The 118,288-nt window shown below is 35.3% G+C and overlaps 8 protein-coding genes across 19 annotated transcripts; 2 read left to right on the top strand and 6 right to left on the bottom strand.

The window, feature by feature from the left end:
• Window positions 1-15,063: 15,063 nt before the first annotated feature.
• Window positions 15,064-21,482, top strand: LOC140813476 (uncharacterized). Its single transcript, XM_073171957.1, has 5 exons — window positions 15,064-16,241; window positions 16,330-17,087; window positions 17,164-17,253; window positions 20,075-20,830; window positions 20,936-21,482. The coding sequence occupies exons 1-5, from the start codon at window positions 16,157-16,159 to the stop codon at window positions 21,059-21,061; spliced, it is 1,815 nt and encodes a 604-aa protein (XP_073028058.1). The 5' UTR covers window positions 15,064-16,156; the 3' UTR covers window positions 21,062-21,482.
• An 8,943-nt stretch (window positions 21,483-30,425) lies between these two features.
• Window positions 30,426-33,090, top strand: LOC140814991 (uncharacterized). Of its 3 annotated transcripts, none has more exons than XM_073174085.1 (2): window positions 30,426-31,197; window positions 32,634-33,090. In XM_073174085.1, exons 1-2 carry the CDS (start codon window positions 30,613-30,615, stop codon window positions 32,709-32,711), a joined length of 663 nt encoding a protein of 220 aa, XP_073030186.1. In that variant the 5' UTR covers window positions 30,426-30,612; the 3' UTR covers window positions 32,712-33,090. The 3 variants fall into 3 exon arrangements, with proteins under 3 accessions (XP_073030186.1, XP_073030187.1, XP_073030185.1); XM_073174086.1 differs by lacking the exon at window positions 32,634-33,090 and adding an exon at window positions 31,776-31,910 and having other exon boundaries at window positions 30,427-31,197; XM_073174084.1 differs by lacking the exon at window positions 32,634-33,090 and adding an exon at window positions 31,839-32,321 and having other exon boundaries at window positions 30,429-31,197.
• Window positions 33,091-34,149: 1,059 nt separating this feature from the next.
• Window positions 34,150-69,133, bottom strand: LOC140813724 (large ribosomal subunit protein uL3). 4 transcript variants are annotated; one of them, XM_073172386.1, is made up of 6 exons: window positions 69,130-69,133; window positions 36,861-36,966; window positions 36,534-36,644; window positions 35,733-36,037; window positions 34,918-35,327; window positions 34,150-34,590 (listed from the first exon to the last, which is right to left on the bottom strand). In XM_073172386.1, the coding sequence occupies exons 2-6, from the start codon at window positions 36,943-36,945 to the stop codon at window positions 34,332-34,334; spliced, it is 1,170 nt and encodes a 389-aa protein (XP_073028487.1). In that variant the 5' UTR covers window positions 36,946-36,966; window positions 69,130-69,133; the 3' UTR covers window positions 34,150-34,331. The 4 variants fall into 4 exon arrangements, with proteins under 4 accessions (XP_073028487.1, XP_073028483.1, XP_073028484.1 ...); XM_073172382.1 differs by lacking the exon at window positions 69,130-69,133 and adding an exon at window positions 37,325-37,391 and having other exon boundaries at window positions 36,861-36,962; XM_073172383.1 differs by lacking the exon at window positions 69,130-69,133 and adding an exon at window positions 37,302-37,366 and having other exon boundaries at window positions 36,861-36,962.
• On the bottom strand, window positions 61,865-66,034 carry LOC140815250 (growth-regulating factor 4-like). 3 transcript variants are annotated; one of them, XM_073174370.1, is made up of 5 exons: window positions 65,704-66,034; window positions 65,074-65,392; window positions 63,630-64,008; window positions 62,784-63,256; window positions 61,865-62,209 (listed from the first exon to the last, which is right to left on the bottom strand). In XM_073174370.1, exons 2-5 carry the CDS (start codon window positions 65,300-65,302, stop codon window positions 62,202-62,204), a joined length of 1,089 nt encoding a protein of 362 aa, XP_073030471.1. In that variant the 5' UTR covers window positions 65,303-65,392; window positions 65,704-66,034; the 3' UTR covers window positions 61,865-62,201. The 3 variants fall into 3 exon arrangements, with proteins under 3 accessions (XP_073030471.1, XP_073030472.1, XP_073030473.1); XM_073174371.1 differs by having other exon boundaries at window positions 65,715-66,034; XM_073174372.1 differs by lacking the exon at window positions 65,704-66,034 and adding an exon at window positions 65,494-65,675.
• Window positions 67,333-69,779, bottom strand: LOC140813725 (uncharacterized). Its single transcript, XM_073172387.1, has 3 exons — window positions 69,608-69,779; window positions 68,419-69,037; window positions 67,333-67,824 (listed from the first exon to the last, which is right to left on the bottom strand). The coding sequence occupies exons 2-3, from the start codon at window positions 68,763-68,765 to the stop codon at window positions 67,359-67,361; spliced, it is 813 nt and encodes a 270-aa protein (XP_073028488.1). The 5' UTR covers window positions 68,766-69,037; window positions 69,608-69,779; the 3' UTR covers window positions 67,333-67,358.
• An 8,267-nt stretch (window positions 69,780-78,046) lies between these two features.
• LOC140814333 (myb family transcription factor PHL11) lies at window positions 78,047-81,032 on the bottom strand. Of its 2 annotated transcripts, none has more exons than XM_073173283.1 (6): window positions 80,554-81,032; window positions 79,582-79,658; window positions 79,414-79,480; window positions 78,802-78,880; window positions 78,658-78,727; window positions 78,047-78,424 (listed from the first exon to the last, which is right to left on the bottom strand). In XM_073173283.1, exons 1-6 carry the CDS (start codon window positions 80,678-80,680, stop codon window positions 78,053-78,055), a joined length of 792 nt encoding a protein of 263 aa, XP_073029384.1. In that variant the 5' UTR covers window positions 80,681-81,032; the 3' UTR covers window positions 78,047-78,052. The 2 variants fall into 2 exon arrangements, with proteins under 2 accessions (XP_073029384.1, XP_073029385.1); XM_073173284.1 differs by having other exon boundaries at window positions 78,188-78,584.
• A 2,380-nt stretch (window positions 81,033-83,412) lies between these two features.
• Window positions 83,413-87,547, bottom strand: LOC140814872 (uncharacterized). Its single transcript, XM_073173967.1, has 10 exons — window positions 87,191-87,547; window positions 86,754-86,819; window positions 86,182-86,362; window positions 85,682-85,878; window positions 85,505-85,555; window positions 85,067-85,158; window positions 84,856-84,920; window positions 84,323-84,408; window positions 83,998-84,102; window positions 83,413-83,889 (listed from the first exon to the last, which is right to left on the bottom strand). The coding sequence occupies exons 1-10, from the start codon at window positions 87,470-87,472 to the stop codon at window positions 83,752-83,754; spliced, it is 1,263 nt and encodes a 420-aa protein (XP_073030068.1). The 5' UTR covers window positions 87,473-87,547; the 3' UTR covers window positions 83,413-83,751.
• Window positions 87,548-88,101: 554 nt separating this feature from the next.
• Window positions 88,102-97,917, bottom strand: LOC140815314 (protein TOPLESS-RELATED PROTEIN 2-like). 4 transcript variants are annotated; one of them, XR_012114337.1, is made up of 27 exons: window positions 97,542-97,916; window positions 96,972-97,403; window positions 96,359-96,538; window positions 96,146-96,259; window positions 95,910-96,068; window positions 95,641-95,818; window positions 95,438-95,561; window positions 95,250-95,359; window positions 94,983-95,121; window positions 94,699-94,808; window positions 94,499-94,568; window positions 94,324-94,397; window positions 94,149-94,244; window positions 93,980-94,075; window positions 93,685-93,812; window positions 92,156-92,390; window positions 91,886-92,053; window positions 91,696-91,803; window positions 91,423-91,569; window positions 91,063-91,173; window positions 90,802-90,984; window positions 90,575-90,703; window positions 90,116-90,211; window positions 89,802-89,987; window positions 89,370-89,542; window positions 88,593-88,872; window positions 88,102-88,198 (listed from the first exon to the last, which is right to left on the bottom strand). XR_012114337.1 is itself a non-coding variant. In XM_073174439.1 (26 exons), the coding sequence occupies exons 2-26, from the start codon at window positions 97,049-97,051 to the stop codon at window positions 88,659-88,661; spliced, it is 3,408 nt and encodes a 1,135-aa protein (XP_073030540.1). In that variant the 5' UTR covers window positions 97,052-97,403; window positions 97,542-97,916; the 3' UTR covers window positions 88,429-88,658. The 4 variants fall into 4 exon arrangements, 3 of the variants coding, with proteins under 3 accessions (XP_073030540.1, XP_073030541.1, XP_073030542.1); XM_073174439.1 differs by lacking the exon at window positions 88,102-88,198 and having other exon boundaries at window positions 88,429-88,872; XM_073174440.1 differs by lacking the exon at window positions 88,102-88,198 and having other exon boundaries at window positions 88,429-88,872; window positions 97,551-97,916.
• Window positions 97,918-118,288: the final 20,371 nt, after the last annotated feature.

The following is a 118,288-nucleotide window of genomic DNA, read 5'->3' as shown; positions in this document are numbered from 1 at the left end:
AAAGATCGAAGGAAATAATTTAGTCTAAACCTATTTTATGATTTCTTTAAATTTGTTTTTTGACAACAATTAAGAGTAGTGAACCAAAGATTATCACTTATGAGACTATAGTATTTTTTGCATCAAAAATAAAATTTGGTCTAATACTTGAAAAGCTCATGTCCTCTAAAATAACTAACCAATAAAACGAGACATAAAAGCCCATCGATTTTTCCGAGTATTTTGAATCGGTCGGAAGATTATGGGAAAGATCGTGGAGAAGTGCAGGAGTAGAGACCAATGAAGAAGATAGGAATCGACAGAAACAGAAAAAACACAACTCAACACATCAAATTAAATAAAAATGATCCAGCAACAACTCTTCAAATTTAAGTTTTTCAATTCAAGTATTTTTATATTTTTATTTCATATATAGCTATCTTCATCTTTTTATTCAAGTTTCTAGTATTTTCCGTCAACTTTATCATATTTTTAAGTCTTATAGATTCTTAGTGGTTATTGTAAATTAAAAAATCATATTAGGACTTTATTATTAGACTTCAGTGTCATTTATATTGTATTCTTTGGTTTTTAGTGCATATTAGTTTATAGTATCAAAACGAACTATCAAATTTAATATACATTTTGCTTGAATTTTTAGATGTTAGATTTTTAATATTTTCAATCAAATTGTGCATTTTGCACCTAGCACAGTCCACAATCTACAGAATTTTGTTCCGAAAAAAAATTGGCATGCTCGGTGGGACAGAAGATATGCTGCCAAAGATGAGGAAATTTTGAGAAAGGAAGTGGAGTAGAAGTTCTACCAAACCTTGAAGAAGAGATGATTGAAGAAAGTGCCCAGAAAGTTTATGTTCAATACATGATTGAACAGCTTGAAAGCCAACTCCATGGCCACATTCATTCAATGAAACTCACGAGCCTCAAACAAATGAAGGAAAAAAAATTCAAGATAGGTACAAAGGACATCAAAACTTATGGTTGTTGATATCCTGACTTATGTGAAGGTTTTGGTGAGTCAAACGATCAGATTTGCACGTGCAAGTCATGGGAAGTGACTATCCCAAGGATGTGAAATAAGGTTCACCGCCCGATCTCAGTACTTCCTGGTAATGATGAAAGTGGCTTTCAAAGAATAAATGTTAGTCCAAATGTTCGAGTGGCACAAAAATCTGAGGAGTTGAAAGGCAGATATCACTGTAAGAATCATATTTCATTTAATCATGCCACTAAATGTTTTGTGTTTTGCAGAAAAAATCAACAAAGAAATGCCTAGGCCCTCCAAAAGATAGAAATCAACGGTCATCTATAAAGATCCATGTCTCATTGTGGCCTACGTGGATGTGAATGCCACAAATTTTGGGGCATTCCTGGATAAAGAAAGAAAAGGGAAGCATGTTACTCCAGAAAGAAAACCAAGAAGTGTTGGATTCCCAAAAGGCAAATATTTGAGGTTAATGCATGTGAAATGAGAAGACAACATATCCATTGTAATAATTCTAGAAATGTTTGGGGAGTCACGGCCTTCAGTCCGAGGAACCAACAATTCTCAAGAAGATCGGTTAACTTAGTGAGTGGTAGGTCGTGTTCTGGTGAAAGAAAGAGCCAAAAATTTAAGGTAAAGTCATCTCACCAGAGGCTTGGGAGTTACCATCATAGTATAGACTCATTTTACTCCAAGCAAGAAGGGTCAGAGCATGTGAGAAAGTTGTAATATTAAGGCAGAAGAGACATGAGCAAGTGAAAAATATCCCACTGAAAAGAACTACTGAAGATCAGAGATCAAGGATCAGGTTTGTCATTCCTACTAGAAATGAATTTAGTGAAGCTTGGAGAGTGAACCAACAGAAAAAGTTCCCTATGTCACTCACGAAAACACCAAAAAAATGTTGGAGGATCGTGTGCTGGGCACCTTGAGGTTCTTCAAACATAATATTATCCAAGAGCTGCAATAGATCGTGTTCTAAGAATGTAAATACCGATGAATTATATCGAGTTTGGTATTAAACCAAGCGGAAAATACTCGAAACAATCCTTCATTAAGAAATACTGATATATTTTATATCTTGTATAACTGAATAACTGAAAATTACCGGAGATCATTTCTGGTTTATATCAGTTCAGTTATGGACAGAACTGAACTGATATAATCTGAACTGATCAAATCAGTTAAGAAAATAAAAGCAGTTAAACAGAAATAAATACACAAGATATGTTTATGGATGTTCGGAGACTTCAATTGCTCATACGTCACCCCTTCTACCACCTCGGGTAGGTTCCACTAGAAGACTTTGATCTATACAAAGTGTTGGGTGCAATAATTGTCCTTGCTTGGTAGAGCGATCGAACCATGGTGCTTGTGTTGTTGTGCGGTTTAAAAGATTTGAGTTGCACCATTACTACTAGTTATAGCTATTGGTAAAGCGGTAAGCACTCGGTCCTACAATTGGTATCAGAGCCAAGGTCATGGGTTCGATTCCCATTGATTGCAAGGAGTGCAATTATTGAGAGGGAGATTGTTGGGTGCAATAATTGTCCTTGCTTGGTAGAGCGATCGAACCATGGTGCTTGTGTTGTTGTGCGGTTTAAAAGATTTGAGTTGCACCATTACTAATAGTTATAGCTATTGGTAAAGTGGTAAGCACTCGGTCCTACACAAAGATTTGTACAAACTTACCCAGCTTAGAACTTACCCACTGCCTAACTGAACTCCTAATCTAGACTGAAGGCATCATCTTCCAGCCAACACTTGTGTAACTGTCTGTAACGTCAAAGACTACACACACAAGTTTATTGTCTTTGTGCAAGACTATATTTGAGTGGTGATGTGTGTGTGTGTGAGAACTGATCTCTGAGTATAACAGGAAAGTGTTCTCACACACTGAGGAAATTGTTCTTCTAGTCTAAGCTGATAACACGATGAAGTGTTCTCTCTGGGCTGATTGCTTCTTGTGAGCTAATATGCAGTATGTGTGCCTTTTTTCTTTGTATCTTCACACAATATTTTTCTATATTGGTCTTCACTGATCTTATATTTATAGACGGGAAACTGATCGTATAGTGAGACTCAATAATTGTATTTGTTGTAGCTTGAATGTGTTCCTTGAGATTCGTGTCTCGACTTTCCGATATCTACGCCGGAACATTTTGTCTTTAAGTTTTGCTGCAACGTCCATTATTGTACCTTTGATCGTACAATAATTTTTCCTTAGTGCACACAGCTGAATTCCATTAAATAAACTTGTCGTGTTCTGCAAATTGATTGATTCCTAACTGATGTTCTGAACTGGTCAGTTGAACTGATCTTGAACTGGTTTGGTGAAATCAGTTGGCTCGTCAGCTGAACTGATTTCGTTGCTTCAGTTGAACTGGTCAGATGAACTCTTCATCAGTTGAACTCTCCATCAGCTGGTCGGGATTCTTAAGGTCTTTTGCTGAACTGCCTATCAGCTGGACAATCAGTTGAACTGGTCTTTGATATATCAGTCGAACTGATTGCGTTTTCAGTTTGCGTCTTGATAGCTTCAATTTTGGCTCGATAATTGATCAGTTCAACGCATGATCAGTTCCAGCTTCATGAGCAATTAAGTAGAATTATTAGTAACAAAATAATTAGTTTTGTTACCATCAAAATCAAGATTGCGAACATGAAATGTTCCAACAGATGCTAAGGGAGAGAGTTGTTTCTATAAGGGAGAAATTTGATAAGGAGCAAAACAAGTCAAAATTTGGTAGGTCAGCTATTGGAAATAAAGTTAACGATGAAATGTTTTACTCGATGAGGAAGATGTGAAAGAAAGCAAAACATTTTTTTTTGTGTGGGCAAGCTCCAAATCTCAGTGGATTGCACACTAGGAGTGGTGATATTGTCAGAACAATTTAAACTCGTGAAAAAAGTTTATGGGGAGTCAGTACATGAGGAGTTGGAGACAAGAGATTCTGATAGTGGTGAACTTCCTGGAGACGCTTTAGAGGTGATCATCAAAGAAAAACACCTAAATATGTAATGATTTATGAGATGACTTGTGGTCTATGCTAAGGAGACAAGCTTAAGCATGTTGTCAACTAAGTAGAATGAGGAGTTGGACTTCGGTGGCCAAATGTAAAGAAAAGCATGGTAGACAGAAACAAAGATCTATATATAGATTATTTCTTGATTTCTTAAGTTTTCATTCTGTGTGAGTAGGCTTTGAGCAACAATGGTATATATTGTGACTTTGTGTTTAAAGATTTGGTGTGAAGTAGGCCTTAGGACCACTATTGTAAATGGATGTATTTCATTTCGTTCAAGGATTGAGATTAAATAAAGTAGTCATCATAATATTTTTTTATCACATTGGATGTGTTTTGATTCATTACGAAATAAATTGAAAAAATATTCATAAGTGGAGAGTTATAAGCAACTTATGGCATTTACTACTATAAATGAAAGAAGATGGTCGGCTCATGATACAAAAACCAGCAAAACAACTCCTCTCCAAACATCCAACATCATACATAGATCCATCACTATTCCCCAAACAACATCCACCCAACAACATCAGTGTCACCAAGAAAAATCACGATCTCAATGTATAATGCGGAGTCAGTGTAATGCACAGAGATGTACGTGAGAAAAGGGTCTGACTGAAGTGTAGTGCAAATAGATGAATGTGGAAAAATGGTCCATTGAAGTGCAATGCACGCAAATGAATGTTTGGGGCAGGGAATGTGGTTCGAGTGAAATGCGACATACAAGTCTCAAATATAATGTTATAATTAATGTGGTTTCCAATCCAATACAACATGTTTAGCTCTAGAAAATCATCAACTTTTGTTCGTGTGATATGAGAAGTTAGGGTCAATACATGGCCAACCCACAAAACCTGAGTTATCCATTGTCTTCCAAATTGAGGCTCTAAGCAGTCTATCCACTCACTCTCGACCAAGATTTGAACTTTGTATGATCACCATGACCCAGTAGAGGCCCAGAGAGCAGTAATCAGCGATAGTAGATTTTTAGAGTATCCTAGACCAGTTTTTTGTTGTCTAGAACTGGATGTAGTTGTCACAATACAGTGATACATCAAACTTTCCTGTCAGGAAAATGTTAAGTAAATATACAAGAATGCTAACCAATGGCTATCAACACCCAAATACATAGGCCTACACAAAGTAAACAAGTTATAAAAGCAAAAAAAATGTTATAGTAGGTGTAGAAGAAGGAAGGGTAGTATGCATAGACAAGGCATTGACTTTTAATGGTGAATTTGATGATGCTACAACAACTTAGGGTATTGAATCAATCTCAATTGTAGACCTATGGGCTAGAGAACTCAAGGTTAAGATCAAACATCTCCCCATTCCCCATAAAAGTCCAGAGCAGAACAAAAAATAGTGTATACCCACTACTCAGAATAATAATTTATTTTGCAAGCTCAGGCCTACAGATTGACCGGAACTAGAAATAGCTGCAAAAAGAGCAACAACACATCAAACAAACAACACAACTCAATCAAGATCATCAAGCAATTTCAAAATCCAAACAATGAATGGCCAAACATCACCGTATTATCGAACTCCGTGCAAAGCCGATACAAATGCAAAGGACTAGGGCAACAAGCACATAAAAAAAATCTTTAAGATATAGCATTGGAAAATTCTCAAGAATCAGAAGCAATGTTTATGTAGCGCCCTTACCCGAGCTACTACTAAACAACCTAATAAACATGTATAATTAAACTTAATAACAAAAATTAAACAGTGAAAACCAAATAGCTTAATCATCTGACAACCCAAACAAAAACAAAACAATAATCTCTGACTTAATCTTTAACACAACCAAAACGAAATCATAATAATGCATGAGAATACCAGAAATCAAATAAAGCATCCACTGGATCACCACAGAAAATCCAACTCCTCTAGACACTGCTCTGGCCTTCCGAAACGTCCAATCTACCTAAGACCTTCCTCGTGGAATGGGGTGTCCAAGATGAAAAGAAGGACATGAGCAACGATCACCCAATATGAGAATGTATGATCATACAAACTGATATGATGCAAGTGAAATACAATATTCCCGGGTATCAAGAATCAAGTCAAGAATCTCATTATCAGTCTAGAGGAACTTGAGTGTGTAGTCTTTGATCTGCTCTAGGCATGTTTTGGCTCTCACACTCATCATCAAGATGTGGACCTATAATATCTAGGGTCATCAGAGCCCGCGGGTCCTGTCAAACACTATAGCTCTCGATACCCAACTGTCCACAATACAGAAGAGGACTGAGTGAACCCAACAAACGAGGTATATCTCAAAAGATATCAGTTCCAATGTGATGTGTCATGCATACTCACTATTTAAGGCTTTAGGATTATACATGTATCCGTTTTCAGCACACTGATGATGTCTTGATTTGCGTGTCTCGGTTCACCAACCCCTTCTCGAGTCGAAACTAGATTCAAAGATTCCCGACACTAAACTGTCCTAGAAATTGGCCATAAAACCTAAGGTATATGACTGTAACTTTAGAGAGTATGTGAGAGAAAGCGATGTATGAAACAATGAAATCACCTTCCATTTATAGACTGCATCTGGACTAGTTCAGAAAATCTGAACTCAATCTTATATGCCATGTGTTATAATCTCATTCATCTAGTTTGATTTCTTGGAATAATGTATTTTGAAGCAGATTGGGTGGTTTATTTTAAATTCTATGGATCCCAACATGTTGATCATCAATTCCTGCACTACGAACGGGAAGGATGAAAGAGAATTGGTATACTAATTTCTCATCTGCAAATCAGCCATTCCCTAACGTAGGTTATTTTCTCAACGAATAAGAACGAATAAGTAATAGTAGGAGTGAAATCTTGATCTAATTTGAAAAATCAAACGTCAAGTCCACGGAAATAAAATAGGAAAAATACATATTTTTCCTATTTCTAAGATTAAACAAAAGGATTCGCAAATAAAAGTGCTAATGCTACATGAGGTTCCTCTTTAATAAAGTCCCCGAGAGGGCTTAGTTGATACATGATTTATGTTTCATCTTTTGTTTCCTTTTCTTTTGTTTCGAGAAATCTATCGAGGTGATATCATCGATCTCATACCAAATCCCATCAATCGAATCACTTTATCGAGAAATACGAGACATCTAAGTCATAAAAGTAAAGAGATCTATTCATTGATAAGAAAAAGAAAAAACATGAACGGGTAATTCTATAATAATGCTTAATTAACAATTTTGTATTCATGTCTTAATTAGTACTTCATTTAAAATAAGGATTTCGATCAATACATCATCCCATACCTTACAAAGATTTTGTTCTCGAAATCAGAACTGAAATACAAATACAACTTAATAAAATACAACTTATAATTACAACAATACAACTCAAAACAAATGAGGATACTCCGAATGTATATGACTTTATAACTCCCAAGTCGTCTCTACTGTACCTTGACGTTGTCATTGCACTAAAACAATTATAACGTTCTTGTTTTTTAGATTATTATCTTTTCTATCATGATCAAGAGTGGTTGCTCGACAGCAGTCAAGTCTTTTTCAAGTTGAACATCTGTCAGATCAAGAACATAACATGTCCTCGAGTGTCTGAATAGTTCTCTCAGACTGACCATCAGCCTCTGGATGATAGGCAGTACTTAGACTTGATGTTGTCCCAACGCTTTCTGAAAACTTACTTAGAACCTTGAGGTAAAGTGTGTGTCTCAATCACTGACTATACTTGTTGGCACATCATTATATTTAAGAATATTTTGGATGTATAGTCTTGCCATGTGATCAAAACTATATCCCCGACTATACAAAATGAAATGTGCTGACTTATTGAGTCTATCTACAACCACCAATGACATCATAATTCTTAAAAGACAGCGGAAAGTAGATGACAAAATCCATCATCACATGCTCCGAACTTTATTCAGGGATATGAAGATTCTGAAATAATCGTCATGGTCGCCGATGTTCAGTATTCACTTGCTGACAAACCAAATACTTGGCTGTAAACTGGTAAACGCTTCTCTTCATACTTTTATACCAAAATATGGTCTTCAAATCCTTAAACATTCTCATGCTTCCAGGGTGGATACTCAACTTACTTCTATGAGCTTGAAATAAAATCTTGTCTCTTCTATTAAAATCATCTGTGACTATGATTCTCCTTGACAATGTTCCATCTGTATAAAGCACAAAACCAGACGTGTTGTCCCCGTTAACTAACATTGCTAACTTTTTCACCTTCGGGTCAGAAGATTGAGCTTATTTGATTTTGGCATATTGTTGGGTGCAATAATAGTCCCTACTTGGTAGAACGATCGAACCGTGATGCTTGAGCTGCTGTGCGGTTTAAAAGATTTTAGTTGCACCATTACCAATAGCTATAACTTTTGGTAAAGCAGCAGACGCTCAGTCCTACAATTGATATCAGAGCCAAGGTCACGGGTTCGATTCTTATTGATTGTAATGAGTGCAATTATTGGGAGAGAGATTGTTGGATGCAATAATTGTCTCTGCTTGGTAGAGCGATCGAATCGTGGTTCTTGAGCTACTATGTGGTTTAAAAGATTTGAGTTGCACCATTACCACTAGCTATAGCTTTTGGTAAAGCGGCAAGCGCTCGGTCCTACACATACAATGTCGATTTAGATAAAAATGCTCGTTACTCGCATGTTTTCCATTCCTTTCTTATGATGGAAGTGAAATTTCAGACAACAACAATCTTGAATGACACTTGAGATGAGACTTGTCTGAAGTGCAGATAATCTTACTTTGCGACTAAGAGCATCAGATGTGAGATTCGCTGATTCTATAGGGTACTTGATTTTGCAATCATAATCATGTAAGAAATTCATTCATCTTCTTTGGTGCATATTTAACTCTGTTTGAGTGAAGATATACTTTAAAGTTTTGTTATCCGTAAAAATCTCAAACCTCTCTCTGTAGATTACGTCGCCAAATATTCAAAGCAAACACAATTGTTGCAAATTTCAGATCATGAACTAGATAATTTTCTTTATACTTCTTTAACTGTCTTTATGCATATGGATGCATATGCAATCACATTACCATTCTTGGTTAAAACACACCCAAGTCCTTGAAATGATGCATCGGTGTACACATTGTACCTCCTGATCCAGATGACAAAGATAAAATGGGTGCCATTGTCAATGTTGGTGCAGTTCATTGAAATTTTTTTTCACAAACTTGTGTATATTCAAACTGCACATTCTTACCCGTCAACTGTGTCAATGGTTTGCAAATCTGAGAAAATCCCAAGATGAATGTCCAACAGTAACCTGCCAAACTAAGAAAACTTCTTATCCCTTGAGCTGATTCCGATCGTGCCCAACTTAACATTGCTTCGATCTTCCTATGATCTATTGATATCCCATCTTTGTATATAACATGTCACAAGAAGACAACTTTGTCGAGCTAAAACTCACACTTGTTAAACTTAGCATACAGTTGATGATTCCTTAATATTAGCAACACAATCCTTAAATGTTGTGCAAGCTCTTCAAACTTATAAGATTTTACCAGTATGTCATCAATAAAGAGAATGACGAACTTGTTAAGATAATCCTAGAATATTATGTTCATCAATCCATAAACAATGATGGAGCATTCATCAAACCAAACGACTTCACTAAAAACTTGTAATGTCTATACCTTATTCGACATGCAGTCTTAGTGATATCGCGTTGATGAACTTGAAGCTGATGATATCCAGATCAAGTACACTAAAGTCTCTTGCAATTGATCAAAAAAATCATCGATCAGTGGTAACATATATTTATTCTTTACTGTTATTCGTTTCAATTGTCGATAACCAATGCAAAGCCAAATATACTCATCCTTTTTTTAACTAACAAAATTGATGCTCCACAAGGAGACAGATCTGGTCTAATGTACCACTTGTTAAGAAGATCTTGTATGGTTGCTTCAACTATTTCATCTTTGATGGTGCCAATCTATAAGGTGCTCTGGAGATATGTGCGACTTCTAGTACCAATTATATCTCAGCTTCTACCTCCGGAAGAAGTCCAGGAATTTCATCGAGAAAAATATCAGGAATTATTCGACAACTGGAATGTGCTTCATGTCGATTACATCCTTCGATACGTCTGCAAGATAGATAAGGTATCCCTCTCTTCTTTTCGCTAAAGCCCGACATGCTTTTACAACAGACACTACTTGCATTGGAGGTCGAGCTCCCTCATTGTAGAAGAACCAAATCTCGCTTCCTTCTGGATGAAGCTGGACGAGACGTTGATAACAATCTACGGTCCCTTTATACTTAGTCAATAGGTCGATTCCCACAATACAATCGAAATATTCCATAGACAATATTATCAAATTGGAAGACCTGTATTTTCTTTCAAACTTAACAAATAGTCTACTACTAGTAACTTAGCTAAAACCTCTTGTCCCTTAGATGTAGACACTGTATGTTAAACATCTAATGTCATGTATACTTCTTAACAAACATTGATCCTATAAATGAATATGATACCCCAGTGTCAATTAATGCATATACATGAGTACTACATAAAAGGAAATAATGCAACGACTCTCTCGTTTTCCTCCTCAGCTTGCTCTTGATTTAGATCAAACACTTGCCCCTGTACTCGTGTGCATTGCTGAGATTCTTGTGATATTCTTCCATAACGGGAACATTGAGTAGGAAAACCTTTCTGTTGCACAGTGACCTCATACTGTTTTTTTACTTTAAGATCCTACCATAGAACATCCGCCTCCACTCTAATTCTCCAAGTTAGGGAAATCCCTATTCATGTGACCAAAACGACCAAAATTGAAACAAGCACATGTCACCTTTTGACTTTCTCCATCTGGTGATTGCCACCTTAATGGCCACATTGCATTTTTTTTCCTACCAAAACTGTGCACTCCTCCAAAATCGGAAAAAGATGAAGAAGATACAAACTTCTTGAAGACTGACCCTCGGTCCCAACGAACTAGAACTTTTGCTAGCTTGCACAGCCTTCTTCGAAACAATATTGATCGCAGTTTACGACAATGATTCACTAATCCTTCATACGAATCATCATAGACAGAAACTCCAAACCATTCAAAAAATGAGAATATTTTGCTACAAAATTCTCATTGATGTGAGGAGCATACGACAACATATTCGTAAAACACTTGTGCTAATCCCCAATTCTCTAACATCCTTGCTTTATGGTCAACAGTTCCATCTCCTTCGCCTGACGAAGAGCTCGTAGACAGTGATGGTTGATGAAGGTCTGGTGTAAATGTTCCAATGAATCCGCTCATGTTGCTGAACTAGAATGGCAGAAACATATATCTACCATTTACGAGCTTTTCCTTGGATCATGAAATCGGCTATCTCCATCTTCTCATCATCGTCATAGTGCAGCACTCGAAAACCCTGCTCCGTGATATTGACCCAAGCTTCAACAAAATCAGCATTCTCATCTCCTGTCAACAGTGGAGGTCTGATCTTCATGAAATCCAAAATGTTGATGTGGTTGCTACATCTCCTTTTCATCATAGCCTCGGTGATTCCTTCTGTCATGATCTCTATGACGATGTTCTCATATTGACTCATCTTCACTATAACGGCCATGTCCCATACTTCTGTGACTGTTTCCATCTCCTGATATCTGAAAGGAAACCAAAATCAACATATAAATCATCGAAATAGAATTAATAATGTCCCAAAAAATTTTGCATGCTATGATATCACTAAATATAGCGGCCTTACCCTAGCCAATACTAAACAAAATAATAAGCATGCAAAATTAAAATTGATAACAACAATTAAATAATAGAAACCGAATAACTTAATCATTTATCAATTCAAACAAAAACTGAACAATAATTTCAGTCTTAATTGTTAATACAAAAAAATCAAAATCATAATAATGAACGAGAATACAAGAAACCAAATAAAACCTCTGCTGGATCCAATTAAGAACCCAATTGCTCTAGCCGCTGCCCTAACCATCCGAAACATCCAACCTACCGAAGACCTGCCCCGTGGAATTTGAGGGGGGTGTGAGATAAGAAGAAGGACGTGATCGACAATTGCCCAATACGACAATGAACAATCATACAAACTGATATGATGCATGTGAAATGCAATATGCCTGAATATCAAGGATCAAGTCAAGAATCTCATGTTCAGTCTAGGGGTACCCGAGTGTGTTGTTTTTTATATGTCTTAAGCATGTTCTAGCTCCCACACTCATCATCAGAATGTGGATCTACAATGTCTAGGGTCATCAGAGCCCACGGGTCTCATTGGACACTGTAGCTCTCAATACCCAATCATCTACAATACAAAACAGGGCTGAGCGGCCCCAACAAATAAGTTATATCTCAAAAAATATCACGCCCAACGTGATATTTCAGGCATAATATGTCAAAACAGTACAAAATTTATCATGCCACATAAGTGTGTATACTATGCTTGGGTATATCAGTCAGTATATCACATACCTCACTAAAACAAACTGATATAAAATTTACTCGTCTGAACCTAGACAATATCAACATATTGAAATCAGTATCATGCAAGATTTAGAATTAATAAACATACTTCAAAGTTCTTCCTAATGATCCTTAAATCACTATTTAAGGCTTTAGGATTGTACATACGTCCGTCATCAGCTCGCTGATGACATCTTGATCTGTGTGTCATAGTTTACCAACTTCTCTTCGAGTCGACACTAGCTACGAAACTTTTAGAAATTAAACTGTCTTAGAAACTGGCTAGAAAAACCTAAGATATATGGTTAGAACTTGAGAGAGATTTAACTAAGGGAAAGTGGTGTATGAAACAAATGAAATCAACTTCTATTTATAGACTAAACATCAATTCTATAAATCATGATATTAAGGACTAGCATAGAGAACTCAAATAAGAAAGCAAAAGATGTACCCATGGCAGCTGGAGATGAGAAAAATATGTGGGGAATTGCTTGGGACTCAAAATTGACGGTGAATGGAACCAGAGGTAGAATAAGTCACCCAGAAAAGATAGTGTATTGGCTATGGAAGATCCCGGTTGAGTAAGGGACATGGAAATCAGGAAAACAAGAGGAATAAGCAGCTGAAATCAAAATGAAGTACGAGAAACAATGGCAATAAGGTTGATCATAAATGCAGAAATATTCCGAGAACGAGTGAGGGGAAGAAGCTTGTGTTGCAGCGATTGAGCTAAGCAAAAGATGTGGCCAGCGATGAGGATTAAGGCACCGAGCTATGCGCTCCAAAGAAAGTAGAAAAACAGACGACGTGTGTGGTATTAAGGCAACAACAACGAAAGATAAAGTATCTGTGGCAGCCGCAAATGGCAATTCGACAGCGGCAATGGTGAAAACCTGCAATTTAGTGGGAAGATGTTGGGTGAAGAGTACTTGCAAATTTTGAGATAATCGTGAAACCTGAGTTTTAATGGAGTAATCCAGAATTTGAATGTGAGCATTTTGGAAATCTGGATCTTTGCAGAAATTTGACAAATAAGAAGATGAAACTGACAGAAAAATCTTTTTGAAATTTTGGGTAAAGTTGAAGCATAGCTAGTGCGATCTAATTTATGGAAGGCAACTTTGACCTCATTGTTTTGGAAAAATAAAAAGTAATGGCCTTAGAATTTGAATACATGTATTTTGGTCCGCAGGAGGTATTTGCTAGTACAAAAAAAAGTTCAATATTTGAAAATCCCATGCCCTAGAAAATAATTGACTGACAAGGCGAGACAGAAAAACCCATAAGTTGTTCACAATATTTTCAACGGGTCAGAAAATCGTGAGAAAATGCAGGGAGTTGAAGAACTGCCCAAGCAATCAACAAAAAGAAAATTAACAGAAACAGAAAAACAAAACTCAACACATCAAGCTAACATATATTAAAGCAACAACTCTTCAAATTTTAGTTTTTCAATTTAATTATTTTCATCTTTTTATCCATGTTACAATATTCTTCAACGTTTTATTCCAGTTTGTAGCAATTTCCATCAACCTTATTATATTTTTATGTCTTATAGATTCTTACTGGTTATTATAAATTCAAAAATCACCTTGATAGTTTATTTCCTAGATTTCACTGTCAGTTTTCTTGCATTCCCTTGTTTTTAGTATTTGTTAATTTAAGAGATCATAAAAAAAGTCAAATTTAGTATATATTTCGCTTGAATTATTAGAAGTTAGATTTTTATTACTTTTCACTCAAACTGATGTATTTTCCACTAGCCACGCCCACAATTGACATAATTTTGTGAAAACGACTATATAAATAAAAATCATTCAATTTTAAATTGGATTTTCAAATATAACATGGATAATTACCTAGCACTTACTATATATGATAGATAAACTTTCCGTTTTATATGTGTGGACTGCGACCACATATGTTACTATTCGTTTTTGAAGTCGAGTTAAGAGAGTTGGATTTTCATAAAAAAGAAAGACTTTAAGATAAAATTATAATTCAAAATCATGATATAGATAAGTCTTGTATGAGATCATTTAAGGAAATTTATATTCGTGAAACAAGTTGACTCGATCTATATTTACAAAGAAAAGTAATAATTTTGGTATAAAAATATTTTTTTATTATAAATTGAGTCATATTATATATTCATATCACAAAATTAACCCATTAGACAGTCGCATATGATTTTTTGTATTGTATTAAATAGAATATAATGTTTAAAAAGTTTGTCTTGCACATTCATTCTCAATATTTATTTATCTGTTTATTATCAAGTACAATGATCATATGACATCTAATCATTGTTATCAAAAACATTTTGTATGTCTATATCAAGTTCGAGATTTAATTATAACTGTCACATTTAAATCGTGAAATTTTTTTTAATAATATTTTAAATATATAATAGACAATATGTTAGAGTAGGTTCAAAAAATTGGTATGGATTAGGATTAACTTAGTTAGAGAGTCCTAGTATTGAAGGGTACTTGATCCGACGATTAGGATTAAGATTGAAACGAAGTAGGGCTGGCTATACAACCACTCTTTTTATATGAAGAACACAACACACACAATATATATATATATATATATATATATTTTCTCAACACACCCGCAAATACATACAAAATCTGTGTAATCTTCTGCTTCTCCTCGCTAATATTCGCAGATTTAATCCTCTTCCCATCTCGTTTGCTGCGTACCAGGCCAAGGATTTCCGGAGGAAATAGATGACATTTGGCTTTTTTTTTTCTCTAGAATATTCGACGCACTTGTTTTAGACCCTGAAACGATAGCATAACTAAAGGCGGCGTGTGCAAGGGATTAGGGTTTTTCCTTAACACGGAAGACTGTTTTGGGTATAGTTTCCCTATATTATATTTTATTCAGCGCGTTGGTTTCGGTCTATTTTTTAAGTTTTTCGGGGTATTATACGACTGTTTCCGAGTTTTGATAAACTTCCGTGCTGATCGACTGTTCGAATTCCTGGCTTATTTTGGGATTTTTCGTTGTTGTTTGGTGGATTCTAGGGTCTAGGGTTCGGGTCTCATGCGTTTTGTCACGTGGGTATAGATTTATTTTGAAGAATTTGATCTATTTGGGCATTCCTTGTGCATGGAGTGGGGTAATATTTGACGGGGTTTGTTGAATTTGCTTGTTATTGATGTATGAGTGTCTTCCTGGCTTGTTTTCCTTGAGCATGGAGGACATTCGAAGCTGCTACTTTTAATGCTGTTTCTGGGCAGTTGAAACGTGATTGAGTTTTGGTGGTTTTTGTTTTGTTAAGTTGAATGTTCTGTTTGGGCTGATAGAATATTAAAAATTGTACAGAGCGAGAAGAAACCCTAGATACCCTGTATAGGACAGTTCAAATTCTTTGATTTCTAATACCAGTTTGTTGGAGCATTATATTTGGTGTCTTTAACTTGCATTTTGGGGATCCTGGCTATTAAATTTTGAAGCTGGGCGTTAAGCTGTTGACAGAAGAAAAGGTGGATTTAGGGAATTAACAATATAGAATAAAGGCTAGACCGACTACGGTCAATTTTGTGGGTGCGGATAAGCTGTGCTAAATTGGTATTGGCACATGGCTGCGGAAGGGTGGTAGTTATTCTAAGAGGACAAGTTAATTTTCCTCCCATTTTTTTTGTATATGATAATGTTTAGCACTAGTTATGGAAAAAAGTGAGCCGACTTTAGTACCGGAATGGTTGAAAAATTCTGGAAACCAGAGCGGCAGTGGGTCTACTTCGCATTTAGGTATTTTCATCTTAAATAAGAATTTATTTATCCAACTTTTTCAATCTTTCGGATCTACCTATTTTTAATGTTTTTTGTTTTGTTTTAGATGATAAATCTGCACCCAAACTTTCAAGGAACAATTCATTTTTGAGTAGCAATGGTCATGATTTTGGACGATCATCAAGTTCTGAAAGAACGACCTCGTCATATTTCCACCGGAGTTCCAGTAGTAATGGCTCTGGAAATCTGAGGTCCTATAATAGTTTTGGCCGAAATCGGCGTGACAGGGATTGGGAGAAAGATAGACATGATTCTCTAGACAAAGACAAGTCAGTGTCTGGGGATAGCTGGCACAGGGGCTTTTCAGATTCATCGGGGAACACCTTTTCTGGTAAATTTGAGTGGGATGGGTTAAGACGATCTCAGTCTGCAATTTCTGGGTCGAATGGGGACACGTGGACTAAGAAAGTTGTAACTGATTCAAGCAGTGTAGGTGGAAACAACACTAGTGGTTTGCTTACCAAGGGTACTCTTGTTGGCAACGTGAACAAAACGAGATTTGAGAGAAATTTTCCATCATTAGGAACTGAAGAAAGAGCAGTCATTCCGGAGGTAGGAAGAGTCCCATCTCCGGGCTTAAGTTCTGCAATTCAGAGCTTACCTATTGGTCATGCTGCTGCAGTTGGTGGCGAAAAATGGACATCTGCTTTGGCAGAGGTTCCTGTGTTACTTGGAAGCAATGGAATTGGAATCTCGTCTGTGCAACAGTCTGCTTCCACACAACCTGCCTCGGGCACAACCACCTCTCTCAATATGGCAGAAGCTGTAGCTCAGGGTCCAAGCCGAGCTCCGGTTATGCCTCAGGTAGGTTCCTTTCTCCGTTATCATTGAAGATTTTCGAGTGACTGCGCTAATACACACAGTGTTCATTCTGTTACAGATATCTGTTGGAACTCAAAGGCTCGAAGAACTGGCAATTAAACAATCTAGGCAGTTAATTCCAGTCACACCATCCATGCCAAAGACTTTGGTAAGAGTGGAACTGTACTTGTTTTGAAATTTTAGAAATATGTCATGATTCATATGGTCAGTTGACGAACTATATTGATTTTGATCTTTCTTCTAGGTGTATGGGTCAGTACCTGTCTCGTTGATTTAATTTTTTCTCCCTTTTAGGTAAAAAAAAACGCTATAATGTTCGTATCATGAGTACATAATCGGAAGGTTTTTCATTACAATGGAAATATGAGATTATTCACAAGATACGCTTAGATGTCTCATGATTCTTATGAAGTTTTCTGTACTAGTTAGATTCAGATTGCTAGAAATAGACATGACTGGAGGGGGGTCTTGAATTGTTTCTTCTTTTCTTCAACGTTGTGCTGTTTTAGAAGTATCTTTTTAAAATTGTCATAATATTCTTGTCATATCATAGTAGATTAAATTGTGGTGTTGATCTTGTACAAATTCGCTCGAGGACACTTTTTACGCTGTAAAAGAAGCCTAAGCGATAGATGGAGAGTTTTCTGTAACATATGATGTCTGTTGATGGATATGGAAGTTTGGACGAAACAGTCCTAGAGTAGCTCTTTAATTAGGCAATCAAACCATATAATCGAAAAAGATCAGCAAGATTAATCACTTTTGTCTGCCTTGTGTGTGTTTTTGTGTTTTTTGAGAGGAAATCTGCCCTTGAAGTCTTGGTAAAACTACATTTATATTAACTATGATTTTTCTTTTAGCACCAGTAGTGAAATATGTAGAACACTCTCTCCTAACTGCCTATTATGCACCTTGGCTAGAATTAGAAATTCGATAATTGAGAGAAAGAACGAGAAAAGTGGAAACTAGAATTGTAAGGCTTTGAGCACCCTCACCTGAAAAGAAAAGGAAGCAGATTATAATAAGTGGAATATCATCGAAGAAACAAAAGCCCCTGTACTATTGGAATGATTTTAGCTCGAAAGTCTTAGAAAATGTACTATGTCCTTGGTTTCGATATTTTCATCGCAGAACAAAATCAGGAACTTTATCGATCGTAGATAAATAGCTTTTCGTGCATGAATAAATCTGGGGATTGTGGTAGTTGAGGTGAAGTTCCAACTTTTTATTGTACGAGGAAAACAGAAACCAATTGGTGTATGTCTTGTACTTGAAGAAGCTTAAAATCTAATATGATCTTATTTTCCCACCCTTTTGGTAAACAGCTGGCTTGAACTTCTTAATGTTTGTTTCTCCTTTTGTTGGCTAGCTGTATTGATAACACTGGGTGGGTTGCGTTTATTTTTCCCTGAATTCATGAACTCAATCGCCTGTATTTTATCAGGTATATCCACATGTCGTTTTTCCAAATTCCAATGATGTAGCTAGTTTCTAGTAATTAATATGAGACTATCATTATGTCATAGTGGTAAAATCAGTGGTTTGATGGCTGGCTACTTTCTGTGAAAAACGAACCACAATTTTAAACTGATCAGATTTTTCACCATTTACTGTTTCATTAACAATTCTCTCTCTTGAAATTTAAAAAGAAACTCTTTGGTAAGTTAAATATTTTGATTTTTAAACTCTTTAGTAAGTTAAATATTTTGCTGTCATTCAACCTTGAAAATCATTCCACTCTGCTGTGTTTTGGCTTTAGATGGTTACGTTTCCTTGTCCTCTGGTCAAGATGGTAAAATTGGACTCCTCTGTCTATTTTGTTGTTACATATGTGTCAACTTTTTCATTGGTAATTCAATATTTCTTTAAAGTGTAATGCTTTTCAAATTTCAACTTCTTATCACAAGTTTACCCTTCTTCTCATCATATTAAAGACTGATTGAATTTTTTTCCTGACGCTCTTTTCTAAGTCCCCGTTGGAGGAAAATTATGTGGACGTGTTCCTTTTATGATTACTATTAAGTTCTCTATAACTCCATGCTTTATATGTATTATGTTCTCCACAATTGGAATTGTGGGATATCATGTGCCTCATAAGAGTATTCCATGATCTGATCGAGGAAGTTATTTTTATTAAACTCTAATAATAAATTTTCTATGAAACATAAATAAGTGCCATGACAAGTCACAACCTCTATGAATATTGGATTTCCCATGCTTCAAAGCTGCTAATGAGATTTGCATGCCTGAATTTCTGGTTACGCTTCAATCTTTTTGGTCAGTACCTTTGTTCTGAAAGACCACTTAAATTAGTTATACTACTTCGTTTGTTGCAGTAGGACCCCTGAATTTGCATGTCCTTTCAAATAATTAAATTGATTTTTATATTGTTAACATCACCATTTGTTCAGAGTCATCCCTCTGTCCATTGATCGACAATAACTGAAACGTCATGTTATTTTTCTCGTGTGTAAACCCTTTTTCGCTGACTGTTAGCAAAAGGTTGGAGATATATGACTTGTGGATTGTTGATGTCTTTAAACGGATATGGTTACAGATTGCAGCACTTTACAACATGCCTGGTTTCTTGTTTCTAAGACATTGCTTCGAGAAGGGGCCAGGTAGAATGTCACATATAAAAAATAATTAATATGATGAGTCACTCATATGTCCTTGCATATAATAGAGAGTAAAATTATCTGATAAGCTTGAAGATGGTCATCAACTACTTTTCTTTCTGTTCTTGTGATATTAGTTTGTGAACAGGTACATTTGTCAGAAAGTATTCCCTGAATGAGCTATATAAATTGTGCACATCATATATACTCTTTTTTTTGTCGAAAAGAGTGGGTAGCTCTTAATCATTTGGAACTTTATAACTTTTGGCCATTTACTTTCCATTGGTTTGGCACTATCCAATTGCAGCATTTCTCGTGAATATTTGTTGAGTATGCTCAACTTTGCTACAGGTTTCAAATTCTTCAGATAAACAGAAAACTAAATTGGGCCAGCAGCAGCATCCCATAACTTCACTTCCCATTAATAACTCGAAGGGTGATATGTCTAAGTCATCAAATGCGGGGAAACTCCATGTTCTCAAGCCATCACGAGAGAAAAATGGGGTTGCTCCTGTTGTGAAGGACAATTCGAGTCCAACAAGTGGTATCAATGCAGTAATTTCTACACTTCCCACTGCTCCATCTGTTGCTGGTGCTGTAGCAGCCAAGGGCTCACCAAACATCCCAGCCCTGAACCGTAAGCCTGTATTAACTGTGCTGGAGAAGCGAACCACCTCTCAAGCTCAAAGTCGAAAAGAGTTTTTCAACCTTGTGCGAAAGAAATCTATGGCGATCTCCACTTCTGTTACTGATACTGAGAACTTTTCCTCAGTTATGGACACTGGGACTGCTGTATCCCCGCCACCTTCAGAAACTTCTGAAAAGGAGGATGTACCTGCTCCTAATACTTCTCAGATTGATGATGCTCAATCAAGTGCAAACCTGAGTGATGACCTTTTGTCTGAGAAAAGAGCTGATGTGACTTGCATTGATGATACTTGTATTGTGCCGAAGTACTTAGGCAATGGAAAGAACGCTAGCATGGATCCTTTATTTTCGGAGGAGGAAGAGGCTGCCTTTCTACGCTCTTTGGGTTGGGAGGAAAATTCAGATGAGGGTGGACTTACCGAAGAAGAAATAAGTGCTTTCTTGAAAGATGCGCCTAAGGTATATAATACAACCTTGATTCGGATATATTACTTTGTGGTTTATTTATTATAAAATTTGTCATATTTGTTATCACTGAAAAATGCTCTTCGTTTCATAATGCAGTACAACTCAAAACCAGCTCTGAGAATACTTGAAGTAGTGCAGCCCAAATTTATTGCATCATTAGACTCCCAAATTACTGGAATTTCTCCTGGATTGAGTTCTTCTGATGCTAAGCTGGAATCTTGATCTGCTAAACGCTGTTTGTTTGACTGAAAATCTTATGTTGATCGAGAAGATGAGTTGTTGTTGCTTCTTGGTTCTTTTTTCCTGATATTCAGTGCTGGTTGGGTATATGCTGTAAGAAAAAGGAAGGTGGGTTGATATTTTTTGTCTTTGACAGAAGTGGAATAGGAATAAATTACCGATGATCAAGTCCTACAATCACTCTTGGTGACGTCGTTTTCACGGTGTGGGTTTTAGACTATTCATGGTCATAAGCACAGAGATAGAATAGGTTTTAATCTATCAAGCTACTCGACGACATTGCTTGTTTGCAAAGTCTGGGTCTTTACAGTTTTGGGGTTAAATGACGAACAGGGAATTTTTTTGAACAGATATTCACCCTTTCTTTTGGTTGATTAAAGATTAAAAGAATCAAGATTACGCATATGTTCTTTGTTAATTTTTATTCACTCGTATATTTCTGAGCTTGTGCTTTTTTTCAGCCATTTGAATGCTTAATTGGCTAAACCATGGGATTTTTCTTGAAGAATGATTGATGGGTGTGTTTCAAGCAGCTGTCCTAATTAGTTCCAAAAAATTGAGTGTTCAATAATTGCAAGTTCTTCCAATTATTGATAAGAAATAATATTTCATAATTTAAAATATTTGAATTATAATGTTAATTTTTATTTTAATTTATTGATGTGATGTAAATACATGTTGATAAGTGGTACAAAGTTAATGAGATCCTATCTATGTAGGCATTATTTTCATTTCATTTCAACGGGTAAGATCTTGTCATACATACAATTTTAAAAAAAAGTGGGTGTTATATATGCATGGCAAATCTTGGTCATTCGTCTTATCATGGGGGCAATCTCCACATAGGTAGGATGAAATAAACTCACAAAATATTATTAGACATGTCATGGTAATAATTACAATATATGTGGGTAATTTATACTATCTATACTATATTATTAAGTGTGAGGACATGATAATACTACCTAGAGAGGATATCAATTTTTTTTGCCAGTTTTACTCTTATATGATATTAATATTGCACTTTTTTTTTGTTTTAATTTCAATACACACTTTTATTTTTATTTTTTTTATTTCAACTATTTAAATATCAATTTAGGCATTCCATAATTTGTCAAATTTCACTTTAGTTCATCGATAATACTAAAAAAGATTGTACACACGACGCGTATGTAGAGTAATTAGTTATTATAAAGTAAGAAATATTATAGTAACTATTTTTTTATATATTTAAATGCTCTTCCTAAATTAACCTAAAAATACTATTCCTAAATTAACCTTCACATAACAAAAATAATATCCAGTTTAGTCATTTTTGTTGTGAAAAAGTAAAAATTTATGGTAAAAATTAAAAATCTCAAACTCCCAAAATTTACCAAACTACACACTTTATAATATTTTTCTCTCTACTCAGTTGTGATTTTCTTCACAAATGAGAGATCTATTTATAGGAAATCTTTACAAATAATCCAAAAATAAAATACATCATTACCTACATCATCACACACTAATTTTCAATATTTACAACTCTTATTTTCAACATTCAAATATTCAACATTCAAATATTCAATACACAAATTTTAAATATATTTTTCAACACTCCCCCTTGTGATGATGATCATAATGATTGTCTTCATTACGTGTTTTTATACTGCCTCGTTAAAAACCTTACTAGGAAAAACCCATTGGGATAAAAACCATAGTAAGGGAAAAAGAGTGCAGTCACATAAACTCCCCCTCATGTTGACACGAACAATTCTTTACAAATTTCGTAGATTGCGCATCCCAATATTATATATGTGTTTTCTGAATATTGACGTAGGAAGTGCCTTTGTGAAGAGATCTAATGAGTTTTCACTTGATTGAATGTGACGAACATCAATACATTTATTCTTCTCAAACTCTTTGGTGAATGCGAAGAACTTAGGAGGAATATGTTTAGTTCTGTCGCTTTTTATGTATCCTTCTTTCATTTGAGCAACACATGCAGCATTATCTTCATATAGTATCACAGGCTTCTCCTCGAATGATAATCTGCATGAGATTTGGATATGTTGGGTCATTGATTTTAACCACACACATTCACGACTTGTTTCATGTAGTGCAATAATCTCGGCATGATTTGATGAAATTGTTACGAGCGTTTGTTTCTGTGAACGCCAAGAAATTGCAATGCCTCCACGAGTATAAACATATCCAGTTTGAGAACGTGTCTTGTGTGGATCAGATAAGTATCCAGCATCGGCATACCCAATTATACTTGGATTAGCATCTTTTGAATACAAAAGTCCCAAGTCTGTCGTTCCTCGTAAATAACGGAATATATGTTTAATTCCGTTCCAGTGTCTCTTTGTTGGATATGTGCTAAATCTTGCCAACAGATTCAGGGCAAAAGATATATCAGGCCTTGTACAATTTGTAAGGTACATAAGGGCACCGATGGCACTTAGATATGGTACTTCTGGACCAAGAATATCTTCATCATCTTCACATGGACGGAATGGATCCTTTTCTATGTTTAATGATCTAACAACCATTGGAGTACTTAAATGATTTGATTTATCCATATTAAAACGTTTAAGGATCTTTACTGTATAATTTGTCTGGTGAACAAACATTCCGCACTCTTTTTGTTCAATTTGTAAACCCAGACAATACTTGGTTTTTCCAAGATCCTTCATTTCAAATTCTTCCTTCAAGTATGACAAAACTTCTTGAATTTCCTTTTTCGTTCCAATGATGTTTAAATCATCAACATATACAGCAATAATTACGCATCCGGATGTTGTTTTCTTAATGAAAACACAAGGGCATATTGAATTATTTACATATCCCTTTTTCATCAAGTGATCACTTAGTCGATTATATCACATTCGACATGATTGATTTAACCCATATAACGATCTTTGTAATTTCACAGAATAACATTCTCTGGGTTTTGAACTTTGTGCTTCAGGCATCTTAAATCCTTCAGGGATTTTCATATATATATTACTATCAAGTGATCCATATAAGTAAGCTGTAACAACATCCATAAGACGCATTTCTAAATTTTCAGATACCGCCAAGCTAATCAAATACCGAAACGTAATTGCATCCATCACGGGAGAATACGTTTCTTCATAATCTATTCCAGGTCTTTGAGAAAAACCTTGTGCAACAAGTCGAGCTTTATATCTTACTATTTCATTTTTCTCATTTCACTTTCGAATAAAAACCCATTTGTATCCAACAGGTTTTACACCTTCAGGTGTAAGGACTATAGGTCCAAAAACATTACGTTTATCTAGCGAATCCAATTCAACCTGGATGGCTTCTTTCCATTTTATCCAATCCTGCCGATTTTTACATTCACCAAAAGATTTTGGTTCATGATCTTCATTATCATTTATGATGTCGATTGCCACATTATAAGAAAATATATCATCAATTTCATCTATATCTTTTTGGTTCCATATTTTTCCAGTATTAATGTAATTGATAGAGATTTCATGATTCTCGTCAGTTTGTGGTTCTGACAGAACATTTTCATCATCATGTGTTTCTTCAGGAACACCATTCTCTATTTTGTGATCATCATGTGTTTCTTCAGAAACATCATTCTTTATTTTGTGATCATCGTGTTTCTCTATGAATTTTCTTTTTTGAGGAGTTTTATCCCTGGAACCGACTGGCCTTCCACGCTTCAAGCGTTTAATGACATCATGAGTATCTTCAATTTGTTTCTTTGGAATTTCAATTCGAGCAGGGGCATTTGCAGCATGTATATATGATTTAGTTACCTTTTTTGTGTCTGCAAATGCATCTGGTATTTGATTTTCTATTTTTTGCAAGTGTACAATTTGTTGTACATCTTTTTCACATTGTTTTGTTCTTGGATCCAGATGAAACAATGATGATGCATACCATGTAATTTCCTTTTCGGTATGTTTCTGTTCTCCCCCTAACATTGGGAAGATTTCCTCATTAAAATGACAATTAGCAAAACGTGCTGTGAACACATCTCCTGTCTGAGGTTCAAGATATCGAATGATTGATGGACTATCATAACCGATATAAATTCCAATCTTTCTTTGAGGTCCCATTTTCTTTCGTTGTGGTGGTGCAATATGCACATACACCATACATCCAAAAATTTTCAAATGAGAAATGTCTGGTTCTTTACCAAATGCAAGCTGTAATGGGGAGTATTTATGATATGCACTTGGTCTGATGCGAATTAATGAAGCAGCATGTAAAATTGCATTTCTCCATATAGAAATATGGAGCTTTGTTTTCATAATAATTGGTTTAGCAATCATTTGCAGACGTTTAATCAATGATTCAGCCAATCCATTCTGTGTATGTACATGAGCAACATGATGCTCAACAATGATTCTCATAGACATACAATAATCATTGAAAGTCTGGGAAGTAAATTCACCAGCATTATCAAGTCTAATTTTCTTGATTGTATAATCGGCGTAACTGATTCCTCAATTTTATTATTTGAGCAAGTAATCTTGCAAATGCAACATTTCGAGTTAACAATAAACATACATGTGATCATCTGCTGGAGGCATCAATTAATACCATAAAGTATCTAAATGATCCACATGGTGGATGAATTGGTCCACAAATATCACCTTGAATACATTCGAGAAACATTAATGATTCAGTTTGGATTTTGGCTAATGATGGTCTTATAATAAGTTTTCCAAGAGAACATGCTTTACATTGAAACTTATTATTCTGAAAGATCTTCTGGTCTTTCAGTGGATGACCATGTGTATTTTCTATGATTCTTAGCATCATTGTTGAACCAGGATGTCCCAATCGGTCATGCCAATTTGTTAATATTGAAGAATTATCAACTACCATGTTTGATTCAATGGGACTTATATGTGTATAATGCAATCCAGTAGGGAGCATTGGTAGTTTTTCAATCACATATTTCTTTCCTGATTTATATGTGATAAGACACATATATTTCTCATTCCCTTCATTCATTGTTTGAATATCAAACCCATGGGAATATATATCATTAAAACTCAACAAATTTCTTTTCGATTGTGGTGAATATAAAGCATCATTGATCAAAAATTTTGTACCATTAGGTAACAAAAATTGTGCTTTACCACATCCTTTAATCAAGTCTACAGGACCTGATATTGTATTCAACGTTTTTTTTGTTGGTTTTAGTTCCAAGAAATATCTTTTATCTCGGAGGATAGTGTGCGTTGTACCACTATCGGGTATGCAAACTTCAGCTTTGCTCATACCAATTTCCATATTTGAACTTCAAAAAATATGCAATGAAATAAATTACTGGCAATATATATTTAAATATAACACATATCATAATTATACAATAAAACATTATTCTATGAATACATGAAAAATAAATTATTGTACATTTATATTCTACCATTATATTGTTCATTTTCAGAGAAATCGTTGAGAAAATCTGCAGCATCAATATTGTTCATTTCTATCCCACCAACATCTTGATCATTTCCAGAGAAATCATTCATAAAATCACCAGCATCAAAATGAGTTGAATCACTCAAACGGTCACTACGTTCAGTGAAGTTGGTCTCCTTTTCTTTCCCTTTTAATGATTCTTTATAAAGTTTACAAAGGTGCTCAGGGGCTCGACAAACTTTGGACCAATGTCCTGGAGTACCACATCTGTAACAAGAACTTTCATATCTTTTTGAGTGATTCTCATTAACACTTGTATTCTCATGATGCCTTTTCAGTGGATGGTTTGGGACGCTCTTTTGAGATGAGTTATAAAAATAACTATCTCTATTATTTTCAAAACCACGGCCGCGTCCACGACCACGACCAATTCCACGTCCACGTCCACGTCCACGTTCACGTCCACGACCTCGACCTCGACCAAAACCTTGTCTTTGAAATTGATTTTGGTTTCCAGGTTTAAATTCATTTTTACTTACATCATTTACTTCTGGAAATGTTGTTGATCCAGTGGGTCGGGACTGATGATTTCTCATTAATAGCTCGTTGTTCTTTTCCGCCACAAGAAGACAGGCGATGAGTTCAGAATATTTCGCGAATCCACATACTCTATATTGTTGCTGTAGAATAATATTTGATGCATTAAACGTGGAAAATGTTTTTTCAAGCATCTCAGATTCTGTGACCTCGTGTCCACAAAATTTAAATTGCGAGATTATTCTATACATCGCCGAATTGTAATCACTAACTTTTTTAAAGTCTTGGAATCTCAATGTATTCCATTCATCCCGGGCGGTCGGAAGTATACCTTCTCTTATATGTTCGAATCTTTCTTTTAATCCCTTCCACAAAGCCATGGGATTTTTTTCAGTCAGATATTCACATTTCAATCCATCGTCGAGATGTCGACGCAAAAATATCATGGCTCTTGCCTTTTCTTGTGACGTGCATATGCCATTTTCTTTAATGGTCTCGCTTAGACCCAATGACTCAAGATGCATTTCTACATCTAGAGTCCATGGCATATAATTCTTTCCCGTGATGTCGAGCGCAACAAATTCGAGCTTTGTTAAATTTGACATGGTGGTACTAAAAAAATTACGATGCATTTTATTAGTTAATAAATATTGCAATACAAAGTAACGGATAAACAACAAGTACAAGTATTTGTAAAAATAAAGAAAACGCACGAGGAGGATTCCGATAAATACAAGACTCGTGAGTATGATAACCAAAATAATTAAAAATATCCTTGAGAAAGTCATCTTCTTTTTTCTTCGAAAAATTTGATGATGAATAATTTTTAGAGAAGAAGAGAAAGTTGGAGTGATTGAATGTGTTTGTGAGATCATATTTATAGGACAAAAACTAGCCGTTTTTTTTACCATTTATGACCGTTGGTGTACAAAAAAATAAAGGTATGTATTTGTATAATTTTATGGTAATAATATGGTATATATAATATTAGACATGTTTAAATAATTATGTATATCATATCATAATATTATAATGAGTGTTATAATTTGTTTTGTTTAAAAACCTTATAGGCTTTTATACTTGTCGTATCCCTTACCGGGAGTGTGGGATGTCGTCTTAACATCCTCCCAGAATTTATAACAAGTTTTTGAAAAATTTATTTTTATTATTTCTAATAATAACATTATATTGTATATTAAATAAATACATAATAAATAAATAACAGTAAAATAAATATTATTACTTTTGTTATCTTTTTCTTCTGTTTGGAGCTTGGAAAAGTATGTAGGACTTTTAGAGTTTCGTGCTGATAATGTGTTGTGAAAAAGTAAAAATTTATGGTAAAAAGTAAAAATCTCAAACTCTCAAAATTTACCAAACTACACACTTTATAATATTTTTCTCTCTACTCAATTGTGATTATCTTCACAAATGAGAGATATATTTATAGGAAATCTTTACAAATAATCCAAAAATAAAATACATCATCACCTACATCATCACACACTAATTTTCAATATTTACAACTCTTATTTTCAACACTCAAATATTCAATACACAAATTTTAAATATATTTTTCAACAATTTTATTTATTTTCACATGGCTTTCCAATGTTTTTTTTGTTTGGCCATGAGTGTGCTAGTATTTACATAAAAAGGAGAGACCGACCCCTTTTAATTTATTCCGAAATTAATCTTCGTGAAATGTGGGAAACCGATTTAAAAAAAAGGTGGTTCGCTTCTGCAACCTCTATTATAGTCTTATTAACTCCACAAAATCTTATCAACCGCCCACCTTTTTCTTTAAATATTTCACGAGCCTATATCTAATTTCAAATTTTCAAACTTAACAATCAAAATTTACTGAAAAATTTTCACGTCTACATAAAAATTCCAGTGATTCATCTCACAAATATTGAAGACCATATTTTCTCCTAATATAAAAATTTAATTTCGCAATGTGTTGTATTTCAAATATATTTTTGTTGGTTTAGAGAGGTAAGATCATAACTTTAAATTCATCTTTTGTATTTTTATATAATATTTCATGTTAATTACGATGAATTTCAATTCCACTAAATAACGAATCCATTATATTTTGAGTAACTAATGTATAAATAAGTAAGATATAAAATTTAACAGTTGAACTTTTGTTTTATAAATAGAAATAAAATTATAATGGAAATTCATAGATATTTTTCTTCCGATAACATGATATCAAAGTTATTGCTGACCGATCTGGTTTGTATATATGTTATTTTTCGTCCTTTGTAGTGCAAGTAGTATGGAAATATGGAGAGAAGAAAACGACAGGAAAGCACACGAATTCCCTCTGAACGAAGCAAAGAATAATAAACAAGCACGCTTTGTCAAAAAGATTTAATTTTTCTTTCATTTCATTACAAACCCAATGGAAAGAAGCTGCATCATCTTCACGATAATAGGAATCGCGGCATATTTCGTACTTCAAATCCCAGAAATCCAGAAAAGAAATGATAAAAGAAGAACATTAAGAGAGAAATCGAGGATGGTAGATGAAGCATTAGCAGAAGCAGAGGAAAGAGTGATCAGGATCTATGCAGAAAGACATGATCGGATTCTTAATCAGATTTGCTCTTATTACATGATGAATCAAAACCTCGAAGAATCATTGATCGGTGCTAAAGACGCCATGAATGAAGCTCTGGAGTTTGCTGTTGCTCTCAGGATACTGAAATTGGAGATTACATCTTCATTCTCTTGATTCTTTTCCTTCTTTTAAAAAAATATATATATTATGATTGATCTAATTAATACTTTACCACAAGCAATTATTTATGAAGTTTCAAGATTGAGCAATTTACTAAAATTTATATCATGAAGCAAACTATTGGTTCATGCAACATGACACGTTTGGATGCACAAATCCATTTGATCTATTATTTCAAATGAGTAGGTCTCTTGTGAGACAGTCTCACGAACTTTATCTGTGAGACGATTCAACTTTTCGATATTCACAATAAAAAGTAATATTTTTAGTATAAAAATTAATACTTTTTAATGGATGACTCAAATAAGAGATCCGTCTCACAAAATACAACCCGTGAGACCGTCTCACACAAGTTTTTGTCTATTTCAATAGAAAGAAACACTTCATTCTCTTTAAAACATTGTATATTTCGTCAATATAAAGTAACATTTGTCATAATATAATTAAAAATAAATAAAAACACACGTGAAACTTAAATTTAAAATAAATTTTGTTATTAAAATGATTTGATCGTACCTCTCATTTTGGGAAATTACAATAATGAAAAATATATATACATAAAATTGATCTCTTGAATATTCATGAGGAACATTTATTTCAAATGTAATGATATTGTGTTATATATATATAAATAAAAGTGAAAAGAGTTCAATAATTAGACATAAATACAATAATCACTTCACGCAAACTTTTCCTTGCCACTTTTGTGATTTGCAAGCAATCCAGAGCGCACTCTCTGTAAAGCTAGCCAAAGCACGACGGTTCCGCCGCCGTGTACACCGGGTGGCGGGGCCCACCTTTTTTCACTTTCCTAACGGAAACCCAGCTGGGATCTCCTCTGAATATGACTTCAAGACCCGCCGCCCCGGTTCCCACCACCAACGGTCACCACCGCCAGTACTACCCACCCACCACCAGTTCCTCTTCTACATCCGCCTCCTTCCGCGGTTGCTGCTGCTGCCTATTCCTCCTCTTTTCCTTCCTCGCTCTCCTCATTCTCGCCATCATCCTCGTCATCGTCCTCGCCGTCAAACCCAAGAAGCCCGAATTCGACCTCCAGCAAGTAGCCGTTCAGTACGTGGGGATCAACCCTACCACCTCCTCCTCCGCTGTGGTGTCCCTCAACATCCGGATGCTCTTCTCGGCCGCAAACGACAACAAGGTTGGGATCAAGTACGGCGAGTCCAGGTTCACCGTCATGTACCGCGGCATACCCCTTGGACGGGGGACGATCCCCGCGTTCTTCCAACCCGCCCACAGCGTAAAACGGGTGGAGACCACCATTTCCGTCGACCGGGTCAATTTACTGCAAGCAGATGCTGCAGATTTGGTGAGGGATGCTTCGTTGAACGACCGGGTCGAGCTACGGGTCGTCGGTGATGTCGGAGCCAAGATCCGGATTCTTGGTTTCAATTCTCCCGAGGTGCAGGTAAGCTCTTGCTGCTGTATCGCTTTTCCCATTTATTATTATTTAGCGTAAATTTAGTTTATATTGGTGAAATATATATATATAATCGAAAATTGAGAGCGAAGATCTTTGTCCACCTCCGAGATATGTGATCTCTGTCACACTGTTTTCTATAATGCGCGGTTCCTTAGCTTCGTCCTCCAGCAATGGAGTTTTTTGCCAGTTTATTAATTTTCTTGATTCTTGATTAGTATGAATATGATAGGGTTTGGGCGACAGACTACACTGCCCACTTTTTCCAAATTAAACAAACAATTCTAAATTAGTTTACATTCATATTATTTGATTTATTTTGTTGGGCTTTAAATCTTGTGATAGAAGCAAAAGATACAAGGAAATATGAAAATAGTGGAATGTTTTTGTTTGGCGTGAGTTCCACGAAGAAAGAATACGAGGGAGTAACCCTGTGGTCCACTCCCGTCGTAATCACATACACTCCACTCCCCATTGGCATAAACTATTGTAACAAATCACTCTCCCAACTCGAAAGCACGAAAATGCCTCGATGGTATAAAATTTATACTAATACATGTTTTCAGGTTATATCCATTGTGTTGGACAAGAAATGAACTGGGTTAGTGAAATATGTTGTAACTGGACAGGTATCTGTGGATTGCAGCTTAGCCATCAGTCCAAGAAAGCAGACCTTGATATCGAAGCAGTGTGGATTTGATGGTCTTAGTGTATGAATGATTAGATCCCCATTGGTATTCCTTTGATTAAATACACACTTACTCCAACTCCCACTTTCTGTCTCAAATAACGTAAAGTTATGTTGAGGGATGAGATTTTACAAAGTGAATTCTCAGCTGTCTATGAAGAACCCAATTCTGAGCAAGAAGATGGAGAAAATAATGGGTTTTCTACTATAAAAGATGAGCCATGGATATGGATATATATGTATGTACAAGGAAGAGGGTTTTGCAAGTTTAGCTCCTCTGCTATAAAGTTTTGGACTCTTTACTGATTCTTGTTTTGTTCTTTGGGTCATTCCCACGCCCTTTTTACTTTATTGTATTCCTACTCTTCACCGAATCCTGATGGAATGTCAGTATGATATTTTTGGAATCATTTGGTTTGAAAAGTTCTTGTTACCACAAGGGGTATGCGATAATCCAAAATTATATCTGTCAAAAAATTTCATATTTTTAAAATATGATCACAGATCTTATGGTCCAATTCAAATCATTTCAGATTATCAAAATTTGTGCTCATGCCAGAATTGATGGCTATATAGGACCACGTTGATTGATGATCAATATCAAAATTTCATAATTTAGAATGTCTTTTGAAAAAAATTCATTCCGGCAAAAACATTTATTTCACGTTTACTCTTCGACATGTACATAATTAAGCAATCTTCTGAAACAAAATGACATGCCTCTCTTTCCTCCAAGATTTGTCCCAAGCGACCACTTGGCAATTGCTTTCGTGTCGCCGTGAGACCATTCTTGACGAAGATGACGAGCCTGTAATTCTTTCAATTAACTATCTGAGTTTTTCTTTTTATCACCTAGACAAGCTCTAATGTGAGGTTGGCCCCCGTGTTCTTTTATTGCGAACTCCGCAATTTCAACCACCTCTGGGTCCGTCAAGTTACTGACCGTCTGTCAACCGGCGACCGTTGAAGCAGAAGGGAGAAGAATCGAGCAGATAACAAGAAACAACGACAGAGATTTGGGTTCCATTTTGGTCAGGTTTGCAGTGCTTGTGAAATTTGTGTGATTGCAGGTGGGTTTATATAGTGGCGATGCCCGATCAAAATGCTTGCTTTGTTGACACTAGCTTGTAAGCAAAAGACTACTTCAGTGAAATTTAATTTATAATCAGATTTTCCCAAAAAAAGAAATTTATAATCAGATTTGGTTAATAATTTGTAAGAGATTGATCGTGCTCAAAGTTATGGCGGGCATTTGTATTTTAATTTTGAAATGAATAATCTAATTTTTATTACATTCATTCATGTTTAGAATAACAAATATCAAATGAAAAGGAAATCTGAATAATAAAATTTTATTATATTAAGGAAGATGAGTGTCAAATATACAAAATTTAGAAGAGGTAAATGCAAATTATCTATTTAATATATGAATAAAATACTTTTTTTCATTCAATAAAAATTTATATAAGAACATATTTCAATAAACTTATCATTATCCACTAAAAATTATCATATTTCATATTTTTTTCAAATTCTAACAATAATTAAAATATTAATTTACACTCGAATATAACATCAATTATTTATGCATGTGAATTTTCAATGACATGTACGCAGCTGCTCTTGTTTTTATTTTCTGATATCGGGCAGATTATAAGCTTCAATTTAAAGGCAAAAACTTATGTGGAACTGTTTCACGGATCGTATTTTGTGAGACGGATATCTTATTTGGGTCATCTATGAAAAAGTATTATTTTTTATATTAAGAGTATTACTTTTTATTGTGAATATTAGTAGAGTTGACTCGTCTCACAGATAAAGATTCGTGAGATCGTCTCACAAGAGACCTACTCCAATTTAAATATGCATCATAAAAATGAGAATCAGATCAACGACCAAATTTGAACTTTCCGAGTCACTTATGACCAAATCATCATGTATCAGATATTATGACATTTTTTAGATTAAAAAGTTTTCCATCTCTGAAACATTTAAAACATTTAGATATTATAATATTATATATCATGTAATCTCATGCTTTGTTTGAATATATTTTATGTTTTAAAATTAAGGGTGATTTCATGTTTTGGATTTGAATGTGTAATAGTACAAAGACTTTCCATTGATATTACTTTATACATATATATTTGATATGAAGGATTAATGCATTGTCAATGTTGCAATTTTAATAAATTTATAAAAAAACAACACATAAATATAGTTCGGAAAGTAGGAAATCAAAAACCTAGTCAAGACATGAACTGAATTTTCATAGTAAGAAAGACAAAATTTTTAGCAGATGTTCAAACAGAAACAGGTAAATGACTCTCCGACAGAATGGCAAAAAGAAACTTTGACACTTTGGAAACCATGAAATCTTGAAAAATAAACTCGAACGTTTTAGAATCCCACAAGCAACAATGGCTTCAGATATCTAAGCCTTGACTCGACCATAAAACTTTTGTTTCTCCTGGGTTGTCTGGAAGCGTCCGTGTCCAAATTTGGACGAGGTATCAATGAACTTAAGCTTAATCTCTTCAAGGGCAACACGTGAAGTCTGGGTGAGAAGAGATTGTCGAAGAGTAACAACCCTTTTCTTAGGGCCAACACAGCAACCTTTGATCATCAGGTAATCATCTTTAACCACACCGTAGTGAGGAAATCCACCCATCGGTGTAACATCTTTCTCCGTCCTGCCGTAGTTTCATTTTAATACAAAAAATTAGTAATACATAGAGAGCAACTTGTTAGAGCAGCAGATACAAATGGATTACGGTTGTTCGATATATTGCAGAGATATAAGTAGAAAAATTTCATGAATTCAGTGCAGCTCAGAAGTTAGCACAACAGCATATTGTTCATTTAGCCAAAACACTTTTTATTAGAAAAATGTTCATATCAATAAAAAACGGCGAAAGAGTGAGAAATTATAATTACGAGAATACCATAGAAAGCAACATAATTTTAAGAAGCAAAGAATATAGATATCCACTTGGGGTAGGGGTGGGGATATTATCAACCTGTCAAACTCGGTACTGGCAGAGTGATCTTCTTTCCCCACCTTTCCAAGCTTGTATACCTTCTTGTTCATTTCAGTACGGTGATGATATCCATTCTGACCAGCCCTGGCAACAGTGAATGAAACTCTGGCAGGGTGCCAAGCTCCAATACAAGCAACCTTGCGAAGACCCCTGTGAGTTTTGCGGGGAAGACGAGTAACACCCCATCGGGTAACAACACCTTCATAACCTTTACCCTTTGTGACACCAATAATGTCTATCATTTCGTCTTTCTGGAAAACAGCATCAACAGGGATCTGTTTCTCAAAGAAACCATATGCATAGTCCACCTTTTGGGCAATGGTTCCACCATTCACTTGAATCTCCATCAAATGTGCCTTCTTTTGCTTCAGCCCTTTCATTTTCCTTATCTGCATAATTAATACATGAATTTATTAGAGTAACCTGGAAAGTCGAGAACCAATGCTTTCACGTACAATAGTCAACTGTTCCATGGCATGAGAAAAAGAAAACAATCAGAAGGCAAAGCCAAATTTAACCCTGGAGTAGACTTGCCTCCAGATTCTCAGTATCATCTAAATCAATTGATGAACATCCCTACTTTAATATTTTGTAGACAAATAAAATAGAGTTTTAATACAATGTAACCAAATTGACATTCCTATATGCCATTTGACAATGCACTAAAGTATGTGGCTCTCAGTGGTTTTCTCAAGCCATCAACATATTGTGAATGAAACAATGATTCAAAACCTATGTGATGTTAAAGAATTAAGACATAAAACTATAAAACAAGAATAAGATCGAGTTGGTACCTGAGTGTGAGCAAGTACACGAACAACAGAAGAATATTTTTTCAGTTTCTCCAGCTGTGACTGGAGATCCTTTTTCCCCTCATCAGTCTCCAGTTTCTTGGAATACTTGGTAAAGGCCTTCTTTTTGGATTTGCACCAGTTCTTGTAAAACCTCCTCTTAACCTCTTCGCTAAGATGCTGAGCCCAAACAGTGTTAAGGCAGCGAAGGCCACGAGGAGTCTTCACATACCCAACCACTCCAACAACCACCATAGGTGGTGTTTCAATGATAGTGACAGCTTCACAGGTCTCTTTCTTGTGCAGCTCTACAAATAGTTCAAAGTGAGATTTATTTCAGCTAAAAATATTTAGCTAACTCACCACTATTTAATAAAATAACAGTCAGACACAAAATTAGGTATGTTTTCTGTCAGAGGGAAACAATAACACAAAAACTAAAAGAGTAAAACTAGATGCACAAAAATGTACAAGTCCCACCATGAAAGTAAATATCCCAATTTTGTCAAAAATAACAAAAAGAAAAAAAAAATTGTATAACACATCACTGGAAAATACCTTATATAGAAACGATCAACGCTAATTTAACCATAAATGAAAACAAGAATTACCTATCATAGAATATGGTATACTGCACCAGGAAAAAGTTTTACTATTCACATTACAAGAAATTTTTATAGAAGAGACTAACTAGGAGAAATAACAAGTCTAAAATTACATGAGTAAGATATAAGAGCATGCTATTTATAGAACTGATCAGTAACATGATAGACATTCAGTAGAAATTTCAGACACAAACATTACTTGATCCGGGTTTCTCAACTTCTCTGACAATGTGTGTCATCCCAGCCTTGTAACCCAAGAAGGCTGTCAGCTTGCAGGGCTTGCTAGGGTCATCCTTGGGAAAAGCCTTCACTGCGTAATTCATGGCAAGAAGCAAGAGTAATGAATGATAAGCTACAAAGCAATTATACATGCAATAAATGTCAATTCAATAAGGATAAATTACATCACAAACTTCCGACCGATAGTTTAGTAATATTTCCAAGATTGTCTGAGTAACTTTCAAATTTATATTAGTTAGAAAGGAGTCGCATTATTGCTTAGCCTAATCTACAAAACGATAGTTACCCTTTCCCCTGTGGCGAGCAGCCCGCTTCCTCGGGAGGAAACCGAGTGACCCGTGCCTTGGGTGCTCAAACTTCCTGTGCGACATATTTTCGCCTCCTGCACCTGCGCAACAAAACCCATACTTTCTAAACCATCGATACCACAAAACACAACAAACTAATACCGTTCTAACAAAAGTATTCGACAGTTGTAGCTACTCGATCACCATCACTTCCACACACAAACAAGCATAAATTTAACGCAGAATGATTCAAAAAACACAAATTCTACCCTTCAATATCAATGAAACAAGACCTGTATTCCATTATCCAATCATTTACAAATCCGTAAAATGGATAATTTCCACACAAAAAAAACCATAACTATGTTGTAAAAGATGCTCCTAAAGTTGCTGAAACCTGAATCTAGTAACAAATTGAAATCAAACCACGTCGGAATGACCTGCAATAACCAACGGCGTGTACCTGTTAACTGCGCTTGGAGACGAGACTTCCGCTCAGTGAAAAACCCTAATTCCCAGATAAGCTGGAAGCAAAAATAGTTGGGCCGACAACTATGTTGGGTTTAGTCAGTGGGTCTTTTCGGGCCTATAATCTCATGGCCCGTTTAACAAACTGATGTTTTTATTTTCAATGATTTGATTATACTAGGAGGAGTAACAAGTATTTCGATTATTTAGTTATAAAAATATTATTGGGCTACTAAAAAGTTTTTTTAACACGTGGGTTTGACACCTAATATATAAAAGTAGAGTATGTCTCTTGTGAGATGGTATCACGAATTTTTATCTGTGAGACTGATCAACCCTATCAATATTCACAATAAAAAGTAATACTCTTAGCATAAAAAGAAATATTTTTTCATGGATGTCCCAAATAAAAATATTTCTCACAAAATACGGCTCGCGAGACCTTCTCATACAAGTTTTTGCCATAAAATTAATGTTTTTCTTCACAAAATATGGAATAAAACAAAATAAACATCAACGAAATTTCGAATTCGAAACTCAATTATGACAAATAACCGTGAAATAAAGTAAAAAGAGAAGGAAGACTTGGGACTTTACGATCTTATTGTTGTTGCCCTCCGACCCCATATTCCCAAATCGATTAGGCAATAATAAAGAGTAGGGGGTCAATTCGGGTGGGTTGGATGAGGTTGAGCAATAGTACTATTCAAAAATTGCCTAACCCGAACCCGAGCCAACCCGAAAACTCTCAACCAGAACATGAACCCGAAGCAACCCGTATAACCTGATTTTGAATTTTTTTTATAATTTTTTTAAAATAAAATAAAATAAAATCAAGTTAAAAAAAATATCAATATTTTAGTTTAAACACATAATAATAAAATCCCCCTCGTATATATGATTTAAATTTTAAAGTCTAATTGTAGAAAAATAAAGTATATTTACTAAATCAAATAAATAATTGTTTAAAAAATAAAAAATGTTCAAAATAAATATTAAATTATGAAAATTCTTGATATAAATATAAAATAAATATTTTTTAAGATGCAATATATAAAAATGTAAGCAGTATTTATTAATTATATATATTTTTTTAAAAAAATAAATTTTCGGGTCAACCCACCCAACCCAAACCCGGTCATTTTTTTCGGGTCAGCTATCAGGTCCAACTCGATCTGACCCAAACCCGAAAATCCCAAACCCAAACATGATTTTTTTTGGGTTGAATCGTATCGGGTTTGTAGGTCGAGTCGGATTTTGACATTCCTAGTAAGGAGACGAGAATTTCTCTTGAAGAAATAACGCGTTATATCACATTAATTATTAAATGCAAGGTTAGCCATTTTTTAAAGGAGCAGGTCTCATGTGAGACCGTCTAACGTATTCCAATCTGTGAGACGGGTCAATTCTAACCATATTCACAATAAAAAGTAATACTCTAAGCATAAAAAGTTATATTTTTTCATGGATTATCCAAATAAAGATACGTCTCACAAAATACGACCCGTGAGACCGTCTCACACAAGTTTTTGCTTTTTTAAAGTACCACGTATAAACAATAAAATAAAATATCAATATTCTTTTCATCCACTTTTCAGTATATATACTACATATAAATAAATAAAATATAATATTGATATACTTTTTCATCAACTTACCATTCCAAAATTATTTTGGGAAAATTATATTTTTGGTATATACACATTCACAATGTAATTATAAAGTATTATCAAATTTCAACAATAGTTCACTGTCTTTATTATTATTATTTTTTTTTTGCAATTTCAGTTATTTTTTCAGCATAACACTGATGAGCATCGATTTGGTTCAGATATAGCTCTAAAATGTATAGTATCACATTAGTACTCTCATTATAAAAATCCAAAAACTATCAAAGTTCAAAGATATAAGATTAAGACTCACATTTGACTATAAAAATAATCATAATCTCAAAGAGACGTGACACTTTGATGATGTTTTTTTTAACTAGTTAAATCTACGTTCCTTCCCAAGCTTTAGACTAAATGTATATATATATATGCGGCATGCATGCTCATTTGTTTATAGTTTTTTTTTATTTTGTTTAGTGTAAATCAACCAAACCTTTTCCGTACCTTCCTAACATTTCTTTTTTTGGAAGAAACATATATTGCTAATTTCTTTCTATAAAAGCTAGAAATTATTAGAAGCTAACTCACAAATTTTAACTCAATTATTCTTAACTCAATTATTCTTATGTTAACTAGCAGTACTAAACGATAAAATACATAATTTCATGTCGTTCGCTACGTTTAGACGAGAATAATATATATTAGAGTGAGTCTCATGTGAGACCGTCTCACGGATCTTAATCTGTGAGACGGGTTAACCCTACTTATATTCACAATAAAAAGTAATATTCTTAGCATAAAAAATAATATTTTTTCATGAATGACCCAAATAAGAGATCCGTCTCGCAAATACAACCCGTGAGACCGTCTCACACAAGTTTTTGCCTATATATTAATATAATCACAAAAACAATTAAGGTTTATAAACATTTTGCATCATATATATATATATATATATATATATATATATATATATATATATAGACACACACATTAAACTTGTTCATCCTTTTCAGCCAATTTACAATTGATTTATATATATACACATTAAACTTGTTCATCCTTTTCAGCCAATTTACAATTGATTTATATATATATATATATATATATATATATATATATATATATATATATATATATACGGTAAATCCATCAATGATTCACCTATTAAATGTGACGAAACATAGAAATTTATACATCCAATAAATGAACGTCACTGCATTTGTGCTTACATAAATATACAACAAGTGAGTGATCAACATCTCAAAATTATACATACATACATATATGTATGTGTGTATGCAGCATATAACCACGTAGATTCTGAGGTAAAAAAATTCATGAGTCAAGCAAATTAACGAAAAAGGGGCACAAAAAATAAAAGTAGCACAGTTCTGAAATCAACAAGGTGAAATAGGGTTTTCTAGCCTGTTAATTAATTTTTACAATTAAGTTCATACACAAAACTCTAAGGCAGGACTTAAACATAGTTCTTATCTTGATTCTTGATAATTGATTTGGTGACACGGTAGAGATCAACGATCGACCGGAACTTCTTTTTCCGGCGGTGCGGCAGTTCTTTCATCATGAAAAGCATGCCGGCGGAGGATATTTCATTGGAATCCCCCACGCTTTCGGCTTCACGGCTTTGCTCCACTGTCTTGGCCGCATCTCCGCCGCTCTCCTCCGATCCGCAGCTGAGTTGTATCAGCAGCAAGGCCGCATCCACTTCGGGCTCCTTGAGGGCGGTTTCCATCTGGGTTTTCGCTGCTTTGTTTCTCGCGGGCGGGGGTGAGGATTTGGAGTAAGATTTATTTGATATTCCGTACATATAAATATAATAAATAAAAGAAGTTAGATATTTAAATTTTATTAAAGTCTTCTCAAGTCATGATGTGTAATGCCGTAAAACTACAGATTGAACCTTCAAGTGTTCTTTATTTGCACTCAACCCCTTCTGTTTCTTGGTAGTGACATTGATCAATTTTCTTCGGAGGTCATAAGTTATCAAGTAGCATGTCAAGTCATTTTAATTATTTTACAATTATTATGTATTATATGTCATTCTTCTTTTATCAATCATTTATGAGTGAGTTTCATGTGAGATCGTTTCACGGATCATAATCTGTGAGACGGGTCAAACATATCCATATTTATAATAAAAAGTAATATTCTTAGCATAAAAAGTAATATTTTTTCATGGGTGACCCGACCCAAATAAGAGATCTGTCTCACAAATACGACCCGTGAGACCGTCTCACACAAGTTTTTGTCATCATTTAATACATTATATTTTGGATCATCTTAATCGAAACGGCAAGCATTTGTGTGAGACGGTCTCAGGGGTCATATTGTGTGAGACGGATATCTTATTTGAGTCATCCATGAAAAATATTACTTTTTATTGAAAATATCGGTATAGTTAAGTTGACCCGTCTCACAACTAAAAATTCGTAAGATCGTTTCACAAGAGATATACTCAATTGAAAGATTATCGATAAAAATATAATCGAAATCCATTAATTTAAATAAATCTAAGTTAATTTGTATTGTCACATGTAGCCCTCACAATGATTGCATGGTTGATAACTAAGATTGTTCCGATTTAATAAATATACAACCTATGATTGGACAAACTTCCTCTTGTCAGTATCCAATCGACCACATCGCTAGAAGCACAAAACCTCCAAGTTATCAAGCTAGCCATTAACAAGATGTACATGAAACATATGTAGGGTTAGAGGTGACAACGAGACGAGTCTGAATTAACAAGCTAGCCATATACTCGTTCTTCCTCGCATTCGAAAACAGGCAGGTCAATCTTGATTGGATATGTTGGACTCGTTTATAATTAAATAATTTTGGAATTTTAGTAATTAATTATACAGTAAAAAACGTTTAAAGAATAATAAATCATTAAAAATATTTCTCATTTTTATATTAATAATATTTAAGAACAAAAAAATATTTCACAAAGTTAAAATATATTAATTTATTTTCAATTCATAACAAAATAAAAATTATAATTATAAAAATTAAAATATTTCAATCCTAAAATATTATAAACTAAAATTAAGGATTAATGTATACATTATTCAATAAATAAAAAATATAAATAAATTCTTAATAAATATACATATATTGGCGGGGGGGCAAGTCCGGGGTGGTACATCGAATCCCAATACTCGCCCTCGGACTCGCACCCGCTTGACCGGGTCTGAACCCACCATTCCAGGACATGTTTAATACTGGATGGATTAATACTCAGCCTGATATATATCATCCATATGCACAGGGTGGAGGCACATCGTTTTTCACACGGGCTTTATCTCGGGTGTTCCAAAAAATTTTAAAAAAATATGTAATTTTTTTTATAAATTTGGATAAATTTGATATTAGTCTAAGTAGATCAATTTAAAATATTAAAAAATTTTAGAATTTAAAATTCTAGTCCGAGTAGAATCGGGGAGCCACTGTGCACAACAGGTGACTTGCGTGCTCAGTCATGATGTCACAGCTTGGTGTACCCTTCTATACTTATATTTATTTTTATTATTGTTTATTAAGTTTCCTCTTAATGGAGACAAAAGACTCCGTTTCGTGGATTGTTTTACTATTCTTTTCTCAAAATTCATCTTTATCAAAATTGCAGTTCGTCCCTCACTGTTTTTAAAAATTACAGTATTACCGTTATCTAAATAAAAATTAAATTAATTATAAAAAAAAACTGTAAACCCACGCAACACATGCCAAAAGTCACTAGTATAAAGAATCTCTATAATAGAGGAAAAAAAAAGTCATCTTTTTTTCCCAAAATTATCCTTATGATGTACATATTACATTTTTATTTTTTGTTTTTATTTCAACATTTCAAATTGCACTTTAATCCTTCTATAGTTTTTATAATTATTATATGACCATCACATAACTATAAATGACTATAATCTATAATTAATTTTTACAACTATGAATATTACTCTTATTTAAATATAAATCAAAGTATTTAAAAAAATGACAAAAACTTGTGTGATACGGTCTCACGGGTTGTATTTATGAGACAGATCTATTATTTTGGTCACCCGTGAAAAAATATTACTTTTTATTCTAAAAGTATTATTTTTATTATGAATATGGGTAGGTGAGACGGCATCTCCACTCTTAAAAATTATTATTAAAGTGCACTAGTGTCATATATAACCCATGCGATTTGATAGACAACTGGAGAGGTGTCCTAATAGACAAGATAGTTATTTCGAGAATCTTAGGGATACGACTGAATTTAAGCTAATAAAAAGCGTGTTAACATACACAGATCACGTTACATAAATCATGTTCATCGGATCTGTCGAATCTTGGACTTCCAAAAAACGCACAACCCCTTTCCACGCTTATATACCTTCCAAATATGATAGAAATAGATCATGATATCTATGGTCTTTCATTTGCGCCTTTTTGTTTCGTTCCTTACTTGAATGTCGGAGAGGATGAAACATGAATAATTATATTTGAACATGCGTCATCACTTATATATATATATATATATATATGTATCAGTGTATGTGTGTGTGCGCGCGCGCGGATGGTAACATGCACCTCACTACCTTAATTAGGTAGTATCAAACACAATTTCTTAAAAAAATTAATCTTCAAATTGTTTTAGCATTAAAACGGCTTCGAAATACCACACTTTGTCTTCTTAAGAATAATTTCTAAGTTTTGTTGGGTCTAAGATAATAATAGGGGGAAATGATTTTTTGGTCCACCAATTCAAATTTTGGGTTCTAGTCCATTAAATTTTTAAAGTTTGTTTTGATATATTAATTTTAAATTTCGTTTATTTTAATCTAATTGTTAAGGTGATATATGGCAAATCAACATTTTTCATATCATGTCAACATTTTTCGATGTCCCGTCAACAATTTAATAAGATTAGCCAGAAAAAATTTGAAAGTTAACAAACTAAACCAAAGTGTGAAAACGTAGTTGATTAAAATCCAAAATTGAACAAGTTAGTGAACAAAAAAACTAATTTCGCAATGGCATCAACCCCAATAACAAATCCAGCACGTAGTTCTACGTTTTCAATTTTAATCATGATAAAAAAATTGTGTGAGACGACCTCACGGATCAAATTTTGTGAGACAGATCTCTTATTTGGGTCATCCATGAAAAAATATTACTTTTTATGTTAACATTATTTTTTTTGTTGTGAATATCAGTATGATTGACCCATCTCACAGATAAAGATTCGTAAGACCGTGTGACAAAAAACTTACTCTTTTATCATTCAACTTGTCTCCCCAGAAAACACCATAGCAATCCAAAGACTGGTCACACTTTTCTGTAATATACATTCCTTTCCTTTATTCTAACAAACACAAGCCTGCTTTCTCGAGATGAGAAATTCAGAAAAATAATTTTAGAAATGATTACGTATAGACTAAAAAATAAAATAGGATTTAGATCCTCCTCTATTTTTACTGCACACACAACAGTGCTGCACAATTTTTTTTAACTATCATCTCGTTTCATCCGACAAATATCATCTCATATAAAAAATACACGATAAAATAAAATTTAAATTCTCTATTTTTACTGAAAAACAACTTTTTATCGATCATATCGTTTCATCTAATAATGATCAGACCGTGTAAACAATTTTTAACATAGAATACCTAAAAATAACACTTTAATCTCCCTTCAAATTCTCTTTTTTTTTTCCCCTGCTTACGAATTTTCTTTAGATTTTGGATCAATGAAATGTATTAATTACAGTCGAATCCTAAATCAAATATTCATTCAATTAATATTAAATCTCAGAAGGTTGAGAAAAGTCCAGATAATATATACAAGCAAGGCAATAAAAGACTGTAAAACCAGTGTTTATTACAAGAAGTTTACATATTACACACACAAAAATCATCAAAACACCCATATGTACACACAACGAAGCTCAAAAAGTTCAGAGAACCTCAAATTTCTTCCCCGAAATGAAGAGAAAAAAAGAAGAAGAAGAAAGAAACGCAATCAAACCCTACCTCTCTCACGCCTCCTATTCTTGATCATCAGGGGCTGCCCAGTCTTTCCATATATATCACTGATCGATCCCACCCTGATTTTCTTCCGCGGCAGAACCTCTGTATCCAACAAGTTCTCTGGATCGACCAAGGCGCTGGCGGACGACGACGTCTCGCCGACGCTCTCTTCTTCTTCTTTCTGCCTCGGGAAATCCACCCAAAACACATGAAAACCGTCTCCGCAGTCGCCGCTGAGCTGGATTAACTGAACGACTGCTTCGATTTCTCGCTCTGTCAGGCTCGATTCCATCTGGGCTTTCCTCCCTCGACGGATGTATAGATACAGGATTTTGTGTGTATATGCTTACGTGTGTTTTAGGAAGAGCGTGGCAAATGAGGGAAAGCCATTTATTCTGAGTCATTTTTTTTAATTGTCTTTTTTTTATACTGGAAAGGCGATATTACCCCTACAAAAAAGCTTGATCGGGACTTTTTGTGTGGCCAAGTACCGACCTTAGTCGAGGACAATAAAGTCATTCGATAAGAGCGTGGAGACCACTGTTTCTTTAGTTAAAGGATGACTAGCTACTTTGCACACGTGGTGCGTGTGTGTAATTTTTTTTATAATTATCGAGAGACTAAAGTGAAATTTGACAAATTATCGAGGAAATAAAGTGCTATTTGAATTGTTGTAATTTAAAAAATAAAAACAAAAATGTTTTTTGAAATTAAAAATAAATTAAAACCAAAATGTAATATTGATGGCACATAAGGTCAAAATGGGAAAATCTAAAAACAGACCAAGACACTATTTTGTCTCTATTATAGAGATTCTTAATAATAGTAATAGATTAAGATTGATCGAACTATTTTTTAGGAATTTATTTGTCAAATGTCAAATCTTTTTATTTTCTTTATATGACCATTTCAGTTTAATTTAAGGGTAAATTTCAAAAAAATACATGTGTGAATGTTTAAATTAAAATTCAGTACCTAACTATATTTTTTTAGAAATCAGTACCTGACATATCTATACATTTAGTTTTAGCTACCCATAAACTAAACTTTACATTTTTACCCTCTATTATTTAAATAAATATATTATTTTATCCACAAAAATTATATCATTTTTTTCATTTAAAATATAATTTTAACAAATATTCTTTCTCAATTATCATGGAATAAAAATAAATACTTATTTTGATATACAAAATACCTATTATGGGGTTTCAGATACTTGATTTTGCTCTTTGAATACTCTAAATATATAGAAATACTATATTTTCGAGCATTCATCATAAATCAAGTCATTGTTGGTCTTTTCATGAAAATGCATTATGATGACTTATTCATGTCATTTTATTTTTTTTAAAAAATATATAGATCATCATTCATCATGAAATAAGATTAATTATTTATTTTGACATACAAAATACCTATTTTGGAGTTCCAAATGCTTGATTTTACTCTTTGAATACTCCAAATGTGTAAGAAAATACTGGAACTTCAAGCTATCACAATAAATTCAATAATTGTTGTCATCTAATTTTTGAAAAAACACAGTTACTCACTCATTGTTGAATTAGAAAAATTACTCATTTTGATCGATAAATACCTATTTCCGGGTTCCAAATATTTGATTTGGCTATTTGAATACTTCAAATGTGTAAGAAAATACTTAAGTTTCAAGTAATATTAATTGACTTTTGATTGTGTCATTTGTGAAGTTAAAGTGTGATACTCAAATTGGTACACAGAGTAACTAATTAGAGTATATAAATACATGATTTTACCTCCTAAATACTCATATCCAATTATTTGAGTATGCCAAAATATAATTTGAAGTTAATATTAGTGACACCGTTGATGATATTCGTGAAGCAAAAATGTGATACCTAAATTAATACAAATAATACATAATTCGAGTTCACAAACACCTGATTTTACCTTTTAAATACTCAAATTATATTGAGTGTCAAAATATATAATTTGAAGATAATATTAAATATTTTTTGATGATGTGATCTGTGAATAAAAAACGTGCTACTTAAATTGGTACAAATAGTACCTAATTTGATTTCACATATACTCGATTTACTTTTTAAGACTCAATTTTGATTATTTTGGGATATAAAAAATATAGTTTCAAATAATATTGAGTGACTTTTGATGTGTCATTTGTGAAGTTAAAATGTGATACCTAAATTAGTGCAAAAAATATCTAATTCGAATCTATTGATAATTTATTTTACTCCCTAGATGAGAAGTATTTTAATTTGAGTTTGCAAATACTTGATTTCGTAAATGAGATACTCACAATATGTATTAAAATACTATATATTCGAATAAGCAACTTAAGTTCACCAAATGTTGGTATTTTTATGAAAGATACATTTGGATGACATATTCATCTCATTTAATAATTAAAAACAAAAACAAATTCTCAACTAAGCATGAAAATTTTAAAGTATTTAGTTTTACTTGAGAAGTACTTAATTTGAGTTTGCAAATACTTAATTTCGTAAATGAGATGCTCATAATATGTATTAAAATATTAGGTATTCGAATAGACAACGAAAGTTCACCAAGTATTGATATTTCCATGGAATAAGCATTTAGATGACATATTCATATCATTTAATATTTTTCTGTAAAAGAAAAAACAGATTCCCAACTAAGCATAAAAATTTTAAAGTATTTGTTTTTATTTGAGAAGTACCTAATTTGAGATTGTAAATATTTAATTTGGTACATGAGATACTCATAATATGTAATAGAATACTGGATATTCGAATATGCAACGTAAGCTCACCAAGTGTTTATATTTCTTTGATAGATGCATTTGGATAACATATTCATCTCATTTAATATTTTTTTTGTAAAAAAAAAAACAAATTCTCAACTAAATATTGAATTTTTAAAATACTTATTTTCACTTGAGAATTATCTAATGTGATACCTACATTAATACAAATAATGCCTAATACGAGTCCATAAATACTTGATTTTACCATTTAAATACTCAAATTCGATTATTTGATGGTGTAAAAATATATAATTTGAAGTCAATATGGAGTTGTCTTTGATGATGAGATCCGTGAAATAAAAATGTGATATATAAATTGTTACAAGTACTATATAATTAGATTCTGCTGATAATCGATTTTAGCCTTTAAAAACTCAAATTTGATAATAAGTATAATGAAAGAATATTGATGCATATAATGAATTATTACCAATAAATATTATGAAAGAATACTAATGAGGATGATATCAAATGAAGTATTGCATTATCATTTAATGAATACCAACAAGTATTGTGAATGAATATTAATGATATTATAAATTAATACTCATAAGTATACAAAAAAAATACTAATAAGTATAATGAATAATTACCAATAAGTATTATGTCAAATAAGTATAATGGTCAAATAAATAATTCAATGAATATCAAAAATTATTGTCATGATATTTATGAGTATTTAATAAATCATTGATCCAAGAATCGATATATATGCTTAAAGTGCAAACTTCGAGCTCATTTACGAACTGTGTTCATAATGCATCTTTCAATTACTCCATGATGAATAATGAACTATTTTTATTTATTTAACTGATATGAATAAGTATCATAATGAATTTTCCATGAAAATATTGTATATTCGAATATCCAGTATTTTAATGCATATTGTGAGTATCTCATTTACAAAATCAAATATTTGCAAACTCAAATTAGGTACTTCTCAAGTAAAACTAAGTACTTTAAAATTCTCATGCTTATTTGAGAATTTTTGTAACCAAAAAATATTAAATAAGATGAATATGTAATCCATGCTCAGTGATCGAGCAAAAATTTTATTGTAAAATTCTTAGTAAAAATTAATAATATTCAAGTTCGAAATAAGCGCAAGTGCACAATGTCAAGTAATAATATAGTCATGGACTTTCAATAATCGCAACTGCACCATGTCAAAATGTTCCATTCTTAGTGATTGAGCAAAACTTTTATTGTCTAAGGATTGTATTTCTCAATTATTATTCTCAATATTCAATTTTTAGCAGCGATACTTCAGATGATTGTTTACTACTACGATTATTAAATAAAAACTCAATGAAATAGTTCAACGATTAAATGATGATTGATTAAAGTTCAATGAGAAATGAATTTGTTGGGAATCTCGGTTCACCCACCCCTCGCTCTACTTAATTCGTTCGACAATTATCTATGATTTCGATGAGAGTTCATATCCAATTGAACACGCCATCTCAAACTATGTCCAACTAATTCAACCAAGTGAAGTAATTAAATCTCTTTAATTATTTATCAATGGTGAATTGCATGTCGTTTTATTAAATCTCATAGCTTTCGACCTACTGGACTATGACTATCGACGTGTATCCGACTTCATATTTCTCTGTAAATTGTAAATCCACAGATTATGCTACTCGTTCCTATCACTGGCTATTCTCTCGAAGAACATTGTCCGAAAATCTTCAAATCTTCGCTCTAAGCTTTTTTTCTCTTTCAAAGCTTTGTGGCTGCTGAAAAGTCTTTGAACATGTCATCCAATTGCATCTTGGATGGAAATGCGAGCACTTTGTGAACTTACGTTACATATTCGAATATCCAGTAATTTAATACTCATTATGAGTGTCTCATTTACCAAATCAAGTATTTTAAAGCTGAAATTAGGTATTTTGCAATTAAAACTAAGTACTCGAAAAAGTTCTATACTTATTTGCGAATTTGTTTTTTTTAACAATTTTAAAACTATTAAATGAAATGAACATATCATCCAAATGTATCTTGGATGGAAATACGAGCACTTGGTAAACTTACGTTGTATATTCGAATATCCAGTATTTTAATAAGCATTCTAAGTATCTTATTTACTAAATCAAGTATTTTAAAATTGAAATTAGGTATTTCACAAATAACACTAAGTACTTGAAAAAGTTCAATGTTTAGTTGTGAATTTGTTTTTTTTTAACAATAAAAAAATAATTTAAATAAAATGAACATGTCGTTCAAATATATCTTGGATGGAAATGCGAGCATTTGGTGAACTTGCGTGCATATTCGAATATCCAATATTTTAATACTCATTATGAGTATTTCATTTACCAAATCAAGTATTTTAAAATTGAAATTAGATATTTTGCAAGTAAAACTAAGTATTTTAAAAAGTTCAATGCTTAGTTACAAATTTTTTTTTACGACAAAAAATAATTAAATGAAATGAACATGTCATCCAAATACATCTTGGATGAAAATGCGATCACTTTGTGAAGTTACATTGCATATTCGAATATCCAGTATTTTAATACTCATTCTGAGTATTTCATTTACCAAATCAAGTATTTTAAAATTGAAATTAGGTATTTCACATGTAAAACTAAGTATTTGAAAAAGTTCAATAATTAGTTATGAATTTGTTTTTTTAACAATTAAAAAATAATAAATGAAATGAACATGTCATCCAAATGCATCTTGGATAAAAATGTGAGCATTTGGTGAACTTATGTTACGCATTCTAATATCCAATATTTTAATACTCATTCTGAGTATTTCATTTACCAAATCAAATATTTTAAAATTGAAATTAAGTATTTCGCAAGTAAAACTAAGTACTTTAAAAAGTTCAATGCTTAGTTGCGAATTTTTTTTTTAAAAAAAAAATTAAAAAAATATTTAAATGAAATATATATATTATCTAAATGCATCTTGGATAGAAACGCGAGCACTTGGTGAATTCGCATAGCCTACTAGAATATCCAGTATTTTATTAACTTTTTTGAGTATTTCATTTACCAAATCTAGTATTTAAAATTGAAATTAGGTATTTCGGAAATAAAAGTAAGTACATCAAAATGTTTAATGCTTATTTGCGATTTTTTTTAAAAAATAAAAAAAATAATTAAATGAAATGAATATGTCATCCAAATGCATCTTGGACGGAATGCGAGCATATTGGTGAACTTACGTTGCATATTCGAATATCCAGTATTTTAATACCTATTATGAGTATCTCATTTACCAAATTAAGTATTTTAAAATTGAAATTGGTTATTTCGCAAGTAAAACTAAGTACTTGAAAAAATTCAATGTTTAGTTGCGAATTTGTTTTTTTAACAATAAAAAAATAATTAAATGAAACGAACATGTAGTGGTGGGAAAAAATACCGAAATACCGAAAAACCGTACCGAAAAAAATACCGAACTTACCGAAAAAATCGGTATACCGAAAATTTCATACCTTACAGAAAATTTTCGGTATCATACCGTACCGAAATTTTCGGTATCGGTATCGGTACGGAATATTTTTTTTCAGTATTTCGTTATATACCGAAAATGCTTTTTTATTATTATTATTTTTGAAATTTAAGTTCGGTATACCGAAAAAATTTTCGGTGTCGGTACGATACCAATATGAACTTTTTTCAAATCGAAAATTCGGTATACCGAATGTGTGGTATACCGAATTTCCGGTATCGGTATGGTAAAATTCCATACCGATATTTTTGGTACGATATACGGTACCGTAGTTCGGTACGGTATTCCGTACCATACCCACCCCTATGAACATGTTATCCAAATGGATCTTGGATAGAAATGCAAGCATTTGGTGAACTTGTGTTGGATATTCGAATATTCAGTATTTTAATACACATTCTGAGTATTTCATTTACTAAATCAAGTATTTTAAAATTGAAATTAAGTATTCGCAAGTAAAACTAAGTATTTCAAAAAGTTCAATTAGTTGAGACTTTGTTTTTTTAATAAAAAAATATTTAAATTCAATTGCATGTCATCCAAATGCATCGGGAATAATGAGTGGAAAGAGAAGATGACCAAAAAAATAGGTATTTATATAATTTTTTATTAATTAAAAGGGTAAAAAGGTAAAAATGCATGAAACATGTACTAAAAACTAAGTTAGTCTTTTGTCAGGTGCTAAAATATAAAAAAAAAATTTGTGGGTACTGAATCTTAAATAAATTATGGACAGAGGTATTTTTCTTCAAATTACCCTTAATTTAACTCTATACATAAATGTCAATTACGGTTGATTTGATGTTACCCTGAAACATTATTTTAAACATATATAGGACGAGGTTACAAAAAAATAAAAAAAAATTCATGGCTCGTGACAATATTTGCTCGTACCTAACGCATTCGTAACGACCATATATGATATGTTTAGAGCAGAACACCATAGAGTACGAAATTGTAAGAAATATTGCTTGACAGATGTGAGTTTATATAAAACCATTATTATAAGATAGTAAATTTGTGCTTTATCAATTATCATAATAAAGATTCACTAAGTTTTCTTATAATGCTCGAGCTAAACCTAGAGCTCAGGTTTGTTCGTGGTCATCTGCCCTATTTTTTGCACCCAGGGAGCCTATAAAAGAGCATTTCCTTTTCTTGGGCTGGTTCTTACCCAGATTTCCATTATCATCCTGATCTATCCTCTTGACCGAGTTCTATATTGACCCAGGCTCTTCTGGGAGTATCACGAAGTCTTCTTTAAATAGTCATGCTAGAGTCTTATTCGATGTCCGAGTGGTCAAGTAGGACATAGGCGGGAAACCAGTTATGCTTTGAATTTGAGCGAGCTAGGGCTGGTGACAACATGACGTAAGCCGTATCAGTAAAAAAGACATATCTCTGACAGGCGTCGCTTCGTATACTTGACCCGACATTTCGTATTCTAGGATGATACGGTTCAATTTTCGAGGTGAATTCTGACCGTCTACCTATTTTTCAGATCAACGACTTCGATCAATGCTCTTACCTTATAAATATCGAATACTTCTCTCCATTTCATAATTTCACAATACCTTCATCTTCCACGTAAACCGGCATCATCCCACCTTCTCAGACGCACTGCTCTTATCCGGTGAGCTATTCCCGCTATTCCGACACACCACCGTCTTTTCTCTACCCCTTGTAAGTTTTCTCGCTCCTTGTTTTTTTTTTCTAAATGTCTGACTTTACATCTTCTGGCTCTGGACCAAATGCGTGTGGTTCATCTAGGTACGAGTCTGCGACGATGCTCTTTGACTCTGCCCCAGCTTTTCCTCTCCCTGATCTACTACCACCTCCAAAACAACCCTTCCCGTCCCTTCTGTCACAATTTTAAACCAAAACCACAAAAAATTCAAACAACCCACCCAGCAACCAGACCATCCAGTGCCCGGCAAAAGGGCAAGGGAAAAATCGAGATAGTTTCTGAAACCTGGATTGAGAATTCGGGTGCTTCCTAGTTTTCCACCACAGCTAGCACCCTGTGACTCGGCTTTGATGAGGATCACCGAGTTTTCAGATCCATCTCTTCTACTTTCACTCTTATTATTCTCGGTCCCTCAAACTGTACTGATCAGCCACCCGAGGGCTTCTATACTTTCTTCCAGGACCAAGTTAAAAGCGGTATTCGGTTCCCCATTCTCCTCTTTCTATCGAGATGGCCAGTTTCCTCAGGGTTCCCTTGACCAAATCCACCCCAATTTCTTCCACATAATGGCCTCGATGTTTGGGTTATTCATGATGAACAAACTTTTGATCACGATTTTTCATTACTACTTTGCTTGTCTTTTTTACGAGAACAGTTTCTCTCTGACCACTCAGACCCACCACAAATTTCTTGATGACATCACCTCTTCTTTGAAGGGATGGAAATATCGATATTTCTACATCAGTATCCCATCCCCCCACCTGCTTGACCAAATTTTTATCAACCCTTCTCCTTGAGCCCAAACTTACTCAAGCCTACAAATCCGAAGAGCCCTATATCCGGATGTTTTTGATGCCTCTGCTACTCAACCTGGAACACTTCTTTACAATCTATCTTTACTTTCCTAATATTTATGTCAAATGACCCTGGTTTGTTTGGCTACAACAGAAGCTTCGGAAATGAAGCAATATTTTGCTCAGAAACATGCCGATGAGAAGGCAGAAGAGGCCGAGAAAGCAGCCATCCTGAAAGCTACCCTTGAGAAGAAAGCCCGAGCCAACAGCTGGCCCATGAAGCTAAGAAATCTACAGAGGCCCGAGATAGGGTCGGTGCTGATGATTTGGCAAGGGAGAAATGTCTATGACTAGAGTCGAAGGTCAGGGCCACGAGCTTCAATCTTATCCCTGAGGAGTCAGAGGATCACGTCCCCTTCAATCGCTGAAAAAGAAAGGCTAGTGGTAACCCCAACCTAGTTTATCTAAGTGATAACGAAGAGGGGGCTCAAGGTTCTCTCCAGGCAATCGGTCCAGGTTCTTCCTCCTCCTCGCAGACAATTGAACTCATTTAACCCCTCAGATATACGAGGAAATCTCTTCCTAGATGGGGCTTCCTCAGTCAGGGCGTTTGATAAAGAGTTTGATATCCCCCGTCCAGAAGACCCGTCTTTATGGACTATGCCCCAACCACAAACTCTTCGGGTGGGGTTCGGGTCGGTTCATGCATGATAGAATTAAAAACATATTCAACCCAAACCAGAAACCAACCCGAAGGCTCCCAATCCGAACCCGAACCCCATTAACCTGATTAACCCGAGTTTTATTTTTTAAAAAATTATTAAATAAAAATTAAATAATAATAATAATATTTTAATTTACACATGTTAACAAAATTTATTATATATGATTTAAATTTGAAATTCTAATTATAGATATTTAAAAATATATTTATTAAATCAAATAAACAATTGTTGTAAAAAATAAAAAAAATGTAGAAAATAAATATTAAATGATGAAAATTTATGATATAAATTATAATAATTTTTTTTTCCAAACATACAATATATAAAATCATATGCAATATTTATTAATTATATATATATTTTTAAAAAAATTACAATTTTCGAATCAACCCGGGTTGACTCGAACCTAAAAACTCCCAACTCAAACCTAATATTTTTGGGGTTGAACCATGTCGGGTTTTCGTATCATGTTACTATGTTAGATTTTGACAACCATAGCTCTCGCAGTAAGTATCTATGCTTTGCATTTTGTCTTTTTTTTTAAAATAATAATTTATTTAACTCCTTTTTTTTTTTAAATATGAAGGGCCTTCAAATGCTGGTGGATTCTTACGAGAATGTCTCTGCCCTAACCAAAAAAGAGGCAGGTTGGGTCCGAGTCGCCATCAGACTCCATGAAAAAATTAAGGATGACTGGACCGAGCCAGCCAATTGCATACAGAAGAAGCCGAGAAGAGAACCACCACAGAGGTAGCCCACCAACAGATGGAGGAGGCCTGGATGGAGCTAAGGCGGACCCAAGTGGAGGCTGAGGTCTCCGAAAAAGGGTTGGATGAGGAGCTCAAGGCTTTCCGGCTTCAGGCTCGGGCATCGATGGAGGAAGCAGAAGCTTCCTTAACCCAGGCTAATGAGGTAATGGTTTCCCTGGGGCCATTAGCGGTTCGAGAATGAATGCATACTTCCTTCTGTCTAAAGAGTTCAAACTATCAGTTGAAGATAAAGATTATTCTTTCTTCCAGACAAGCTTCCACAAATGCAATGAGTAGTTTGAAGAGTCTAGTCTTCTTTCTCCTAATAGAGAGGGGTCATCAACTGGCTTCCAAATGAGGATGATGGAAAGGCAGAAGGGAAAGATAGTGATGCTGCTGGATCTGAGAGCTCGAACAATATACAATAGGTTTTGTAATTTTCTAGACTTGAGCTGTGTTGTAATAAACTTTATTGCTACTCGGATGATCAATATAACTTGAAGGGAAATAATATTTCCGATTTTAATTGATATATTTTGTTGAATATATTTCCCTAATATTATGTTTTCTTTGTTGATTTGATTGAGTATAACATATAATTATGGTTTTGCCTTTCTAGATAATTATGTTAAGATTTTATTGTGATATAATATCATGTGGAATATTGAGTTTTACCTTTCTAGATATTATTTTTATGATAAAGATTTTCTAGATATTATATTTATGATAAAGATCTTAGAGATATGATATCAATATTTAAAAGGAGTTTATTTCTAATTAAACTCTCACTTTCCTTGTGAAATAGGTTTCCTTGAAGAATAAAAGTCTACATCTATAAATAAGAGATCAAAGACATTGTTGAAGCTCTCTCTCTTACTCTCTCTTCTCTCTTTCTTGTGCACAAGCCTTCTCGATTATTCATACACGCACTTTGGAGAGAGCTCTTGGATTGAGGATTCACGCATACTTTTAAGAGAGTGCTTTTTCGATTTATATGGTTTTCACTCTTCGCTTGGAGGTTTTCATGAATGCATAACTTATGCACTTTTGCACGTTCAGAGTTTCAGATAAAACTTTATTCAAGAGACGTTGCTGTTTTGAAGAGTGCTGGTTTACGTGTTGCCCTGAATGCTGCCAACATCTACAGACAACATCCGTAACGATGTTGGCTGAAGATCGTGTTTAGCTGCTCGTGTTTTTAGGGATCTCGTTTTTGCTTTCTTATTCATGTTTTAATATTGTTGGTTGTTTTTAGAAAGCTTTATTTTCTCAAAGTGTTGAGGAAATTGATTTTTGTAAAAATCACTAGTGATAGGTTTTTGTGAACGGTTAAGTTTTCTAGTGATTAATTTTTGCCATAAGGCACCGCACAAGTATTTATACTTGTGCATATTTAATCTTGTCCATCTATTTGTTTCAAGTCAATTTGTGTTATCTATTTTCCGCTGCGTATAGATGTTGTCCGAGATGTTGTAACATCTGGCACAACATTTAATTCTGATAAAACACGAATTTACTGTTTTACATCATATTCTGATATTTTTATTATTTTCGATATCTGTCGGACAAAATAATCCTTACAAGTGGTATCAGAGCCAACTCTTGATATACTAAGTGCTGATTCTGGTTTTTATTTTGTTTTGACAGAAATATTTAATGGACACATCACTTGCAAACGGAGCACTTCGACCACCAGCTCCTAAACCTCCTGTCCAACAACAGTTTCGACCAAAGAATGAAGAAAAACGCTGGTTGCAAGTGAATCCTTTAGGTGTTGCCCTAGGTGTTGCCACACCTGGCCGCAACATCTGCAAAAATTCAGTATGTTTGAACTCCACAACTTCTGGAAATTTGAGTGGAGATGATGGATCAGAGGCTGATTATGAAGAACTCACTCTTGAGAGTGTGCAAAAGCTATATGAAGAGCTGTTTGAAGATTGGACCAAGAGAAACAAGTTGAACTCAAGTCTCATGAAGGAGAACGTTGAACTAAAAGTCGTAGTTGCCAAACTTGAAGTAATTTTGAGCAAAAAAGATTTGGAACTTGGAAAGATTAAAGAAGAACTTCAAAAGACAACTGAAACCTTGTCCAAGTTTAACTCAAGCACATCCAAGCTTGATTCTATACTTTTGATGGGAAGAGATGACAAAAAGGGCTTAGGTTTCAAAGACAGTGTGTATGAAACTGGTGAATCCTCAAAAACCACTGTTTTTGTGAAGGGAAAGACTAAAACACTCACACCATCACAGCCTATGCCTTCAATGAAAGGCTTTACTCCGAAAAGACAATCCACTGCACCGGCTTCTAAGAAGAGAAAAAGAAGGTATGTTTGTCATTACTGCTTTAAGCCTGGTCATATCAGGCCATATTGCTTTAAACTTAGGGATGATCGCATGAATCGAAAGACAAGTCAGATGTTGCCTCAAATGTTGCACAACATTTCCCGCAACACCTCCAGCCATCGACCTATAGTAAGACAAATTTGGGTACCAAAGGTAAAAACTCACTGTAATGTTGTCAATACATCGTTAAAAACTAACACTGCAGGTCATTGGTACTTTGATAGTGGAAGCTCTCGCCATATGACGGGTTCAAAAGAACATCTAATCGATTATGTTGATCACAAAGGCGGCAGAGTAACCTATGGAGGGGGAGCAAAAGGAAAAGTTGTTGGAAAGAGAACTTTGAATGTGGAAGGATTGCCAAAACTCCACAATGTTCTTCATGTTGAAGGATTAACTTCAAATTTGATAAGCATAAGCCAATTGTGTGATGATAATTTGCTTGTCAAGTTTAATAAACATAATTGTGAAGTTTTTGATGAAACTAACGTTTGCATCATGACAGGTACAAAGTCATCTGACAATTGCTACCAAATTGGTGAAGAACTGTCGTGCAAGCAGGTACAAATTACTGAACTTGACTTTTGGCATCAAAAACTCGGACATGCAAACTTTAAAACCTTGAAGAACCTGAGTAAGTACGATGCAGCAAGAGGTATGCCTAATTTCTCTTCTGGTATACCATATGTGTGCGGATATTGTTAAAAAGGAAAACAGACTCGCGTGTCACACCCAGTGTTGCCAACATCTAGGACAACACGCTGTCTGGATTTACTTCACATGGACCTTATGGGTCCTATGGAAGTTGAAAGTTTCAGAGGTAATAATAAAAAAAAAAAACAAAAAAAAATATATTTTCTTTTTTGTGTGTAGATGAATTTTCTCGATTTTCTTAGATAAGTTTTATTAGGGAAACCTTAGTTGTGTACTGTGATAATTATACTACAATTGACATTTCAAAAATCCAGTACAACACTCTCGAACTAAACACATTGACATTAGACATCACTTTATTCGAGATTTAGTAGAAAAAAGATTGATTCGAATTGATTTTGTTGGTACAAATAACCAATTGGCTGACATATTCACCAAAGCATTAGATTTTGAGAGATTCTCCAACCTTAGGAAATCTCTCAGCATGTGTTCTATTTGATCATTCATAGATGTTGTCCCAGATGTTACAACATCTCGGCCAACACCTAACATGCATGTGTATTTCTAAGATTTAGACATACTGCATTTTTCATGCATTCTGTGATATGATGTGTTGGAATGATGTTGCTTAATCTTCTGTTACACTTACAATTCCTTATTCGATCTTGTTTAACACACTTGGACATGAAAAATACTCTAATCGATTCACTAAGTTATGAAGGATAATCATGTATATCATGAGTCTGTCCCATGTGAAAGGTGATTTGAGTAGACTGAAAATATTTATAAAAAAAAAATTTGGTCTGTGTCAAAAGGAAAGAAGGAAAAAGCTACCTAAAAGAGCCCAATGAAGGCTGTGCTTTTGGTGTGGGAGCTACCCCTTTTGAAATTAACACAGAAATAGAAGAAAATGGAAAAAGCTACCTAGAGGAGTCCTAAAGAAGACCGTTCTTCTAGTGTGGGAGCTACCACTTCTATGGTCAGAAATATTTTAAAAAAAAAAATCTCCAAGTGTGCAGAAAAATCAAAATTTTTTCTGGAATTGTGCGTGTTGTCAGAAGATGTTGCCAACATTTGTGAAAACACTTCATTTGTGAACATATCTCATATTTGTTTTCATGTTTCTATTTATGTTACATTCTGTTATTAGGCATAAATAGGTCATGCATAAACATAACATTGTGAATATTGTTGTGTCAAGAGGGTATGAGTATTTCTACAGAAAAAATTCGTTGAAAATCCAGATTTTGCTAGAAATCTAATATTTGTGATTTTTGATGGTTCAGTGGTGTTAAAATCGATGTGGGTTTCAATTCTGGAATTTTTTTTGAAATGATTCTTGACGCAATTATTCAGTAATTTTGGATAGTGATTACTCGCTAAAGCTGATTTTGTCTCTTATGAGAACTTAGTTTCTGACTATTGTCCGGCTATGGAGGTGGATGTCCATTCTGGACAAAAAGGGGGAGAAGATGCGACTCAAACTCAAGGGACTGTGAATTGAAAGGATCACATGATACCATCTATCTGATATCTTTACTTGATTTCATTTTTAATATTCTGCTCTGTTAAAGTTCTGCTTCCCTTATGTGATTCTGTTTTAATGAACTGTTAATGATTTTTGCAGGTGTTGTCTCAGGTGTTGACAACACGACGAACAACACCCGTACTAACTAACTTGATTTTATTCAGGGGGAGAAAAATTCTCATATTAAGGGGGAGTTAATTGGAGTTTAACTGAGAAGCTGAGTTTGATTTGATTTTGTCCAGAAAGGCAAAAAGGGGGAGATTGAAGGGAAATAATATTTCCGATTTTAATTGATATATTTTGTTGAATATATTTCCCTAATATTATGTTTTCTTTGTTGATTTGATTGAGTATAACATATAATTATGGTTTTGCCTTTCTAGATAATTATGTTAAGATTTTATTGTGATATAATATCATGTGGAATATTGAGTTTTACCTTTCTAGATATTATTTTTATGATAAAGATTTTCTAGATATTATATTTATGATAAAGATCTTAGAGATATGGTATCAATATTTAAAAGGAGTTTATTTCTAATTAAACTCTCACTTTCCTTGTGAAATAGGTTTCCTTGAAGAATAAAAGTCTACATCTATAAATAAGAGATCAAAGACATTGTTGAAGCTCTCTCTCTTACTCTCTCTTCTCTCTTTCTTGTGCACAAGCCTTCTCGATTATTCATACACGCACTTTGGAGAGAGCTCTTGGATTGAGGATTCACGCATACTTTTAAGAGAGAGCTTTTTCGATTTATATGGTTTTCACTCTTCGCTTGGAGGTTTTCATGAATGCATAACTTATGCACTTTTGCACGTTCAGAATTTCAGAGAAAACTTTATTCAAGAGACGTTGCTGTTTTGAAGAGTGCTGGTTTATGTGTTGCCCTGAATGCTGCCAACATCTACAGACAACATCCGTAACGATGTTGGCTGAAGATCGTGTTTAGCTGCTCGTGTTTTTAGGGATCTCGTTTTTGCTTTCTTATTCATGTTTTAATATTGTTGGTTGTTTTTAGAAAGCTTTATTTTCTCAAAGTGTTGAGGAAATTGATTTTTGTAAAAATCACTAGTGATAGGTTTTTGTGAACGGTTAAGTTTTCTAGTGATTATTTTTGCCATAAGGCACCGCACAAGTATTTATACTTGTGCATATTTAATCTTGTCCATCTATTTGTTTCAAGTCAATTTGTGTTATCTATTTTCCGCTGCGTATAGATGTTGTCCGAGATGTTGTAACATCTGTCACAACATTTAATTCTGATAAAACACGAATTTACTGTTTTACATCATATTCTGATATTTTTATTATTTTCGATATCTGTCGGACAAAATAATCCTTACATAACTTATGAATAATACTTCTATAAATGAAAAGCATTTCACGATCTTTTGAGAGATTGGTCCTCTGAATATGATGACAACCTGGTCCTTTTTTTTTTAGCTATTTTGAAGGTGGACTTGCTATTTCAAATGATGGATGTCATTTCAAAAAACTTGCATTAAAAGACAGAGATTTTATAGTTCTAATTTCACGCACCTTCAAAATAAAGATGATATATATGCAAGTGCAAATTTCTTATAATTGGTTGCCATATTCAGATGCCAACTGTTGAAATCAACAGGAAGACTCATTTTTCCTTCCATGCTTCATGGGATTCCAGGCTGTGAATTGAGTTAATTTACTACAAACCGATATTATTAAAGTTTCGATCTCTATTTTGCAGTTGTACTTCTCATATACCATGTCGATGAATTTGGCATATTATATACTTAACTATGAACTTAATATATTTAAAACATTAATGTCCATCACATTATAATTTCTGAAAATAGATAATATCTCATATATATCTTGAATAGCATGTTCATCGTTTTCGTGTAAAATAAGATTAAAATCATTCATGTCTTACCGATTCTCCAATATATTATAATTTAATTTATCCAATTTTTGTTTCTTGCAGAATCTGTAAGACATAAATGATTTTAATCTTATTTACACAATATTCATATATAATAATCACGCATGTTGTCACTCGAGTGCTAATATCTATTTAAATTAGACAAAAACTTGTGTAAGACAGTCTCATGTGTCGTATTTTATGAGACAGATCTTTTATTTAGGTCATCCATAAAAAATATTATTACCAAAACAACATGATGAGACCTCAGGACAAAGACCAACCAGATACCTTTATTCAAGACGCGGAATCCGAGCATGTATCCAGCATCAGTTCACAACATGTAAACAAGGAATAACAAAGACAATGGACTATTAGATATCTAGTCAACGACTTACATAGTGCACGAAATGCGAAAAAAACGAGCATCAGTTCTTGAAACAGACTACAATCAAGTTTCTGCCTCATACAGCTCAGGTCAAAGACTGGCATTCATCTTTCTTAAAACCACCCGCTCAAGCATCAGCATGCCATAAAACAATCAACACGTAGAGAGAACTGACCGGGAGTTTATTGTTCAACCGCCTTCACGCATCTGTGCGCCAAAAAAGAAGAAACACAAATTTTAGGATGTTTACGTTATTGAGATATTTTTTAGCTTCAATGTGAATCTATATCTCTCCATGTTCTTCATCACACAGGGCGCCATCATGCAGTTTGGATTCTGGGGCAAAGTCAAGATCACAATACATAGCCCTTGCTAATGATTACATTCAGTAGATTGATTCTAAGACAAATTTTGAGATTATTTTTGGCTAAAACACGCCTCACTACACGCGCAAATGAATCAAGTCATCTCGAGATTATTCAATTCTTAAATTGTGCTCAGCTTCACTATATTTATCAATATTTCTAAATGAAATTGCCTAGGCTAGCAAGCTCATGCTATAATGCCAGCTTTTATACCAAACTGATCAGTTTCAAATTCAAACTCAAAGTGAACTCGACCCAGTTTATCATTGTGCTGCCCTGTGGTCTTGCTCCGGCAATACCAAGTAATTGGGATGATGTGCAAAAATCAAGAATTCGAAGTATAGCTTATTTCGAGAAGTGCTGGTTCAGCTAGGAACTTTCTTGAAATTCTATGCATGATAATTATTGCGACTAACCTTTAGGGGAGTAATCACTCAATGGAGAAACATCACGAGATGCACGGGGAATTGAGATGGACAGCTGAGTGGATGAAAATACATTTTTGCTGGATCCATCATCGTGGAAATTGGACCATGATTCCTTAGTCGTAGGCCACTCATTGAAGAAAGGATGCACTGGAAGCTGCTCATGTTGTACTGGACCTGCTGAACTAATCTCACTGCCAAAAAACGAGTCTTTCAGCAGCTGTTTTGGCATGGTCGAATCAATGGGTTCAAAAGCACGAAGCATGTTTTGTTGGGAAGAGGAATCATCCATAAATGGGGAATCAGAATTTTGTTTTAAGCAGGGGCTCGAGGAAACTTGAGAAGGTATGAAATGCCAATTGCTACAACCTGAGCTAGGGCCCAAGCCTAAATGTCCGACACTTCCAGAAGCTTCTGCTGAGAAACGACTATCATTGGCATCAGAATTCAGTCCATGGATATACCTGCACGTTCAACTTATGTTAATAATCGAGAAGAGGCAAGAAAATAAAGAGTGGAATTAGAAAGGAAAAAGGGTGGGTTTCTAGATTTTACAGCTAATCTGAAGAACCCCAATAAGTATTACCAAACCACACCTTTTGATAACACAGAACCCCCTAAATTCAAGTGAATATTTGCTTCGTTTTTTTCCTTTGTTCTTTATCCTTATCTGATTAGCATTTGATTAGTAATTTTACCAAAGATTACAACCTTTTAAATTCCCATACATGTAGAACCCACCAAAAACTCTTTGCAGGTATTCTATCACATTTTAACAAAGGCTGGAAAATGAGAGAAACAAGTACACGAATGTAACAGCTCATTCAGTAGAAGTACCTGAACTCCTTGTTATTGATCCCATATGGCATGGATTCCATCTGCAGCTTTGCCAAATTTCTACCAAGAGACGATCCATCTGAATTAACAGCAGAGTAAGGTGGTATGTTTTGAAAGCTTGCACTGCTGCTTCCTTGGAAGCTTCCACTGTTACTACTGCTCCCAGTCGAGATTTGAGACAATGAAGTTGACAAGGACTGGGAAGTAGATTGACATTCCACAGGCTTTCTTGAACGGTTGCGGCCTCGGTGCATGTGCCGCTCACAATATTTTGAGTCTGGATGTGCGTCTTTGGAGCACCTCCACTTCTTTCCATCTGTCCTTCGGCATCTCCCAGGCTCGGGATCAAACTTCTTCCCGTAATAGGAACAAAAGCCCACTGCGTGACAAATACCAACATTGGTCCAAAGTGAAAAACATAGATGAAAAACAAGATTTTTCATTTACAGTTCAAGAATATGCAGTTAGTATAGAGTTACATTAGAAATATCTGCACTAAAGCTGACACACAATCTTAATGGATTTATGAAAAATTGAAAATCCAAGAAAAGAAGAAAAATAAAATGCCGAAGTAAAGATTAACTGCACAAAAATGCCACGTCTAATAACATTACCCTTCTATTAGAAAGATGGCTCTTTTGTACATAGATCTTACCTTCAAATATTCAATCTAATTTCGTTGCACACGAACACGACCGACAGATCCCCCAAAAAAAAATTTACAAACATAGATATTCTTCCGAACAAAAGTTGATACTAGAGCAAGTAGTATCATCCAACTTGCGATTTATTCGATCCTACACTTAGAGAGTTGCCTTTATTGTTGATCCAATGGCATAGTATGAGTCATATATGATTTTTCATGTGGTCCACGTATAGTCACACATGAAAAATCATATGTGACCCATTGTATACCATCGGATAAATCCTCAGGCCATTTCCTGAAGGTAGGATCGAACTAATCCTTGTGATTTATTCGATCCTACACTTAGAATAGTTGATCCGATCCGCCGCGGGTTGTTTCATCTAGTTAAGCTAATCGATTCTAAATGTTATTTTTCAGAGAAGGCATCAGAAAGACAAATACATGCAAGTACAAACTCCAAAAACATTAAACCCTTCAATCATATGATACAGATTGCCAAGAACACATACACTTCCACAAACACAAACGCCAGTTCAAGTATTATAGGCACAAGCGCACTAACAGATAAGAATCCTGCCGACAGACCTGTTAATTCTACGCTAACATTTACCAGTAATCACAGGTAGCTTCACTTCCTATACTGATAAGATACCAATCAACCACAGCTTAATAATTTTTTTGAGAGATTGTTTTATATTCCTACAAAGAAAACAAGACAAAACCCATTTCACAGTGTGCATCATGAACACAATTGTACAAATAAGTGTGCAATTGATAAAAAAAGGTAGAGATGCTTACAAGAAGGGTGGTGGAATAAACTAGCAGAAATCAACTCGAAACTGCGACGAATAGGCATGACAAGGTCCGGTGGGATTGGAAGGCCAGCCACCAGGTACTTGTATATCATGGTTTGGTGCTCCAGCTCCTGCCACTGCATCGCAGTGAAAGGTGGCCTATATCCACCATAACCTACCTCCGCCCCTCCCCCCACCCTAACTGCCGTAGATGTTGATGCTGTTCCACTCATCTTTTTACCTCCTCTCTACTCAAATATCGTTTTCGACCTCTTTTAGCCGCGACCCACGAATTACTTCAGTTATATAAGCTCTCACGGTATCTGCATTCAGAATGAAGACAACAACAGTTAATCAACGCAATCCCAACCATGAAATCCATACATGCAGAAGCAAGTGTCTAACTTTCCGTTTGGTTTCTTACTTTTTCTCTCTCTAAAAAAATTTCTGATGGTAACAAGGTTTCAAAATGTTTTTGCTCTCGCTTGCCATAAAGCAGATACCAGATAAGAGAACAACAAACCAAAAAGAAGCATGCAAATAGATTGTTCGTGAAAAAGCCACACCGGGATTTCAAAAATAGCTCCAACTGCGAAAAATTTCGAAAAAAACACAGAGAGACAAAGAGACGCACAAACTCAAAACCTGCACTGGGCTATTCACAGAGGGACAGAGGGTTTTCAGCTAAATGGTAGACAGATCTAGGGTTTGGCCAAACATGGAGGTGGAATTCAGAGCAAAGAAGGGAGAAAAGGTCGTGTAAGGAAGAAAAAGTATTGGCTTTTAACCGCAACTGATGCAGTCTGAGAATCTGAGAGTTGCAATAAAAGAGCACAGTACAATTATGGCGGCATTTTCTTAGGCGAGTGAAGGTGGAAATGGGGTCGGGTTTGGGATAAAGCTTCGAGCTTTGTTGTGTGACGCTGATCTTACAGGGAGCATAAAGTGGCGGTGGGGAGCATACCCAAGGACTGGATGGTGGGTAGGGTGCAAAATTATCATGCCACTAAAAATAAATTTTTTGTTCTCTTTTTTGAAAATGAAATTTTGTTTTGATTATACATGAACATGTTTCTTTTGAAATATTATCCGTGAAACAGGTCGATCTGTATATTTAAGAAATTTAATATTTTTAATGAACTATGTCAGATCAGATATCTATCTCAGAAAATTAACTTACAAAAGTTTAATTGATTGTACGTATACAAGCAAATGATGTACTACTCTCTTGTAGAATAAATACATTTAGAAATATATAATCATAACAAAAGCATTTATATATCGAAACTATGGTATACATAAAATTAGTTTAATTTTAGGCAAACAAATAGGTGTTTCCATATTTTAATTTTAGGCAAACAAATAGGTGTTTCCAATATTTTAATATATTTAGTATAATAAAATAAATAAATACATATTTTTAAAAAAAAATTAATGGTGTGATTTGGATTGTGGTCCAATGATGTGACACAACATGTGATTGTGTGATGAGCATAGTATGTAAGCCTTTTGGAATTCCAAATTGGACACAAAATGCCAACCCGACTTTAATTGTCAGCTGATGACTTGTGATCTTGTTTGTCTACCTCATAAATATGGGATATATGCTATCAAAACTTTTTCTTTTTTAATATATAAACATATACAAAATTAATTTTGATAGTCCAAAAACATAATATCACTTTATTATATATTATGTATCTATTAAGTTAATATTATGATACAGATAAAAACTTGTGTGAGACGGTCTCATGAGTCGTATTTTGTGAAACATATCTTTTATTTGGGTTATCCATTAAAAAATATTATTTTTTATGCTAAGAGTATTTTTTTTTATTGTGAATATCGATAGGGTTGACCCATCGCACAGATAAGTGAGACCGTCTCATAAGAGACATACTCTATGATGCAAAGAATATGAAACTAATTTACCATGGATTCAATATCATAACCTTGAAAAAACATATTTAGAATTTAGCAACGATAGTTGGATTTAAAAACAATTTAGATTAATGATAAAATCGAATTTTTGGTTGTATAATTATTTATAATTTAATATAATTCATCTATGAAAAGTGACTCTTTAGGTGGAAAAATAGTAGATTACAATTTTGAATCATCCCTGATTTACATTGATGCATACCTCTGAAACTACAAATCAAATACCAAATATAAATAGAAAATTTAACTAAAAAATCAGATGAATTTTATCTATGATCATCACTCTCACTGATCAGTTGGAAAAAAACCAACACCAGACAAATGAAATCTCGTCTAACATACTTACCATTATTCTTCTGCATCCGTGAGATTCGAATGGCGAAATCTTTGCTCGTTATAGATACACGCCCACGAAACAAAGACAAGAACTCCGAAGACCAACACGAATAGCTGGAAATTTGCAAGCATCTCGCCACGAATTTCGTGTTCTGTCGAATGACATTCTATTTCGCTCTCTTTAAGGCGACAACCATCCGGCATCATTGAGCCGTAAAGGGTGAACGCCGTTTGATAGAACCAAAGGCCCTGAAGAGCTATGGCTATGCAACTGCATAAATCCACTGGAAAACTGGATGGCATGAGGGCGCCAGCGATCGTGGATAGTATACACACACCAATAAGGACGACAAGGATAAAATGATAATATCCCTCGAGTCCCTTGTGCGTGGTCGAGTGGAAGTAGAACAGAAGATATTCTGCAGTGAACGCTGCTGAGGCGATGAAGCATAATGCACCTTCTGGAAGGGGAAGATAGCTGACAAAGAAGTAAACATCCTTCAATCATATTGTTGATCAATTTCACATCAATGTATGTATGTTAGTAGGGGCAGATGAATGAATTCATGAAAATGGGATAAGATGGAACGCCGCGGGGCGAGATTGGATGAATGAAAAGTTATCGACAAAGCACAACCAGCAAGTTTAGTAAACTATATACATAAAACTTCAACTTCTTCCTTTTAACCTGTCTCTTCTATTGAATCTGTCATGCCAGTCAGGATGATAAAGTAACTGCAATTGCAATAATCACATGAAGTAACAAAATCCCAAGTGACAGTTGCCTTGAGATGTTCTTATCTAGTCTCCATCATCACCACAAGTTCGTTTTAAGACCGAATATCAATTCGAGTTTGTTAAAAGATCCTCTAAAACATCCAGCTACTTGTTAGTTGTTACTTTTTTTCACGGAAGGACAGACGTGGATTAAGGCTACTTGAGGTTTGTAAGAATGCATAAAACATAAACCCATCCCATTTCTTGAATCCTTTTACAATTGGATTAAGAATTTCTGGAAAATTTTAACCTTACTTGGAAGAAACGAGTACGAAGACTGCAAAGAAGTAATCACCTTGTTTTCTCTGAGAGAAGTGTAATGATACCGAAGATGAAGAACATTAGTAGCATTCCAGAGTGCTCAAAATTGTTCATATGAGAAGGATTCAAGACTCCATGAACGAAGATCTTGAGATGGGTTGAATACAAAAATTCAATGCATAGATCAATGAAGCCTCCAATTGCAATAATGTAAAGCTCCAAATACTTGAACCTCCCCTCAAAACCTGGAACAGGATTCCAAACTCTGACCTGAAACGATTTGGGATTCGACACATACCTAACTATTGAGCACCAAATATGCCACATTCCAACAACAAAAAACAATGTCCCGGGAAGAACATGCCCTGGAAAAGAACCCATCTTTTTGGTGAACTAAATCAAGACCAAGATTTTCTGGTTATTCCAGTTCTTCGGAAATCAAGAATTCACTTTTCAAGCTATATGAACCTAATCGAGAAACAACCCTTTCCTCTAAAAACGCAAAACCTTAAAAAAAGAAACAGAGTGCCAACAAATCCGAGAAAATGTGTTCTCCCTTTTTCACGGCATACTTTCTGATACTATTCTTCGGAGCCAACACTTCCACGCTTAGTGAGTCACCCCACTAATCTCCCCCTCTCCTCTTTCCCTATCTGCAACACACTAGCACGAACAAAAAAAATGAAAATCTGAACACCTGTCCACAGAAATTTGTATCAAATTTTTAATAGCTGAGTGTTTCTTGAAAAACCCACCATGGAAGTGCTTTCTCGATCAAATCTATCTCGTAACTCAAGAAAAAAATTATTGCAACGAAGAGAATAAGAAGTCGATGTAGTTTGGCAAACCAAATTATTCCTCTCGGTGCAATTTTCAAAATTCCGAATCTTCTCAAACTTTGAAATGTGAGACAAAAGTAAAAGTCAACAATGAAATTAACCAAACGAACAATAGAAAAAACAGTCAAAAAATTCAACCACCAAGCCCAGATCTATGGCGACGGTTCATTCAAAGCTAAGATATGTCGAACGGGGACTGTGGACTCGGTACGTTTGTGAAACAACAATAATAGGAAAATGCACTGCAAGTAAAATCACATGATATATCCAGTTGTTGGACAACGGCTCAACGCAATTTTAGCTCATAGTTTTCACATATCTGTGTGAATTTCGGCTAATTCAGTCTAAAAACGACTGAAAGAGAGAAAAGAAAGAAGATATTACCAGCATATATTCAGAAAGAACTGTTCATATTGTGATCAAATCCACATGGGAAAATAATCTTTTAGAAAAAAAATCGAGAAAAAATCGAATTTTTTCATGAAGCTAATAATCTTTTTAAGAATTTTGTATTGATGGGGATGAAAGAAAGTTAATGGGGTTAAAGTGCTAAACATAGTAGACAGGTAGAGCAGACATAAAGACGGAAAATTATTTAGGAATCATTAGATCTCTCTCCACTATTGCATGTAAACCACCATGTGATGTTCATGTCGCATGTTGCCCTTTTTTCTAAAATAATAAATTTAGACGTCTTATTATATTGTTCCACGAATCTTTATTATGATACATATCAATTTTATTTATATTTACAATAAAACATAATATTTTTTACAATAACAATAATATTTTTTATAGTATGTATCACAAAATTGACTCATGAGACTGTATCACAAGAAGTTATTTTATAAATACTATTAAATAAATTTCAAAACTATACATACCACTCGTCATAATTTTTTATTTTTTTACTTCTATTTATCTTGATATCTTTTAGTATAAGGAAAATAATTGCATGTCTTTCTCCTTTCAAAAAAAAAAAAATTACATGTCTTTCTAGTTTTAAATGACGAAAAAATAATTTTTTTGTAAAAAAAAAACTTGTAATTCTCATTATAATCATCATGTCGGATTACAAATGTTTCAATCAAGACGGGAAATTTCCATTCTCCCAACCAAACGAGGAGGGGGAAGGATAAGCCAAACGAGTTAACATGAATTAGAGCAATGGAATGTGTTACATTTGCGAATCAGCTTTATTCAAACTCCCGTATATTGTGTTGATCCTACGTGCTGTGATTTGAGATAATAAATATGAAAATAAAGAATAAATTTGTTGGGTGCAATAATTGTCCTTGTTTGGTAGAGCGATCGAACCGTCGTACTTGAGCTGCTGTGCGGTTTAAAATATTTGAGTTGCACCATTAACACCAGCTATAGATTTTAGTAAAACGGCAAGCGCTCGGTCCTGTAATTGGTATCAGAGCCAAGGTCACTGGTTCGATTCCCATTGATTGCAAGGAGTGCAATTGTCACGCCCCGAGACCGGGGTTAGTGGACACCGGCGTTATCTCGCAATCACATAACTGCAAGACAACTAGCCTCGTAGTACAGCATATACCAAACCAGTTTATTATCATAAATTTCCCAAAAGTTCAACGTCTTTACAACTCAGAAAGAAATAGAAACATGCGGAAGCGTAAATACGAAATACAGAAAACATAAGACTGAATAATCGATCGGTCACGAATTAGACTGCTGCTTCACCATCCCCAAAAGTATTCTTGCTCCTCATCCTCAATTTGATTCTCATCCTTATCTGGGTGGGAAAGTAAGGGGTGAGTATTTCGGGGAAAATACTCAGTAAATGGGGGGCCAATCGGGCATGAAAAATATCGAGATTATACATATACACGAATTATCACAATTTCAATATTTAGCATGTCGAATCAGATACAAAAAGAACGAATACAGCACTGAAATCATCTCATTTTCGATGGTTTTTAACTGATCAGTCCCCTATATGTTACTCCTCTAAGGGGCGAGGCCAAAGGAACGGTTATTATAACCCACCGCATCAGGACCTAAACAAAGATTTCAAAGTTCGGAACTTCCTTTACCATTTCTAAGTCGAATCATTACAGTGCTTAACAAATACTCAACATGCTTTCAATAAACGAAAATTCCAAGAAGCAGAACGAATATATCATGCCGATATAATTTTCAGAGTCATAGCTATTTTCGAAATATAATATGCCAATCGAAATAGTAGCAAAAACCACTTACTGTATTTTGATTGCTCAAAGAAACGTAAACACGAACGGCGAGATTGCGGCAGAGCTTCTAGAGGGCGAAGGGCTTCGAGACTACAGAGTTGCTAGAAAGGATTTCGAGAGTGGATGTGCCAATTCGAATGAGGAGCCCTCCTTTATATAGGCACGAACAACCTTCTACAAGGTAGGCTCCAGTCGCTCCATGAATGACGCTGCGTTGATGGCTCCATGAATGACGCTGATGGCTTGATCAATGGTTGGTTGCATTAACTTCTCCCGGATGAATGTGGCCACTTTTTGGTTCAAGGTGCTCACTCGATTTTCATGCTGAAATGGAGTGATTTCGGCTGGTGCATGGTCTTCACAGCAATTATTGAGAGGGAGATTGTTGGGTGCAATAATTGTCTTTGCCTTTGTAGAGCGATCAAACCGTTGTGCTTGAGCTGCTATGCGGTTTAAAAGATTTGAGTTGCACCATTACTACTAGCTATAGATTTTGGTAAAGCGGTAACCACTCGGTCCTACAAAATTGAACATCGAGATTTACGTGGAAAATCCCTAAAAATTATTAGGGTAAAAACTACAGACAAGATGAAAAATTTCCACTATAATATTTTATGGCGTACAATTCACTCACTGTATTTTCAAAGAGAACACACACTCTCTTAAAAGAGGAGAACAAAATACCTCACAAATATTATAGAACTAAACACTCAAATGCTATAGGATGAAAGAAAACTCGAAGAAGAGATGATTTCAGAATGAGAGGAGATAACTCTATTTATAGAGCTACCCGTAAGTGTAAAACTGCGTGTAGGAAATTTCTTTCCATATGTTGAAAATGAAAAATACGACCCGTTATTTTGATCAGTCAACACCAGACATGCATAAATGATGTATGTTGACTATTCTTTGCCGACAATTTTCTCATTAGGAGATTTGATTGAGAATCAAACATATTTCCACACATCCTTTCAATCTTGTCATTACCTGTTGCTTATGTATCTGCTAGGCCACTTGAGGATCTACACCACTCAAACTTAACAGTGTTCACAGGCTTGATCAGAAAATCAGCTATGTTATCTTTTGTATGAATCTTCTGTATATCCAAACTTCCTTCTTCTACTACATCCCGAACAAAGTGAAACGGGCTACGTTTCTGGTTAAGCGTCTTGTCTGAACTGGCATCAATTACTGGGTTGAGATTTAATGGTCTTTTTCCTGCCGTCAATTTTCCTTCTCCACCATTTCAGTCCTCAACTCTTCAAATACACAGACAAATTTCCTTCATATCATACCCTTCATTTATGCCTTTGTCTTCCACTACATTTGTTGTCATGAGATTAATATCAATAGATTGTCCCGACTTTCTGTGATTGCATAAGTCTTAATGATGTTGTCTCGCATGCCTGTTTTGGTAAGAGATAGGTCTGCGGACACATATTTCTTGTTATGCCGTTCTTCTTGTTTTGTCCCTAATTCACTAGGTTTTGCATTATTTCTGGCGAATTGTGTTGTTTGTTGATGTTTTGATAACTTGATGTATGCTTTCATACCCTATAGGTCAGGTTTAATTTATCAGAAGATGTATCATCATACTCTTTGATATTGTGTCTCATCCTCCCACATGACATAGCAAAAATCCGGGGTCATCCACCCGAATCAGAGTCAATATGCAGAGTACTTTCTTCAATAGCTGGGCATGGGGATGCCGGGGATATTTTCTTCCCGGGCCATCGAGCGCCCGTGCTTTCATGCAAGCTCCCGGGAACTTCTACACGGGCTATCTCGAGAAGCATACCACACTCAAGTGTATCAGGATAAGCTATCTAATCTGTCAGAATAGCATGTGTTTGGCGTGTTTGAGAAGCCATCTGAAGCACAGGGTATGGGCAGCCACCCTAGCATACTTAGAAGGTGGACACTGAAAACAAGGTAATGATCAGATATCCTTCTATAAATAGCAGGTACATTTCTCATTTACAGATTCTGAAATTTTGAACTCTCAAGCACTCACATATATTATCAAATATATCGCTTGTTTTCTTCATCTTCAACCTGCTGACTTAAGCATCGGAGTGGCCAAGGCGGACACCTCTCCGACGCTCATTCACGAGTTCTTTTCCTTGATTCACAGGTTACAGTGAAAGCCATTATCCTTGCTAAAATTTCCTAAACACAAGATTATCCTCATCATCCGGTGGATTGCTCACTTATCTCACACTTGATTCACCTGGATATCATCACTCATATACACAAAGTACGATCAAATCTTTCAGGACCTCGTCAACACCCACTCTAACACATTTCTTTAGGGGTTATGAGATGCAGACACTCACCCGAATTCTGGAAAATCATCCAAGGAACTTTCTGTTGGATCTGGTTTTCTACACGTCCAAACGCAGCGGAAGTTTTAAAATTTTTATTTATTTTGACAATCAAAATATGATTTGCTTTGGGCGCTCGTATGATTTTAGATAAAAACATACATAGGATGTTAGAATCGTTATACCTTTTGTGAATAAATCAAGTGGTACCAACTGATCCGGTATTACGGATCTAGCTCTTGATGAATCCCTACGAACTTTCTTCAAGAGACTCCTTTCTTTCCTTTAATTAGGTCCACGACTGGATGCTCTATTCATCTTCCAAATTGCACTAGAAAATTTGGAAGAAGTTTTAACGTTGTAGAGAAAAATATGAGAGACGGCTCAATCTCTTTCTCAAAGTAAGGAGGCCGAAATTTTGGAGAAAAGGAGGAAGGAATTTTCGAAAATTGTGAAGCTTGTGGTGGCTAGGGTTTGACTTGCATACACTATTTATAATTAAGTCCTAGCCTAATTACATAATTAATATTAATGGGATTGATTTAATTAATTGAGTTAGTCTAACTAGTTTAATTAATTTAATCAAAGTCCATTAAAACTTTAATTATTTAGTCTGTTGGACTTGTACTCCTACAAGCCCATTAAACATACTTCCCACCAATTTTAATTTAATATTTAATAAACTCAACATTTGATCTTAATAAATTAAATACTTTATAAATTGAACATTTGAATTTCTTATTTAAATTATAAATTCAACTCACCTCCAAAATTTAATATTTAATAAACCCAAATTTTGAGTTTAATAAATTAAATTATCAAATTTTTTAATTCAACTCCTTGAATTTATTCTCTCCAAATTTCATAAATTCAACTCCTTGAATTTACTATATCATAATATAAATTCAACTCTTTGAATTTATTCTCTCAACGGTAACAAACGATCCAGTGCTTGTGTGACCCTCAATGGTTCAAGGATACAGCTAGCCGTAGGTTCACAACTTTTTGTGATTCAGGACATAATCTTTTATTCTGGCTTACTCTAGTTAACCTCATTCTTTTCATCAACACCTTGATCAAGAATGTCAGAACTCATTTCTGATTGCACCCATCGGATCATGGTAAGAGCGTCTAGTAGCATCGCCCCATGATCTCCTAGGTATCACTGATAGTGCATGCAAGAACCAGCCGATTATGATTAACGTACAGTACGGTCCCTTCATCTCATATATCCCGATCGAATCTGCAACCATTGGTTCATCGAGGGTTGCATATTAATTTGATAACTGTGTGATAACTATAATAGTGGCATTGCGTGTACTATTTGAGAACTCCTTATCTAACGTACATATCATACTCTGGTCAGAGATTCCATGCACTCTTATTTCATCAGATCACACAGGATATCCACACCCGTAGGTGAGCAGTGAATCCCCGACTACAATGCACTGGCTCCTATATATGTCGCAACTGTACCCAACCTCGCCACCTGATGACTCTCCTGGAGCAGGTAAACGAGTCAAAGCACAGCCCTAGCATATAGAGCCTCAGTGTTGTCCCGGGTCGTAAGGACTAATGGTGTACATTACAACCACGGACTTGTCCTCTCGATGAATGATAACCACTTGGAAAGTCCGATGGAGGGTTGTTCGGTATAATCATCATATGAATATCCATCTGCATGTTTGGACATCTCTTTGCCCTTACCTAGAAACGCAGTACACAACATCACAGATGCTAGTCTCGAGCTCAAGCGACCTTTATCCATGTTTTAGGCGGCTGAATCGACTAGGAACGAATTTAGAATATGCAGTATTTACAAATGAGTTTCAACATCGAATTACGATTCATTTGTATTAAAGCATAATCAAGGACTTTATCTATGCTGATTGCATGGGTATACAGATAAAGTATAACGGAATCATTAAAAAGTTAAATTATATTAAAATAAAGTTTCTTTATTTCACTTGAGTCAATAAATTCTCTAACCAACCGTTGGCTTGCAGGGCATCTACTCTAACACTTTCTATCTTCGTCGGTCCATATATGTGATCCAATCCGGTGCAGCAAAGAGTTGTTCAGGAGTTCAACTAGGAGATTATGACACTGAACCCATATTGAAACTTTGTCGAAAATGTGGCTGCATGGTGTTATGAATCCCTGTAGATCTTTGAAAACCACCAGGTTATTGAAGAATTTCCATGGCCCCCTCTTGCACGGCTTTTTGGATATCTACAATTGAATTAAAGTAAAAATCAAAGATATTAGATCGAGTCATCTCTATTTTCGTTTTGTGCAGGGTTTGTAAAAATCGGGGAATCTGCTTCTTTAAAACACAACAATTTATGGTTTTGATTGAGAAGACTTTTGCCACAAGGCAATTTATACCGATCGATTCTTTCTTTTCCAATTCTCATAGTCTCCTCATCAAGTGAAAGCTTTAGGCTTGTGTTTTGATGTGATAACTCCATCTTCTCTACCAATCGCGCAATGTTATCAGGATCCATATTTTGTGTTTGAGAGTTGCACCCTGAATCATGGAGAGTGAATTAGGTGAAAGAAACTTGCAACAAGCAAGAAGTCGCCTCACACTGGGGTTTTCAGCCATTTTTGTGACAAAATAAATTTTAATTGCAAATATATATTATCCTAATTTACATTATAAATTTTGTTCTATTAGGCACAATTAAACATAAGATAAGACAATGAAATATGAGATGATAAATTGAAATATAAAGGAAAAAAAAAACTATTTTTGAAAATTCTAATTATTATAGAAATGGAGTCAAACGTTAGATGGTATCTAAATACGTTGAAGCTCATACGTCATTCACACAAAATACATCATTCCCTTGAGCCTCGTATGGAAAAGTTCATCAGTATTACTTGCATCTTTGTTATACATATATATAAATCTAACATACATATAAATATAAGACTTCTAATTGTGAATTTTCAAATATACCCTTATTCATTTAGGTTAGCAAATTAAATCAATGATTTTTTTAATGGGTTCTTTTATAATTCATTGTACATCTTAAATGACTTTGTACATTAATGCATATTGAATTCATCAATTTACCAATGGTTTTTCTTTATTGCTACTAAAATTAGTTGATAAAATGAGTTGATTTTTTCATGGTTGCTAATGAATATTTAATGTTTTTATCTTATCTTTTCTTTTATTTTACATATAAATACATCACTTTTATAACAAGTTATTTTTAAATATGAACTAAGAAGCATCATATTTTTTTATTTAAATATGTCATTTTGTTTTTGTGACACTATTTTTTTTCTTATATATATTTTTAATGTTTGCAGGTGTTTTTGTGCTTATTATTTTTATTTAACATTATTAGAAATATTATATGCATAGAAAATTTAAATCATAACGTGTCTACACGCATTTGCAAATTTAGGATCAATGTACATAGTGTGTTTTCTGTGAAATGTGTCAACTCTACCCGTATTTACAATAATAATTAATATTTTTGTCATAAAAAATAATACTTTTTCAATAGTGAATCAAATATGATATTCGTCTTACAAAATGACTCGTGAGACCGTCTCACAAAATTTTGTATGTTATCTTATTTATATATCAATTTTATTTAGCAAAATCACAATTGATATTTAGTTTAATAAATGTTTCGTGGTTTTGTTTTAACATTATTATGATAATTTATTTAATTAAGAGAATTTTATTTGTCTATATTTACTCCATTTAATTACATCGTGATTTTGGTTTTGATAAAATTCACTATTATGGTATTTTTATTATTTTTCCATCGTGAATTATATTTGGATTGAAAATATATTTTCTAATTTGAGAAAGATGTCATTATGTTATAATCACACGCATTGAAAGTGTCATATGAATAAGTGTATATATATATGATTTATTGTCATAATATATTTTCATTTTTTGTGGTTTATATATATTTAGATTGATAAATACTCATAAACAATATGTTATTCGATTTTAACATTATCTAAATCTCATTATTATATATTTCATTATTAGTTATCTACGTGCATCGCACGTATACATTCCTAGTATATATATATATATATATATATATATATATATATATATATATATATATATATATATATATATATATACACACACAAATTTAAGAGTGTGTACTGATAATTGCATATTCTGATACGAGCTAGCTCTATAATGAGTTCTCACTGTATATTTGAAACAAGGGAACCGATACCACACTATTCAAATCCACATAATCTCATATTTTGCTAGAGGTTTGGCTTCACGTACAGTTCTATTCATTCATCCCAATAAAATCATAGCTACTTCTTCTTGTGTTCAACTCAAGATCCATGGATGGACCTTCGCGTTTAATCTTCGTGTCGTTTATTTCTTGTCTGCCTCCCATGTAACTCGGCTCACGAACCGTTCCATCGACTCCATTTAGTTGTGCTGATCTGTCATTGACATTCCCATTTCCTTCATTTTCCTTGATGCCTCGCATGAAACTTGATAGAGCTAAGTTGAAACAGGAAAGTTGAGCTTTCGTTGACTCTATACTACCAGGGTGATTCAAGTAGGCTGATAAGCTGCGCTCAGCTTTTTCTAGTATTGCTTGCAAGTACTTCCCTTGAGCCTCAATTCTAATTTGCAGTTTCTTCTGCACCTGTTGCATGAAAAGGAATGAAGTAATCCTAGGTTGTTTCATTTGACTTGTTATGTTGTTTGCCAGAATAAGAAATAGGATATATAGCATGTTGTGTCTCCACTCCCCGCCCCCAGGTTCAGCAGCCAAATCTGTTATGTCCATCTCCTTACAAACTTAACTGCAAAATATTTACACAATGAAAAGATCTGGACTATATCCGAAGTAGGTTTATTCCTTGTACGTAGACATACCTCAAGCTGTTCTTCAAGTATTTTCTGCACTTCAATCTGGCACTTTAGTGCTTCAGCAATGGGAATTTCTCTGTGAAGAATATCATCATTCACGTTAAGAAAATAATACCTAAAAATGTGTACATTTAATCAATTTTGACCGACCCTTGATCATTGGTCATGCTTGATGAATTTGTACTTGCACTCGCACCATGCCAGTTTTGATATCCATGAGAAGTTTCTGCTGCGAATAAAATATCAGAAATGCAAATCTCGAGAACAAGAACTGACATTGTCATGTAACAGAGCAGGAGGCGAAAACCAACATGGACAACCAAAGGAAACACCATCTTAAAGTTTTAAAATAGTAAGTTTCAGCACGTTAAGATATAACAAGTCCCTTTGTTCAGTAATTTTTTGGAGCCGGCACTTGCGCTGAGCCACTTATAAAAAGATAAAATGAAACAAAAACGATTGGAAAATAAGATTCTATTAGGTTGAAGCACAATCTATCAACTCTTAGGCCACAAACCAATGAAGGGGCGACTCTACACTATGAGCTCTACTAACAACTATTTTGTATCCTTTTCACCTAATAAAAATGATTAACTGGGTTGTAATAAAAAATTTAATCACATCGTCTCATAAGACCATCCACATTCTGACATAGAACTTGCAGGGTATCACAGTATCTCTAACAAAACATCCAAAATGCTCTCTAAGAGGGCTTTGATTCTAAAAAAGAATTACACTAACCGAAAACCATAGAGAACTTACCATTGTCCTCTTTATCATGTTCATTAACTTGCTGTCTTTTTTCCTGTAGCTGTCCAAGTCTATATTTCTGCGCTACCAAATATCGAATATTATCCCTTTGTTTGTCTGATAAAAATATGAATTATATTGATTAAAAATGATACGCTTTTAGGAGACAAGAACCCGTACCTGCAGATGGCTTTTTAAGTGATACAGTGTCAAGCCCTTCAATCCCATTACCCTCAGTACTGATTTGGGAGTTGCCTCTGCAAGTTCAAAACCATCAAACTTAAGACACAACATTGCAACTAACATACATAGTTTTGGGCTAATATCAGAGGAATCCGTGTTCTGATATAGGATTTCTTGAAATATGTCGAATGTAAAAGTCCTCTTGACATGTGCACTAAACAATTTTTCCGATGATTCAATCATGGTAGATTAATAAAAAGACTTCTCATCCTAAGTCTAACACAAGCCAGACCATTCAGCGGATTATGCTAGCAGTTAATATGTTTTCATAATTGGTAAGCTCAAATAATTATCAAATTGCTGGACAAAGGATTTCTGTAGCCTCATAAATCATGTCAAACTCACAAACTTTGAATCAATATATATATTACACTATTGCCTTGTTTTGAAACAAAGTTCGCGATATAATGTGCAACAGAGTAGTGAGAAACTCGGCGTGCTCACGTCACTATTGCCTTGTTTTGAAACAAAGTTCGCGATATTATGTGCAACAGAGTAGTGAGAAACTCGGCGTGCTCACGTTATCTATCTGTGAGTAACCACACTTCATAACATTCCATCTTTTTTCCAGTGAAAATATACAGGAAGGCGAGGGCCGAGTGGGTTAATAATTTTGCGGATCCCATCAGATCAATGAGTGTGTTTGTTTTTAGGAAACAGAACTTTACTCTTCGAAATATTTGCCTATACATATGATTCGAAAAAGTTATCCCCGGTTCATCTTCTTTTATACAATTCTACAATGTGTAATCAAATCGTCAATACGACATCTTGAGCAAGAACAACAAGAAATGCCAGAGATACATGGGGAAATTTTTCACAAAGTTCAAGAACAAAGTTACCATAATCTATGAATCTACACACGGTCACAACCAAAAGAAAGAGAAAATAAAGAAACCAATGACTCACTGTCAGGGCCACCAAGCCTAGTGACAGCATCCACAAAACGATCATGCAAATCAGGAGTCCACCGCAGCCGTGGCCTTGAATCTCTTAGTCCACCACCTCTGCCTCCGCAGCTGTATATTCCCTCCATCGCCACCACATACACACGGAAAACACTTTAGAACTCTCTCCCTCTGTCACTTTTTCTTCAAGCCAACCTTCAATTTTGAAACAAAGAAATAGAAAAAAGTCGAGATAGGAAAGTAGCAGATTAAATAAAACCGAGAATTTATCGAATCCGTCGCTGCATAATGTCAAAAAAGGATTCAATAGTGTACGAGCAGCAATAAGCAAAGATCGAACTTTCCAATAAATCAATCAACAACTACACCAAAACCCATGAATTATTTTTACTGTTCTCATGTTCACTTATCATTCTTTTTCTGTTTTTTGGGAAAGGTGTTCTGTTCACTTATCATTCATGACACAAATTATTTACTCACAGTTCACGCACTGATGTAACAGATATGCATGTACATACATTTGGATTTATCCGATTCTGCCGTTTGTTTGTGGGGATGGGAAGTGGGAATCTGCAAATAGAAAAGAACATGGCGAGGAAAATTCGGCGACGAATCTGAAGAAAGATGAGTGCCGGATGCATAGTTTCTTGATCCTGTAATAGCGGGAGTACGAAAGGTAGGGCTTTTGGACCGTCGGATTGTTGAAATCTTTAACTTTCCGGGTTTTGACGGTTGCGATTCAGAGTTGGGGAAGGTGGATAACAGAGGAAGGTTGCCACGTGGGAGCCAGCGTGGAATATTCTGCGTCTGAAGTGGAGACAGGAATATTCCTGCCGATCACGTGCCACGTCTTTCAAACTGGGGACTCCCTCTCCAATTGACAGGTGAAACAATCAGACTGTGAGTGTCTCATTGTTATATTAGCCATCGTTTTTTTTGGGGTAAAAAAATAATGAAATTGTTGGGTTATGCGTGTACGAACGAGATTAATATGGAGAAAGGTCACCTCCGAAGAAGCCCTCATGCGTCAAGTTGTTGATATTATGCCGCTTGATCTGGTTGACTAAGTGAGCCGTAAAAGAGCTACACAAAATCTGAAGAAGTAATATTATCTCTGCTGAGGACAGAGTCGACAGTATGAAAAAAGTAATATTGATATTTAAAAGATATGAGACAACACCAACAGATAAACACGCACCTACCCGAACTCATGAGCCTAAAAACCCGACCCATTAGCATCGAAGTAAGTACAATCTACGATGCAACAAGTATAAGAAAATAAAATTGAGTTTTGGCTCACATCTATAACTTTTAGTCTAGTGATAAACCCTCGATCTTAACAAAAATAGTTTCTTTAAATGGTTTTTAAATAAAATATATAAATTTTTTTAAATTAAAACGACATGAATAAAAATTATTATTGTAATATAATAAAATCATATACCTAATTTAGATAAATGATATTTCAGATAAATCCAAAATTACATCATCTTATATTTTATATAGTAAAAGATGAATACATTTAATATAAACTAAATAAATAAATAATAAAATTTTGTAAGGGTTTATTTTTGAGTAGGTCTCTTGTGATATGGTCTCACGAATCTTTATCTGTGAGACGAGTTAATCCTACCGATATTCACAATAAAAAATAATACTTTTAGCATAAAAAGTAATACTTTTTATGGATGATCCAAATAAGATATCCATCTCACAAATACGACCCGTGAGACCGTCTCGCACAAGTTTTTGTCTTTATTTTTAAATTATTTAGTTTGTTGCAGGATGGATGAATTGAGAATGAATTTCTAATTCTTTATCTTGTTTGGATGAAAAAAAATCATGTAGATTTCAAATCCATTTCATATCAAATTATGCAATTACAATACTTATTTTTATGGATTTCAAATAATCCTAAGAAATCTATCATTTGAAATCGATCCCAAATCTTTCTTCAAATAAATAAATATATATATCAAATTCATCAATCCAATTTAATATTATATTATTAATCTTGTGCGTCTAAGAGAACAAACACTTTTCCAAAATAAAAAATAAATATTTGTTCTATTTTTCAGTTATGAAAAAAAAAATTGATTGACAAAATAACTTGTTTATATGATAGGATTTTCTCAGGTACTATATAATTGATTGATATCTCAATAGCAATTAGCATAGTAATGAGAGTAAGCTCTCATTTCCTACATAATCATTTCTAAAGTTACTTTTTATATGTATTACCTCAAAGATAATAACATAAATAACCTTCCACTTACACACAAAATAGACATAATAAAAACTTGTATGAGATGGTTTCACATATCGTATTTTATGAGACGGATCCCTTATTTGGGTCATCCATGAAAAAATATTATTTTTTATGCTAAGAATATTACTTTTTATTGTGAATATCGTTAGAATTAACCCGTCTCACAAATAAAAATTTGTTAAACTGTCTCACAAAAGACCTACTCAGACAGATTTATGATCTCATTGAATATATTCAAATAACGTCTAGTTCAATAGTTGATGGATGATTATTTATTGAATGATAAAATCCATTTGATTCAAGGGAATAAAATATAATTAACTACTAATCACACACACTATAAACATATTATATATCACGTAATTTCCGTTCATCTTTCCTACACTTGTATTTGACATTCATCTCCTTTGATATGTCATAAATTTTTACACTTTTTAAGAGAGACAAGGGTCAGATTTATAAAATATAGAGGAAATGAATACAAATAACTAATTATAAATTTATCTTCTTTTTTTTTTTGTTTTCTTTCCGTCTCTGTCTCTTATTTTTTTAGTATTTTCAGCACAAAATAAGAGACATAATTAAGGCCAGCTAAGTAAACTTCTCTTCTATGTCAAACTTGAACGTCAACCGTTCAAAAAGTTAACAAAATAGCATACAACACTTTTTCCCAATCCATACCATAATCTACGTCTAGTGTTTATCAACAAATATAATATGCTATTTTTTTTATCATCTCCCCCCTAGGGGAGTGTAGTCTAAGCATGACTCTTAACACATCACATCCCCCCAAAGGCTTCAAAATTGCCCATTGGAAAATCGAAATCCACCCTCCTCCATGGGATGAGCATAATTATTGATTCAAAACCATGATTGTGCTACAAGATCCGGGTCTTTTGAGTTATGGTGTGATATTTAAGACAGTTCTACTCACACTAGACAACCTTTGAAACCTTTTCTCAGCGCAGCTTCATCCAAATTCTTTCCTATGAAGACGAGTTTGTTTATCCTTTTCTCGTCTTGCTCCCAATCCTTCCCTGGGCAGCCATCGAAAATAGAATGCACCGCCTGAAAATATTTGAAGAAACAAAGATAATGACATAGATGACTTTAAGTTTGTATGAATTAACCAATTGTGTTGTTTATGTATTGGAATGATCGAGAATATATTAGAACCTGGAAAACATAACGTTGCTCAGAGTCGGTCACTGATAATATTCCTTTCATTCGGTAGAGGTCATCGCCTTTCTCTTCTACCAGTCGTTCAAGCCAGTCATCAAACTAAATTACCACATTAAATAAAACTCGGAATCTAGAATTCAATATGTAATAATGCAGCATAATCTGGATTTTTTATAAAAAGCTATAAGTACTATTTCACACTGTACAATGATTCAAGTGTCGTTCTGTCAGTAGTCGCACGAATCTTGGCCAAATTTGGTTCGAGGCGCATAGACAAATGTAGTCTTGGTATAACATTAGAAACAAGTGAAGCACTTACATAATCAAGATCTAAGGTTCCCTCGGAAACAATACTGACACTGGAAACAGCAGAGTCATGAACATGATGACTGTGATGATGATGTTCTGTTGAAAGGAAAAAAGTTGCACAAGTTATAATAATGCAATCAGCGGAGAGGGTAATAATATTTTTAAGAATTGAACCTAATTCCATTGAAATATACCCAACATAGCAATGTGAAATTTTATGAAATGAATTTTACATGTTTTTATTCTCGTATCGTAGATTCTCACATAAAAATTGCAGATTCCAAACGGACATAACAAGTCCAAATAACACATACACAGATTTTAGTATAAAAATATTACTACAAACATCCAGGGTGTGAATATTATTGTGAGAAATTAAAATCATTTTTAGAGGACGGCAATAAAAAACAAAGAGGTCATAAAAGTAGCTTTCTTGTTTTGTCTACTCTTTTCACAAGTTTTCCTTTTCTTTTGAACTTCAAAAAGTAAATGACAGGAATGAAGAAAGAAAACTCATTAATAACACCGAGTTATGGAACAAACCACTGTGTCCATTTTCATGTTGATGAGAACAATGAGAATCATCTGGTTTGATTTCAGATTCAATTCTGCAAACAAGATAAATTTTTAAAAATCAGCGAAATGATTGATTTCCGTAACTGATGAAAAAAGCCAATGCCTTGCTCAAGAAAGATACAAAAGCTAAGGGAGAAAGATGGCACTGTGCAGATTTATTATCTATAAAAAAAATTACCTGTCAAGATCATAACCTCCCACTCCCAGAACAAAGTCCATGTCAACTACACCATATTTAGCAAGTTTAATTTGTGCCATTCCATTGATATGCTGAAAAGTTGAACAAAATCATGCTTGAAGAATCAAACAAAAAAACTGTTACAATTCAAAGAAAATCTAAAAACAAATGAAAAATTACCATAATTTTAATTGTCGACTTTCAATTATTAATTTCATTCACACATCAAACCATGAAGACGATAACCAAGAAGAAAGAGCTGAATTAAAGAATAACAGGTCCTTGAGAAAAGTTGAAAGCATTGTGAAGTTTTAGCTTAGAACAGGCCACTAATCTTCAAAAAAAAAAATTCTTCCATATCAGATTCTGTAAAGATTAGTTGATATATGCCGACCAATCCTGAACACTTAATTTTGCTTGAGGATAAAAATCACTTACCTTAATCCTCCTTGTCACTTCCTCCACATCAGCATCACTCGCCAAATCTATCTGTCAACATCATCAACTGAATAGCTTAAGGATAAAACCGAGAATTTATCAGGTCTTTCATTATCAGTAGCTATGCTGGTGAAGAAAGAATTTAGCTATGTTGAAATTAACAGTACACTATAATACCTTGTTCAAGATAATACGATCTGCATAAGCAATTTGTTCCACAGCCTCGTTCACCACAAACCTTGGTTTTACTTCATTCAAATGTTTCATGGCATTCACAGAGTCAACTAGAGTAACAACTCCATCAAGTTTTATATTCTGTGAAAGCAGCTCATCACTACAAAATGTTTCAATAACAGGACCAGGTTTTGCAAGACCTGTACAGCAAGATCGATCAATTAACAGCCTAATTATATCGATTATATAATTGAGGCATAATGTCAAACAATAGCTCTTGTATAAATTGAGACTAATCTATTGACATATCAATCAGCCTAGGTTATCAAAATCTTAATGCTTACCTAACATGACACATGAAAAAATCATAGAAAGACAAAGGAAACCAACGAGAAACAATAGCAATCCAGATTGTTCGTGCTTTGGTTAGACCATCAACTTCACCATGTGCAAAGATATATATGCATCAAAATCATTACAGTTCGACATTTACAGTTACAGACCTGTTGTTTCTATCACAATGTGGTCGAATTTGTCTCGCTTCTTCCTAACCAACTCCAAAAGCATTTTGACAAGATCCCCACGTACAGTACAGCAGAGACAACCATTATTTACCATAATAATATCCTCGTTAGATGATGAATGACTGGCTACTAATGAACTATCAATATCAACTTCACCAAACTGCATCCAAAATTACACAAAATTAAAATCAGCAAAGTGGGTACTACAACATACTATAAAATTGATATAACATTCTAACAGAACAAGTTTCCAAGCATGGGATTGCTAAACAACAAAGACAACTTCATAGAAACACTTGTTTCCTGCCAATTAAATTTCTAAAATTTTAGAGCTTGTTTAACAGCAATCACTCATAATTTCATAGAACTTCCAATTGTTTCTCAGATTCAGAGGGAAAGGAAAAAAAGAAGATGCAGTGAATATGGATACTTGATCCATTACTTCCTCGTTGTATAATAATACGTGGTTTAAGAATTCTGATACGAAAATAATATAAATCTTAATCATATACTAAACTGCTACAGCACACAAAAAAAAAGTCATTGCGCACCTCATTTTCAATTACCGCAATCCGCTTGCCATGCTGAGACGTCAATATATGATTCAGAAGGGTAGTCTGCCAGTATGCAAACAACAGAAAATTTATATCAATAATATATAAGCTGAAAAAAATTAAAACACTAGCGCATAGGCTTAGCTTAAGGTAGCCAACCCTTGTATACTTACTAGTGATTCATTCAAAGCACGAACACCAACATCTAGTGAAAACATACTAAACTTCCTCAAATGTAAGTCCACGGATTTTAATCACAGTTAAGAAAACCTCCAATTCAAACAATATCCTACGAACCCAATAAAACAAATAAAAATCGAATCTTTATAGCCAGAAAAAGTAACCCATTTGCTTCAGAACAACAGAGATTACTTCTTTCTTAATTCAATCTACTGAAACGATACATGCTTGACAACAGAGAATAGTACATCTACCTTTCCAGAGCCCAGAAAACCGGTGATTATGGTGGCAGGAATTCGGCTATCGAGATTCAACGCAGCAGCGACAGATGAATTCAGATCTTGGGTGATGAGCTCAGACGCATCGGTGGAGAAGTTTCTTCCACGGAAATTTACTCCAGATCGGGAGTAGGATTCCAGGTGAAGAAGAGAATGGAGAGCCGTTACCAAAGAATGCTTAAAACGACATTGGAATAGGGAGTGGGAGACGGTTCGGGACGTCGTTTTGTAGAGCAAACATGTAAGAGCAGTAGCCATTGAATTTTGATGGAGAAATCTCGAAGGGAGCTCTCCAAAGCTTTAAACCCTAAACTAGAGGTTTTACGAGCCTGAAGAGCGTGAACAGCACGCGCATTAAAATTTAAATACGTTGTAACAAAAATAAAATAAAAATTGTTAATGGAAATTAATTATTAATTAAAGTAGGAAAATGGGACACAAATGAAATATGAAGCCATGTTTCAAAAAATGAAAAAAAAAATGATTTTGGATTTTATAAATTTATATATTGATTATGGAAAGATTGGACAGGATTTTATGAAATTAATTGAAAATTTTTCAAATTGGTTGGATTTATTGGAGATTTTTATAAAAGGAGGAAAAAATATGTAGAAATTAATAAAAGTTGTCGGAAGCTAAAAAAAATATAAATTGAAAACTAGAATATAACCTATTTTTTTTTTTTTTATCATGGATGTATACTACATTACATACAATAAATATAATATATATTTTTTTAAAAAAATCATACTATTTTTCCATGAAATATATCAACTTTTTTTTTAAAATAAATTATATCTAAAAGCAAAAACTTGTGTGAGACGATCTCACGAATCGTATTTTGTGAGATGAATATTTATTTGGATCATTCTGTTCTAACCATGCTAATCGCCACCCCCGGGAACTCATAGTTGAAATGAGACCGGCCAATCGGTCCGGCCATCTGCCGTCGTCGTAATGACTCAAGTTTGAGTTTCCCTTCCCCTAATGTTTAAAAAAAAAGCACTTAAAATAGCCCCAACAGTTTTGTTTCATTTTTAATCAAAATTCTCACAAACATCAATCAGATATGATAAACAATATTTACCAAATAAAATCCAACGAAAAGACCATTTCTAGAACCACACTGTACTTGCTCGACTCTTTTTACAAGGTAGCATCATTGGAAATTTGCTTAGTACACATACATGGGGAAAGATTGCATGGTTAAAATATTTTTAAAAATTAAAAATTATAGAGCATGAACCAGATAAAAGACATGGAACATGAATAAAACAATTTGCTGAGCTACCAAAAGTACGTAACACAAAAAGTGCCCTCTTCTGATTTTCTTTTGTCGTTTGAAATAGACGGAAACGAGAAAAAGAGAGAAATTTACAGTAGTATGCCAAAAAAAAAAAAAGTAATTGGACCGGTTGTATCACTCGAGACCCTTCTCAACTTGTCACCTAGACGGGGTTTCAGATGGCTGGCTATTTAAAGCAGAACTAGAAGGAATAGAAGGTAAAGCCCCGTTATCTTGAGGAGTCGATCCACCCCACTTAGTCTCTGCATCTGAAGGTTCAATGACATGAACCGCACCATCACTCATGCCAAGTGCAAACTGATTCGGATCTGATGGATGAGCTGCTATAACCACTGGGAAGGCAATGTTGTTGCTGCACAAGAAAAGGTTTTTCCCCAAACAATTGAGAAGTAGACCGTGAAATCACATTGAGAAGTGGATAATATTCAATAGAAGAGCAATTAATAAACTAAAGGTTGCACTACGAGCTCAAGCTTTTTGAGGAAAATGGTTTCCGACATAATATCAGAGCAAGTATTTCACAAGTCCAAAACCATAGGTGCATAATCCCCTGTATATTTTATTAAGTGGATTTATGAGCTTATTCATGAACCTTTGAAACTTGCCTCGAGCCTGATTCCCAGATTTACAGCTTACATGTAAGTGAGTGCACTAAAATATGAGGTCACAGTTAGGCCACCTCCCATGATTATGGAAAAATTACTTCTCACAACACAATATGTAAACTGTGTGTTGGTCGTCATTGTAAGAGAGTGGTGCATAGGGTGGAGTGAGCAACCATGATGATAAAAAGAAACATTTCGATTATTCTCTCTCAAGAATCTCACAAGTTTCTATCCACTCGCATACCTGGAAACTGATGAAGATAAGTAAGCAGTTGGTGCTATCTGGCACCGAAGGCTTAAACTGTCCGCATCAAAGAGTCCAACAGCACCATCACAAAATCCAGTGATAATCATCATGCTGTCGCACGAGTATATGGCACTGGAAATACCAGCAGAAAGATTGTCCCTCGGGTACCACTACCATTAAAGTATAACTATATCAATAAATAATATTTTTGGGAGACATAGAAACTACACTAACACGGAGGACTATTCATGGTCATAAACTATACTGCATGATGAAGTGAGTCTAGTCACAGAAAATACTCTTTTCCTCCCAAAATACTGAAATCTCACATTGGACAGGAAGTTTGAAGACCTACACCAGTAGATAAACAAGTGGAATAGTTTTGGTCTAATTCTAATTCACTAATTCAAAGCAATATGATACACCCACCGATCGTGAACATTCCAGTTGAGCATCATAAATTGCGATTTGGCTTTCATGAACAACCAGAAGATGAGATTGATTATTGTGGAACTGAACTCTCGTTTCTCCGACAAGAGGAGAGGGATGCCCAGGAGGCGCCTGTATGGGCCGCGATTTCTTCTTCTCCCATCCATCCATGCTCCAGACACACAACTGCATTCATATTAGTTAAGAAAAAATTACCACACAAAAAAAATCATCAAGCATCTAAAAAACTCCAAAATTCCAACGTGAAAAAGTGTGGATAAAGTTTAAAAAAATCTCTACAACGGTAGACTTGCCTGTGCATCAGCTCCAGATGATACCAGTATGTTCAAACTCTGTGAAAATGCAAGCCCTGAAATTCGTTTTTGGTGACCCTTCAGCTTGGTTTTGACCTATTGCGTAACGTGAAAAGAATGAGCACCCAACATATCAACTAAAAGAGTGACCCAATTCATAAAAGTTGTAAAAATTGATCACATGGAGGACCAACAGTTTGCGAACCTTCCGTTTAGAACAAGAGCAAATAGATTATTATTCTATCGAACTAAAGGCAATTTATGTCATTATTGATATCATCATTTATGCTGAAAATAAAGAGGGAATTAACTCAAAAAATGTTCTCATTCTTTTGAAAACACAAGCCGTGAATATTTTTGCTCCCGCGGTCAACCAAAAACACAACCACCATAAAAACATAGGTTCATCAAACTGAAATAGAGACATGGTTCTGATCATAGGTAAACAGAAAAGCTTACCTCATCAACCCGGACATTGTATATTTGTATGGTAGAGTCTTCCATTCCAATAGCAATTATGTTGTTATCCTGGGGATGAAATGCAAGATAAGTTGCTGCAGGAGGCGGTGGCATGAATGTCGTCATGACCTGAGCAGAATTACATACTCATTAAATGTTCTAAACACAAAGATATATAAAACGAAAATTGAAGTGTAATAGGTTTTGAGCTGAAAATGTTGACAAACCTTAAAGGTCATCATGTTGAACAAGGAGACTTTCCCCCCTGAGGCTGACATAACATAAGAATCATTTTTTGACAAGGCAATACAGGAAACTGAGTCTTCTGTAGTTTTGACATCACTCATGTCATTAGACATGAGAGCCCCATTAGTAGGCTGCCACAGTTGTGGCACACTGGAGGCAGAAGACTGAAAATGATATATCAAAGGGTTACAAGAACTGCATAATACAATTAAATCATGTTGAATAAAATTCTCAAGTTTAACCTTTCCAGATGGGTTTCGCTCATTGCGTGGCCATTTCCACAACTTATGAACAGCATTGGTAGCCAGCGCAAGCAGAGCTAGACCAGAATTCGTGTACAGCAACCGCACAACCTGCAGGACATGGAGCTGGTTACATATGGAACGGAAGGATACAAAAATTTAAAAGTCAAAAGTAGGTATAAGGTATAGCGATGAGTGGAAGTAGTTTTAAGAATAACGAATATAGCATGCATTAAGCAACTGAACTCTTACAACAACTAAAGGCAATGTATTAATTCAACATAGATAATGATAAAGACTTTTCCTCATTATTATATATTTCCTTCCATCAGAGTATGACGAATCTTGCACATAACATACCTTGCTAGCAGCCAGTGGATCAGGAACCTTCAAAGTCTTGACCTGAGATGAATCAGCTACGTCTGGGAACTTCCAACTTTTAACTTTGTCACCAGTATCAAGAATCCGTGGTTTTACATCAGCCGCCCTGCTACTTTCTACAGTGGCCTGAGATATTTTCAAATGGAAGAGCAAATCAGTGCACCGTACAAAGATGAAATGAAATTTCAATTTGGATTCAAATGTTATCAATAGACAGTACACTAAATTAAAATTAGAGCATTAGTGTATTACCATATTGCCAAGGGACATTGGTTGTTGAGTTCTATCAGTACGTTCAAGGATGGGCGATATTGAAGCAGAAACATTGGGAATGGGACCTAACGAACCAGCAATTGCAGGCTGCAAAAGAAGTTGCATGTGAGGACTTAAAACTAAAAATATAAAACATCTGAAGAATGGTACAAGAGAAAATAGAAAATACTTTCACATTCACTGCTTCTGAAAAACCACGAGGCCCGTCAAACACTCTGGTTTCGAGCATTCTCAACAAGCGTTGCCCATCACCATTTGCCAAAATCTTAATTCCATTGTCACTTGTTGTAACTGCCAGCAATGAGCCTTCCTTATTAAATCTTAACCTAGGGCTTGCCTACAAGGAAAATGTCATCCATAGCAACTTCAGGACTATCTGGTTTCGCAGAGCATACCATATGCAGTATCGACATCAAGGTTAATTTCTAAAAATACTAACAGGCAGTCCACCATCGCCATCCGTACAAGTAAGCGTGTTGGTGTTGTCCATGTCCCAAAATTTTATCTGAAATTCATCACCCGCGGCTAAGAAACGGTTCCTTGTTGTGTCAAACTGCACAACACCCAAAGAACGCTTCCGAAAACCAGAGTATGTTCTCTTGATAGCTCCTTCACTCTCATTCCACTCAACGAGGTGAGATTCACCATCTTTGCTTGTTCCACAAGAGAAGAGTCTGAAAGGAATAGATATAAATAATTGATCAAATCTGAGTAATCAGATGCCCAATAACATCCATACAAAAAGGATCACCATATATTAAAACCTAATTACAGCGCACACATTGCAATTCCCACTTTTAACACTGATTTCAGTTTATAATTTACAATTCAACTACAACAGGAGAATCAAATTATGTGGTCGTAACTCAAATCTTCTACTTTATCTTTATGCATGCATGCCATTGTCAGATTCTCAGTTTCACAAGTTACATCTTGGTACATTTCACCACAAATTCAACTACTCCATTGAAGTTTTTCAATAAGTCATCAAGAACACATAAGACAATCATTACATAACTTGAGAGTAAGCATACACTCAAGAGTAATCTGGTCAGCCCATGTGATAGAAAGACCAGTTACTAACATGAGTGGAGAACATGACTCATTTTCTTTCAGCCAAGCAGTTGCTTCCTGTAGACAAATGCAAGTATCTAATGTTGAAACTCCAGGGTGGACTATCACTACTTCTAATCTTGAAGCAGCAGATGGTTCAGGCACCTTCCTTCCCCAACTTTTCCTGTCAAATTGATATTCATTTGATCAATTCCTTTGGACACAACTGGACCACACAATAACTTCATCCGCTCGCTATCTACCACTTCTTTTATTTCTTCGAAACAGTATCAAGCGTAACAGTTGGATTATCTCACATTTACCAGCAACAGAATGCGAGAGTTGATTACTTTGTCTTGTATTCCACCATCGTCCCATGGTACTTGCTAAAAGATCATATGAGCATTTGCTTTCTAGGTTACAACTCTTCTCATCTTCAAATCCAAGCCAAGACCGACTTCGGGTGCTGGTGCATTTCGATTAAGTATGTCCTGCTAGCAGGGAGGAGTTTCTTTTACTCGCATATATGGCTAAAAGTTGATCTACTTTGTTTAGCAGGGTTACCCCGGCTGGTAGACAATCGACTTTAAAAAATTTCAGCGACTTCCAAAGCATTCCCAACTTGCACAAGCCTAACTACGAAGATGGATAAACTGACCACATATAATGATTTCATGTCTTCACATGATTATTTCAATATCTTGGTGCCTGCTAAGCCAGCAGCGTACCTGGAGCTCAGCCAATTCTAGTTCTAGATTTTCATATTCTTAAATTTTCTGGCATGTTAAAAAGTGAAATAACAATGGTCATAAAGGAGGTAAAATATATTGTTGTTGTAGAAATGTACAAGTACAAAAGCTAAATTTTTCAGTCATGACAATATGCTAAAATGATACAAACGGGATTTTATTGCACCTGGTTCCATCAGCGCTATATGCCATTGTTGTGCACCAAAGTCCAGGGGCATCGTAATCTACTCTTGATCCCAAGGAATCATAAAGCCATGCCTTTATTTTCCCATCAATAGCAGTAGAAAATATGAACTGCAGGTTGAATAGATTCAGATCACCCCCTCTAATGTATTCAAATGAAATAGCGTAAATGAAGATCATTAAGCAAATAGTAGAAGACCTTACCATGAAATAAGAGAGATAGCAATGACTATTAATGTACCTGAAAATTCTCTTTATAGCAATAACTATTGATGTACCTGAATATTCTCTTTGTAGTGAGGACAGACAGAATACACGGGAGCTTCATGGCCTTCAAATGTATACTGCCTGCGACCAGCAACAGCATCCCACACCTGTAACACAACAGCCGTGTAAACTTTCAAGTTACAAAGAGTAAGACTTTGTCGAGTTTCATAAAGCTGATACCTTAATTGTCTTGTCATCCCCACATGTAACTATGCACAGCTGCTTATTGGGATGAGCGAAGGCAATATCATTAACACCACCAATATGAGCATCAATCTACAGTTTCAAAAATGTCACTACCACTTGAAAATTTGTCTATAAGGGAGATAAAAAGAGAGATTTAAGTAATCCTCACTTCTAAGTGTTGTCTCAACTCTCCAGCTGGATTGTAAGTATATATCTGAACAATGTGTTTGGAGAAAGCAACACCTTAAAAAAGTAATTTTTTAAAAAAAAAATCAGTAACTTCTAAACCAAGTCAAGAAGTCAAAATTTTAAGTACAGTCTCGAAACACCGTGGGATTTTTTACCTAGTATAGATCCATCTGGGCCCCATACACATCTATTGACTGATATGGTAGCATCTTTAACCAAAGTTGTCTGAACAACAGCATTAAAGTTTAAATTAGTTTGACAACGTTAAAATGGATAAGAACCTGAAAGATAGAGGTCCCAATTTTCAAAACAAAAGAGCTAAGCATTAAATGTTTTGTGGATACTGAATACTCACTTGGAATGGCATTGAACAAGCTGATATGTCCCAAACCTTAAACGTTTTAATTGCTAACCTTTCTCGGGACCCAACTTCCCATATGCTAATATCACCGACATTTGTTCCAACTACAACGCAGATAGCAGTTGGCACAAGTTCAAAAATACTCCAAGTTGCACAGTACTAACTTTATGTTTATATGCTTGCAGAGAGACATGACAATAAATGACATTTTAAACAGTGCTAAATTGAAGCCATCAATCAAGCATGCAAAAGCTATATCAAAAAGAGAAATGATCAACCTAGAAGAACAGTCTGTTGTTGTGGATGGAAGTCCATGCTCATGACATTAGATCCTTGGCTAAGATTCCGCACAACAGTTTTGGGAAGGTCATCCGGTGAATATATGTTTGAAGGATGAGAAGATCCAGAAAAGGAAACCTACAGAACAAAAAGAAAGAATGAAATTACAGAAGTGTCTCGCAGTATCCAAATTAGGAGGCTACAATGACGGGAAACAGGAAAAGGCAATATAACATTATTAATGGATTAAACTATTTTCTCCAAACCTCATCAGGTTGCCCAGACCGAAAGCGTTTCATCAAATGTTCAGAGTCAGCTGTCTGATAATCCATTCCATGACCACCTGGAGGAGCCCTCGGATGTTTCAAAAATGCGGCTGCAAATAACAGGGGATAGAACACATTTCATCAAATCATTAAATATAAGACAATTTCCTTTATTGCAGATAACTAACCAGAACTAGGAGCCTGAACAAGACCAGGAGGCGCTGCTGCAACAGCATGAGCAACGGACAGGTTAGCACTTGACATCCAGCCCGCAATAGCACTTGGGGAAGGAGAAACAACTGGCTGGAAAGGCTGCCAAACGAAAGTAAGAAAATATGAGATGCCAGGGAGTATTATATCATTTCGGAAAAATAAACCACACATGACTTACACCATGGCCTCCAAGAGGTGGAAAAACACCAGGTTTAGGAATTGGTCCAGCGAGAGGGTTGTTAGCAGGAGGGGGGCCACGTGTGCCATTACTTGAAGCACAAGTATGATCTGAAAAGAGTGTTTTAATATCCGGATTTGGACGTGGATTCTTGCAAAGCTGATGTTGCCAGTTAAGACTGAAAATTCAAGAAAACAAAATGAGATTCTTACAACTGTAAGCCACTTAGCAGCAAAATCAGATATGCATACTTGAATATCGGTACATACCTTTGGTTTATCAGTGTTCTTAATCTTGAAGCCTTAAAGGAAGGAAATGCGAGCTTGTCCCGAAACAACGGGTTAGCCTCTATTAGCTTTTTCAGTTCAATCAGCATGATGTTTCTTGCAGATTTTGAATCCCCATATTTGGAGAGCTGCTCGTTCTGCCTATAAAATTGTACGAGTAAAGAACAGTATTACTAGAGACATGGAAAACAGAAGTAGAGCTAGCATGCAAGTTTTACCTAAAATTGTCAAGGGTCAATAACTGAGTGATCTCTTTAAAAAGATCTTCGTTGAATGATGCAAAGACCTTGAGATCCCTCACAAGAATCTCAACAGCTTTTGCTCGATCTTGTCTGCAAATTATTGGATGTATTTATTTAAAATATAAAAAATTATCAACAAGCGTGAGTGGATACAAAAGATATCATAAATGGTTTTGGAATAAAATGTACCTATCAAGAGCTTCGAGATACTTCTGTTTTCTAATTTCAAAGAAAATTTTCATTGAATAACGATTATCCTCAACTTTTGTGAATCCACTTAAATATCTCTCAACTTCTTCCCATTCACCTGCTTGAACTTGGTCTTCAAAATACTTCATATTGAAGAAAAAACCAGATTCTTGCTCCAACCTAAGAGGAGTAAATGAACAATTCTAAAGATTAATTCTCCTCGACCAAAAAGAATATATTTTTTTAAGAAACAGTCAATTTCACATTTTCCTCAGTCAACAATTAGTGGTTCATGTCATGGAAATAAAGAGTGGTTGTAGAAGACGTCTCTTCTTTAGTAAAAAGTCAGAAGATGCTGATGCATCACATTCAAACACCCATATGAACAGGTCTGTTCTCTATCTTAAATCCAGAGGTATTGCACTGAAAACTGAAAAAATAAAAATCATAGCCGAGATCTAAGGCAAGGTTCCCAGTGAGTTCGTTGCATTTCATAGAGTGGTTTCTAATGAATTCATTGCATTACAGACAAGTGCAAAAGTGACAACTTCTTCCATACATTAAATATATATACATCTAAGGCATGAAGCCATGAACCAATAAAATAACTTACTTATGCACTGTCTCCTTGAACTTCTCTTCATCCAAGAACTGCAGTATTAAGAAAACCAGTTCTCGACTCAAGGACGACATAGTGACGCCTCCCGGTACCCCCAACCACTCCAGCGCAAATCTCCACTAGTGACCTCTAAAGATTAAAATAGAAAGGAAACCCGTACACCTCCTATTCTATCAACTAACAGACAAGGTACACCATTTTTCTCTCACAAACACAATCAATTTCCCAAAAGCCACGTTATCAAAATCTCAGAACGCGCTAGATATAAGAAACAATGTATTTAAAGACAGGAATATCAAATTTCTACAATAAAAAGAAACATAACGCGCTGGTATATTTCAGTAACAACTCAAAATAAGGCAGAACAAATCTTCTTCTGCCTTCACTGCCAAAATGCTGGAGGCAAGAACTGCTCTATCCAAATACCTACAAGAAAAAACACAACAATAATCTAAACTTTAGAAGTCACCCCCACCACAGAGTTGGAAGCTCCAACTCCCTAGCAAAATGAACTTTCCACAATGGCAAAAAAGAAAAAAAAAATCAAAATTCAAACAAGCCCACCTCACTTACTCCTCAAAAATTCCGTCTTCCATTCAAGACCAAAGAAAATTTAAACCAATCGTACGGTCCCCAGATCTGAGCACACATTCTAGTGAATAAAAAAGACAGACTCACTCCCCATGGCTCAGAATTCAACCATGCACAAAGCTAGGGTTTTTCTTTAAATAAAGACGCCTCCTTTTCTCACTCTTTCCTTTGCCGCACAGTACTTGCCTCCTCTGTACTATTTCCCCACTCTCCCCCAAATTCTAATTATGTAATCGTGCGTAAATCTAAACGTGGGTTCTGGAATCGAAAACGCTTGCTGTGTTGACCGTGTTGTATATATATAGTGTGTGGGTAGGGATTTATGTGCATTAATGTATACTACCTGTCGCTCAGCCACAAATGATTCCCCATACATTTAATATTTGCCAAGGTAAGATTTTGGTGTTTTTAGGTGAGTTTGCCTCAAACAGTAGGAAGAACAAGACATCAATCGATTTAAAAAAATGACATTGTGGATTCAATTTTATGAGATAGATCTTCTATTTGAATTGGCTCGTGAAAATGTATTATTCTTTTTATTTCAAATATGAATCAGGTCGACCCGTCTCACAAAAAACCTATTTATAATCGATTATATATTTTATTTCATTTGACATTTGAATTGAGTTCTACCAATTATTAAAGTTATAATTCATTATATTATTTATATAAACGGATTTTGTAGGGGAAAAATTCATATGAACCATGGAATTCGTCATGTAAATCATTAAAAATTTGACTAAAACTTAAGCGGAAGGGTACCTGAATTCTTTAGAACGTGTCATTATCTTTCAGATCTATGCGGCCTTTTCCTTCAGAGAATCCTTTAGTTTTTTCTTTTGAACTATTTATTAATGAGTAAGATAATAAGGAGTATGATTGCACGCGATCTGGGAACCATAAATTATATATAAATAATATTTATCATTATTTTCTGATATTTATATTTTAGCTTATCATAACAACAGAAATTACACTTATGTCTATGTACATTAAAGGTCAACAATCTATTAGATACATTAAATTCCAATAGTCAAAACTTTAATCGATCACTTTAATTTTTGGCTTAACTTAATAAACAACACATAATTAATCACATATAAGTTCATATAGATAAAATTGATCCAACAATCCCTCACTTGGGCTATATGTGTAATATTATAATTATGTTTGTGAAAATAACTTTATGAGCTCACAAACATCATCGTTCTGAAATATATTTATAACCAATCTGGTCCATCACATCTAGGGATGACAACTTTTCCCACGGGTTTGAGACCCTGCGGGGAAAACCCGAAACGGGGATGGGATCTCCGATTTTTTCGAGTTCGGGTTCGGGTTCGGAGATTTTTTAAATCCCCGATGTAATTCGGGGCGGGTATGAGATTACTATCCCTATCCCCGAAATCCCCGAACCCGCCCCGAAAATAATATCAATAATAAAATAATAGTATTATTAACATTAATAATATAATAATAATATTATTTTTTAAAGTGTTAATAATCTTATTATTATTAATATTGATATTAGTATTAATATTATATCTAATAATAATATATAATAATAACTTTTAGTTTGAGAAAATCTCCAAATTCGTCATCGTCTTGCCATATTAATATTTTGAAATGGGGATGAGGACGGGGATGGGAAGTTGATCCCCGAAGTTTCGGGTTTGGAGATTCTACGAACTTGAAAAAACGAGGATCAGGGCAGGGATGGGGGTGGAGATGGAATTCGGGGATGGGGATGGTAATGGCAAACCCACCCCCGCCCCGGCTCATTGCCATCCCTAATCACATCAACATAGGATCAAATCAGTCTTCACTTTATTCAAGGTAACTTGACCCATCAATTGTCACATATGTCAACACAACTGAATGACAAGAATTATAAAGTTGATGTATAATATGGAAATTTCGTGCAATGTGATTATAACATTGTATATTTCCAAGAGTGAGTCTCATGTGAGACCGTCTCACGGATCATAATCTGTGAGACGGGTCAACAATACCCATATTCACAATAAAAAATAGTACTCTTAGCATAAAAAGTAATACTCTTTTATGGATGACCCAAATAAGAGATCCGTCTCACAAATAATACCCGTGAGACCGTCTCACATAAGTTTTTGCCTATTTCCAATTGGTCATTCATAAACCTTATTAAGATCAAACTTTATATTATAATCAGAGTATGACTTAAATTGAAATTTATTTTTGCAGAAAATAAATTTACATATTGTAACTGAAAATGTTTACAACTGAAAAACATTTAAAATAACAAACGACCACTAAAACTGAATTCTTCAATTGACATAATAATCATACGAGCAGTGTGCTTATGAAACTGTTTAGGTGATAGCCCCTTATTAAGCGGATCCTCAACCCTGGGGTTTGTACTGATATAATCAATAGAGAACTTGTCACTCTGAATTCTTTCTTTAAAAACCAGGAACTTGATGTCAATATGTTTTGACTTCGTCGAACTCCTGTTGTTATTGTAATACATACCTTTCAATGCCATCAACAATGCGCAGTCCCATGACAAAAATTTTAGTCATATTCCGTTATTGGATGCCTCATAATATGCTACAAACTCAGCTGCCACAGTGGAAGAGGTTATAAGAGACGGTTTAGCATTCTTTCAGGAAATGACACCTCCAGCAAGGAGATAGATATAGTCTGACGTAGATTTCATACTATCTTGGCTTCCAAAAAAATCAGAGTCAGTATACCCAATTTATAAGCATGCAATATTTTGTTCTCTATAGGCAGGGTAAAACTCTTTTGATTGTTTTCCAATGTTCCACTTCTGAATTACTTAGATATTTCCCCAACATTCCAGACACTGAAGTTAAATTAACCTCATAACAAACCATATACAAAAACATACCTTTTTTAGCACGTCAAACATGATAATTTGTGCATTGCTTCTTTATATACCCATCACTGTCTCAGAAAAAACAACCTGCACTTTGAGAATTACTATGATTCTTCTATTGTTTTTTTGGAGTCTATGTATCTGTAGCTTCCTTATCATTTCTCTTATTTCCATTATTTTTTGAGGTAAAGGCATAATGAACATTTTTTGTCTTGTCTTACTTCAAATTTCCCACTTCATGAACACAATGCAAGATGAGCTCATTCAGAGACAAAGTCTCTTTCTAACAATTATAACTCACCTCAAACTGATTGAACTATAGAGCAAGAGATATCCAAAGTAAATGAACCAGCAAATTCTCAGAGAGGTCAAACTTCAGTGCTTTCAACCTTGAAGCAAGATGAGACATATATATGATGTACTCTCTTATGTTGCTTTTGTCCATATATCTCATTGAAACGAGGCTAGCCAAGAGTGACCAATTTTAGAATTTTCACTCTAAGCAAACCTCTTTTCGAGGTCTTGAAAGAAAGCCTTAACCGCAACAATGTCACTAAACATTGTGCCCATTAATATTTCTAAATTGACCCTTTTCATGATCATCATACACATGCGATTTGACTTCTTCAACGTTTCAAACTTCCTCTTTTCATCAGAGATACTCTTACCATTAATGGATAGAAGAGAGTCAACCTTTATCGTGAAGTGCAAATCCATGAATCCGAGAACTATCAGTAAATTCTATTGACACGATTTAAAGTTTAAGCCATTTAACATAGGAATATAGTTTATGTTGGAATGAATACTTGCATGAGTCAAATCGGTTCTCCACAATATTGATGGCAATAAAAGAAACAATTCTATTATTTGATGTAGTTTTAATTTATGTCATGTTCGTTTAGGATACATAACTTTTAATATGATGATATGTTTAATGAATTTGGATTTGTTGTCTAAATGTAATATTGATCCAAAAAATAAATGTTAAATATATGTTGAAGTAAAAATGAATAAAGTGCTTTTTCATTATGTTGAACGTTGTACAAATACTCTAGAATTAACTCACTCTGATATTAGTAACTTAAAGTTTGTGTAAACTTGAGGAGAGAAAAAGTATTACATAACATTTATTGACGATTGTACAATATACGATTATGTATATCCTTTAAGAAGTAATGATGAAGTTCTTGAGGCATTCAAACACTATAAAACTGAAGTTGAGAATAAACTTGGAAAGTGAATAAAAAGTATTCGCAGCGATATAAGAGGGGAATATGTATCACTGGTTGATGAGTTTTGCTCATCTTTGGGCATTTTACATCAAACTACTGCACCATACTCACTTCAATCTAATGTAATCGTCAAAATAAAGAACTGAACTTTAAAGGATATTATGAATATCTTGTTTCTAAGTTCAGGATTACCCCAAAACTTGTGGGGGGAAGCGATATTGTTGGCTATCCATATTTTGAACATTATTTCTCACAAGAGAACTAACAAAACACCATATGATTTGTGGAAAGAATATAAACCTTCATATAAATACCTAAAAGTGTGAGGGTTCTTGTTCAATTTTGAAATACCAAAGCCAAAACAAGTCAGAATTGGACGAAAGATGGTCGATTGCATATTTATTGAATATTCGCACAACAAGAATGCCTATAGATTCATAAATTTGAAGATTTTGAAATGAATAAAGGCATGACGATCGAGTTAAGAAATGTCATGTTATTTGAAAATATCTTTCTCTGCAAAGAAAAGAAAGAAAAACGATCTAATAAAAGAAAGATAGAGATGGTGGATGAACGATATGCACCTAATGAAGAACATACTCAAGATAAAAATGCTTAAACAAACGAAGGTTCTTCGAAAGAAGAAGAACCTAGGCGAAGTAAAATGCCTAGAACCGTGAAGTCTTTTGGTCCAGATTTTCACACTTATACGTTGAAAAATTAACCCAAAACCTTACAAGATGCACTGTCTAGTCTTCAAGCATCTTATTGGAAAGAAGCCATGAATACTGAGATGGACTCAATTATGAAAAATCATACTTGGGAATTGGTGGATCTTCCACTGGCAAACCATTGGAATGCAAATAGATCCTAAAAGGAAAATAGAAAGTTGATGGAACTATTGAAAAGTACAAAGCCAAATTGGTGACTAAATGATATAGACAAAGGTAAGGCTTTGAATTTTTCGATACATATCACAAGTTTCAATAATAACTTCTATTCGTGTAATCATTTTAATTCAAACTTTGTATAACTTTAAAATACACCAAATATATGTCAAAACCACATTCTTGAACGGTGAATTTGAATAACATATATGTTTGGAACAACATGAATGTTATGTTGTACAATATCAAGAAATAAAAGTTTGCTGACTTGTTAAATCTTTATATGGACTTAAACCAACTTCTAAGAAGTGATGAGAAATTTGACAAAGTTATGTTGTCAAATAATTATAATATTAAAGAGTGCAACAAATGTGTTTATATTAAAAGAACACGAGAATCTTATGTAATATCATGTCTATATGTAGATGACATGATTATTATGGAGAGTAATCAAGAATGATCAAGTAAACAAAGAAAATGTCAACATGAAATTTTGATATGAAAGATATAAGTATTGCTGATATTATACCGGGGATTAAAATCTCTAGGGCTTCAGAAGAAATAGTTCTATTTCAATCTCACTACGCTGAGATTGTCTTGAGGAAGTTTAATGCTTATGACTCCTCTCTGGTAAAGACGCCTATGGACGTGACAGTCCATTTAGGTAAGAATCATGGAGAACCTGTGTGTCAACTGGAATACTCCAGAATTATTGAAGTCTTATGTACATCATTAAATATACTCAACCGGACATCGCTTGTGTGATAAATAACTTTTGATAGTTCACGAGTAATCCTAGTGATGCTTATTGGAAGGCTTTGACAAAGGTGTTAGATATTTAATACAATTTTTGGAATATGATTCGCATTATACAAAACATCATATGATGCTAGAAAGGTATAATGATGCAAATTGGATTTCTGATACCAAAGACTCCAAATCCGTTAGTGGCTATGTTTTTAACATTGGTGGTGTCGTATTCTGTTTTATGTCATCAAAACAAACTTGCATTGTTAGATCCACAATGAAACATGGATTTATAGCACAAGATAAAGCTGCAGAAGAAGCATAATGGCTTCGCAACTTTCTAGAAAATATTCCTTGTTGGACAAGTCCAGTGCCTGAAATAATTATACATTGCGACATTTATTTGACAATTTCAAGGGCACGAAATAGCATGCACAAAGGTAAACCTTGATATATTCCTCGAAAATATAATACAGTGCGAAAACTGATCTCAAATGGAGTTATCTATATTGATTATGTCAAATCAAAGGATAACGGGGCGGATCCGCTTACGAAAGCATTGAACATATATCAAGTATACAATTTGTTAGCCAAATTGCTAATAACAAAATATTGAAGTAGGAAACGAAAGCAATCTCATAAAGATACAGACAGAGCTGCATCTTCAGGAGCCATCTTTATCTAATTATACTCAATATATCAATCTATAAATGAAAAGTTTGCGAACGACTGTCGATGAGTAAGTATATCCATGTTTGGCTGAGGGAATTCATCCTTTGGGCAGGCCTTGTTGAGGTCTCGGTAGTCGACAATCAAAAATAGTAAATCAAACTGAGTCCTGTACGAAAGTACAGTTTCTTTAAAACAGATTTGTCCCCTCCGACGGTGCTTCGAGGATCTCGACGGACAACTGTTCCCAGGATACAACGGCAAAACCTTGCAGCAACTTAGCACGAAGTAACTACACCGGCGAATTGAAAACGTACTTTCACTTTATCATCGAAATTTCACGGAGGCCAAACGGAAAGCTAAAATTATAAAATGCAAGAGAATGCTTGAAAGAGATCTTGAGGGTTTGTAAAAACCATTTTTTATGCATATGGAATGAGGAAATGAACACTATTTATAAGCCTCAAAATGCACACCAAAAGTCATGGAAGATTAATTAACTCTATTAATCTTCTCATTAACTCAATAATATGAAGATCCAAAATTCTTCAATTAACTCAAGAATGTGGAAAGTCGAAAAACCCTTCCACAATAATGAGCCACAACTAACTTAAGAATGTGGAGAGCCAAAATACACTCCCACATTTATGAGCCATAATTTTTATTCAATCTTTAATTTTACTTGATTTGTTATACTCATTATGTGATTTTTTGACGACATGGCTACTGATTCGAATGACTCGAATGTGCCAAAAGTTAGTCCCTGATTATGAAAGTCATTGCTGTCGATGTTCCAGCCATGCTGATACATCGAAGAAATTCGACGGCTCAAATTTCGAAATGAAGCAACAGAAGATGTCATTCTATCTTACCGTCTTGAATCTAGCAAGGTTTCTCACCGAGGATGTAACGAACCGTACTTCTCATACTTAAAATTTGCGGAAAAATTAAAAATTTTCTTAAATAAAAACATCCATACAGTCGTCACTCAACATTCATAAAATAAACCTCACAATCATCCGTCACCAATAAAATTTTGCTAAAAGAAACTGTCTCCAAATATTTCGCATCCAATGTATAAAAATCAGAGTATTTTAAACTTGCATAAAAACATAAACATTGCGGTCCTCGGGTCTAGCCTGCCACTCAGCCCAAGCCTGCCCCTTGGTCATCACCTCCTGTCTCCTCAACATAGTCACCTGCATCGATCAAGTCTAGTGAGTCTAAAGACTCAACACGTATAAACTGGGATAACGAGTACTACATAATAAAATCGCATGCATTTTAAAAATAAAACGTACATAATTTGAAACTTGAGCTTGCATAATATCTTGAACTTGCATACATATATAGACGTGCCATAACGTGAAACTTTCATGATCATAACTGCATACTTGAGCATACTAAAACATACATGACTTCATTTTGCATAGAGGATGTTTCAAAGCAAGTGACCCATTCATAATAAACGCCTGATCAGACACACCACAGTACTGGGCTGACAGGGACGTATCCACTGCCGCATACATGAGATCCCCGTTCATAATTTAACGGGCTGGTTGGTCCCCGTTCATAATTTAACGCTTCCCAACCACGATCTAACCCGTTCATAATTTAACGGGGCGGAGAGGTCCTCGGCCACGTTCACCGACTTCCAAACCCATTCATAATTTGGTCACAAGTCAATTAGCATACCTCAAAAACTTAAACATATTTTCTTTGCACGTCATACATACTTACTTGGCGTTGAGGGATTCGTTGGACTTCGATCGGGGCCGTTGCTGCACATACTGATCATGAATTGACATGCTTAACTGGCATACTTAGACGTAGGTAATCATGCTCACTTACGAGTTCATTCAATTCCTTAGGACGTTCTACAATTCCCATGACTCGACTTTGTAAATCATTGTACTAACCCATGACGTCTAACCTCAAAGCATACTAAATTATTTTTCCCCAAAAATGAAGGACACGGACCCCGTATCTACATCCGTGTAGGGGTCCGTGTAGGCTCTGGAAATTGACACCGAAGGAAAGCAAAGGCACGGACCCCGTGTCAGGGTCCGGGTGAGGGTCCGTGTAGGTACTGGAAATATACACTAAGTGAAACCCAAAGGCACGGACCCCGTGCCCTCATCCGTGTCCGTGTAGATACTGGAAAAAGACGCCGAGAGGAAAACAACGGCACGGACCCCGTGTCAGGGTCCGGGTGGGGGTCCGTCTGGCCACTGTAAGTTGGAACATGCGTGAAGAAACCTGACACTCAAATTATTTTCCGTAATCAACTTCAATGGCTACAAAACTACTCTTCAAGAACATTTCTAGCACACTAAGGCATCATACCGAACCCAAGTGAACATAGACATCAACCCCGAGGGTATCAATTCGCAATCATCGACACCAAAAACACGAATTTGACATCAATGATTAATCCTACGACTCTAGAACCAACTTAGTGCCTATCGACACGAAACAAAACATCAATGACCATCCCAAACATCATAACCGAAGTACCTATATGCAGCAACAATCGCCCGTCGATCTCCAACGAAGCCTGCAACAGAAAACTTCAAGAGTACATCAATATCATAACTTTTCTGAAAACGCAGTTCGAGCAGTCCCACGAAAAACATCATAACTCACTCAATTTTCATCCAAAAATCTCGAATTTTATATCAAATCGAAGGCATCGAAAAGTTCTACAATTTTTTAGTTGAAAGTTTTGTCAAAATCCCGACAGAAAAATCGCAGTTTTCATCAGAACAGTAAATTACGAGATTTCAGATCTAAAAAGTATTTCAAACGCATTGAAACCATTTTCCGCTCAAACGACGAACGTCACACATGGATTTTCACGCATAAAATAACACGACGCATACTATGACAAGATCGATGCAGAAAGAACATATTATACATGCCTTTTGACAATAAACGTTACCGAACGACGTCAACGAAGCGAAGATGGAAGCGAGGTTGATCCGGGACGAACGTGAGGCGATTTTCTTTGAAGAAAACACAACAAATCCTTGCTGAAAAAATCAGGGGAAGGGGGCGGCTGCAAGACTCTCCAAGAACCCTAATATTTTCTTTAAAAATGACTAGAAGAGAGAATTGAAAATGTGTGTGTATGTTTTAACGTGTGTGTGTGTGTAAGTGTGTGTGCGTGAGTTAAAGAATAGATTAGAGAATGATTTTTGCTTAATTAAAATCATTAGCAATTAATTAAAAATACTATATATCCTCTCAACTAAATAAAAGGCCTTAGTGAATTGTACAAGTGCTAGACTTTTAAAAGTTTAAAACTCATAAAATTACTAAATACATAATTATGCTTTAAAATATTAAAACTCAGTAACTTATTAAAAATGCCTCATCCTCAACTTAAAATAAAATACCATATTTTAAATTATCAACATCGTCACCGGCCTTTTCCTCGATCCCACTTCGAATAGTCGCCTGAAACATGAAACTCGAAAAATATTTTATCGTGCATCGCATCAACATAAATAATTTAAAATAATGCATTTAAATAAATCATGCACTGCTAAAACTCATTTAAAATTAATTTAAATGATTTAATAATTAAATAAATGCATGTGTTTTACGTGTATTAAATTTGGGCACTACAGTTCCTCCCCCACTTATAAAAATTTCGTCCTCGAAATTAAGTCTTACCGAACAACTCCGGGTAGCGAAGTCTCATGTCGGCCTCTGACTCCCAAGTGGCTTCTTCCACCGATTGATTCAGCCATTGAACTTTGACCAACTTGGTCGTCTTGTTCCGAAGCCTGCGCTCCTGTCTGTCTAGGATTTGGACTGGTTTTTCCTCGTAAGACAGGTCTGGAGCCAACTGCATTGGTTCATAACTCAGAATATGCGAAGGATTCGCCAGGTATTTCCTCAGCATCGAGACATGGAACACATTGTGCACCCCGGCAAGATTCGGCGGAAGGGCAACACGATAGGCTAGTGTTCCAACTCTGTCCAAAATCTCGAATGGCCCAATGAACCTCGGACTCAGTTTGCCTCTCTTTCCAAATCTCATAACACCCTTCATAGGTGCTATCTTAACGAATACGTGATCACCAACAGAAAATTCTAGATCTCTCCTCCTCTTATCAGTATAGCTCTTCTGACGGCTTTGGGCAGTCTTCATTCTCTCACGAATCTTGACCACCACGTCTGCAGTCTGCTGAACTATTTCTGGCCCAAGCTCTGTTCTCTCACCAACCTCATCCCAATGAACTGGTGATCTGCACTTCCTCCCATACAGTGCCTCATAGGGGGCCATACCAATAGATGCTTGGAAGCTGTTGTTGTATGTGAACTCCACTAGAGGTAGTCTAGACTCCCAAGCTCTTTGAAAATCAATCATGCAGGCTCTTAGCAAATCCTCTAAAATCTGAATCACTCGCTCAGACTGACCATCTGTCTGCGGGTGAAAAGCGGTACTAAAAAGCAACTTCGTCCCCATGGCCGCATGTAAGCTCTTCCAGAAGGACGACGTAAACCTTGGGTCCCTGTCGGACACAATTGAAACTGGAAATCCATGTAAGCGAACTATCTCCCTGAGGTAAAGCTCTGCATACTGCGTCATGGAGAAAGTCGTCTTCACTGGGAGGAAATGCGCTGATTTAGTGAGTCGGTCCACTATAACCCAAATGGAATTCGATCCTCTGGCTGATCTCGGCAACCCAACAACAAAATCCATGGTAATGTTCTCCCACTTCCACTCGGGAATAGGGAGTGACTTAACCAACCCTGCTGGTCTCTGGTGTTCCGCTTTTACTTGCTGACAAGTGAGGCATTCTGATACGAATCTACGGATGTCTCGCTTCATTCCTGGCCACCAATACAACATCTGGAGGTCCTTATACATCTTGGTACCTCCCGGGTGGATAGAATACGAAGATGCGTGCGCCTCTGTCAAAATATCCTGTCTGATCGAACCAACGCTAGGCACCCACATTCTACCTCTGTATCTCACAATGCCGTCTGAAACTGTGTACAGCACACTGCCCTTGGCCTCATCTTTCAGTCTCCATTTCTGTAGCTGCTCATCTGAAGACTGACCTGCTCGGATACGGTCTAGCAAATCAGACTTGACTGTCAGATTAGACAGCCTAGGAGCCTTGCCATCACGATAAATCTCTAGGCCAAACTTCTGAATCTCCGACTGTAGTGGTCTCTGAGCTGTCAACTGAGCTACCACTGCCACTTTTCTGCTCAAGGCGTCTGCGACAACATTAGCTTTTCCCGGATGGTAGCTAATCTCGCAGTCGTAATCTTTCACAAGTTCTAACCACCGTCTCTGTCTCATATTCAACTCTTTCTGTGTGAAGAAATATTTGAGACTCTTGTGGTCGGTGAAAATCTGACATTTCTCGCCGTATAAGTAATGTCTCCAAATCTTCAATGCAAAGACAACGGCGGCTAACTCAAGGTCGTGCGTCGGGTAGTTCTTCTCGTGCACCTTTAACTGTCTGGAAGCATAAGCTATGACCCGACCTTGCTGCATCAACACTGCGCCTAATCCGAGCTTAGATGCATCGGTATAAAGCACAAACTCACCTTGTCCTGTCGGCATGGCTAGCACTGGCGCTGAAATAAGAGCTTGCTTCAGAGTATCAAAGCTCTTCTGACATTCATCACTCCACACGAATTTAGCATTCTTCTTGGTGAGTGAAGTGAGTGGCACCGCTATGGATGAAAATCCCTTAATAAACTTACGGTAGTAGCCTGCTAAACCCAAAAAGCTGCGGATTTCAGATGCATTCTTCGGCTCAACCCATTCCTTGACAGCCGCTACTTTCGCTGGATCCACCTCGATTCCACTGCTAGATACTATATGCCCCAAAAATGCAACTTTCTGCAGCCAAAATTCACACTTACTGAACTTCGCAAATAACTTGCGACTCTGCAAGGTCTGCAAAACTGTCCTCAAATGCTGGTTGTGCTCCTCATGGCTCTTCGAGTAAATAAGAATGTCGTCAATAAATACTATGACGAATTGATCGAGGAACGGCTGAAATACTCGGTTCATGAGGTCCATGAAAATTGCTGGAGCATTTGTCAAACCGAATGGCATTACTAAGAACTCGAAATGCCCATACCTGGTCCTGAAGGCCGTCTTGTGAACATCTGCATCCTTAACCTTCAGCTGGTGATACCCTGATCGAAGATCTATCTTAGAGAAAACCGTAGCTCCCTGCAATTGATCAAACAAGTATTCGATTCTTGGAAGTGGGTACTTATTCTTGATCGTTACCTTGTTCAGCTCTCGGTAATCGATGCACAGTCTCATGCTCCCATCTTTCTTCTTCACAAAAAGCACTGGTGCGCCCCACGGTGAGAAACTAGGGCGGATAAATCCTTTGTCGAGGAGCTCCTGAATCTGCTGCTTGAGCTCTAATATCTCAGCTGGAGCTAATCTGTACGGTGCCTTAGAGATTGGCGCTGTGCCTGGCACGAGATCGATTGCAAACTCCACCTCTCTCTCTGGTGGAAGGCCGGTGACGTCATCAGGAAAGACGTCTGGAAATTCTTTGACTACTGGTACCTCTGATAAAGATGGAGTGGGCACGTCAGGCGCTGAAATAATACTAGCCATGAAGGCCTGACATCCCTTGGAGATCAACCTTTTCGCCTGTATGCACGAAATCATGCGAGGAAAGCTTCTCCATCTGGCTGGCTCAAAAAGAAATTGCTCCATGCCCGGCGGTCTAACCAAAACTGATCTCTTCTGAAAGTCTATCAGAACTCTATTCTTAGTCAGCCAGTCCATGCCCAAGATAATGTCAAATTCTGGCATCGGCAATAGGATTAAATCTGCATATACAAGGTGGCCATGTAGTTCTAGATCAATGTCTCTGATCACACTGGTAGCCAGCAGTTCTTCCCCTGACGGGACTGTCACAGAAAAGTTCACGTCTAGGCCGATGGACTTGAGGTCCAAATGATTAGCAAACGTTTCTGATATGAAGGAGTGAGTGGCTCCTGAGTCTATCAGTGCAATTGTGGATAATCTCTTAATGAAAATGTTTCCTTAGATGCGTTAGCACAACACAACTTATATTCCCAAAATTTCTAACATAAACCTTAAGCACAAAAGAACTCAATAACCTTAGGCACACAGAATATTAATAGTACGCTAATAATCCCAAGAAGAAAAATTCCACATGCAAGGCAATATAATACTGAGCTTAGGTAGAAAAGTTTACCAGTCAGTAGGGTGGTGTCTGGGTCCGCCTCCTGTGCATGCATGGCGAATACTCTGCCCTGGGTTGGTTGCTTCCACTGTGGGCACTCTTTCAGCACGTGATCTGTAGCCCCACATTTAAAACATTTCCCGGATCCCCATAGGCACTGTCCGGGATGCTGGCGGTTGCACTTCTGGCACACTGGGTAAACAACGGGCCTCTGCAGCGCCCCTTGCTGCTGAACGGGACCCTTGCCCTTCGGCGGTCCCTGAAAAAGTTTCTTTCCTGGCGGCCCCTGAAACGGTTTCTTAAAGTGGGGTCGCTGATTCTGCTGCTGATGGTGTGGCTGCGGTGGAGCCTGATAGGGCCTCTTGCCCTGCCTGTCCGCCTCGATATCCCGCTGGTCTTGCTCTGCAGCCAGAGCTCTAGAGACAGCAACTGCATAAGAAGTATGGCCAGCTACCCTCACGTCACGGCGCAAGATCGGCCGCAAACCATTTAAGAAGTGCCTCAACTTCGCCTGGACGTCATTAGCAATGAGGGGCACGAAGTGACATCCCCTCTCAAACTTCCTAACAAAATCTGCCACGCTACTGTCCCCCTGCCACAACGTCATAAACTCGTTGCTGAGTCTGGTTCGTACTTCCTCAGTGAAGTACTTGGAGCAGAAAACTTCCTTGAAACCATTCCAAGGCAGCACCTGCAAGTTGACTGCCACAGATGCACTCTCCCACCATAATCTGGCGTCCCCTGTCAGAAGGAACGTGGCACATCTGACCCTATCTGCGTCGGTCAGTTCCATAAAGTCAAAGATTACTTCGATGGACTTGATCCATCCTTCAGCGACCATCGGGTCAGTAGTACCCGAAAACTCCTTCGGACTCATCCTCCTAAACCTCTCATATACTGCCTCTGGTTGGGGCCTCGCCCCTGCGCCTGCTGCTGCCTGGTTCCCCGCAAACTGTGCGAAGAACTGTGTCATACCAGCAAGCATCTGTGCCTGCATATCTGGTGGTGGAGGTGGTGGAGGATTGGCCCTCTCCTCATCTCGATGTTCCCTGTCCTCAACTCGGTGCTCCCTGTTCTCATCCCTTGTTTCCCGGTTAACCAAACGTCTAGGAGGCATACTGTTCCAATAATTCACCCAACACGTAAACCCAATATGCATGAACATATATCAATATTTATGATGCACGTAAATCAAACTTAAAACATGCACATACTGAAATCATAACTTGATGATTACTACATAACATATTGTAAAACTTTAAACTTACAGACTTGAGGTGTGACTTCGTGAGCTTCTTGCGACTGGCAGTAGGCGTGACCCTTTACAAGAACCTGGTTCTGATACCAACTGTAACGAACCGTACTTCTCATACTTAAAATTTGCGGGAAAATTAAAAATTTTCTTAAATAAAAACATCCATACAGTCGTCACTCAACATTCATAAAATAAACCTCACAATCATCCGTCACCAATAAAATTTTGCTAAAAGAAACTGTCTCCAAATATTTCGCATCCAATGTATAAAAATCAGAGTATTTTAAACTTGCATAAAAACATAAACATTGCGGTCCTCGGGTCTAGCCTGCCACTCAGCCCAAGCCTGCCCCTTGGTCATCACCTCCTGTCTCCTCAACATAGTCACCTGCATCGATCAAGTCTAGTGAGTCTAAAGACTCAACACGTATAAACTGGGTTAACGAGTACTACATAATAAAATCGCATGCATCTTAAAAATAGAACGTACATAATTTGAAACTTGAGCTTGCATAATATCTTGAACTTGCATACATATATAGACGTGCCATAACGTGAAACTTTCATGATCATAACTGCATACTTGAGCATACTAAAACCTACATGACTTCATTTTGCATAGAGGATGTTTCAAAGCAAGTGACCCATTCATAATAAATGCCTGACCAGACACACCACAGTACTGGGCTGACAGGGACGTATCCACTGCCGCATACATGAGATCCCCGTTCATAATTTAACGGGCTGGTTGGTCCCCGTTCATAATTTAACGCTTCCCAACCACGATCTAACCCGTTCATAATTTAACGGGGCGGAGAGGTCCTCGGCCACGTTCACCGACTTCCAAACCCATTCATAATTTGGTCACAAGTCAATTAGCATACCTCAAAAACTTAAACATATTTTCTTTGCACGTCATACATACTTACTTGGCGTTGAGGGATTCGTTGGACTTCGATCGGGGCCGTTGCTGCACATACTGATCATGAATTGACATGCTTAACTGGCATACTTAGACGTAGGTAATCATGCTCACTTACGAGTTCATTCAATTCCTTAGGACGTTCTACAATTCCCATGACTCGACTTTGTAAATCATTGTACTAACCCATGACGTCTAACCTCAAAGCATACTAAATTATTTTTCCCCAAAAATGAAGGACACGGACCCCGTATCTACATCCGTGTAGGGGTCCGTGTAGGCTCTGGAAATTGACACCGAAGGAAAGCAAAGGCACGGACCCCGTGTCAGGGTCCGGGTGAGGGTCCGTGTAGGTACTGGAAATATACACTAAGTGAAACCGAAAGGCACGGACCCCGTGCCCTCATCCGTGTCCGTGTAGATACTGGAAAAAGACGCCGAGAGGAAAACAACGGCACGGACCCCGTGTCAGGGTCCGGGTGGGGGTCCGTCTGGCCACTGTAAGTTGGAACATGCGTGAAGAAACCTGACACTCAAATTATTTTCCGTAATCAACTTCAATGGCTACAAAACTAATCTTCAAGAACATTCCTAGCACACTAAGGCATCATACCGAACCCAAGTGAACATAGACATCAACCCCGAGGGTATCAATTCACAATCATCGACACCAAAAACACGAATTTGACATCAATGATTAATCCTACGACTCTAGAACCAACTTAGTGCCTATCGACACGAAACAAAACATCAATGACCATCCCAAACATCATAACCGAAGTACCTATATGCAGCAACAATCGCCCGTCGATCTCCAACGAAGCCTGCAACAGAAAACTTCAAGAGTACATCAATATCATAACTTTTCTGAAAACGCAGTTTGAGCAGTCCCACGAAAAACATCATAACTCACTCAATTTTTATCCAAAAATCTCGAGTTTTATATCAAATCGAAGGCATCGAAAAGTTCTACAATTTTCTTGTTGAAAGTTTTCTCAAAATCCCGACACAAAAATCGCAGTTTTCATCAGAACAGTAAATTACGAGATTTCAGATCTAAAAAATATTTCAAACGCATTGAAACCATTTTCCGCTCAAACGACGAACGTCACACATGGATTTTCACGCATAAAATAACACGACGCATACTATGACAAGATCGATGCAGAAAGAACAGATTATACGTGCTTTTTGACAATAAACGTTACCGAACGACGTCAACGAAGCGAAGATGGAAGCGAGGTTGATCCGGGACGAACGTGAGGCGATTTTCTTTGAAGAAAACACAACAAATCCTTGCTGAAAAAATCAGGGGAAGGGGGCGGCTGCAAGACTCTCCAAGAACCCTAATATTTTCTTTAAAAATGACTAGAAGAGAGAATTGAAAATGTGTGTGTATGTTTTAACGTGTGTGTGTGTGTAAGTGTGTGTGCGTGAGTTAAAGAATAGATTAGGGAATGATTTTTGCTTAATTAAAATCATTAGCAATTAATTAAAAATACTATATATCCTCTCAACTAAATAAAAGGCCTTAGTGAATTGTACAAGTGCTAGACTTTTAAAAGTTTAAAACTCATAAAATTACTAAATACATAATTATGCTTTAAAATATTAAAACTCAATAACTTATTAAAAATGCCTCATCCTCAACTTAAAATAAAATACCATATTTTAAATTATCAACATCGTCACCGGCCTTTTCCTCGATCCCACTTCGAATAGTCGCCTGAAACATGAAACTCGAAAAACATTTTATCGTGCATCGCATCAACATAAATAATTTAAAATAATGCATTTAAATAAATCATGCACTGCTAAAACTCATTTAAAATTAATTTAAATGATTTAATAATTAAATAAATGCATGTGTTTTACGTGTATTAAATTTGGGCACTACAGATGCTCCCAAACCAGTTGTGGTTTATGGAGATGTGTAGAGAGCTAGTGCTATTGGCGCATGTCACCACTCATATTTCTTGTGTAGAAAATGAATGGTTTGACTGATTCGCTATAAAACGTGTATAGTGAAAAGAAGACGACTTGGGAATTGTAGGAGTCTCTGGATATGAGATACAAAATCGAGGATATCGAGGCCATGAAATTTATTGTTAATCGATTCTTGGACTACTAAATGGTTGACTCCAAAATTGTGATCAGTCAGTTTCAAGAAATCCAAGTGATTCTTCACGAGATTCATACCGAATGGATGACTTTGAACGAATTTTTCCAAGTGGCTGCTATTGTTAAGAAGTTACCACCGGCCTGGAAGGATTTCGAAGTCTATTTGAAATACAAATGAAAGGAGATGAATGTTGAAGAGCTCATTGCTCGACTTCGTATTGAGAAAGACAACAAGAGTTCTGAAAGACGATTGTTTTCTCCAATTGCTGTTAAGGCAAATGTCGTCGAGCATGGCCAGAGCTCGAAAAGGAGAAATTTTCTCCTTTCAACAGAAAGAAATATTGAACCACTTGATATTCACAGTGATATATGTGATTTAAAAGGTGTACAAACTCGTGGTGGAAATAAGTACTTCATTACTTTTGTTGACGATATCACAAATTTTTTTATGTGTACCTCCTTAAAAGTAAGGATGAAGCTATCGAAAAATTTGTCTAATATAAGAGTGAAGTTGAAAAACAACTTAGCAAGAAAATTAAGTGCTAAGAATTGATCGTGGAGGTGAGTATGAATCATCATTTGCTGATTTTTGTGTTCAACACGATATCAAACATGAAAGAACTGCACCTTATTCTCTTCAGCAAAATGTCATTGCAGAGAGAAAGAATCGCACATTGAAAGAAATGATGAATGCGTTGTTATTAAGTTCTGGTTTACCACAGAACTTTTGGGGGGAATCTGTTCTAACAGCAAATTACCTTTTAAATTAGGTGCCCCGAAAGAAGCAAGATAAAAGTCCATACGAGCTATGGAAAGGTAGAAGTCCTTCCTACCAATACTTGCGAGTGTGTGTATGTCTTGCCAAGGTAGCAGTACCTACTCTAAAAAAAGTACTGATATGACCAAAAATTGTTGATTGCATTTTCATTGGATATGCTCAAAACAATAGCGCGTATCGTTTTCTTGTACACGAATCTCAAATACCTGATATTCACAAGAATACGATAATGGAATCAAGAAATGCTTCGTTCTTTGAACACATGTTTCTATATAAATCTAAGGAAGAACCAAGTTCATCCAAAAGATTATATGAGACAATTGATAAAGAACAAGAGCTTGATCAAGATATTGAACCTAGACGTATCAAGAGAGCTAGGACTGAGAAATCATTTGGTACGGATTTCATCACTTTCATGATGGAAAATAAACCTCAAAGTTTCGAGGAAGCAATGAGTTCATCTAAGGGACCTCTATGGAAAGAGGCTACCAATTCCGAAATGGAATCCATTTTACAAAACCACACGTGAGAATTAGTAAATCTTCCTCCGGGAAGCAAAACACTAGGCTGTAAATGTGTTTTCAAAAGGAAAATGAAATCAGATGGAACCATAGATAAGTATAAAGCCAGATCGGTAATCAAAAACTACCATCAATGTGAAATGCTTGATTACTTTGACACATATTCTCCTGTTTCGATGATAACCTCCATTCATGTGATACTCGCGATTGCCGCCTTGCAAAATCTTGAAGTACATCAAATGGACGTAAAGACAGCCTTTCTAAATGGAGATTTAGAAGATGAAATTTACATGGAACAACCTGAGGGATTTTCTGCGATTGGACAAGAAAATAAGGTTTGTAAACTGGTGAAGTCTCTGTATGGCTTAAAACAAGCACAAAAAATTTGATAAAACCATGATGGAAAATGAATTTAAATTCAGTGAATGTGACAAATGTGTATACATAAAAAACACTGAAAATAGATATGTTATTTTATGTCTTTAAGTAGATGACATACTTATCATTGGTAGTAATGATAAGATGATCAAATCTGTCAAGAATTATTGAACTCAAGATTTTACATGAAAGATTTGGGTTTAGCAGATGTAATCTTTGGAATTAAAATTCATAGAATATCAGAAAGGCTAGTTTAAGTTAGTCACATTATATTGATAAAATACTTGAGAAATTCAATAATGATGACTCTGCATTGGCTAGAACCCCGATAGATAACAGTCATCATCTATCAAAGAATCGAGGTGGTGGTATGTCTCAATTAGAATACTCTCGAGTCATTGGAAGCTGATGTACTTAATGAGTTGTACAAGACCAGACATAGCTTATGCAGTGAGCAAATTGAGTAGATTCACGAGTAATCCAGGAGTTGAACACTGGAAAGCAATTATCAGATTGCTAAGATACTTATGGTACACTCGTTGCACTATACCAGATATCCTGTTGTTATTGAAGGATACAATTATGCAAATTGGATATCTGATATGAAAGACTCAAAATCTACAAGTGGATTTGTATTCATTTTAGGAGGTGTAGCAATTGCATGAAAATCTTCTAAACAAACTGTAATATCCAGATCCACGATGGAATCTGAGTTTATAGCTCTTGACAAGTGTGTTGAAGAGGCTGAATGGATGCGTCACTTCTTAGAAGATGTTCCAGGATGGGAAAAATCAGTGCCGGCTATATGCATACATTGTGATAGCCAATCTGCGATTGTAAGGGCACAAAATAAAATGTATAATCATACGTATAGGCATATACGTCGTAGACACAATACAATTAGATAACTACTCTCAACTGGAGTTATCTATGTTGACTATGTAAAGTCAAAGGATAACATAGTGGATCCGCTAACCAAGGGATTAAACAGAGAGTTAGTTGCGTAAATGTCTAGGGGAATGAGGCTCAAGCCTATAGAATAAATTGGTGTGAAGAAAAACCCAACCTACGCTGACTAGAGATCCCCAAAAACTAGGTTCAATGAGACAATATAATCG

This window comes from Primulina eburnea, chromosome 15 (assembly GCF_022965805.1).
Source record: "Primulina eburnea isolate SZY01 chromosome 15, ASM2296580v1, whole genome shotgun sequence".
NCBI classification, from domain to species: Eukaryota; Viridiplantae; Streptophyta; class Magnoliopsida; order Lamiales; family Gesneriaceae; genus Primulina; species Primulina eburnea.
Note: the sequence above shows the minus strand (reverse complement) of the source record. Positions and strands in the feature narration are given on the sequence as shown.

Coding starts and splice junctions, on each gene's coding strand:
- LOC140813476 (XM_073171957.1), top strand. CDS start 16,157: ATGGAAAAAAGTGAGCCGACTTTAGTACCGGAATGGTTGAAAAATTCT. Junction 16,242..16,329: donor TGGGTCTACTTCGCATTTAG/GTATTTTCATCT, acceptor GTTTTGTTTTAG/ATGATAAATCTGCACCCAAA. Junction 17,088..17,163: donor GAGCTCCGGTTATGCCTCAG/GTAGGTTCCTTT, acceptor ATTCTGTTACAG/ATATCTGTTGGAACTCAAAG.
- LOC140814991 (XM_073174084.1), top strand. CDS start 30,613: ATGACTTCAAGACCCGCCGCCCCGGTTCCCACCACCAACGGTCACCAC. Junction 31,198..31,838: donor TCAATTCTCCCGAGGTGCAG/GTAAGCTCTTGC, acceptor GTAACTGGACAG/GTATCTGTGGATTGCAGCTT.
- LOC140813724 (XM_073172386.1), bottom strand. CDS start 36,945: ATGTCGCACAGGAAGTTTGAGCACCCAAGGCACGGGTCACTCGGTTTC. Junction 36,645..36,860: donor TGCTCGCCACAGGGGAAAGG/GTAACTATCGTT, acceptor TGAATTACGCAG/TGAAGGCTTTTCCCAAGGAT. Junction 36,038..36,533: donor AGTTGAGAAACCCGGATCAA/GTAATGTTTGTG, acceptor AACTATTTGTAG/AGCTGCACAAGAAAGAGACC.
- LOC140815250 (XM_073174370.1), bottom strand. CDS start 65,302: ATGAGTGGAACAGCATCAACATCTACGGCAGTTAGGGTGGGGGGAGGG. Junction 64,009..65,073: donor TTTATTCCACCACCCTTCTT/GTAAGCATCTCT, acceptor TTTGTCACGCAG/TGGGCTTTTGTTCCTATTAC. Junction 63,257..63,629: donor ATCAATAACAAGGAGTTCAG/GTACTTCTACTG, acceptor TTGAACGTGCAG/GTATATCCATGGACTGAATT.
- LOC140813725 (XM_073172387.1), bottom strand. CDS start 68,765: ATGGGTTCTTTTCCAGGGCATGTTCTTCCCGGGACATTGTTTTTTGTT. Junction 67,825..68,418: donor CTTCTCTCAGAGAAAACAAG/GTGATTACTTCT, acceptor CTTCTTTGTCAG/CTATCTTCCCCTTCCAGAAG.
- LOC140814333 (XM_073173283.1), bottom strand. CDS start 80,680: ATGGAGGGAATATACAGCTGCGGAGGCAGAGGTGGTGGACTAAGAGAT. Junction 78,881..79,413: donor ACATGATAAAGAGGACAATG/GTAAGTTCTCTA, acceptor TTTTATTCGCAG/CAGAAACTTCTCATGGATAT. Junction 78,425..78,657: donor TACTTGAAGAACAGCTTGAG/GTATGTCTACGT, acceptor TTCATGCAACAG/GTGCAGAAGAAACTGCAAAT.
- LOC140814872 (XM_073173967.1), bottom strand. CDS start 87,472: ATGGCTACTGCTCTTACATGTTTGCTCTACAAAACGACGTCCCGAACC. Junction 85,159..85,504: donor AAGTGACAAGGAGGATTAAG/GTAAGTGATTTT, acceptor TCAACTTTTCAG/CATATCAATGGAATGGCACA. Junction 84,103..84,322: donor GAACCTTAGATCTTGATTAT/GTAAGTGCTTCA, acceptor GTGGTAATTTAG/TTTGATGACTGGCTTGAACG.
- LOC140815314 (XM_073174439.1), bottom strand. CDS start 97,051: ATGTCGTCCTTGAGTCGAGAACTGGTTTTCTTAATACTGCAGTTCTTG. Junction 92,391..93,684: donor TATAGCGCTGATGGAACCAG/GTGCAATAAAAT, acceptor TATTCCTTTCAG/ACTCTTCTCTTGTGGAACAA. Junction 91,174..91,422: donor ATCCACTGGCTGCTAGCAAG/GTATGTTATGTG, acceptor CATGTCCTGCAG/GTTGTGCGGTTGCTGTACAC.